This window comes from Numenius arquata, chromosome 13 (genome assembly GCF_964106895.1).
Source record: "Numenius arquata chromosome 13, bNumArq3.hap1.1, whole genome shotgun sequence".
In the NCBI taxonomy this organism is placed as follows: domain Eukaryota; kingdom Metazoa; phylum Chordata; class Aves; order Charadriiformes; family Scolopacidae; genus Numenius; species Numenius arquata.
Window position 1 is genome coordinate 19166096 of NC_133588.1, and position 107307 is coordinate 19273402.

Consider the following 107307-nt stretch of genomic DNA (forward strand, 5'->3'; position numbering starts at 1 on the left):
AAGGAGTTGCTTTGAAACGGTTCAGCAAAAAAAGACCTATGTGAGATGTGTTCAATTTTAAAATTTCTTTTCTAATGCAGGATAACCTACAAATTCTAAACTTTGTAATTCATCTAATTTTTCTGTAACGTGATTAAGGGACCAGTTTCAATACAAAATGGAATAAATTGTATGAGTGTGTCTGCCTGAAAATGAAGTATGTTTTCACTGTTACAGCAGTGACATGGCTTCCGAAAAGGAACGGCCGGCTGCTGAGCAGAAACGATGAGGAACAGATTCTTATCAAGACTTCAAAAATGTCAGAAAAGGGAACGACCTTGGTTTAACCACTCTGGTAAACATTTTGCCATTTGCACAGCATCATCTCTGGTAGGAGAAGGGGGAGAAAATGTGCTTTTGTTACATTTTCAGTGATGCATTTCGGGCCTTCTCCACCCATCAGGAGACTATTTTAATCTTCCTAAATATCATCCTGACTACACAGCATTTCATACCGAAACAGTGCTTTCTTTTTTTCCTATTAAGCGAGTTTAATGTTGGTCAAAGGTGCAAATTTATCTCCCACAGTCTAAGGCTTGAACTCTGACTGAGCTTCTGAATTGTTTCAGGAATGTCAGCCCCAAGCTCTCATCACTCCCCAAAGAAAACTGCAATTGCCCAAATAGCCTGCTTTTTACGGAAAGACAGCAGCTCGAGTTCCACCATGCCCTACTCGTCCCTTAATTCATTGCAAAGGCTGCCAATCCAGGTTCAGCGGATGCTACATGGCCCACATACTTGAAACCATTTTTTCCTTGGGCACTGAACGTCGTTCCTCAGCCACAGGCTGGAAGACGCAAAAAGCTCCACGGTCCATTACAAACATCCTGAGCTGTTTGATCATTCAGATTAGAAAGCCTCTAAAGATCAGACAAGAAAACACACTGGTTTACAATTAGCTGCTTTAGGCTGTATGCTGTATAAATTTGTGCTTGGTGTGCTCTGTGAAAAGCTGAAGCCCTTGTTTCTATCTTTAGTACCAACCTCCCCCAATAATAAATTCCATGGCCACGGTGGCCTGCTCAGAAATTCAGTAGCCTCTGGCCACAGACAACCATCCACGAGGAGGATAACCTTAAATGTTACCCTCTCAAGGTTAAAAAAGTGCATTTAAGATTGCTCTGGCTTTCAGTTCTCATTCTTGCATCCTTCCTGAACTCCCAGCCTCCCAGGAGAACCTGCCCAGTGATGGATGCAATGTGTTTTTCCTCTTGTTCTTCAAAGTCGATTCATTCATCACAGTAGGTGGGGTACATTTTTCAAGCCCTGGAATGAGAGCTGGTCAGCACAAAACAGCATGCATGAAAGAGAAAACCGTGGTGTAAACGGACCCGGGCTAGTACCGGGGAAGAGCCCAGAGAAACGCACAAACACCTCTCCCACCAGACATGAGACCTTGAATCAAGCAGCGCCCTGCATCCCCCTCACGAAAACCCTGTAAGGCTCAACTCACGTTCTCATTCTTGTGATGCATTAAGGATTATTAGCATTAACCCCGAATATCACGCCAACAAAAATCAGAATTTTTCCTCACCTTCGAGGCCAATTCGGGGAAGGCCTCAAAGACAGAAAACTGCTCAAGACACAGCCTGGACTAGAACCATCTACGTAACGAGCCCAACTTCATAGACAGAAATTATTACAAGTATTTTCCACAAAACTTTCTAGTAGACAATGACTTTTCTCCATATATATTTTCTGCTTCATGGTATCTACACTCATCCTCTTAACTCTCCCATGTAACTGCCAAAGAACATCTTTCAGAAAATACAGACTGGCTTTGGCTACCACTGAAGTCGTACATGTCATTATAAGATACGTCTCACCATTTAGTTTTCACGTTACAACCAAAAGGAATTAGGATGTAATTAACACACATCAAATAACAAAACTATTCATAAGATTACTGAGAAAATTTCCTTTTAAAATCAGAGGGAATTAATAGCAGGGTTTGCCTTTGCACAGTAAAGATATTCATACTTAGTAAAAAGTCCTCAGCCATGAAAGATTTGACTATTTTAAGTAGAGCTGTGACTTCGGGACAGGTCACAAAACTCAAGGGACGTGGTTTTCATGGACAAGGGTAGTTACTGTTGCACTAGTAGTTACTATATTGTGTATACATAAGCAAACCGACTGTTTTAAAACCCAGGTTGCATATATATGCAAAACACCAGAACGCATTTTGAATTCAGAGCTAAAAGCACCACTGCACTATGGGCATAGAAAAAAAAAACCCCTAAAGATGAATTCTTTCCGCTGCTGTATCTGATTTTCACGTATCGCTAATCTACATGATCTGTTATTTAATCTATCATTGATTTTAATGGGCCAATGCTAATGATATTTTTTTTAAAAGCTGTCCTTAAATATAGAAGAGAGACAGGAGATGTCATAGCGACAGAAGAGACACCAGCAGGGCAGGAGATGCCTGTCTGCTGAAGTCTGATGGGTGTGCGAGGTGATCACCGTATCTGGGGTGACAACAGCTCCTCGGGAGGGGGTTTCGGACATCAGCAAGGTGAGCCACAGCCCTTGTCTAGTGTAGGAAGCCGATATACACAGCAAAGGGAGTACGTTCTGTTTTTAAAATGGAACTCTTCTTTTTCCCCTTCTCTAAGATCTCCTATTTCTAAAACTTATTAGCATTAAAATACTGTACCAACAGAGAAAAACAATTTTCTCCTTTTCCTTACACTTTGCTTTGTTTCCCTAATAGCCAGTTTCTAAAGTGTGAAAAAAAAAACAGTTCCAATAGAGAAAAGCCCACTTTAAAGGTACAAGTTTAACATTTCACAACAGTCTATACCTTATTTCAGCAAAAGTCCAAACACAATGTGCTTCCTGTCCCAGGCTTTGTTATGCAACGGAAATCCTTTCCATAGAAGCATAGATGGGTCAAAACAAACCAGAACTGCTCTATTCAGAAAGAAAAAACAAAAAAGTTCCCATTCCCACATATTATTCTATTCAAAGTGTATTCGATAGCATGTACAGGCATCCGGGTGGCATCTTCCCCTTGCACCACGATACCCATCTTCCATGGAATGTCTTCAAAAACTGAGAAGTTAGTTGCTTGTGTTCACTTAAAAAAAAAAAAAAAAAATCCCCTCGTGACCAAGGAGGGGGGATATCTATAAGTCATCCAAGAAGTAAGCGTGTGCAATGAACGCCATGGGAAATGCCAGCCTGGGGTAGTGGAAGTCCTGGCAATTATCAGCCCAGTTTCACTCCGTCGTGGATGGATGGATGGATGGATGGATGGATGGATGGATGGATGGAGGTACCAACAGAGGGGTCACTAGGGAGAAGAACCCTTCACACGCAACTCCATCTGCCATGTTCCACATTTAACTCCCAAGAGCTTCAGAGCCCCTTTGGTCCTACAGGTCCCTACAAGGATCGTTAAACCAGAGAAGGAAGAAGACACCCATGGCAGCAAGCAGGCCTCCCCAAAGAGACCGGAAGAGTCACAGAATCACAGAATGGCAGGGGTTGGCACGGACCCCTGGAGATCATCTAGTCTAACCCTCTGCCAAAGCAGCGTCACCCAGAGCAAGGTGAACAGGCTTGTGTCCAGGCGGGTTTGGAATATCTCCAGAGAAAGAGACTCCACTACATGCATGGTGCACATCTTTACGGCATCGTCAGTTGAGGCTGTTATTGCCAATGAAGTGCTTAGTGAGTATTTGCATCGTCTATACAACTGCAAGTAGCTAACACTAGAGTTCTATAACATATAACAAAATGCAGAGAAACGTTACCAATGCAATTAAAACCAGAAGTCGGCTTCTGCTTTCCAGAAAATGAACGCAGCGCTTGATTTTAAATGGTAATAAAAGCCTTTAAAATCACCATTGTATTTCTTAGTACTTTAGAAAGATACGCTTCCAGGTTGTACCAAACTGCAGCAGTAAATCCAAAATTCAGATTGCCTTACTCATGCTAACAGTACTATCAAGGGAAACGGGGCAATTCTTCCTAACATGGGGTACACAGTTCATTGTATTATCATAAAATCACGGGTCATAGATCAGAATGAAAAATCTAAGCCATTCTTAAGGAGATATGATCTGCAAAAACTAGGAAATCAATACAGAAATCAATGGGAAATAATATTTGAGTCATTCACAGACAAATTTCTTTCAAGGGGCTTCATCTATATTCAGTCACAGAATTTAAAGTAAACCCACTTCTAAAACTTCATTAAGCTATAGCTGGGTAAGTCGATATAAATGTGACCCTAGTACCTTCCAGCCCCTGCAGGAGTGGAGAAAAGAGCACTTTGTAGGCCACGTCTGAAGGGAAGATTTCAGACCAAGAAGTCACCTGCACAGGGACCAGCACATTCTGGACATCATCGTAACCTTCAGCAGGAAGTGGTCCCGGCAGCTCCCGTCTTTCTTTGTGGTACTGCACACATTTTTGTAGATGAGATATCAATGAAGCTGAAAAGAGGCACTTTAGCCCTGAACAGTACACCAGTAGCACCAGTACAAGCTCCCACATCACACTGTAGCAGGGTGGCTTATGGCATTTGTATTCAGTCATCCCAGAAAGAATTTCTGGCACTGGATAGGGCAGGCTCTTGGCCACACGTCACCAGTAAAGGTGCTCTGCCAAGTAGGCACAACTTCTCCTGCAGAAGCAAGAAAGGCTGTGACCCCCAGCAAAAAGCAGAAAGAAGCAAAGATTGTTCCGTCACTAAATTCCATTGGTTACGCAAACCACAGATTTATGCTGCAAAAGGTATGTGTTTATTAACAAAGGCAGGCGACACAGCAGTCTCATTTTCTCATATGCTCGTTGGTCTCTTGCCCTGTAAAGGCAACCCAAAACCTGGAATTTCTCATTTTCCTGATTTGTGATGCATTAAGCCCTTGCTGAATAGTTCAACTCCATGACTATGGTTGCTCTTCAGTTCCTCTCTACCTCCAGACTGTCAAGTCAAAATACAGCACGGCATTTTTTCAGGTGTAACCCAAGACACCTGAACTGGTCAATCACTGCTAAAGAAGTAAATCCACACTTCCAAATATTATTCAAGTTATTGTAAAAAGTTACTGGAAACTTTAAACAACTTTTGTTCACAGCTTCAGTAGAAGCTCTTTGTACTTACACTTGTCAGAGATCAAGTCTCCTCCAATAGCGTAAACTGATTTATCATAAAAAACTCTGCCTTTGTTACACTTCCTTTTCTCCCTGATCCAGATGGAAGCCACGGAAGAGCATCACCGCAGCCAACGGCACATTCCAGCTTGTTGACTCACTGCATTTCACTGCTAGTGGGTTTGGTGCCTTCTTGTTTCCAACAAGTCAGATTTTTAAAATCTGCTCATATATAACACTTACTTTTCAGAACACTTGTGTGCTCGTTTCCTACGTGCAGCCCGAGCTGTGATAACGCTCCACAGGGACAATTAGAAACGGCTCATGTTCCATCCAAGCTTCCCCTAAGTCAACTTTTCTGGAGATTTCAAGGAAACACGTAGAAGGCATTTCTCATTGTGCTGCTGTACACCTGCAGATGCGGCCAAGGTCAGGGGAGGAAACAACAAAACGCCTCAAGAAAGGCAGTTCCTTTGGCATCTGAACACGGGCAGGAAACTCTGCAAGTGTCATAAGAAAGTTTTTCTAGTGAGATCTTCACCCAGCCTTGCAGGAACCAAACGCAGAAGATCGCTGTGGTCCTGTCCAACTGAAAAGCTCTGAGCAATAACTGCAGTAACATCTGGCTGTTTCAGTCCCAGATTCAAACAGGCCAGACCCTCACATTCACGGGGGGTTCTGTGCTTCAGAGCACAGCCCAGGGGACAGCAGGAACAAGGGCAGGAACAGACCTGAGCTGCCCCAGCCACCAAAGGACCTGGATTCCGGATCTATTGCTCTGCTTCGACCCCAGGCAGCCTTCAGAGGAGACCATGAGCTATTCTGTAACAAACAATACTAATTACCAGCAATTTTATTTCATATTTACTCAAAGCACATTTAAAAATATTTCACTCAGTGTGCAAATAATACATAAAAGGTGGGTTTTTTTTGAAAATCAAGTGGTTTAAAATTGTGCTTTCTCTTCAAAACAAATTTTTAAAGTTAAACGAGCATAATTTTCTGCTGCATTAAACTGGTGACAAGTCAAAATAGCTGCAAACCTACTTGCAGTAATTCACAAACATTTATCTTTCCTGTTGTTCATTGTAAATATATCTTTACACAATAAGTTAATTTAGCGGCATATTTTTTCAGGAGCGTGCTCAGGAAGATAGATCCTAATAGAAGTGTTCACACACAACCTCTGCAAACTAGCAAGATCATTCCTTCTTCTATTTCTCTGAATTTCCAAAATTAATGTAAATCCTGAAAAGTCAAAGCAAGGATTTAACTGTCTTACATTTTCCATTGTGCTTTTAAATATACATATTCTCTCCTTTGAGATTCTGTTTGGATGTTAGTAGCCAACCCTTCTTCTTTTTGATCTCTGTTAAAGTGCACAGGGATGGGCTCGGCACAACCATTTGCACATTCAAGATGAAATATCAGCAAAAGAAAATTGTCCAGGGCAGATATATTTCAGCATGAATCATTAATTCCTAAAGCTTGAGCCTTTTCATTATTCATTACACATTTTTCATCCCGCATGATTCCCTCCGTTAGCAGAGCTGCAGTGAGATACTCACAGCTCACAAGTGTTAGCGTGTAGCTGGGGGACCGGTCCCGTGCCCCAGCGCTATCCAACTGAGCAATTCACAGGTAACCAGATTAAAGAATTACTTTTCCACTGCATTGCAAAGATCACAGTCACTGAAATCTGGCATTTTACAGACCAGGCCCTTAACCTCTGCGACTAGTTTCCATGGCTATTTGCAAGGTATTTCTTTATGCCAAAATTACAAAGAAGAAAATCCAAACCCAGTTCTTTGGATTTCCAACAGATTTGTGCTCTCCCTATGCTGTTGGAAGGTAGGAACTTATATATCCAATTGTAAATATATTTCTTCCATTAAGAATTAAACGCTATTTTGTCAGTTCTAGGGAAAGACTGAAGCTTTATATCCCACATTCCACCGCAACAGTGGAATTCAAACTAGTGCAAATGAGAGCAGCTTCACTGCAGAGGAGACACCACCACAGCAGAGAATGGCCTCCAGTGTTTAAATAAAGGAAAATACTGGCTGCTGTTGCCTCCACACATGGCTCGGTTTCAACGGGTTGGGGGAAAAAAATCTATACTGACTGATTTCCAAGCCATTAGGAGTTCTTACACACAGGCTCGCTGGCGAGCAGAGGCACAATGCAGCCTGCAGAACAGGAACAATACATGGGGGACTGTCACTGATACACTTAAACCATCTGCACTCGCACGGCGCTTGGCAGCAAAACCAGAAAAAAGGCAGCCTAGGTCTGGGGGTGTAATAAAGGGAGTGCATATAAATGAGTAAAAGTCACTGAACCAATTTACAAGGCATTAGTGCGTTGGCTCCCAGGCTCCAGCCCCTCAGCAAGGATTCTTTCAGAGCAGCTCTCTCCACCCTCCTTTTGGCAAAGGCTCAGACAGGCTCAGCCCAGCAGACACAGATCCACCAACAGCTTTTATGGAAAGCACATGGACCTCCTTCCCGTTTCTCAGGCATGATTTTAACACAACAAACCCCCAGCCTGAACCCCTGTACCCCCGGGGAGAGGGTGGCAGCAATCCGAGACTCGGATCCATCTGATCTCTGTCACAGATGCCTGGGGAGGCTCAGACACAGCCTGAGGCGTGCAGGGGAGCCTGGACCCCGCGCCTCCTGCTTCTCCATCCCTTCCCTGGCACATCCCACGAGGAGAGCAGGGTGTTGCCACCTCCCTCCCGCTGCTCCATGAAACCATATGAGATCTGGCCGGCACCAGCTGAGATCTGCTCATATGAGCAGATGAGATCATATGAGACCATATGAGATCTGCCGACCAGCTGGGGCTGGCACAGTGTGTGTGCCCGACCAGTGCTGCTGGAGATGCTCTGGGCAGAGCAGAGCATCCTGCCCACCCCAGCCAGAGGGATGCAGAAGGAAACGAGGGATGGTCCATGACCCGGTGTGGGACATGCTGACGTCAATGGTGTGATGTCCTGCATGGAGATTAAATCACTGGAGCGCCGGCAGTTCCGTGTAACAAGATAAAAGGCAAATCTAGAGACTTCAAGGGGCATCAAGGAATGCATTTAAGATATGGCTCATGTCATGTCCTGTAAACACACAGCGCAGCTTCCCTTCAGGAACTGGTTTATTCGCAGGCTCGTCTGGCACAGAACACAGCACTAGTGAGACATGTCCCTTCCCTGGCACGTTCACAAGTGTACACAGTGCATCAGCATCAGGAAAGACAGGGACGTGAATGGTACCCCAGCATCACAACCCCCCCAGTCTGTGACCTCCTCTTTGTTGCACCCTGCTCTTTTCACCCCAATACTGTAAAATCTTACTCTCAAGGTAAAACTCCTTCTGCACTTGATTAGCCTCGCGAATCCCGGCATCACAGAGCTATTCATGTGCTGCAGCTTTTGGGATGACATCTCTCCAACGTCTGGAATGGTTATTTGGTATATAGCTTGCAGTTCAAGCAATAAACTGACTTTTTATCTCCCCTGAGGCTCTCACAGTACAGTAAGAGGCAGAAAAATTAGGTTTCATTCTTTTTTGAGAGACGAATCAACATTATTTCAACCTTTTTTTAAAGCTTATCTAAAATCTCCTTGTGTTTTAGAGCTTCCCAGCAGACATTCAACTCCACAACAGGTTGAACAGCCAGTATGGCCGAGCGCAGGGACCGAGACCGTACTCCTGATATGCTGCACTCCTCGCAGGGCAAAGAATCGCAGCAAACGCTTTCAGGACACGAGTGTGATGTCCAGAGAAACACCAGACAGGGCTCAAACAGAGGGAAACCTCCCCAGCCCCTCCTGCCCCAGCACTACATCTCCATCACCCACCGCATGCTCTGGTTCTGTTTATTTTTTAAATTAATGCCACAGACATAAAGAGTGTTTGCACTACAAACTTTACCAGAAATTAATAGGGATGTCACCCCTCTCGTTTCAGACTCAGCATAACAGAGAGAGACTCCTCTGTTCCTCTTCTACACCCAAACAGGAGGTTCCTGTTTACATCACCAGTCAGAGGTGCAAGCTGGGCTTCTACAAGCACTCAGCAGTGGTAATGAATGAAAGGTAACCATGTTCATCTTTTTTTGTTTAAGTAGGAGAAGAGATTGTGCTGTTTTGTGTTTCTATTTTAAGGGACATCTCAATTAAAGCAGATACGTTCTTTGGGTGAAAAAGTTTCACTGAAATCAAAATTGTTTATCCAAAACATTTCTGGACAATTTTTGATCAGCTTCACCTCTGCATTCGATTGCTCTTTAAACTCAAACCACATATCAAGGTTGGTGTGCCTGAGTTAGCCAGCAGGTTTGCTCGTTAAAATCCCTCTGGATTGTGTTTTCCATAAACAAATCAAAGGGATTCATGATTCCTTCCTTCAGTTCAATGGTGGGGCAGTTTCATTTTACAGCTCCTGCTCAGAGTGCCGCTCAGAGGTTTAGTACAGTATGGGTGCATTTCCTACCATCTATTTTTGCCTGTTGTTTCCAAACAAGGAAACAAGATCATTTGGGATCACCCCCTGCTGAACATTTTAGGTGCAAATCCTGCAATCATCGGTCTTTATGCAGCCAGAGGTCTCATATATGATGGGAGATTTGCCTGATTAAGGAGCACAGGATTTACCTGTCCATGAGAAATCCAGTTTAACGAAATGCGTATGGTACAGCCACAACGGTACTTGGGAAAACATCTCAGAAAAATGCTATGGCATGTCCCCAGCAAACATCCAATTCCATCAGCTTTCACTAAAATTCCTCAACTGTTTTTTAAATACACCTTGTATTAAAAAAAAAAATAAATAAACAAGTCAGAGTTACATTCCTTTGTTTAACAAACCTGACAAAAGGAAGCTGAGTCAGACTCACTCCAGGATACACACCTCATTCTGTGACAAAAAGGAAAACAGTTACCAAGTGGAAATGACTAAGAGCTGCTCTGCCCTGATTAAAAGGCCCAGAAATAACAACACAACATTCTGCAGAGATTATGCTTTTCACATGGAGCAGTAATTGTTATTTTTTAAACTTTAAGTAATGTTTCTTCTAGAGAGGCCTCAGACAACAGTCAGATACAATTGCGCTTTGACAATGGGAGGGGTTTTACAATGATTATCTGAGTTCTTCAAAATTAGCATTTCAGGTTTGTTTTTATAACCGAAGGAAAGCCTATGTTCTCCTCAACCATAATTCTTAGCTGATCATAAAAACACTGACACAAATATTATGGCTGTGACTGAATTTCCAATCCTGGCAGAGCTTCACTTGCACAGGGCCTGTAACGGGGGTGGTTCGGGCAAGACAGACCATGAGCTCCAACCTTTATAAGCTGTTAGAAAAGCATTCTCCAGCTGTACTGCCAAGGGCCAAAGCCCTTCTCCAGCCAGAGCCAAACATCAGGACGATTGCTTTTGAGAAATTAAAACATCGTTAGTTGCAGCTGTGTCAATAGTGGTCCTTGGTTTTGATGACTTCTTAAGAAGGGCTTATTTATCATGTGGAATTTCACTGTAACTAGAATCACTCGCAAAAAAAAAGAAAAATCCATGTTCACTCAGTGAAAGGCATGGGCTGTTTTATCAGCTTTGCTGGAATTTGTCCTGGTGAGGAAAGCAATGAACCTGTTCATACAGCCATGGTTTCCATGAATTCTTTGAGGAGAACTTCACAGACCACGGATCAGACGGGAGAGTGAAAAAGCGCCGCAGTGAAAAACTGAAACAAGATGGAACCAAAAGCCATACTCATCAGAGCCAGCTTGCTCTGCCGGCTACGCAGAGAGTAATGAAATCGCAGTTCCAGATCACCTGATCCATCCCCTCAGCAACACATAAAACATAACTCAGAGGAAAGATGCAAGCTTTAATCTCGCATTTACTCCGTGCAGTTTTCAATTCCATTAACTGACACTAACCCACTCACAGGTACCTGTGTGTAGTGAGAGCAGTCAAATCTAATAGATTTAGCATAGGAAATGAGGGCCGTGTTTCTGCCCATTATAACACATTATTCCTTTCAGCCACAGCAAGATGACGGTTATTACTTTAGATTCCCAGAAATATCAAATTCAAACTATGCAAAAGCACTTTCAAAGCAAAGTTGAGTTTTACTCCCTTTATCCAAGAAAAGAAAGACTATTTTAAACTTTACTACCATAGTAGTCTAGAGGATTGCTCAGGCACCAGCATTTAAGTAACACGGGCTAACATTACAAAGTTTCATAGAAAGAGAAGCTGATCGGAACCAGACACATCTAACCCAGGTGCCACCAACCCAAAACATCACAGGTAATGAACATCTGTGGGAAAACCTCAGGGAAAAAGGCAAAGGATCCAGTAGGGGCAGCAGGATACAACATGGAAGAAACTTGCACAGCAGTGCTGAACAGACCGATGGAAAAGGCCTGGGGTCATCTGGAAAAAGGAACAGCAGAGAAACACTGTGAAATGCCGAGTAAATAATTACCACTGCTTTTACCTGTGCCACCAGCTCCATGAGTCACGCAGAGCAGTGGGAAGTTGTTAGATGCTACAGATTCTACTCACTTTTTTACCTATTCCTTTCAGTCCCAGAAGTTTGACTATTAAATAAGATTCGATACATAAAATGAGGGACCTAAAAGGCAAGTATGCCTGCCAATGTTGTCTGATCACGGACAGGATGTCTCTTATTAGCAAAACTTGATGTGAATACTAATATTTAGTTTAAAGCATTACCCTCTTGCTTGCAAAAGACACCAGTCACCAAGGAAGTTTTCCAAAGTGTTATGATTTGGCTCTTCTCTCGCTAAAACCTCAACAGACATTTCCTCTTGGCCAGAAAGGAGACTGAAAGAATCCGTTCAGCAGAGATGAAACCCATAAAGCATAATGTGGAAGGTTTTGAGATATTAAATAAGGTTTCTAAAATTTAAATGAAAGTATCTTCCTCTAAGCTTATAAATGGCTTTCAGTTTTTCTACTGAGCTCTGAAGCAGGGCGTGCTGAAAATGCCTTTAGAAACTTTCTCGCTTCTTTCCTTGCACTTTTCAGTAGAGATAAAACAAGCCAACTAATACAAATCTTATTTAGCAGGCTTCAAAACAGACCTTGATAATCTAGGCCTGTTGTCTCAAGGAATACATAGAGAACATAGGGGTTTTCTCTTTTCTGAGCAGTGGACGTGAAGGGCTCCCTTATCCTCACCCTTTGTTTAGATCAGCTGAAGAGCGTGCTTACTCCCCAGCCCACAGATAGCAACATCAAAGGCTACGCGACGGTTGTAAAAAGACAGTTGAAGTCATTTGCAAAAAGCAAATCATATCTGGGAGTGTGGTCTGCTGTGGGTACCCAATTATCTTTGAGCTGCATCCTGGCCAGATAACTGCAGTTCCCTGGAAAACTCCGATCCACATCCTCACTGCTCTTCTCTCAGCAACAGCACCAGAACGGCTTCTTTCCTTGGGAGGAAACTTAGCTCGAGTTGGTCTCCCTATGTAAGACTTTGAAAAATGTCTCCTCATTAGTCGCTTAACTTTTCTGAATAATTAATGTATCAATTTTTTTTTAAAAAAAGCAATTCATCTTTGCTGCTGTACATCATAAAAATGTGGAACAATCTCACCAACCCCAGCCTTCTAGCAAGCCAGGAAATCAATGCCACCACCTGTGCTGGACTGCGATGACAAATAGGGACAAGAGAGTACTTAACTGCAGAACATTATAATTTAAAGCCCTACTTAAGATATATTGAACATTTGCCTACATTTATTAGAAGTGGTTCAAAAAAAGTGAGTTTTGAGCTACGTCCCACACTTCTCAGATTTTCTTCTGCGTTAAGTAAAAAAATTCCTCCTCCATTTGTAGTGTACAATGACAGACACCCCTTTGCCTTCAGTTGTAATGAAAGGCTCCCCCAGGCTGCCCCTGCCCAGCCTCGGGGATGTAACACAAACACTTCCCTTCCTGTCTGCCCCAAGTGGTCTCCAGACTTAAAACTCACCATAACCAAGATGTTACAAACATTTTCTCACCCTGGAAGGCCCACTTACACTGTCTTGCTCATGGGGTCATGATTTTACCTGTGAAAAATACTGTTAAAATTAATTTTTACATCCAGCGCTGACAGAGCTTTACAGAACCTTGTCTCATTCAATTCTCATGGCTCTGGCTTTTTTTTGCTCGCGGGTATAAAAATCCTTACAGATAGGACATCTCCAAACTGCTTTGAAAATCCTGTTTGTGCAAAAAGGGCATAGTCTGTGCTGGTCAAATATCAGACACTATTTAAAGTACCATTCAGATGTTTGCTAACTCCTAAAACTCTTTATAAAGCGATACTAAATAACATACCAACTTTTGTGCTTCTCTCAGAGCCAATTTCCTTTTATTCAGCTCCCTCATTAGAGTCAGCAACAAATAAGTAGGCATAGCAATAATAAGGCTACGTTTATCTGCTTCCTCCACTCCCTTTGCTCACTGTATTCCTAAAGACTTGGAACAATAACAGGATGCCGGGATGCAGGATGGGAAAAGGCTGACTCCCAGCTGGAAAACCTTGAGGACTGGAGAACACTCCCAGTTATTGCTTAACGAAAAGAGGAGTGGATTTTTTTCTATTTGATCTTCATTTTCTGTACACTGCCTCACGTTTTGGGATACTGTTGATTTTAGTTTCTCTTTGATTTGGGAACAAACCGAAGCTCCACCGACTCTGACTCAGGTAAGGGATAAACGCTATTTGCTACCCTTCAGCTGTGAAGTTCATTTCAAAGGCTTTTTACCTCCACTAAAAATCTCTTCTAATATCTTAAATAATTTAAGAAACAGCAGCAGGCAGACTGTGAGTTTTAGGCATATCCACAGAATCCTTTGGGCCTAACGCTGATGGCACTTCAACCAAATTAAGTGCAGGCAATAGCAGAGCTGTTTCCAATTGACACTGGACGAGGAGAATCTCTGGCTTCTTGGGCTGTGCCACAATATTCCCAGATTGTTTAAAAGAAGAGACGTTTTCTGCTTTCTTGTAGTTCTGCTTTGTAATACTTAGATCATGTTGCTGGTGCTTATTCATAATGGAAGAGGGACAGAAACGATACTGCAAATTGCACCTGTAAAGCCTTTTGGGAAGGATTTCCCTGGTGGTGTGGGCTCTGTTCGGAGCGAGCAGGTGCACGCTGGGCTATGACTGATGGAATATGATCAAAGTGGGGGTGACTCGGTATCTGCCTTTATAAGGTGCTCTGGCTTTATTGTGACCAAGGCCAAGAAGAGGTGAAAGCCACCCCGCGTATCAGGCAGCTCTGGAGTGTGTCTCCTGCCCAGGGATTTGTTTCAGGCTTGGAGGGGAGTTTACATGAACACATCGGTGACTTGGTCTCCTAAATCTCAAGTTTAAAGTGGCCGGGGTACTTTAGCACCCTAACCCTGGACTACCAGGTTTTACAGGTTCTACCCCTGTTCTAAAAGACCAGCTATTCTTATTTTGGAAGTTTCTTGATCTCAGTGGTCCAAAAAGAACCACTTTTTCTGACGAGGTATTTTATGAGCAGTGGCTTGATATAAAAAGTTGGTTGAAAAGGCTTTTATCTTATCCTGAAGACGGTATAGCAAATGCCTGAGCTAACAAGTTCTCTGTACAGCTTGCAGAGACAAAGCATTTATGCATAAGAGATGAACTGATACCGCTTTTTCTGTAAGAACTCTATTCTGCAACAGTGGGACTGTCAGTGTGCACAGCACCTCACCGTGCTGGGTGTCACACTGTAATAAAGATAAAGGAAGGAAAGAAATGCAGGGAAAAAAAGATATGGAAGAAGATGAATTTCTGTGAGAAAAATCTGTTCCATTCTTAGCTACCAAAACCATTGAAAGTTGGTTGCTACTGCAGTTAACAAAGGTATAGTTAATCAATGTGTCCCTGCCTCCACTGATTATAAATCATTATATCAGCAATTGTAAAAGCACACAGTATTATAGATGTTTATGTAGGGAAAAAATATTAGACAAAAGCAAGGATACTCCAGTGATTTACAAAAGCTTCTCATCTTAGGTTAATTTGTGCCTTGTAACAACATCCAATATACCAGAAACAAATCACAGAAATGCTGACTTGCAATTCATCTCAGTATCTCCAGGAGTTACTTTTTATCCTTAAATACAGTGTGACCAACAGGAAGAAAGGACACCGGATTAATTTAGCATATGAAAGCCCTAGAATAGTCAGGTATACTAGAGAGAAGAACATGAAGTTACAAACAAAAAACAAATGAATTTGATAGCAAAAGATAAACTCAATTAACAAATCATTCCTGCTTCATCCACAAACCTTGCCTTTATTTTTCGGAGAGCTGCAGCTGCACTGCGTTGCGACAAGTATTTGCCAAGGCTTTGCTCTTTAACATGAGGTCATAAAACTGTTTTTTAAACATCTCAGAACAAAAGCTAGCACTGAAATTATGCCATGAAATAGCTCCACGTCCCTCTGCAGTTAGCAGAGGTAGAGGCAGGGCAGAGAAAGTTCCCCCCAAAGAGTTAAGAGGTTTGCTGCCAGGTTTGCTCCACATCCTGCCCCTGGGGAGCGAAACAGAGCTGAAAACAGGATACAGGTAAAAATCACCAGAGGTGGTTTAGAACCTCCTCTGATTTATAGCACTTGGGAACAAAGGACTTCACTGTGCATCCATAAATCAATTACTTCAATTAATATTTCAAATGAAAAATAGAAAACCTTTTTTAAAAATCTTTTTTCTTGTCAGGGTACATGTCCACAGAACTACAGGCTTAAATCAGGCCAGCTAATACTTGATATTTTCTGAAAAAGCAGATGTTGACAGAACAGAGGTAACTGATTATTTCTAGCAACTGATCCTTCTGTAAGGAATCTTCATGGTTATTTCTGTCACGCGTTCGTAATCTGGGTTTTGCTCAGGTTCTAGAAGTTTAATTCAGAGGTCCAAATGTTAGTGCCAAGAAGAAAATAAGAAGTTCTCTGCGCGAAATTTGTTGGCCGTGAAAATATTTCAGTGTATTTATTTAAAAACAAGTGTCTTTCCCTTTGTTATCCTTGGGGGTTTACAAATCAAAAAACGACAGAGCCACGGCAAACCCACCAAGAGGACTAAAGCAAAAGGAATGCACATCGCTCACCAATGTTTGTACCACCTGCCTCCTAAATTCCGCAATGAGTCTCACCTTGAAATATAAAAAAATTAATAAAACATTGTGAAGAACCTGTTTACGGTTCTTCAGTGCAGGAATACAAATTAGCCCTTTCACGCAATGAGAACCTGAGCTTCACTCATCTTGATCTGAATTTCAAATTTGTCAATAAGCACAGAATATTTTAAGTAAGTTCCCTCTGTAACATACTTCTGAGATGGCTGGCATTTGTGGCCCAGGTCTATTTGGTACATCTGCTGCTACACACATCTGTTGGGCAGGCAGTGAGAAGATCTGGGACCCAGCCCTTCCAGGTGCTAATTAAAGCCCATGGACGGTCACAGGATCTGGAAGAGTTCAGAAGCTCCGTGTTTTCCAGGGCTGGGCAAAGGGAGGGGAAGGGCAGAGGGGAAACTTTTCCATCCACTGCAGGTGCTCCCACTACCCACACTTCAGTTTAGGTACTCTGAGAATATCCAAGTAAAGATTTACCATCACTAACCCAGAAAGAGCCAAGCAGGGGATAGGCACTCTGCAGACTTTTCTCCAGAGAAGTATTTTTGTGTAAGACAGGCAAAAAAACTTACCAAAGATTAGGAGCTGCATGTGGCACTGTTAACAAGTATCATCCATGAAAGGGTCCAAAATGTAAAGTGAAAAATGACTGATATTTTAGAGAAAGGACAAGCATGGTTACCTGGGACACACTGCAGAAATTGTAGGGGCACCTTTCCAAAAGGCCAGTGGAGAGGAGAGAGTGTTCTCCTGCCCTGTCATTGCTATCTGAAATGCAAGGAATTACAGAGCACCACCACAGTTAGGGGCAGACCAAAAGCAGAAATGCTTTAAATTCTTCATTTTTCAAAATCCAAAGAGGTCAGTTTTATTGTCTCAGTCTAGTTGTTGTCAAAAACCTCATGTTCCTGTGGGATTTCACCACCACCCTTTGCCAAAACTTTAGGAGAAAGACCCCCTGTTTCTATTACATATTCTTTCAACATGCCTACTATCTGTCTCTACAAATTAGCAGCAGTCCATCTGGCTCTGCCCCCCCAAAGTCATCCATTTCTCCGCATCCCCCCTCTCCCCAAGCCCATCAGCAACATCCGGAAAGGTCCTCCTAACACCTGGCAAAGATCACAGGGCACAAGGTGGGTCATCTGCAGCGCACACAGGCCCTTGTCCTTATCGGGTACGAGTGTGAAGGGAAATTCCACTTCCACAGCACGTCTGGAGGATACAGTTGAATTCCTTCTCCTGCCTTTGTCCACATTTCTAAGCAATGCTTTGGTAGGATCAGTCTTCCTCTTCCCCTTCCTTTTATGACGCTATCTGCTATGAATTTGTCTTCTGGAAATCCTCTAAGAGTGCAAAGTCTACCTTACAACAAGGAGACCTGAGGAGACTAATGGCCGAACGTTGCTCTCATGAAATGATAGGAAATCCTGCCATTGATGGGAACTGTTCCTGCCATAGGTTCAGCTTCAGCAGCAGAACCTCCCCTGGCACAGAGTTTCAGCTTAGCTTCTCCCTTCTTTTTGTGGGGTACTCCCTCCCCCTACCTCCAGCCCTACACCTGAATTCAGAGGAGACTTGTGTTATTTTACTGGCTTTTATTGTCATTATATATATCTGTCTGCAAGAGAACCAGTTTACCCATCCTAGGGTCAGGCCAACCAATCAATACTACTACTAAGGCATCAGACATTTCACCACCTAATCTTTGAATTCAAACCTACAATGAAATAGTATATTGTCTATTTGCTCAGTCCTGTTAATGTCAGGGGGTTTTAGGCTGTCATTAAATCATAAACAAATATTGCTACACTATGGGCATTTTAGTATCATCCAGATTACCAATGCGTTCCACCTAAACCACGCATCCAGCACAGAAATTAAGAAGCGAGGGCAGAAAGCAGAGCCTGAAAAGCAGGAGTGCTTTTTGTAATGGGTTCATTTTACAAAGACAATAATGTGAACTTGACAGTGACAAAGCTATTGCAGAGCTCCATCATCTGTAACATTTCCTTTGTACACTAGATTTGCCAGCAGCAGCCTTGGTAAAAGTTTAGGATTAGAACAGATACTGAATCCTCCAGTAATTGCACTTGGAGATGGCTTAAGTTTCAAACAGGAAGAAAAGGGCACATTTCTCTTTGGAATATACTGCGTCATTTTCCTGCTGTGAAATGGGGAGCTCTATTACCTGCCTTATAAGGATTGATCTTCGGCTTTTTTAGATGAAGAGAAAGGCTTCAATAGCACAAGAAAGGGGGTCTCAGTGGCCATGATTAAAATATGAGCCATAGGAGAAATAACTGTTCCACTGACACAGCCACTAACTAAGGGGAAAAAAGAACTCCCATCTCAGCTTAAGAACTGTCTCCAGCTGTGTGGGATGCGGGCAGCAAACCCAGGAGTGCAGCACTGCTGGGAATAGGAACTTCCCAACAGACAGGTTACTTTAAAGCCGGCAGCCCCTGGGGGGACACAGGCAGGTCCCCGCACCAAGCCCCAGCAGGGCATCAGCAGCCACCAGCCCAGACCCCGGGACCAGCTTGAGAAGACTCATGAGCAGAAATGTCAGCCAAAAGCCCCCAGCTCTCACTTTTCTCACTTTCATGATGACTTCTTACTACACGTAAGAAACAGGGTCACTCCTGCAGTCACGTCTGGCACGGTGACCTGGCCCTTACGATGGTTGCCACCAGTTTGCTGAAGCAAGTTCTCCTCAGGCGCCCATTCCTTCACGGCCTCCAGACTGGGGTTGTAAAATTCACCAGATTAACAGCCTGCATAAGCCAGCGCATAGATAACAGCGCAAAACACAACACAAGGCTCTGCTAAATGACAATCACTCCCACATGGAAACAAGGAAACACAGGAAAAAAGTTTAGCTCTAAAAAAAGTCACCGAACTTCCAACAGCTTTCCCCATTTTTTAAGCTTCCCTGTGTCTGAGGGAATTTCCAGGCCCTCCAGCTTCCCTTTATCAGCACTGTAAGCTGGAAATTTGCTTCCTTAGTTTTATTTTGATTTGAAGATGAGATTTCCCTGACAAGAGCTGAGCTGTAAGTAAAATATTGAAAGGCTCATTGTAAATTCCTAAGAGCAGTGATAATATCGTTTGTATCATCTCACAACACATGGCCATTGTAACAATGGAAATGTTCCAGGAAAAGCCTGTAACTATAGGGGTGGGCAGAAAAGGTCCTAAAGTTAATTAAGCCTGGTCTGGAAGTCTAGTTGAATAAGGGCAGGAAATAGAGAAGAATGAACTGACATTTGAATTAGACATTTTTAAAAAGGGAGAAAAATAATGAATACTAATTACCAAACAAAACATATCCAGACACACCCTGTTTTTTTAGCCTCTTGCCCAGCCAGAAAACAAGAGATTTATGTACATGCTTTATCTGCCACAGAATTAATTTTCAGAGGAAATACTACTGCACTCAGTTACCCAGAAGAATAACCTGGACAAAGGAATCAGAACACACAGCCAGCTAAACATGGTCTCTCTGCCTCAGAATACTGTTAGCGCAATAAATATCAATTACTGTGACCTGTGCCTGATGCTTGAGTTCAAGACAGATAATTTTGCTCTTGAGCTTTTGTTGAAGGAAAATGTCAAAAAAAAAATCTTATCTGCTGTAAACACAGTTACATTGTGCTTTAAAAAAAAAAAAATCATATTTATTGCATGCAGTTCCTCAAAGGATGGGGGCTTTTCCTTAATCAAAGCTGCTCAGTCAGAGATCTGTGCTAGGAAGCCTCTCTGATATTAAGGCTTTATCTGGAAACAAAGGGGAAGTGGAAAAAGCTCTATAATACATTATTCTCATAGTGTACCTTAGTTTGTTTCAGCTTGGCTGAACCCTTAAACATTCAGTGACAGCTTGGGCTAATCGCTGTGTACGGCAGAGCTAACCAGGGGGCAGCGGCAAAACAGATCAATTTGGAAATGTGCACACAATTTATTGTAGGAAACAAAGCTGCTGCTTAGAGACGTGTGAGAAATCTTCCTAGTGATCGCAAACACTTCCAATACACCTGAACCATTCCGCTGCTGCATTGGGATCAGCCAAATAATTTTTGGAGGAGTCCCTTGTCCCTTCCTCACCCAAACCCCAGCTCCCCAGAAATCAAACACCACCTGACGGTGGGAGGTGCTGGGGTGAGGGAGACGCCTGAGCCTCTGTCTCTCCTCCCAGAGCCACCACAGTTTGAGCCAAACAAAAGGAAATTGGCTCAGAGCAAGCGAGAAAGCTGCGTAAATACGCCTCGGAGACTGACAGAGCCTCAATCATTCTTCAGAGTCTTTGGGGAGACTCTGGCGAAGGGAGAGCCTGCACAGGAATGAGTACACCTGACTGCAAGATCATCCCTCTAACTACTTTTTGGATAGAAGGAAGAGAAGTTCTTTGCCTGTCTGTAACACTGGCACTTCATCACTATTTTCAGCATCTGTCCTCATCAATAATTAATATGGATGGGAGATATTTTCATCTTAGCTTTATATTTTGGACAAAGAATTCATAAGGGAAAATGTTTGCAGTTCCAAACTATGCACACAGGGTTTATCCCACCCGCCTTATTAGCTCATTTCAGAACAGAAGGGCTGGATTTAATGCAAAGTTAACCCCCCAAAATAGCTCAGATTTCAACAGAATTTGGCAACTGTCATCAAAAGACATGTGGCCACGAACAATTTTTCTGTCACTTAATTGTTAGTTTCACTCCTGCAACATCTGCAAAGCAAATAAATCCTATTAGTCATAGGTCCTACGAGCTTCCCTCATTTCAAAAACCGGAATGCTCTAAATCAACAGAGCACAGAATCTATATGATGAGATGATAATGTTCTGTACCAACACCCAAACTCTGCTTGTGGCTTTGAACATACTCACTAAACACCGGAATATTCCTGCTCCTCAGGAGTCATTCAGCCCTCACACACGTGCTCCCAAAGCTCAGAAGCTGCAAAGAGCTACAGGAGAGTAGCTCGTCACCTCAAACTCAATGCTGTCCGTGCTGGCAGCAACTAGGAAAAACATAAAATCTTCTGTTTACGGTAATATATTTATTTGTTATGATCCAGTGTCACAAATTGGGTTATTAATTTAATCACAAATGAGCTTCAAATTGGTTTAGTGTCTGGGTTCACGTTGGGCACTGTGCTTAAGCACATCTTATCCCTTGTTGTATTTTGTACTAACATATTTAAATGTGACATGAAAGGCTTTATGCATGGAAAGCCTGGGCAATACCACTTGCTGCTTCTTTAAAACACTCTAATCCATTTGGGGGTAAAGCACTGTATGACTATAATAGCACGGCCAGAGTAAGAACTCTCAAGCAGCACCAGAAGAGATGTATTTCAGTGCTTCATGTGCTGAATCCGTTCAGTTTCAGATTGGTTCCCATCAGCTCTCAAGTATCTCTACAGCCTCTGTGATGACAAATAACATTATGGTGAAAAATGAGTGAAGACATCGATTGGGCACCTGAGAGTGCAAAACAAGGAGGAGTCTTAAAGCTCACCTAAGGATTCTGTGTGGCCACTTTGATTCTTTAAAAAAAAAAAAAAAAAAAAAAAAAAAGTAAAAAGCCAAACCAGCGCTTGCCTCCCTGATTTTTAGCCAGTTGTGTATCTGAGATAACAGAAAGACTGAGGGACCAATTTGGGTGCCTGCTTTCCACCAGGCGACGAATCTTTAATATACACATAATAAGCATTCATTGGTCTTTTATAACCAAATTTCTTCATTTCTGCAAGATGCCTCTGTCCTGGCTGAGGACTCCATCCACCCATGAGATGAAGCTGTATTTCCTATCACCCAGGACAGAATTTTCTGGCGAGTTGAACAGACAGGGGGGAAAAAATCATCAATTTTTTTTTTCCCCCCCAAACCCACCAGAAACTTGGAGCTGAAACCACAAAGAACTTTCAGGATAGAATTCTTCTCTTTTTCCTGGGAAAAGATACGAGGAGTCAAAACCAGAAGAGCGGAATTATCTCCTCAACGATATTGATACAGAATGCTGCAGCGCCAGCACCGAGACCTGAACAGCAGGAGAGCTCTCGCAATGCTGAGGGACGCACAGGGTTTTTTTTAAAGTAGCAAGTTAAGTTAAGATCCTGCTGAAGTGGCTATTCATTCAAAGGTACTACCACAAGGATAAAATGTCATTTCATAATCAGTTTTCAGGTAGGCATTTGCACTCCAGATTGTTTAGTCATCAAAGTGGCTATTTACTCAAAGGTACTATCATGCATATAAAAAGTCATTTTATAATCAGTTTTCAGATAGGCATTTGCACTCCAGACTGTTTAGTCATCAGTGAAAACCGCTTCTCAGATTCATAAAACCGACATAAGGACAATCAAAAATATAATACCAGGTAGTCAGGCCCTAGGCCCATTTAAATCAGCTCAATAATCTGGAAAGGAAAAAGCAGCAGAGTGTTCTCAGGAAAGGCCTATTTTTAAATGAATGATTGTACACTGCCGAGGACATGTGACCAGACAGCTTTGGTAAGAAATAAAAGAAACACTGCGTAACCACCCGAAACAAATTATATCTGAAAATGCAACAAAAAAAAAAAAAAAAAAAAAAAGGATTGCTCCAAGTCCAGTGTTGCACAATTTACTGAGGCAGTTTTTTTAAGTGAAGTTACTAAAGTTTGTGGCCCTGCCCCAGTTCCCGTTCCCGCTGCGTTCACTCGGTGCCCTCAGCCCTTCCTGCGCTGGAGCTCCAGGCAGCCACGGAGCATCACGTTTCCCCAGCTCAGATGCCAAGCAGAAGGTGGAGCACAGGTAACAACCACAGCGATGTGCCTACTCGGCTGCCCTGTGTCTCGGGCTTCATTAGAAGCTGGTTGGAGCGATATTGTTTAATTATGAGAGGAAAAAACCAAGAGAACAAAATCTGAGCCTGTTGTTGCTCCTGACCCTGGTCCACATCCAGTCCTCTGGGCTTGAAATGCACCTTTGGAAAGGGATATTGCCTTTAGTCTTACACAACATCTAGATGAGAAATTAATGTTAAAAATAGATTCTGGGTTGTTGAGGGTCGGTTTGTTACTTGTCACCAGGTCAGATCCTGCTGTCATTTTATCTATCACGGCTTCATTGAGCACAGTCATTTCAGAGGTGTTTAGATCATGTATCAAAGTAAATATTTTGCATCTGAAAAAAATCTAGTTTTGAAGTGTTGTCCACTCTGTATTGTAGAGTTTAATCCACTGTGATTTCAACAGAATTTTTTTGCAGAGAGCTACTTAGGCTGCAGCAGACAGGAGCAGGAGAAAGAGTCAGAAAATACTTATTAAACTAAATTAAAGCTATCCCAAGTCAACTTTTCTGACAAAACTTTGGTCAAGAAAGCGTTCAGTTTTCTGTGGGCAGGCACCATCCCAGGGTCCGCAGCAAGGCCAGGTCCTACAGCCTCTGCATTTCTCCCCACTGACTGAATACACTATTTCAGGTATTTAGTATTCCTGGCATTTACCTGGCTGCAGGCAGGACAGCTGAGGTTTGATTAATGACTAGAAAGAGCAACATTTCCAGTCGTGGGGAATGGAATAGATTATGTCCTATAGTATTGATTTATCAGTCATTTTGTTAATATTTTGTGCTTTGATGAAATTCTAATTTTTGCATGGGATTTTTCATTTTCATTTACATTGTTCAGATTCCAACCAAGATACTGTAAGCAAAAATAATCATAAAGTTTCCAGCTCAATCATCAATAATTTCATTTCCAGCTTTTCTGACAAGCAGGTATGCAAATTATTTGAATACTGGCACAAACCTTTTAAAACTTATTTCTTTTCTGGTGTATGGTGGCCACTTTAAGCAAATTCCTCTCTTAGGATGTTCCTTGTCACTATTTCTAGCAATATTTCTGTTTTTCAGATGCCGAAAAACAAAAATTCTGTTCAGTGTAAGATTCTAGTCCAATCAACCAGAAAAACACATCATTTCGGCTACAACTCTTTGCCTGTTAACCACCGTCTCCATACAGAAACCTGCTCTAACCAATCAAAGATTTCTTTACTAACTAAACTAACCTCACATAAGCATTAATATACACTTTTAGAGTGAGGAGTAAACCAGATAGGAAGCAAATACCAGAAAGAAAAAAAAACACAAATATTCATAACAATATTTCATCAAATATGTTTTTATGACGTGGACACCTTATTTATACTAGCTGCTCATCAACCTCACAGGTGATTACTTACCAAAACAACTTGTAAAATGCAAACTTTTAATTAGTATTGTCTGTATCTCCACCTGACTTTTTTTAATAATTACTCCCAATCTGTGAGAAGAAACTCCACCGTGTGAGTCATATGTCCCATAAATCAGTTTGAATACCAGAGTTTCTCAGTTAACTGTCTATAGCACCCTGCAGACCAAGAGTTATTTGCTAAAATAATTCAATGCATAAAATGAGTAATGTCGGTGGAAAAACCCATCATTTGCTGAAAGAAAATTTAAGAGCAAAGCAAGAAACTTCGCTATTTGAATAAAGCATTCCCTTACTAACTTTAAGGGACATTTATGGTCCCTGCTTAAATTGAAAAAAGTTTGAATTATTGGTCTAATCAGCCAGAGAGAGGGATAACGGGAGACTGCACATCAAGGTGGACCAGCGATAGGACCTTGTGGCAGCGTGCCGGGGACAGCCACGCATGGGACAGGCCGGTCACAGGGCGTGCTGTGCTGTCCCCTGCTCCGGAAGCGTGTGGTGGGGGGGTCATTACTTGAAAGGGTGCGTCTTATATCCTTTTCTCGGTCCTGGCTGCCCCAGCAGAGATGAGAACAAACAAAAAGCCAATCCCTACATGTCATCCCTCAGAAATGATTCCTGACTCCATCTCTCTTCTGCTCCCACCTCTGACATTTCAAATGAGATCTGCTGGAAAGGAAAACTATCATGGCCAGAAAAAGAGAGAGCATTTAGTAGAGCTTGTCAAGAGCCAACATCCATGGAATGTGGCCTTCACACCAGGACAGTGCCCTTGTCCAGTTACTGCTCGGCAGGGTCCTGCTTCTGAAGTGTTGGTATGTGCTGCCGAAGAAGGGTATTCTGAAATATTGCGGTGAATTCTGCTACGAATTCAACAGCAACAGGATTCCAGCTGCCAAATGGAAAACCTGCTCAGTATCATAGAGGAAGTCTTCCCGGAGTCCGACTGCCCCGTGGAGCCATGGAGATCAAACACACCACCAACAGAGCGCCTGCCACGCGCTCCAGTGGCAGTGTTACTTCCACCAAAACGAGACATTTTGAAAGATGCCAAACACAAGTCATTTTTTTGCAAGAGGCTTTTCTACCTCAGCCTGTGTTTGACCTACAGGGCATCCCAGAGGGCAGACCAAACTCCACCACACTGCTCAGAAAGGAACCATTAACTTACCAAGGAGGCTGGACAATGATTAACAATGAGGAATTAAAGGAAGCGAAGCCACCTTAAGAATCTAAGAACACAAAGATGGATTTGCTGAGCGGAAGCGGTACCTTAGGTTTCAGCTGAAATGTTCATATATTTAAAAAGATTCAGTCTAGCGCTTTGGGTATAAAAGGCCAAGCTTTCAGACAAGGCCTGAACTGCAGCCACCTACTTCAAAGCAGAGTTTGCGTTTGCTGCACAGAGCCCCGGGAATAATCAGGATATTACTGCAGTCCCAGAGCTCCTGTGCAGGTAACAGTCCTCTCGTTACCAATCTCAGCCTTCCATTTCCAGCGAGCAGTGTCCCTGCATGAGGATACCAAAGGTCCCAGAGCTGTTCATCGCCCTCACAACAGCGAGAGACGTAGCCCGAGGAGTGCGAGAGGCCACGGCGCGCTCTGACCCCAGCACTAACAGACAGGAAGATACTGGGAAAACATTACTGAGCAGTATTGTCCCCAGTTTCTCCAGCTCATCTCTGCCCTACAGCCGTACAGATCTCCCCTGTACCACAGCAAGAACAGAAAATGACATTTTAAACACCGAAGTCTGGTTTTTTTCCAAAACTACAGTCTGTAGCAATTGACATGAACCAACTGGTTTCCTTTGGTTACCACATTTTGTAATTTTATGAATAAAATTGACTTGTGCGATCACAACAGAATCACATCAATGCCTTCCAGTTTCCAGTGGTAAAATGTTCACATACACATATAAAACAGAGCAAAGCAACAAAATCTCACTCATTCTTCTAAAAATATTCAGAGCCAAAGTAAGCACAGGGAATACAAAAAGCTAGTTAAGGTAAAACGTTTTATATGAATCCAGAAAACTCTATAAAACGCAGCTTAGCTGTAAAAAAGCAACTTCAAAGCCACCGTATTTGGCCATTTCCTATGGGATCACAAAGGAAGAGGAACATTCCTCAGCTTATGTACAACCCAGAAGAGAGAAAAAGCACAGGAAAGCAAAATTTCATGGTAAATAAGATCTTTTTACTGCCACCGATGCTGCACCACAGGATAACATTGATTGCCTTGTTACCAAAGAGTCATTCTGGAAACTTCTCAGCACCTTCCTGCTGAAAACATTAATTTAATCTTGCATCTAGCAACCTGTGTGATGGCAACTTCTCTATCCCAATTAAGGGATTTATTTTTGATGTGCACGCTGACAGCTCCTAAAAGCTAATGGAAAGGCATTTATGTGTAATTTAAAGTCTGATTATTTGAGCATTAAAGTTCCCTGACAGCCCTTTCTATCAGGAAGGGGGAATTTAGTAAGAGAAAGAATCAGCTTTGCTACATTAACATAACTTCTCAATCTGGTATGAAAGCCAGGCCTAAAGTTTGCTTATATTAACATATGATGCAAAATATGGTTTCACCTGAGAACAATTTCACAAATTATCATTTTTTAGATGGTAAAATCTGAGAATAAGGGATAAAGGAACTTTATATGTGTCTTCAAACATTTCAAAAGACAAGGAATTGAATCAATAAATGAGCTTTCTGAGCAAGGTAATTTGCTATATTGTACTTGGAATTGATTGAAAATTTCACATCAATCATTTTTTTCATCTAAAAAACAGATTTTATTCTAAATCAATATTTTCCATATGAAGATATTGACTCCGCATATTTTGTGTCAGGGCATGTCAAATCATTCCATTTGGGTTTGTCAAGCTGGAACGTTTCATTTCGAGTTAAGATAAACTTTGATCCGTCTCAGCCTTGGTTCCCATGGCCACTGTCCCCACCAGCTCCGCTCCAAAAGGGGCCACCTTCCCTCTGGAATCTCCTCTGCACGTTAACCCTGGTAGCCCCAGTGGATGCTGGCTTTTATGCCATCTGTCAAAAATTGCACATTTTTTTATTGCATTGAAATAGTTTTGTTGGTTTTTACAGCTGTCGAATCATCTAGTTAAAACTGCTTCATGGAAGGAAGAAGCCTGATAATTCAAATTTTGATTCTAAGGCAGATGAAAAGAAATACAGAAAGTAATCAAACTTTGCTATAGAAGGAAAATCCATTTGCACTTCTATGTATGCTCTCTCTGATTAATCTGATTCTGTTGTTATTTATAAAGTTTTTTTATTTTATATTACTTTTCAGGCTCCCGAAGAGGATGAACCACCTTATTCTACTTTTCTCGTTGTTCTTGGCTCCAGCATTTGCTGACAAAGAAAGCCAGAAAACAACCCAAAACTTTTCTTCCAACAAGGCCAGTCATAAACGACTGAAGCGAGACTGGATATGGAACCAAATGCATATCAAAGAGGAGATTGATGCCCCGTTACCGCACCACGTTGGCAAGGTAAATAGCAGTCTGTTAGCAATGAATAATTAGAAATGCAGACAGCAAATGAGTGTCTTGAAAAGTATTACTTGTTTGCAGTCTAGGCAGGAGAGCAGAGGAAAAAAAAGGAAATAGAAATGGGACTTAATACCAACAAACTAAGGTGTTACAATCTTAAGAATGTGGACACAGAGTAAATCAAGAGTAATGTCAAAGGGATTCTAATTCTTTTGAAGAACGCAAATACATTTTAAAGAATGGCAAGTATGAAGCATCCGCAGTGAGGAAACAATCGCGTTGCACACCGGTGCACAGTTAGGAAGGAAGTCTGGCAGCTGATATATGTCAATATTTTTCTGGCAGTTCAAGATTCTTTCAAAAACCTAGGAGATGAGCTAGTAAAAACATATGCATTAAAAACCATACAGTTTACACTTCCCAGCTTGGATACAAACCAGAAGTGCTATGTTTAGGAATACTGTTACACAATGGAAAAATTTGCTTCACAAAGTGAAAGCAAATACTTTTTTAAAAATAATAACGAGCATTGACCTGCCTGCAAACCCATTTTCTTCAGGGCAGCGCTCATAAAGTCCTGTGATTAACTGCATATCACCCAGACAAAGTTCTTCCCATCTCGTCTTTCAAACTGAACTGCTTTGACGCTTTTCAGATAAATGCAGTTGAACATTTTCCTCCCGTGTACAACAACCAGCATCTGTCAGGGCTGTCTGGGCACAGGCAAACGGGCCCTTCTGGCTCAGCGAGAGCTGCTGCCGGCAGAAAGCGCCAGGGCGACGGGGCCACGGGCTGCTCTGGCCTGACACAGCGCGGCATCTCGCTTTCATTTCAGACCAACTGAGTGGCGGATTGAGGAGAGGGCGTCTATTCCTGGAGCTGTCCTAAATAAGAGTAATTCACTTTGCGGTGTGCGCTGCTGCTGATTGCTTTTGCAATGGCCGTGTTTGCAGGATCGAACACCTGATAAAGCCTTTTAAAACAGCCACCACAGCGGCCTGGCAGGACTGAGTGACAGCCGCGGGAATATGCTGATAGGTTCTGATTTTATCGTTCACGACCTTGGATACTTCCTTTTGCCTGTTCACCCCCAGCTTTAGAAAAGGCAATCTCAGAACTCTATACCTTTTACACTGAGTAAGTAAATAAAAATGGAGAAAGAAGGCCCAGACTATACTATGTTGAAGAAAAGCGTGAGGTTATTTCTCACGTTACATCTCCGGAGCTGTAAACTCTTCTTCGGCAGCAGCCAGAAGCATGATTGAGTATGTGGAACGAGGGAAAAAAATTTTGAGGACACATTTCAAAAAAGAAAACAGAAATGAAAGAATGTTCAGCAGTAAATGACAACTACGGGATAAATCAAATCCCGAATACCAAACAGCTGCAATTTATGATACCATCAGTAACAAAAGGCTAGAAATCCTGGGTCCAACCCAGCAATTATCGATAAATAGCTTGCTGAAATAAGAATGCTGATATAGTGCACAGAAAATTGTGATTTAAACCTGCTATCAGTGTCCTTAGATGGGTGAAGGTATAGAAAGGGAAGAATCATCAGATTATCTCCAGATTAAATAATGTGCCAAACCATTCGGGGTTGGATTAAATTACATTTTAAAACTGATTAATGTTCATTCCTTTTACCCATCTCTATTTCATTGCATATAATCTTAAATTTTAAAATCTACGGGGTGGAAATTTACTGTCATAGCATGAGCCTAAAGACTGACTATGACAAAAATTGCATGTGACTAAACACAAGAAAACTGTCACCTATGGCAGGAATCCTGCTAAATGCTAAGTAATAGAGACTAATGCCGAATAATAGCTGTGAATACAGATTTGGCTCTGTAATTCTGTGAAATCTCAGCAAAATCAGAATGTTACCTGCAAACCAGGGTAGCTCAAACTGAACATGGTGGCACATGTTATCTCAGACATAATGAGGTTAATGATTTGTATGCCTTAACTGCATGAACAATTTATATCTTTAGGAAATATGAGATACGATCTTAAAAAAAATGCTTTTTGATATATAAGCAAGCAAGTTTCAGCCTAGAGGCAAGTTTCATCCTGTAGCTACTGTGATGTGGTTTGTTTAGTGATACTCCAACTGACGTCAAAAGTCGTGATGGCTATTCTGGTTCCAAACTTGGTCTGAAGAAGCCTCTGACTGTGCATATCTCCTGGTAGAAACTGTGCTGCCCCGTGCCAAAGCTCACTTTTTCCTCTTTGAATTACTCTTTCCTTCTAGATCACATCAAGCGTAAGGAACAACAATGCCAAGTACATCATTGAAGGGGAATACGCCAACACCATTTTTAAAGTCGAAGAAACCAGTGGTGATGTATATGCATTTGAGAGGCTCGACAGAGAAAAGAAAGCAGAGTATGAGCTGACAGCTCTCATTATTGACAGAAGAAACAACCAGTCACTGGAACCCCCATCTAAGTTCATTATCAAGGTTTATGATATTAATGACAATGCCCCTGTGTTTGTACAGAAGGTGTTCAACGGATCTGTCCCAGAAATGTCACCAGTAGGTACGTTCTTCCATCACTCATTTGCCTTCGTGTCTCTGGTTAAAAAGCAAAATTTATACTAAATATGCTCTTTGAAAATCCTTTTCTAGGAACCTCAGTCACCAAAGTGACAGCTGTAGATGCTGATGACCCAACAGTTACAGGTCACGCCACGGTTACATACCAAGTCATTAAAGGAGATGAATACTTCACAGTTGATGACTCTGGTAGGTCAGATACACAAATGTCCTTACCTTACACTCTGAAGAAAATGCAGTTTTAAGCCTTTAACATTCTGGACAAGGGGGGATAATAATTCAAAAGTATAATTTTAACCGTAATTTTAAAAGATTTTTCATTCACACACACAATGCTACTGTCTGCATCTGGAAATGAACTAATAAAGTCAGGATATCAGGTGCTGTGAACTAAATGAGAAGATAAAAGGTCATTTTTTCCCCTCTGATGAAGAGACTGACTAGGAGCTAATATCAGTTCATGTTTTCAGTTTAGCAGAGATACCATTCCTTTGACCATAGAGAAGAAGGGGAATACATAAATTCTGAAGCAGCACTCAACAATCAGTAACTCAACCCTTTGCTTTCCTAAACTTTTTTGTTTAAATTTTGCCCAGTTTTAAAAATAACGTCCGTATCTCTTGTAACCATACCAATCCTCTGGAGCAAATGACTCAAAGAGGTGCTCAGACAACCTCTCTAGATGCTGTAATGACAAGTTCATTAAATTGTTTCCAAGCAGCAAAGATCAGCTTAAAGGAAGGTATTGTATCAAATCTCCTAAATATTCTGTCACATAGAAAGATTTTTAACATTTCTAGCCTTAGAAAAATATGACTGTAGAAATGCTACTTAAAGCTGAATGTGTGGCATAAGGCAAAAATTCGCTGTCAAAATTAAGAGATATTGGACATGCTGTAAAACCTAATCTTATTCAATATTAATTTTTCTAAGGTGTGATTTCTACAAAAAAGGCTGATTTAGACCGAGAGCATCAATCAACGTATGAAATCATTGTTAAAGCAAAAGATGCTCCAGGGTCTTCTGGGGATTCAAGCACAGCCACAGTCATTATCACTTTAACCGACATCAATGACAACTTCCCGGTATTCAAGCACTGTGAGTATAATGCAAACGCTGTATCATTTGGAAACTAAGGGGTGACACGATTATAATGAATTTATGTCAGAGTTCATCACAATTCAACTTTTCTTAAAAGTGGACAAAAGAATCTTACATATTCAGAAGGTCTTCTGTATTCCAGTCCCAGCTACATTTCCTGGCTGACACACACCTACAGGAGAAAATAAAAATCACTATTAATTTCATCACTTTGTACAAGGTCTTGACAATTTTGAGAATTAATTATACTTTTATGAAAAATACAACAGAAGTGCTGTCTGTAGAGATATAGAACACTGAATTCTCAATGAAATATTTTTCTGTACATCTATAAACTAAGAGCAATTTTTAACTAAGTTCTAAGTTTCAGGTACACGATCTTTATGTCTTTTTTGTTGTTTGTTTTTTTTTAAACAGCATCATTTCACTTTAAAGTTCCTGAAAATATTTCAGTAGGAGGAGAAGTTGGCAGAGTCAAAGTAGAAGATATTGATGAACCACAACACAGAAATACGAAATACAGTTTTGTCAGAGGAGATTACAGGGACACCTTTGAAATTGTAGCAAATCCACTGACAAATGAAGGAATCATTAGGCCAAAGAAGGTATTTTTCCCGGTAGCAAAGATGATTATTGTGTTTTTCCACATGTAACAAGAGTGTTTGATTCAGTTTGGGACCAGTGGGAGGGAAAAATGGAAATGCGTGGAAGTCAGCATGAAATATGTTCATCCTGAAGCCCCTGCTCTGTGAGCTCTCAGAGAAGGAGAGCTGGGCATTTCCTAACTCAATTTAACAGCCAGGCCTGGGAAAACCTAGAATTACTGCAGAACACAATGGGGACTACGTCAGATATTCAGGTTACACACATCGGGCTCCTCTCAAACTTCAGATATTTGGATGCTTCAAAGAGTCAGTGAATTTAAGAGCTGAGCCAACCGACCAAGTCAAAGAATCTTTCCCTTCTGCAGCCCAAGTGAAACCTCAGGAGAAAACGTGAGCAAGTCCACTAAAAGTGTTCTTCACAGTCTGGCCCTCACTCCAGTCTGAACCACAGCTCCTTTACTCTCCTCAGGGTGTTTTCACAGCTTCCCCACTAATTCCCTATAACTCTTTAAGAGGGCCCAGCCTCTCCAAAGCCTTTATTATGCTTTGCTCTTTGCTTTTTAATTCTCAAACCTACTTGATTTGTACCAAGGGACATTTCTGTGTTATGTAGAGTGCTGCCAAGCCAAGAGTTCATTGATTTCATTGACTCACAGTTAAAAAAAGAGGAAGGAGGACTATAAATCACCTCCTGTAATCCTCAGATTGACAGGAAAGTGTTTTTCACTTCCACATGTCTCTCTGTAACTCTTACGACTAGAAATGTTGTTAAGAAGAGAAAACTTTAAGGAAAAAAAAGTACCAAGTATTCCAAGTCCGGCAGTAAGGTCTTCAGCTGTGGTGACAAGAGGTGTGAACCGCGTTCCTTCTCCAAGTGCAGCCCTTCCCCTGGTCCTTCCAGGCTTTTGGCCATGCACGTGGCATAATTTTAAATATACAGCCCTGTGAGATAAAATTTCACCTGCCAGAGAAGCACCACCACTTCCATTTGCAATGTCTACTCAAAGGGAACAACAGAGTCCCCCACAATTAACCCCTGTGTAACTCAGGGTGCTTTTATAATCTCAGGCACCAGAGCAAAGGGGCCGAAACTTTGAAATGAGAGATAGGGTGGGCATTCTTTACTCCTCCTGGCCTTCCCTCCATTGTGGGATTCCTTTTATAATCTCAGGCAATGGGAAAAACATGGAAGCGGATGTCATTTATCACTAAATCCCCCAGCTATCAGTCAGTGCGGCTACGAAGTCTGCCTTGACTGACTTCAGAACAGAAGGCCTAGCAAAGAGGAGGAACCTGGTCCCCAACCTTTGAGAAGAAGGAGCTAAACAAGTTTTGGTAGCTACAGAATTAAAAAATAAATAAAGAAAAATTATTTAAATCAAGAAATACTCACTGAACTTAGAATCCTGGATAAATCTGTTCAAAACCAGGAGTTGCTCAAGCCACTTGATTTATGAAACAGAAATTCGGTTTGGAAATGCTCCCCCAAGAGTCTAGCCGAGATGCAATTTGGAAATACTCCCAAACATGAATTAGAGCACAGAGCTTAACTTTGCATAGATTATGCAAAGTTTACTTAGACATCTCCAAAGGAAGAATATCGGTGTTTGTCTTTTTTTCTAGCCCCTGGACTTCGAAAAAGTAGCAGAATACAGGTTTGACATTGAAGCAACGGATCCCACCGTTGATCTTCGCTATTTTAAAGGCAGTGGCTCTCGGAGCATTTCATCAGTCACCATTGAAGTCACGGATGTTGACGAGCCTCCTGTCTTCACTAAGCTCCCATATGAATTTAAAGTGAGGGAAAATGATCCAGAAGTAAAAACACTTGGTTCAGTTTGGGCACACGACCCTGACGCAGCTAAACGGAAAATCAGGTAACACGACTCCAGCTTTAGCAATTCAATTTTAAAGTGGACAATTTGTTAATGACTCCAAGAACATCACAAAGAACTGAGACTTTGGCCCTATTTTTCAGAATGTGAATGCCAAAAGAAAAAAAAAAATCCAATTTCATTTTTCAAGCACTGCAGCCATGGATATATATGGTAACCAATAAATATGAGCATAAATTACATTTACCCACGGAATTACCACATAAACTTACTGCTAAAACACTCACACATTTACAGCAAAATGCATAATCCTGGATATCTTTACATGGTTATAATTTATTGTTACATTTTTTATTGTAATAACTCTCTCAAGCATGTGCTTTGAAAAGAGAATAGACTTCTGAAACAGTAGAAGACAGTAATCCAGAAACTTTTCCAACTGATATATTTTGCTCTCACAGCTTGCATAACTTTAGGGAAACACTCTAAGACTGCCTGGTCAAGATATTAATGTAATTTGTCACACGAGAACTCTCTGACCTTCCACAATGAAGAACCAAAGTAAAACATAGTATTATCACCCTTGCCTTGACATATCTCTTTTTAAACAAAAACCAGATTTATTCGACGAAGAGCTAGCCCAAGTGGAGACTATATTAGGGTCTCTGATACTGGAATTATTCAGCTTCCCAAGCCCCTGGACAGAGAATTCAGCTCCTCATACAACATCACTGTCGCAGCTCAGGAAATCCTTGAAGATGGTAAGCGCTTCCCACTTCCCTACTGGAAAAAAATCAGTGTACAACTTTACAGCAGGATTTAATGTATCAAAAAGGAAACACAGCCTTTCCAAAAAGGAAACACAACCTCACAGCCCATTTCCACTAAGCTACGAATGAAAGGGCTGCTTGCGGGGTTTGCAAAATGTCTTCCAAATCAAAAGAGTACCTACAGACAGGTCAAATATAGTTTTAAGATTTGGCCCGCAGCTATTATGGAAATGCATTCAGATTGTGTAACAATAAAAAGGAATAGAAAGGGCATGAGGAGAGGGAGCAGATTGGGAAACATGGATAAGCCTTCCCCATAGATCCTTCATGAATTAGCCCAACAGGAAAACATGTGAATCTGTCAAAGGAAAAGTAAAAATGAACAATGGAGCTAACCTTTCTGTATGTGTCACACACAGAGGTGGACGCAAAGAGTGGAAAGGGAGGAGTAGACAGCCCTGAGAGCATCTGAGAGACCCGTAGTGTTGTTGTCGTTTCAGGCCGTCTTTCTGACCGAGAATCGCATGCCCAAGTTCACGTAATCGTTACTGATGAAAACGATAATGCTCCAGAGCTTGTTTATCCCGAGGAACCCAGAGTGTGTGAAAACGCTGCACCAGGCAAGGTGAGACAGGAAGGAGAGCTCTTTCCTTAAACCTGAATTATCTCATTTGCAAGCTCAAGTGAAAGATGTCTTTTTATGTTAGTCTCAGCTTTCATACCCAAGCACCTGATCATCTTACCGATTTCCAAAATGTCAGTGGTCAGAAATATCTCCTCAGGACTTTACACTGTTGGAATATTGACTTTTATCTGTTTCAGCACACGGGCTGCGCAGTTCCTCTCCCTCCAGGCTGTTAAGCGCGTCCGTGCATTAGCAATCGAAGTGTGAAGCACAGCCAAGCCTTGCAGAGCAAAAATTAGCAGTTCAGTTTTATCACACAAATGTCCATACGTGATACCGAGAATGAAACCATTTCAAAATATTAAGAGAAACACTGCTGCACATAACATTCTCATAGTATTCATCAGAGTGCAAGAATCTGCACACACAAATAGTGTCAGCATTTGTGGGTTTAGATGTTTGGCCTCAGAAGTATTTAGCCCATATGAATAATGTTTGATTAATTAAGAGACTTTGTCACAGATTGGGCTGATGGAACCTTTTAGAACACACAAGGTATTATTTCACCTTTCTTCTAATGTGTAAAATACCTTCGGGACATAGTCATATATATTTTTTATATTTTATACATCTAATCTACCCCCTGTTGATATTTTCAAAACCAAGCATGTCATCTGGGGGTGAAGTCTCAATGACATTCAGTGAGAGTCATGCTTCTAAGTAAGCTCAACACTTTAAAGACAGCCATCGTAGGGATTATACAATATTATATTATATAATGGGGCAGATGTCTATGAGCGTAAGACACTTTTTATGCTTTAACTACACAAGATTTCCTCTTGTGTTTCCCACCTGCAAATGAAGGGGCAAGACTGCTCTTTTTGAAGAGCTATGAGGAAATTACTTGCTTTGAAAGAACCTGAAGAGGAGCATCATGAGATATCCTTGTCCTGCCTTTTGCTAAAGGGTTACAGAGGACACCCAGCCCAGCTCTAACTAACATACTGTGAACTGGTTTAGCACCAGAGGCAACATGTGCTGACAATTATGACCTCTTCCATCTTTGTAGGTAATCATCAGGATTTCAGCTACTGACAAGGACGAAATATCACCGAGAGGTTTCTTCAGATACTCCCTGGCCACAGAAGACAGCAACTTCTCCTTGGTTGAGAACTATGGTAGCGTATCCCTGCAATGTATTTCTTCAGCTAGCCCCAGTGAGAGACCAGGGCACAGGGGAGAAAAGCTGTACGGATGTCCTGGGGCTGCTCTAGCTCAGTCAAGTAACTATTTATTTTTAAAGGCTTAACCTACTGGAAAAAAAAAAATGTTGTTTGTTGCCACCCAAGTTTCACCGGGTCCCTAAAGGCTGTCTCTGTCTAAGGGGAAGATGTACCGACTGACTGATAATCTATAAGGAAAATCTGGTAGAGATTATCACTTAATTAGATGTCGTTACTTCTTCCAGATAACACAGCTAATATCACTGTCAAATACGGACAGTTTAATCGTGAACTTGCCAAAATCCACTACCTGCCTGTCATCATCTCAGACAACGGTGATCCTGAGCTCAGCAGCACAAATACACTTGTCATCAGTGTCTGCAAGTGTAACGAAAAAGGCAACTTCACTTTTTGTGAGGAAAGAGCTAAACAAGTCGGAGTCAGCATACAAGCACTGGTGGCAATTTTTATCTGTATCTTCGCAATCATTGGTAAGTATTTGACTTTTGTAGTGTTCTCTGACTTAAAATGCAGGGATTGTTACATTTTGTTTTTTCTTAACTGAGGGCTACAAAAGCTACAAAAGCTTTTGTGGCTATAAAATGGTCACAGAGGCAGAAATCCAGTAACCATTTGATTCATCTCACTTGGTCTTTCTATTTGGCCTGTTAGCACAGCTTCAGCTACAAAGCTGTTCGTTCTGTTGGAAAGGCAGAGTCCCTGGAAAGGTTATTGCACGTATGCATAATATACTTGATTTATTGTTACGAGGCTCACGTGCAGCTATAAACCAGGAAATTTGTGCTAAGGCAGTAACAACAGGATTCCTGTTTCCAAAGGCTGGACTAGTCTGGAAACCCTTAAACAACACAGTGAACACACAGACATAAATAAGCCTGTAACAAATCAGGGGACCAGCACCTCTTTGCTGTATTGGGAATCTATCACAGACAGGGCAACATTTTTTTCTTGCTTGAGAAGAGGCCTCCTTTGCAATTACCACACAAGTAGCATTTGATGCCTGGCATTAAGAGATTTACCAGTTCAAGGCAGTAGCTGAATCAATGAACTAGTGACATTATGCATTTGTACTTGTGATTCCAGCTCAAGAGGCAGTTGTACAATTCCTGTACAGACTGAAATGCCCTGAGAACATACAAATCCTACAGTTAAACAGAATTTTACACTTTTTTTTTTTAAATAAATGTTAAAAAAAATTGGTCCAGATAAAATCCACTTCAGACTATTACATATCTTAAAAGCAATTTGTTTTACTTCTTTACTTCTCTATTTACACGTGCTCATCTAAGTTTTCTTTGCAGTAATCACATTGCTAATTCTCCTAAGAAAAAGACACAAGAAGGACTTGAGCGGTCTGGGAAGGAATGTGGCAGAGATTCATGAGCAGCTTGTCACTTACGATGAAGAAGGTGGTGGTGAAATGGACACCACCAGCTACGATGTATCTGTCCTCAACTCCGTCCGCAAGAACGGTATAAAGCCGGAACCGGTGCCCTCTCCATATGCACAAGTCCAAAAGCCTCCTGGAAATCCAACTTCTGGTGCTGGAGAAATGGAAATGATGATCGAGGTTAAGAAGGATGAAGCCGACAACGACAGGGATTTGCTGCCATATGACACACTTCACATCTATGGCTACGAAGGTGCTGAGTCCATTGCAGAATCTCTCAGTTCCCTGGGATCGGGCTCCTCAGACTCAGATATTGATTATGACTTTCTAAATGACTGGGGACCCAGGTTTAAAATGTTGGCTGAGCTGTACGGATCAGAACCAAACGAAGATTTTGTGTATTAAGTTCAAATTAGCCATGAATTTTCTCCTTCCTACTAGAGACAGACATCAAGAGCCTGTCAATGGCCAAAGAGGGACTCATAGTTATTCACCCAAGCCGTGCTAGGATTTCAAACAGACATGAACAAAACCTGACAGCAGCAGGGTTAAAAAGAAACACACAGATCACATATATGGACTTCCCCCGGCACTGCTATCCTTTCTAACGTTCAGTCCTTCCCCCAAAACCGCTGCTCGGGGACCTGCTCGAGTCTTCTAGGACACAACTCCGCCCTATCCAGACAGACCCTTCTCCTGAAAAAGTGCTGTTGCCCCAGTTTCTCCTTCATCCCTCTCCTCCTGTGCTGTTCTCATCAACACGCACTGAGGGCCACCATCCGCTGGAGCAGAGAGGTGCGGGTGGCTCTGGGAAGGAATGTTTTGGACAACATCCTGTATCTCCAGCCGGCTTGTTCGCCTGGCCCTCTCCAAACATCTTTATTGATATTCCACACTTATGCTCACCCAGCAGAGGAGAGGAGGAACATATGGTCTATCACTTAATATTAGAAATTATTCCATCACTTTCAAAAAGAGGCATGATTTTTTTCCTTCTTTCCAATCTATTAATTATTCTTGCTTTATAGTCTTCTACTACATATACGAGTTACTGAAGATAAAATTAGACAGGATTTTTAGATGCACAATCTGGTTTCATCTGTCATTTTTAACAGCCTGCTGATGATTTCAGGCACCTTTCTGGCGTGTTAGAATTTGCTCTAGCTAGCAGCAAAATTGGTTTTTCTCTCTGTAAATAGGATCTCAGTGTTACTCAATGGAACATATCCTGCAGGGCAGGAAATGTGGAGATCAGGGGAATGTTAAGACTCCAATACTGTAAATCTCTCTAGATGGCAACATAGGTCTCTCTAGATTTCTAAAGAGGTTGAATAGGGTTTTTACTCAACACTGTTAAAGCAATTGTATTATTTCAGGGACAAACAAACGAAGGGCCTCATTACTGTGAAACTGTTTTGATTTTTTTCTAAGCAGGTACTGTAAAACGGGTATTTTCCACCTAGGAAAATATTGTAGACTTCCAAACCAGAATGCTACACACCCACACATTTGTCCGCATAAAAGAACTGCAAATGTAAGTAAGGTTTTGGAGCTGCAACTGCTATGTCCCTGGGAAGCGCATATTTAGTTTCTCGCCTGATGAAGAGCCACGGAATGAACAGAACAAAGGAGGAGGTTACCCAGCCAAATACATGGTGTAAAAAGCGGGTCTCTCAGGACAATGGCCTGTCTCTGCCTCCTGGCAATGCAGATTCCCGTTGCCTTCGACAGAACAGAGCCCTGCCACACAGACACTCAATTCTGCAGAATCTCTGCTGGAGCTGTATGTATTAGTTTAGTTGATTTAATTATTTAATTTTGGTAGCTAACCAAATAACACTAAATCTTTTCTTTTTTCCTAAACCAGTATAGTGGAACCTCACAGATTTGCTTTTCACTTATTCATGTCATCTCTAATTTACACTCCCTCCCCCCAGAATGCTTTCTTGGCAGGAAATAGCAATCACCATAATACTGTCTCGCATCAGCCCTCACTACTGTGAAGACTTGTCCGATACATTACTGACCTGGACACTGACGCCTACTAACATCAATAACACAATCACTCACATTTTCCAATATGAACTAGAGGAAAACTAAGTAGAATTGTGCCCACCAGTCAATTCAGCTTTGCATCACATCCTTTCTAAAAGCAGTACATTTTGGAATGACAGCCTTGGGTGTATTTTTAACGTGTTCATTCTCTTCTGTTTTGCTTAATCCAGCCAACTGTCTGTGCTATTGAGGTTCCACATGTTAGTTTATTATAAAGACTGCTAACTAATAATACTTACAGTTTAAGGTTTTCATCAGTAGCTAGGTATTGGCTATCAAGAGGTAAAGTTAGTTATGAAATTATTTAGTGCAGTAAGTAAAGTACTTTGGTAAGCATCATCCAGATAGTATTACCTGTAATCCTTATTTTTAAGCCTGTTTTATAAAGCTATTTTAAGGAATGCTATATCAATTTCCACTGTATAAAGATGTTTGCACTGGATAGTTTCTTTTTATATCGCTGTACTGTTTTTTATGGTTTTTTTACTACATAAAAGCCAATCTCAAGTCTGGATGTTCTGTGTATTAATGAGTTTCACACAGAAGACAATACCAGGCTTTGTACCACAGTGAATTCAACCATAAAACCACTGGTATCTGCGCTCTAAGTGAACTCAGACACAAATTCACCAAAGGACTTCTGTAAAAGACATTTTCTCCCACTCTTTGGAGAGGTGTCAGTAAAGCTCCTGGGAAAGGAAAAGCCCCCTGACTTCGGAGGACTCGCACCTGCCAGGGCTACAGGATGCGTCCCATTTCCCAGCAGATGTTTGGCATTTTAGCAGCCAGGCATCAGGGCGATTTCTACCTTTGTAGCTTTGGATAGCAGAGTTTTCTTACCATTTCTTTTCACTGCTAATAATGACTATGCCAATATAATCCCAAGATTATTCTAGCGCTTTAAGAAAGCCACATCAATTTTCCTCAGATCTGGCACTTAGAATTTACAAAGCCTGGAATAAAGCAAGAAAGTTCAATTCCTTCACTGCTAATTGCCATGAGCAAACTCCAGATCGAGCACACTTTAGCACAAGTTGTATTAAAAACACAATAGATGTGCTAATTATGTTATAATGAAATGCATTTTTCCATAGAGAGAATTTGATTAAACAGCTACTTGCAACTTGTAGCAGGGATTCTCATAAAAGTTTTCATTATTCATTTAATTAATATGCATTTTAATATCTTATCCCTAAAAATATATCATAAATTATTATTTTATTACATTGAGATGCAGAAGTTCGTGCCATTTAATAAAGGTTTTTTTACTCCCACCCCATTAGAAATTTTTATGAAATAATGACTTGTGATCAGAATCCTTGATAATGATCAAAGCAGCGCTGAAAAGCTGCTTGAGTATGAACACCCCCCCACCGCTGCGCTTCCCAGGGAGAGCAGGTGAGCTACGGTCCTCTTAAAAAACCAAATTTCCACTGTTCAGAGAAAGAACACTTGTATCAGGTATTACGCCATTACAGTCCAGTACGACTGACCAAGTACTGGTCCAGTACACTGTCAAGAAGAATGTAACAGGAAATCCAGTGAGAACAGAAGGATTAGTTACAAAAGGAAAAAAAAGATACAGTATTCTCTGAGTTCTGTTCTTCAATTACCACGTTCTTCCCTTTTCTGCTTTCAGCAACAAGGGCTGAGGGTAGCAGCAGAAGGGCCCAGGCAGGCTGGCGGTCAGAGCACGGGTACTGTCACTCGGCCAGGACTGTTCTGAGAGAGTCACCTAAAGCCACACCGGGTTTTTGGAGCTTAGAGATCAGAGTACAGATCCACCTAAATACATTTATTTTCAGTGTTTTCACTCCTATGCATATGTCCCGCGCAGGGGAAACACTCACGGGTGGTAGTAAACATGAAGATACAATATCCTATTTGGCTAGAAATAACAGTTATACTTATTTCCATTAAGGACAGAAAAGAATAATCTCCATCTTTTCTGACATACTCTCGCTTCCTACTTTTTTTTTTTTTTTTTAATAATTGTTTCAAGTTTGAAAGCATAAGAAATAAAACTCTTGTATTTTTGGAATGCTTCCTGGAATGAAAGAAATCAGAAAGGTGGTATCTTTCCCATTTAAGAAACTATCACAATTTTAATGTAGCACAAATCATCAAAGTCTTACCAGGAACTGAATAAGAGACTGATCAGATCAAAGTGGATGATTTAGCCTAAATCTAGTCCATAGAAAAAGCATGACAGAAAACAAAACCAGCAAAAACACCCTTTTAGTCTGCATCAGAAAAAGGAAAAGAAAACAAATCCAGCAAAACTCTTTTACGAGCAACAAAACCCCCCGGATCTCTGCTGACCTCTCTCAGCTTCCTGACTTTGTTTCTGCCTGACCTGAAAGAAAAGGGAAAAACGGGGTTTCCTTCCACTTATCCCCAGTGAGGGGCTGTCCCACCTGCGTTCCCACAGCATGAGTTCATTCTAGTTAATGCCTTCATCAATGTCACAATCGATCATAAATCTCTGCCATTCTCTCATTCCTCATTAAAAAGGAACCTCTGCTTGAAAGCCAGTGCTCTGAATGAAGTTACCAAAACAGGGAGAACAAAGCAAGGCAGCATTCACCAGGCAAACTGATCTAAAGAATAAGCCAAATAAGGTTTTTCAGAGAGTCAGTAACAGCTGGACTGCAAATGGTCCACAGAGCTCTTCTGGCAGCCCCACTAGAGCTCAAGGCCTGACCTGCGATGCCGTCTACAAATCAGGACATTCTCCAAAGGAAAGGTTCAAAAGGGGACGTGGGGGAGCCATCTGCTGCTCTGCGCTGCAGAGAACCTCCTCTGCTGCAGATATTTCTTGGGACAATGTCAAGCCACTACAAACTACTTTTAGGCACCTGGGGCAGTATAGAGAAAACAGTGAAATATGAGTCCAAATTCCAGCATTTTAAAATGTCTTTCTGAACAGCTGTCCATGCTTTCCTCTCCCCATTTAAAGAGCAAACCTGAAGAATCTAAAAATGCTGAAAGCTGAAAGGAACCTGAAGTGCCAGATTTTCCAAGGAAGGAAAATCTTTTTTTTTCCTTTCCCTTTTCCACAGGAAGGAAGGAAGGAGCCGAGCTCCTCTCCAGCGGTGGCTGCCGTGGCCAGAAGCGACCGCCTGGTGGCACCCCATGCCAGCTCTGCCAGAAGCCAACGCCTGGTGGCACCCCATCCCAGCTCTGCGACAAGGACCGCTCCTGCTTCCCACCCTCTGCTCTGCTCCACCACCTCACCCGACATCTCGCTCAATAAAACTAATCACTCCAGAAAGTTAATTCGATCAGTTTCAGGCTTTCACGCTGGCTTCACAAAAACACTCGGAGCTCTCCAGAAGCCAGAAAGGCTGCAACACCTGGATTCATACAGGAAAAAGCAGCGACCTTGTTCAGGCAGGAGCTGTGAAGGGCATGAAGGGCAGGGAAATAGCTCTGGGGAAAGGATGCAAGCTCCAGATGTCTACTTCATTCAGACGTCAGTCCAGATCGCCCTACTTGGGGCATGTTTGCCCATCTGCCAGAAGGAGTCAAATACTATGTCCTGCTCTTTTGTCATATGACATTGAAATCTGGTTTTGACAATAAAGATGTTGTCCAACCTTACTTTAAAATATTTTTCCCTCCAAACCAAACTGCAACTGCTAATTAGGATTTTCTCAAGCAATACCAAATAATTTTTATTTTCAGACACGCTCCCTCACTCCTCGGCAGCAGCAGAGCCACCTCAGCCTGCTCCGCTCACATGTCTGTTCCCCTGGTGCACGTGGGTCCCATCCTGCCACCATCCGCTCCTATCTGTCCCCACAGACACCGGGTACCACACAGCCACAGGCAGGGCTCGGCGAGCAAACCTCACAGGACCGCAGCTCCCACCCTGCCAGGCCCATTCTCTGTTAGGGAACCAGAGCGCGTTTCACCCATACGTGCAGCTGAGAACAGCTGAGGATTTCTTCCTAAAAGAAGAAAGTTTTGGTTGGAAAAAACCTTTAAGATCATCAAGTCCAACCTTCACCTAGCACTGCCAAGTCACCACTAACCCATGTCCCTCAGCACCACATCTACATGTCTATTAAACACCTCCAGGGATGGTAACTCCACCACTTCCCCGGGCAGCCTGTTTCAATGCTTGATAACCCTTTCAGTGAAAAAGTTTTTCCTATTATCCATCCCAAACCTCCCCAGGCACAACTTGAGGCTGTTTCCTCTTGTCCTATCACCTGTTCCTTGAGCGAAGAGACGGATGCTTGAGAACGACATGAGCTCTGCCACTGCAGCCAGGTAAGGATCCAGAGCAGCAAAACCCCCAACCTTTGTGACCAAGGCAGCCTGGACAGGGGTCAGAAACACACGGTGGCCATGCCCGGCTGTGCTGCCTTCTAGTGCTCAATAGCAACAGGCAGCAGGAGCAGAAGGCAAGGTTAGCAGGGACCCACCAAGAAAGTCACCCGTGCCAAAGAGCTGGCGTGAAGGAACACACCTAGAAAGCCAGCAGAGGGGTAGAGCAGGGGAGGCAGCAGCGCTGTGTCTCATGCTGACACAAAATCATTATCTCATTCTGTTGACTTGGCAGTGACCACTTGTCACCTGAGTGAGTAATCACATCTTGAACAGACTCAGATCTGTCTCTCGGTACCTGCAGGGATCTGGCAAAGCTGCTCATCAAGCCAGGCAGAGCAACTGCTCGGAGTAAGTGAAAAGCGTTATACCCTTACTGAAGAGCCATAAAAGAGTGTTAGAACATTGCCAGCCTCCTCTTCTTCCTTTAAAGAGCTCTGAGTTAGCTAGAAAAATTAAGTCATTCTCTTCAATCCTAGTAAAACAAGCTCCACAATTAATTCCTTCCTATAGATAGATGATTAAGCATCAACCCTGATAAGAACTGGGTTTGTTGAATTTTGTTGCAACATCTGGATTTTTTTGGATGTTAATGCAAGTACTTGGCAAGCAGACGAGGTGTTCTACGGGCACAGCTGTGTATAGTCCATCTGCTGTCACACACATCACTTCTGAGTGAATTGGAAGGCCCACGTGGCCTTCCAAGAGAAGGCTACCTGGCACAACACTACACGGGCACCAGAGACCTACGCAAAGCGACTGCCTTTGACGTAGACATATTTGAGGAGGAAATTTGTGACTAATAAACAACATGCACTAATGAAGCCCATTTGCAAGAGCAGAACTCGGGGCTCATATCCCAGCTGTGACCCAGACTTCCCCTTGCATCTCAAGTACCTCACGTAGGCCCAGATTTTTACCTTTACGCAGCAGGTGTTTAAAGTGGGACTCCCTTCTGAAAGGACATCTGGCCATTGCTTTACTCTTCATGTGCTCTTCACAGCAACCATACATATACACTCCCCCACATCATCGCAAGGGTTAGTTAATATGCATTAAAGCATTCTGAATAAGTAACGTTCTCTAACGCTTACATATTTTAAGGATGAAAGCTGCAATACTATTCATTATTTTACAGCACACTTCTAGGCACGAGAGATTTTTGCAAAAGATCTACAAAGACTTATAATTAAAACACCCTCCCCTGCACTTATTTACAGCTCTGCATGGTGCGCGTAGTACTATTCCCATTGCAATTAACAGAGAACCTGGAGCATAAGGCATGAGTAGAACCTGCATTTCACAGGTCACTGTGAGCAAGAGTGATGGGTAACACAGTTAATATCAGGGAGAGTTAGAGCAAGGTTGTCAAGTACACATCTGGAAGTTAAAATTACTGTGTTCGGCATTTAAAATCTGTGGCATAGCCACAACGAGGATTTATTGCAGGCAGAAAACACTGGTGAGAAATAAAAGCACCGGTTTTACTTTTATGAGATGCTAAACAAGTGACCAACATACCTCATGTGGCTCCATACGGGATGGAAAAAAAACATTTAGTCAAGGGATTCAAGTTTCAGTGCCATTCAATTCAGTTTCATTACTTCAGTTCTGCCTTTAAGAAACATGTTTATTTTAGCCATTCATACTACTTACACCAGGCCTTTATTGCAGCTGCCCAAATTATCCCATTTTAGACCACAACAAGTAATCAACACTCAGCTGGTTTTCTTGCATAGTTCTAAGATTAGCTTTTTTTAATTTCTACCCACCTCTGATGTTTTCAGTCACCAGGTTCAGAGGCCCTCTTGTTCGAATCCTTTAAGGCACAGGAAAGGACTCACGAAACACATTCACTGCTAGTTAATATTTCCTCTGACAACGGAACGCTCATCCCAGGGCAGTTCTGAAGACTCCACAGAACAGCTGGACAAACCTTCGTTCCCATGTCAGCACCTGGCTGGGCGAACGTCCAAGGGATCAGCCTTGGGAGCATTCGCATGTAGAAATTAAATTTAAGAGCTGACACACTTCAAACGGGGCTAAACTGGACTCGACTTAGATAGTGAACAACAAGTAACATGCACAACCAAGGTTCTATACTGTATGTGTTTATGCAGTGCATTTTATTTTGATGCTTCTCAAAGGTGCCTAGAATTGCATCGCTATAAACAGGACCTGCTTCTACTGGGCACTGACGCAACAGAAGGTGCGTAAGTCACACTGTGAAGAATCCCTATGACACGGCCCTAACGCACAGTAACACAGGATTGTTCACAGGGTACTTGTCTCTGCAGTATTAAAGAGTCAACGTCCCAAACCTTTTCTTTTTTGCTAGGAAAGGAGAGGCCTTCACACACCAGCATTCATACAAAGCCCAGTAGTGAGCAAATTTGAGTCCAGAACTGCTACAGACTTTAGTTTAAGTCTCTGGACTTAACGGCTAGCAAACCGCCTGAATGAACATTATACCCTATTTATTTATTTATTGTTGGAACTCTCAAATATCTATATTAATCCCAAAGAAATGGGAGAGACTGAACTCCAGGGTAGCTAAGCTGATAGAGCCAAGTCCCTGAAGGAAAACAGATTCTCATCCACCGATTCCCAGAAACAGCCAAAAATGCTAAGCACCGTCAATGGCCCAGGAAAGCATCCCCGCATTCACACACTGGGTCTAGTAGTATTCTTGATGTGATGCCTTTAGAAGCTAAAGTCTTCCTGAGGCTTCCTGCCTGCTGAAAAAAGACAGGGCATTCCTAAAGAGGCCGCCTGCCCGAGTTGCTGGCAAGCACCCACAGTGTGCAGAAACTGAAGTTTACTGAGTCTCTTCTCGCTGCAATGAACTGGCAATCTGCTCTAGGTCCCTTAGCAGAGGAAGTATTCTGAGTGCAGATCCAAACTTCTGCCCACCCACACATGTTAATACAAGTTCAGTGGCCGCCGGATTCTCTTAACCCTGAGAGACTTCCCAGTACTCCATACGGAGAGAAAGGGCCTGGTGCTGATTCCATCCCTCTTCAAGCAGAGGAGATGAAATAGGAACCAAACTGTGACTGTCAGTCCACTGTGATTTTCCTGCCCTCTTCCAAGGGACAAGGCTCTTACTGACCACAAACGCTGCGATTACACTGTACCCACACATTCAGCTGCCCATTGCCCCACAGGCAGGATGATTTGGGAAGAGTCAATGCTGTCCAGAGGATTCTGAAACATACAGATTGCTCTGGAACATTCACATTGCCCTGGAACACAGATACTGCTCTGCGTGCCTCTGATCTGAACAAGGCCCCACCAGAATGAGAGCACAGTTCTACGTTATAATCTTTGGACAAACGTTAAATCACAGCACAGTACACTGCAAGCACCAAATAAAGATTTGAAAGCTGGGTTATAGGACCCTGAAGATATGTTTATCATAGAAATGCTGGTGGAAGCTTAATTACAGTGATACTACTATGTGCTGCTCTGCTAGGCAAGCTATTTAAGTCCTTTCAATGATGTTTTGATGTAATGGGAACAGTTCAAGCTGCAATAGCAGGTTTGCAACACAGAAAACATTATAGCAGTTGATCTTATTCCTTCCAATGCACTCATTTTAATATGTTTTTTTCTGCTGCTTCACCTATCAGTTGACCTTATCTCCAGAGAGCACAACTGCCTTTTTTCTGCCATCGGGAGCCAGTTATGATTTCCAGATTCAGCTTAGAGGAGCTTCACTCAATCTAAAATCAGCATATCTTTTTCACATATCTCCTTTATTTGAGGAAACTGAAGGGTTCTTACTGAATGCTGAGCATGTGATTGTGCTGCACCCAAGTAACGCTTTTCTGCTAGGTTATAAAGAGCTGCAGCACTTACCCCCTCAAGAAGCCCGAGAAAATGAAATACCCACTAGATATTTCTACAGAATTAGCCAGAGGAAGGACTAAGAGAGTGGTCTTCTGCAACGGAAGACAGGGCATAGAGCCCAGAGGGAAATCAAGCCCACTTTGTCTACATAAAATTCACAAATGCCAGTGACAGCAGCACCTACTGAAAAAGAACAGAGCATCAGAGCACAAATTTGACCTGCAAAAAGACAATCTATTCAGTGTCACTCAGCTCTTAGGCTCAGATTGACTCATCTTCAATGGTAAGACATGATCTAAGCCAACTTGTATACAAATGTTATTGTCTGCCATTTATCCTCAGTCTCTAATACCATGTTTAAATATTAAGACATTTTGTTTAATCCCATCTCTAGCTACAGCTTCCCTAGGATTCTGATTTTTCTTATGAGTAATCCTGTTTTTCATGTAATAGCCTAATGATCTGTCAAATAATGGTAGACTATTTGCTCAATTAATTGCTTATTTTTTTAATAAGGCATTCTAAAACGTAGGTAATGATTGTAGGCCTATATTTCTCAAAGGAATAAATAAGGTCAGATCACTTGAATTTTCCTTAACTTAGCAAAATACAGTAAAAATACATTATTCATATGACAGCTTTATATGGTCTTGTGTCTTGTTACATCCTTTTTTTTTTTGCCCGTTCCATCCACGCCGATGACAAGACCTTCTAGGGAAGCACCATGCAGGTCCCAAATCCAAGTTCCCGTACAGCTGCCTAAGAGCCGCTTCAGGATAGATGGACTCTCTAAATAAATCTCTTCACAGCAACACTAATCCCTTCCCATCAATAAAAGGAGTGCTCTGCTTTACTCTCCCTCATCTTGGAGCCACCCCACAGGCTTACATCTGCAGGAATTTACATGCAGCTGGATATCAGTTTATAGTAAGATCTACATCAAGCCCCTCACATGGGGCAACTAAAGGGAAAAGAAAGAACGAGCATGTACAAAAAAGCCTAAGTGGGTGGGACACATTTTCATTTTGTTGTCAGTTCACATTGTCAGAAACAAAATGATTTTGAAAGTACTAGAAAATCAGTGTAATAACACTGTCCTCAGCATGGCTTTGAAATCCATTTATGGGAGCCCCACCAGTAAAGCACATATATAATTACAACTGAAGTCATATTTAGCTCCAGACTAAACACCATCATGAGGCAGTGTGTTAAATAATGCATTTCCCTAGTGCTTTTTATGGCATATGTGATCATTTCATACATTAAATTTATTTTTTTGATAATCCATTCTAGTAGCTTCACAGCCAAGGTGCACACGCTTTGTGAAGATTTCAGGGAGTGGGAAGTATCTGCACCCCGAGAAGCCATCACCGATACAGACACATTTCCCTGTGTTTGGGCTGCGCTCGCCCTGCTTCACCTGGGACTCGAACTAACCCCCAAAGGACAGCAGTATTTGGGGAAACGAGAGCCTCCGTGCTCCGCCAACACCACAGCCTCACCACTTGGCAACGTGAGCAGGTTTATCCTCTGGCCTCTGGGCAACCACCGTGTTGTAGTTCCACACGCGTACTCCTCAGGTGGCTGCAGGAGAAGAGGCAGCAACAACAGCTATGGGCACTCTGCTCTCATTGGCACTGCAAGGAACGTTACCTCAACAGATATAAAACACAAACAAGGGCTTCCTATCTTCCTATCTTTTATATCTTTTAGTCCCACTACTGAATTTTTTATCAGTATTTTCCATGCCAGATGCACATGTGTGTCAGCCAGCACTGGCTTTCGTGTTGCCAAAATAACAGTAAATCAACAAAAGACAGCAGTTAGAGCAGTGATACCAGCTATTTTCTGGACAGTTATCATGGGAATATCTTTGTCAATGTAATATGACATTTCAGAACAGAATGGAGACACATTCTTCTATTTTAAAGTGTGGTCACTGGAAACTGGCTGATAAATTGACATGGCAATCTCTGTATTTATTCTTTCTCTGTTATTAATGTTTGTTGTATTTACAAGAAAAGAGATGCATCTTCCTTGTCAGGACAGCAAAAGCATGTGCCCTTTCCTTCTTAAACCTTGGGAGTTTACAATCAATCTTTCTGGAGATACAATCTGCTACAATTGCTCCATAGCAATTATCTCAAAATCTGGTAGTACAGATCATACAGAATCACTATTATACATATATATAAAAATAAATAAATATTTTCAATGGTAAGATTTAATAGCTATTTAGTTTTGGTCTTGACTATTACTAAAGGACTAAAATAAATGTGCTATCTTCATTTTGGCCATGGATATTACTTAGAAGATTAACATGCAATGAATTTATTATGTAGAAAATACGAAAGTCTACCAGTGTATAAATAACTTCTGAACAACAGGATTTACACTTCCTTGTGCCCCAGCTAAACTTGGATCTTTGTTCTCACCACATAGTGGCAGTTACAGCTAAAATGCAGCAGATGGCACCGGAATGGATTTTGTCAATACATTCCTGTTGTGGATTTCCCCCAAATACAGCCACAAGGTGCTAGAAGCCCAACTTCAACCAGGAGTTGAACCTGGAGTTTTACATTACCCATAGCGAGCATGGACACAAAGAAATAACCAACAGATGAACACACCAGCTTAACTTTTGGAACCTAATTTGGTAAAATGCAGTACCTGTTGGTGTGTCACTGTAAAAGCCCTCACAGTTACTTGGTCGGTAGCAACAATCCGAGTGCCCCAGAATAAGCAAAACTCGACCTTCTCCATACATTCCAAAGCCTGAATAACTGTGTTGGGGCGGTTTTTTTTAAGTAACAACGGGCTCTCAGACTGATGTAGAGTGTCTCACACAGACACTGCAGCAGAAGGCAACACAGTTGAGTCCTTCCCCCCTGTAACGATGGGTTGAGCAAAGGCGACTGTCTCTCAGAAATGATAAAACGGGCTCCTGAGTGTTTTTTTGGCACAGGCAGGAAATACTGAGAGGTAGTTTTAGATCAGCTTGGAAATCAGCAGTTCATACAATTATTTTATTTAGTTTTGCTGCCTCTGCTCATATTCTCAAGCCCAGGTACCCACCAGTGGAAGAGCCAAGGCTGGTGCAGGGGATGCTGGCTGAAGGCACCCCTTGCCATGCAGCTGGGCCACCGCCAGCCACAGCCTGGGGACACGCCAGGGAGAGAGAACAGAAGGGGCAGAATTGCTGTCCACGTCCCTCACATCTTCACTGTCAGACTGTTTTTTGTTCTCCCAAGACAACCATCCTAACGCTCCCAAGACCAAAGGCCTTTTAGATATACAATAGCTAAAACGCTATTAGCGGTAGTGAGAAAGCTAAAACAAAGGAGAGGATGTAGGATTTGCCCTCATTGCTTTTCCTCACAGCCAAGCTTCATCTGTTGGGAAGGGATCCAGGTAAGGCACTGAAATTAACTTCACACTACAGAACAGGAATGCATGAATTACTGGTGCTTTATGCTCCTAGTCATGTCAACCCTGCACCGCATCCTTCGTTCTGACCTGAAAGGAAAAATACCGGCAGCTGGAACGACAGCTTTTTTTCCCCAGTGCACTCGCTTAGGCTGTTGTGTAGCACATCTGAAGAGATAACTGCTAGATGACACAGAAAAACAAAGATTTACATAGCCAAAAATACCAGAAACGAAGTAATCATTTAACAAATCATGACAACGAGGCTTAATGCTGAAGCCTATTAGGGTAAAATGAATATTTCATTTACAGGATTGAACAGATGCTCATCTTGGGACACTGTAGACCTGGGCTACCTTGGGACCTGTTTTTCTGCTAGACCTCTGAAACCAAGTAGGATTGGAGCTAATTGACACTAAGGTCAGAATCTGCACACGATGTTCATGCGTCTACTTTAATCTTTAATGGCAGCTAGTTACTGGTAAGAACTTCCAACAATCTGAATAAAGGACCCCCTAAAATACCGAGCTTCCAAATAATAAAAGTACAAAGCATATTCTGGAATTTTTTAAAAAAAAAAGTCAATTTTCAAGGTAAGAACCAAAAAAGCCAAAAGAAACCCAACCCAACAACAAAGCCCAGTTGCTCTTTGCTTGCTTTGGCCTCTGACTGTCAGCACATCTTCAGTTAAACCTGGAGAAATCTGGATTCCTAACATAGCCACGGTCATCTGCCCAGCCTGTAATGCAAAGTAAGGAAAGCAAGAGTGGCAGCGACACAGCTCGGGTGCATGTGTTCCTACCATTTCATTTCTTCTATTGGCCTTTTGATAAAAGTCAATTGTCCTTTTAAGTACTAAGGAACACAAAAGTGCCCTTTGCAACTACGAGTCACGAACTCAAGCAGCCCGTGGCTTCCTTCCCTTCAATTCCTTTCTGTTTTCTCCACTGATACTTAATCATCATTTCCCTCCTCAGACACTGGCCTTTGCTCACCCACACCCCAGAGTGGTCATTCACAGCCGCTCCTTTATAATTTTATCCACAATTTTGAGACTATCTTGTTTTGTCAAAAGGATACACAGAGGCTGACCAGCAATAGATACAGCTGATGTCTTCAATGTGGTGCAGCACCCAGCTCATCTCATTTCTTTTGGCCTTTTTACTCGTTTGTGCCACGCTATTGTTTGCTCTCTCCACTGCATTAAACGCCATGCCCGAGGTGTCAGAGACGAAGTTCTACCCTAAAGCCCAGTGCAATATTTTTGTATTGTAAAACCCTCAGGGTCCATTCCTTTTGCTTTGCCTTGCTCTGTCCCTTTTGTCCCCAAGCCCGCCTTACGCTTCTCTGCAAAGGAATTGCATAAGCCACTTACTGCCCTGCTTTCCCTCCTCTCCAAGTCACTTATCCCTGCGCTTCTCCTTCCCAGCATGTGAACTTCTCTGGCTCCTGAGGTTTTAAATTAATTGACAGCTTGCTTATCCTTCTGCATATTTATTGCCATGGGTTAGAACTATTAAACAAGACAATACGTTACATCCTGACTTTAACCATTAGTAGTTTATAAAAAAATACATCTCACTTCCTAAGTGGTGCCGGTCTGGCAGGATACAGGGAGAAACACACCCTGATAGATTATTTTTAATCTGTTTCATAGAAAATCCGGCTGCATTTTAATCACCCTCTGTGCAAGCTGGGGTTTGTCCCTGCTTTCTGTGTCTCACAGCAATTCTGCCTCACCTTTACATAAGGCAGAGCATTTTATTCTATTTGCATGCCCATCATCAGCCAAACCAGGTTTGAGTCTCACAAGGGTTTCGTGAGCCTGAGGGCAAAGCCCCAGGCACCTCCATCTCCAGTCTGCATCTCTTCCTCACTATTATGAAAAACATTCACAGTTCCAGCGAGGAACTTCGCGCCTTTGCGTATTTATAAATTTTTCACCATCTTTCAGAGATCCTACAGATTCACAAACACTTCATAAATAAAACAGTAATAAAACGGAGAGATACCGGTTTGTGTATTTATTGTTAAAACACAAAAGACAATGAATTACAGGGGCTTTACTTCGCCAAGGTGCACTAAGTGTTTCTTGCAAGTACACAACAGTTTCAGAAAGATAAAAATCAATTTTGGGTCACACATATTTTTTCTTTTGCTGCCACACTGGCTTTTTCTCCTTTGTACTCTTCTTTTAGGTTAACAAATGTATTGCTAGATTCATATGCTTGCCTGCACTAATAATTCTGTAGGGTATGCCTTTTTCCCCCAAGAGCTCTCTATCAAAAAGCCTCTTTTGAAAAGATTACTGATAGCAAATGGCAAATACTTTACTTTAGTGTCCATCTGTATAAAAGAAGAAATAAATCATAGAACTCCTGACCTCCACCAGGGTTACACTGACCAACAATCTTTTAAATAGTCAAGAAACTAGTTTGTAGTGTGAAGCTTTCTTTGCTTTCACTTGTCTTTCCTCCGCCGCCACGAGACCCCAGGCACTCCCCAGCCAGGAACCGGCTTTCCAGTACGCACACACACACCCCCCACTGAGACCACGGACACCCCCCACCTTAGGAACAGGGATCAGTGTTTTATGTGACTTTTAGCACCAAATGCGACACCTGTGTCAAAGAGTGGACCAACAATATATAAAATGTAATATCCTGAACATGCAGAATTACTACTATTACTGGTGGCACTGGTGTTACCTAATTTTAAATTCAGTCATATTCTATATTTATAGTTCTGTATCTCCATACGTTATTATTTGTTAGTACTCCATTGGCCATCTTTAATTCCAAAAAGTACCATTAGAATTTATGATAAATTCATACAAGGAGTCATGGAAATAAACACGGAGACTCTGCATTCACTGTCAGATGCCTTAAGGTCCTTGAAAGGTCAACACAAAATAAACTGCATGATTAACTATAAATTTAATTAAGGAGTCTCAGAATGAGAGGGAAAAGAACACCGAGATCAAATTTTCCATTTTACATCCTTAAACATTACCTCACTTGGCATCAGTAAGACTGAAATCACCATCAGACAGGGGAAATATTATTAGTTTTTCAATAACAATCTCAGTCCAAATTATTTCCCAGCACACACATACATATTCAAAAAAATATCTACGTCCAGAAGGCAACGAGAGCATAATCCACCACCTTCCTCAAAAATCTGCAAGCAGGTGAATAAGTAAGAAACTAAATCTGGCCCCACTCCAAAGCCTAAGAGCATCTTTCATTCCACAGAAAAAGACCGTTGGTAGCTTTAAAAATCAGAAAAATAGCCCCTGAGAATTTGGGCATGACATAAAACTCCTATAGAATACTTTCTTGACATAGCAGCTATAGAAACAGAACTAAGAGCCTCTTCATTCTAGATCTCATTTCTTTACAGGGCAGGTAAAAGAACATGACTTCTGCCTTTGGGCCTCAGTGCCGCTGTAAAATATTTTTTATTGATAAGTTTCATCGGCATTAATAATTTAAAATTATTTTTCCTCTTGGCAGATTTTATGCCTAAAGAACTAAATCACTTGATTTAAACCTCTAGAAAATATTTTTCAAAATAAATTTACCTGTCCTAAAATGCTAACTGAAAAATATTACACAGTAGGCTTTATATATTTGAAATTCCATCCTTTTCATTAAAATAGCTGTTAGCACAGAGGAATTTCCTTTTGTTAGCAATTCTACAGTATGTCCAAACTCAAAATATCTTTAGGATTTTGCTGGGAATTCATTCTACTTTGATCATATTCAAATCCATTGCTTGAAAATTGCTAGCCTAAAAACTGAAAACTATCTTCACCCTAAGATTTCTCAGAAATGTAATTTAGTAACTATTAAATAAACAAATGAATTTAAAAATCTAACCACCCATCCTAAGCCTTCTGGAATTCCATTCACAACAGATGTCATAGCCCTAACTGATTTCTTTGTTTCCCACTACCCCTGCTTGAAAGACAAATGAAAAATTTTCCTTCAAAAGGATTCTTTCTATTACATTTCAGAACCCAAGGAGCTGTGAAAGCACGAGATGCTTCCTATCAAATCCCAGTCCCTCTTTTCCCAACCTCCTTCCAGCAGCAAGCACAGATTTATACAGCCTGGCCCAGCCCACGGTGCAAACTCCCAGCCAGGAACGCCCTTAGCCCAGGGCTGGTGCTTGCCCAGCACAGCCTGGGGATGCCCAGTATTGTGGCGCTACTGGTCTGGCACCAATGATTAATCAATTCTGCTCATCCCGAGGCATTTCAGCTAAGACTAATTGTATAATCCAACTGACATTCATTTCATTACCACCTTTTCCTTAAAAAAAAAATATGATGAACACTATCCCCCCAAACGTCTCCTTACTAATACATAAAAATTCTCCATCAAAAAAAGAGGTCTCATTAGAGCAATAAAATATATTTTGCCCAATAAAAACTGGCTGTCACAAGAAGTCCGCGCGGGCAGAACCAGCACCGAGCTCCAGGAATCTCAAGTGAAACCCCAGGAGAGGGTAAGCTGACTGGAGGAGGTCTGGCACTTCAGCAGACTGCACTAATGGTATCGTTTTATAACAAAGTCCCTAGATTGAAGAAAATGTAAAATCATCCAAGAATAAAATTATCTGTCTCCAGAAAGGGTTTCTCCCTGATTTCCCCTGATCAGTAAACTGGGAAACACCCATTGAGGACGGCAACGTCCATCCGTAAGGAATGTAACTCCGAACCTCACCTGAATGCATGTGAGGTCTTGGTCAGCCACCTTCCCTCTTCCTAAAGGCTGGGAAAAAACTTCCTTGAGAACGTAACTGGACACACAGGCCATAAACCACCAGAGACAGACACTGCTCTGGTCCTCCTTGTTTTGTGGTGTTACAAGAAAGACAAGCTAACCCATGGAAATAGATATAAGCAGCACAAATTCTGAATATTTTTTAACTTTGTTCCAGCTCTTCCAAACACAGTCCATAATCTCCTATGTAATACACTATTTATTTATGGAAATTTTTCTATAATACAAATCTATTTTACCAAAACAGAAATGGAGATGTAACAAAAATAAACAGCAATGTAAACTGTCCATAATATCAGCCTGACACAACACATCCCTGCTGAGGCACTAGGGGGGCGAATGAGTCTGGCCTGAATTCCCCAACACTCCAGGTTCCATTCAGGTGCACCACTGACCGAGAAAACCAGGAAAAGCTGAAAGACACACAGAATAAAAGAGCAAAAAGCTGCCCCATCTCCACACACGTGTGATACAGATTGGGAAATTAGCAGGGTGAGTAAAACCTAAAACATTCCAGCAGATTCAAGATGCACATACTGAGCACCGGTGAGTACCCAGAAAGTTATGGGCAACCGTGAGATGCTCCTGCAGGCTGTGAATGTGTTGTACATTGTGCTAGCTGACCCAGAAACAAATGTTCTCTGGCTCAGAAGTAGCTGCAATTCCTCCTGGAGATAAGGGCAGGGCTGTCACAGACAGGGGGCTGAAGCCAGGCTGAGACAGGCAGTTTTTTCAGCATTACCAAACACTAAGCAATTTCCTGCATTCAGGCAGTTACTAAAGCCTCCGTATTTTCCACAGGTTTTCAGCTGATGTGATAGTCTAAGCGTAGATTTTTCAGTCAAACACGAGACTCCAAGTACGCCAGGATTAAAGGCAATACCGGCACTATGGCTAAATGTAAGGCACCATTTGGGAAAGATGCCATCACGAAAATTTGCAGAAGCACTAAGCATTAAAAGTTCCTGAAATTTAAAGTGGAGAAAATATTTCAATATCCTTAAGTCCAGCCTTACATGCCTACATGAATCTTCACATGCAGAACAAGGCCAAGGGGGCACACATCCAGAAAAACTCATGCGCGTATAGATTGACACCTTCGTGCCACAACTAAACAACGAAGAGCCTTAAAATAAAGCCATACAGTTTCCATTTATTGAAACAATAGAGAAGGAGTCTTTCAAGGAGTCAAATATTCTGAGGGGTGGAAGAACTTAATCACAAAATAACTTCTGCAGCAGCATTTTGGGGGTTTTTATAGTAGGGGTGTGTTAAGAACCAAGGTACTATAGTTTTGGCAAAAGCCATAGTGAAACGTACTTGTGAATTTCCAGTAAACTCTCATCTCAACTGCCTGAGACTCACTCACTGCTTACCTGGGTTTAAAAAGAAAAGGAAAAAAAAAAAGACAGGTGATCAATGACAGCAGGAAACATTTTACAGAAAGAGCAGAGAGTTCACAAGCTTTACATCCACCCCAAACTTCATTAGAACTCGGAATCCACCACTACTGAACCAAAGAGAAACTGAACAGTGTTGAGTATCTGAAGGGGGCTACAGGAAAGCTGGGGAGGGACTTTTTACAAGGGCGTGTAGTGATAGGACGAAGAGTGATGGCTTCAAACTGAAAGAGGGGAGACTGAGATGAGATCTGGGGAAGAAATTCTTTGCTGTGAGGGTGTTGAGAGCCTGGCCCAGGTTGCCCAGAGAAGCTGTGGCTGCCCCATCCCTGGAGGGGTTCAAGGCCAGGTTGGATGGGGCTTGGAGCAACCTGCTCTGGTGGGAGGTGTCCCTGCCCAGGGCAGGGTGTGGCACTGGGGGGGCTTTAAGGCCCCTTCCAACCCAAACGATTCTATGATATGCTTGAGCATCTGCTGCAGCCCCATTTTTTCCCGTCTCTAGCATTTATCGTTCACAATGAGAAACGTTTCTAAGACCCCTGGTAACAAGTAGATCTTGCTGTTGCAAAGTGATTTTAGCTCTCACTCGGACTACATTCTCCTCCTGGCCCCCATCCAGCCGCAGCGCATTATCCCCTCGGCCCCGCTCCGATAATCCCGTCCATCCCCGCGGGTTTATTCCCAGGCAGTCCCCTCCCTCCCCGCCTTTCAGCCCGAGTGCGGAGCCGGGCTCGTCTCTCTGGAGCCGTTATCCGCCTACAGCTCCTTACCCAAGCACCAAATCCCCGCAGCGTCCCTTCCCTTTCCCCGGGCACCGCAGAGGGAGGGGAGGGCGCGGGGCCGGGGTTGCTCTGGGCCCCCAGCACCCCCTCCCCGGCCGGCTCAGCCCCCCCCCCCCCCCGCCCTCCATGTGCAGTGCCGAGCACCCCGCGGCCGCCGCCCGCCCCCGCGGCGGCTGGAGGCCGGGCCGGGGAGGGGGAGCTCCGGCCGGCCCCCGCGGGGCGGAGGTCACCCGCCTCCCCCCGCCCACGGCCGCCGGCTCCCTCCAGCCGCCGCCGCCGCCGCTCCGGCCCCGCACGCAGGAGGAGGCGGCGGCTGCGCCCGCCCGGCCGCCCGCCCGCCGCCGGGGAGCCGCGGCGGGGGCGCATGGAGAGACCGGCCGCCGCCGTGTGCTGGGGTAAGGCGGGATGAGGTGGGGGAGGGGGGGGAGCCGCGCGGGGAGCTCACCTCCGACCCCGCACACCCGGGGCCCGGCGGGGCGGGTCGGCCCCCAGCCGGGCAGGGCTCGGCCCGGCCCCGGGGCGGGCGGCGGCGGCGCGACAGGGCGGAGGGGGGGCGCGGAAACTTTGTGGTACTGGGGAACCCCCTCCCAAAAGAGAGAAAGCATCGTTCGTCCCCCGGTGTCCCGTCCCCCCCCGTCCCCCCCCCGTCCTCGGGCTGTGCAGGGGCAAGCGGGGGGAAACCCGCCGGGGGCGGGCGGGGGGCAGAACCGGGACCGTCCCCGGGCACATAGTGGTCCGTCGAGGGAGAAATCCAGCCCCCACGCCCCCTGTACCGCACCCGACCCACCATCAGCAGCTCCCGGTTTATGTGCAGCTGCAGGAGCAAAGCCCCTCTCTTAAGAAATCTGAACGTTTTGTTATTTAGGACACGTTTTACTCGCGTGCATTTTGTTATCTACAAGTATAAATCTTTGAAGTGCAAGTTATAAATATTAAAGCTTCAGTGCATGGGGGGGGGGAGGGGGGGGAGTACGTGTATCAAATTTGAGAATAAATTTATTCCAGCCCAGTTTGACATACGTACGCCTAACGTATTCGAGATGCACTTAAACAAAATTAGGAAGCAGTTCTTTTGCTTTACAACGGTAGGTGCCTGTTTCAGAGCCTAGGGAATGACTTAACAACAACAATTAGCATATTTATATAACACATTGTTGTTTTTACACGGGCTTTTGAATCTAAGAGGCATTAAAACCATATATACTATCATTTCCTGAACTGGAGTGATTCCTGGAAGTAGGAAGCAATGACTTGTTTGGTTTTTTCTCTCCCGTTCACGCTACATCCACGCATATATTCCGAGCCTGAAACACGTAATCCTGCCCCAGTGAGCGCGGGTGCACGTTAACAACACGCTGTGCCTTCAGCTGACATCTGGAGGCAAAACAAAACCAAACTGCTATTAAGTACCTTTTTTTTTTTCCTCCGTTTTTCCCTCCTTAGTTCTTTTCTTCCATCTTCCTCTCATCTCTGGAAGCTCCATCCGTATTGGAATAGGCAGCAATTATTCCAATCTCTGTAAGTAGTCTTTTTTTTTAAAAAAAAACACTACATTAATGGCATGCCTTGCAGTCATGTACAGCTGTAGGAATATTATATTTAAAGGCCTCTAGGAGATAAACATCAATCCATTAAAAAACAAATAGCTTCCTGACTAAGGAAACAACGGAGTTAACAGAAATGGACAAATTTAGTTAACCTTGTGATTTTTATACAGACAAAACTCACAGAAATGAATGAGAGAATTGTCTGAAATAGAGGTCCATAAAATTTAGTGTAAAGTACAAGTACTTCAATATTTCCTTTTTAAAAAAAACCCTTCTTTTCAGCGTTTTCTCCCACAACAACAAATTAGCACATAGCTGCTAAAACTCATTTACAAATTGAGCACACTGACATCAATCAAAATTTCTATCATTTTGGCACTCACTAGTGAAACAAATGCAGCGAAAAATTACTTCCAGTCATTGAAATAAAACAATTCCTGACATTTGACTTCCTTCTACTCTCCTTTTTATGACTGACTTTTGTAGTTATTACATGAAAGTGTTTTGAAAAGGAAATACAACATTATAGGAGCCAATTCTGCCCATGTCACTGGTGCTCTTTTGGCAGAAGCCCACATGTATGCAGGGAAGCACAGAAGCGTGTCCAGTCTCATAGAGGAAAGAATGCATAATGATAAAAAATGTACGCACAACAGCTAAAACAACCGAGACCTCTCTCAGAGCAAGGGCTGCAGTTCAAGAAAAGCCATGCTGAAATTCTGTAACTAGATTATGACTTGGGTAACAACTTTCAAGCCAAGATGGCCCTCGTGGGTGAGAAATCACATCATTAAACTTGAAGTTTAAAGAAAGAACAGGCAAAAAGTTAAAAGTTACCTTATTTACTTTGGAACATACATGAGGGAACAACGAAGTCAGGCAGCCGCTATCATTCACAGACCAGAAATATCATCAAGCTTCATGTTTGCTGCCACAACCAACCAACTTGGAGAAATTATTTGTGGTGCCAAGACCAGCTCCTGACAACACTAGGGATCTGTAGGATCGAACCCTGAGATAACTTTGGTAACCAGAATAACTTCAGTTGGGAAAGCTGAATAGAGTGCAAAACCGAGGAAATGCAAGCGGTGTCTTTCAGATTGCCTGGTAATCCCTCAAACTTCCAGAAAAAACATGTTAAAGTCGGGCTCAAGAGCAAATGCTAAATTGGTATCTGCTGATTCAAATTGTTCACCCTCTGGCTGCCTCATGGAGGACCAACTGGCATCACCTAACTCACAGAAAATACATAATAACAACACAAAAATGACAGACAATTGTAAATGCTTATGTTAGCATAGCTACTTGCAGCAGCCTACTCTTTTATTAGTGAAGTCCCTGGAGACTTGGCAAAAAAATACTTGTAACGTGCTTATGTTGTTACAGGTTGATATTGCAAAAATGTCGTTTAGATTATTCTTCCTCAGAACTGTTGGTTTTACATTACGCATCACTGAATTTCACTGAATTTTTTTTTTAGAGTTGGAAGGGACCATAGAGATCATCCAGTCCAACTGCCCTGCTGAAGCAGGATTGCCCAGAGCATGTCAGAGCATGTTACTCAGGACTGCATCCAGGCGGGTCTTGAAAATCTCCAAAGAAGGGGACTCCACACCCTCCCTGGGCAGCCTGTTCCAGTGCTCTGGCACCCTCACCGTGAAGAAGTTTTTTCATCAAATGACATCTCAGAGCATTTTATTACATATATAGTCAGTATACGTTTGGTTTAGATATTCATATCAGAATAACAAATTTTTATCCATTCTTCACCTTCATGTTCCTTGACCCTTAAACTGGGATTTTTCCCTGCTATTATCCCTCCCAGAGAGACCACTTCTTTGTGGCAAGGAAACTTTGTATTGCGTTAACTTTAGATTAGTGGAGTTTTGTAACAGAACTGTTGCAGCAAACAGTTCAGAATAGTCTGAGCATTGCCCGAATTTCCAAATGGGTGCCTACATCTCTTCAAAATGAAGTCTTCTTAAGACAGTGTGTCTGTTCTACTTTGGCCTTAACTGAGTACAGTTCAGCCAGGCACAATGTTCTGACCTTCTATGCAATAGCTATCGTGATTTATTACTGTAATGCCCAGACTGTGGAATGTTCTACTGACACTAACAGATAATATTTACACAATAGCAGGTGGGTATTAGCCAAGAAAAATAAAAACCAAACCCAACTGTGGCTTGTATTACACTTTCATAATGAAGATGGGAAGAGACTGGTGTTATTGCTCTGTACCAGAGCAGGTCCTTCTCCATGAAGGACACCAGAGCGGATTCTCCAGCTGTACAGAATTCAGGTATCGCAGGCGCTAGACCCGTTCACACTCCCTACGCTCAATTTCCTAAGGAAGTGCAAATGCCCAGGAGCAGGACCACAGTGGTTTTCATACAGATTCGGCTGGGCCTCAAGAACCCTGCTCTTGTACAGGACAAAGGGGTCAAGTCCAGGCAGGCTAATACTCAGGGATGGATTTAATGGAACTTTCTGATCGGAAATAAAATTTGCTATGAGCTTTGTTGCTTTAGATGTTTCTTTCTGAGAGAAACACTGGATTTTCTTTGCTAAGTGTTTTTAGCTTTTGGTCAGGTATGTTTGTTTTTTAAAGTAAATAGTCAGTATTATCTTTAGGAAATAATGATGACAATGAGTGTAAATCATTAATAATCAGCAGTCATGAACCTCAGGCACTGTTTCTAATACTTAAATGAAGGGGGCAGGGAGGGAAACACACGCTGCAGTTGCCCTCCTCTAAGCGTACAGTAAAGTTTCATCCCTAGAATAATGTGCTGTTTATTTTCCTTCACTTATTTTTTTTTCCTTGAAGTGTGGATCTTTGCTGAAGGCACCAAAGAGGCTCCATCTCCTTTTCCATAAAGATAGACCCCATATCTCCCTACAGTTTTCCACACTGCACTTCAGGCTTTAATGACTCCAGCTGTGCAGAAGGGAAGGATGCTCAAATGCCTCCAGAACCGCACCTCAGAATTCTTTGTTCTTCTCCCTTAATAAGTCATATCCTGCTCAGTATCCCTCTGCCATCAATTAAGTTTTATGATGGCATGAAACCATCCGTTACATCAAGAATGATTTTTTTTCACCTTTTCATTTATGAGACTGGAATCTGCACTAGGAAGGTATCAATTTCTCTCCAAGCCTGACAATTTCTCACACTCCTTTACGAGGATGTAGGCTGACAACTCCTAATCGCTCATTTCCACTATAACTACTGACTTAATGCTTTCGTTTCAGCAGCTTCTCCCAACTCCTACCTCCCATTCCTGGTTATTATTTGATATCTAGTAGAGAGAATAATAGATTAGAATTCATTCCTATGCAACTGCTATGCAAAAATACAGCTTAGAGTGCAACCCTGCTCCCTAGCAAAGAAACAGAAATCTGTCTTTAGTTTTTGAAGGGGATCTCATCAAACCAGTACAAGCAGCCACACACTGAGAAGCCCCTCAGAGAAGAGCAAGGGGGAGATGTTTTAGAGATGCTGAGCACTATTAACTCTTGCAGTCTAACATTTCTTTATTCTATAGTGATTGTATTTGAGCTGTATGTTCAAGCACCTAAAAATACAGTAGATTCACAGCCACCTTTATGCAGAACATCTCTGAAGGAGAGGTGGACACCTAATTGATTATGAGCTTGTGTAAAACCTGCTTAGAGTCTCTATCTTCATACTTTGGAAATTTGGCCTCAAATTCAGAGCTGGCAGAAGCAAGCAATTCAGTTGGCTTTGATAGCATTTATGCAAACAGTGATTTTTAGCTCCAAGATTTGTTACATATCTTGCTAGAACTTCCTGAAATCCCTCAGACTGGTTTTTTAAAATAATGACATTATATGACATTGCGACACCTACAGTCTTCCAGGACCTGCATGAAGGTAGTGACATTCCAGCCAAAGCCACTTGATCACTGTCTATTCTTAATGCAAATACTGCTTCTATGACACTTAGTTTCTTTGGCCTCTTTAATTCTAAGTGTCTTATCTTTTAATTGCTGTTTTTAGTTGCAAGCATGTTAATCCACTTACTTCTATCACTAAAATGAGGATTTTCCTTTAAGCAATTGTTTTCTTTCTTCATTAGAAGCATTATAAGAAGAAACAGTGAAATACATGCAGTTTTAAATTTTTTTTTATGTTTGAATCTCTCCTGTTGGCGACTAATCTTATTTAGTTTCATGGTTTAAGAGAAGCAACTTTGTAAGCATCTGATCTTTACAGGTTTTTGGCATCCTAGCTTTATTTTGAATTCGCTGCAAAATTCTTACCGGATTACTTCTACTTAAAAAACCCAACTAAGACTGGAGCTTTATCACGCTAGGTCCTACGCAAACTAACTGCCTTGTCCTTCCTGATTGCAGGTGTCCAGATAACACTAAAGGTGGGAAGAGAAAAAAAGGTCAGCAGAAAAATTAATTGCTTTAGATTACCTAACAATTTAAAGGGAAAGGAAGGCTCTCCTGGCTCCTGGGTTGGTCTCTGTCCATGACTTGGCACTGACTCTTGCAAACCAGATCCTGCACGAGCTATTTTCTCTCGTAGCATGGGTTTTCTTCATTTTTGTCCACTCCCATATCTGTCTTTGTTCTTGGGACTGAAGGAACAGACTTGCTGCAAGATATTTTCCAGAACATTTATTCTGCTTTTACTTTTTCATGTGCGTATTTTATGTAGCTGAATTAATTGCCTGCAGACAACCAGTCGCCCATCAGGCTTACACCTGACAGAGAGAAATATTCTGAAGTTAAGTGTAACTTCAACTTTCAATTCCCACTGACTTAGGACAGAAAAGTAACTACAGCTGCCCTGTAATGTTTTTCTAGTTAGATCACAAATACAGGTGGGTCTCCCTTCCACCAGGGAACCCAAGAGATACACAGGAGTTCAATATTTTGCATCAGAAAGTTCACACCTCTGTCAGTAGAGCAGCTTTCTGAGTCACTCTAAATCATTTAATAGGTTGCTTCCGATTTATAAACATTGAAAACGGGCCACAGTTTACAGAATAGGTTAAATCAGGGACTTCTACAGCAAGGACTCAGGATCCAAAAGAAATGAGCTTCACAAAAGAGACCCCAGACCCTCCCGGGGAGAGAGCAATACAGAACATGGCAGAGCACCCCACAGACTGGCAGCTATTTGGTCCCAGATGGAAGACTAGCTCTTACTAGGACAGCCTCATGTTCAATGTTGCTTCTAATCCACACTTAACCATCTCCTCTTATTAACAGAGTTCAACATTTTGGGCTAAATGCTCCCCATTTACGATTATTTACAAGTTAGACTGAGGTACACAATGGCCATTTTCACTCTCCAAACATGCACAGTACGCAAGCCGTTAGCCCGAACAATGGGCAAGAAGTACAAGACTTATTAAAAAAGTAGGTCATCAAAAGCCCAAAGCAGAACAGAAGAGACTAAAGTTTTTAGAAATTTGTAAACCATGTTTCCTTGTTGTCATTTTAATGTATTGCCCTGAAACCTGCCTCTAAATGTGCAGTCATGAGGCAGCCAACTACAAGATCTCATTCCCTCTTCAGCAAACAAATGTAAAAACCCTGCAGACTTGGGCAGACAATAACAGCTCTGAATGACAAATTAAGACTCCTGGTTTATTGCAGGTGCCACATTGACAACTAGCCCAACAGTATCTAGTCATTTGGTTTTATAATTATAACTCTGCCTCAGAGAGACATCGGGAGAGGAGCGTGAATCCAGAGTGATTTCTTGTTTGGCTGGAATGTGATGCTCGAGAGAACGCACACACTGCAAGAGAGCAGCAACAGAGAGTGGCTACTGGGGAGGACTTCTATGCATCATTTGAAGAGTACACTAAACTACGCTAATAATCACCCTCCTCATGCTAAACACATTTGTGGAATCAGATGTTCCTTTAGAAAGAATATGAGACATTCAATAATAGATTAAAAAGGCAGTTACGAGGAGTTCATGCTATTGTGTGCTGAGGTACACGCTGTACAGGACATTGCTCAGCATCAGTCCTGAGCAGAAATTGTCCTGATGGTTAGGGAGAGCACAAAATCAGAATAGCACCAACAAAGATTTTGCATATACAGTCACTTTTAGAAAAGACTTTGCTTTTAGAACAGCACAATCCTAAATGGAAACACGAGTGGAGCCTGTACTTTTGCAACTTGATTCTATTAGCGATGTTTAAAAACCTGACAGAAGTCTAAAATAAAAAAAAAAAAAAAGATAGAGAAAAAACCCCTATGTTCAGAGCTACACTTCTGTGCTTCTGATTAACAAATAAATAAGTAAATGTTTCTACTGAATGAAACAAGCCATAAATTGGAAATTTTCCCAAAGCTGGAGACATAAGATTATGCTTCAGGAGCACTGGAGCATCTACAGAGGTAGGACTAAGAACTTTTTCACAGATTTTCAAACATATAAAACTATGATTCCCAAATACAGCCAAGGACAGCATGGTAAAATGCAGGGCTGAACATAGTGTCAAGGTATCTTAAAAGTATAGAAATGACATCTTGTGTCTGTCCTCTGATTTCAGGTTATTGTAAATTTCTTCAGTTGCCATAAGTACAAAAATACTCAGGAACTGAGGGGCACAAGAAGTCACCAGAGATAAAAATCTCTCTTCCTTATATTGTGTTTTGCGTGGGTTTGTGTCACGCTCACCTAAATCATCTAAGCACAGCAGAGCATTAAGCATCAAACCAACCTGTGCCATGCGCTGTTTATTCTCTCACCCTCTCGCCAAGCTCAAGAGTTGTTAAATGACGCCTCTGTCACTGGAGGATCCTCCTTCACCACCACTTCCTGCAGCTGGCGATGAAGGTTTCAAAGCCAGACTGCAGGCAAGAACCAGGAGGATGACTTTCACAAAGTGCAAGGGGTTATGCTGCAGAGAATCCTTCCTGATGGTGGATAATCATGGCACTGTCAGACTCAGTGGTTGATGCGATAAGCACATACCCACTTTAACAGATATATAATTCAATGGTCATTTAAATAAAAAACGTGGTATTACTAACATAGGAAAATACAAATTTGGCTAAGTACAATAGCTGTAAACTATTACGTGTATTTTAATGGTGCAGGTTACTTTTCAACTCGCAGATTAATTTTATGCATCACATTTATATAATATTGCACCTTAACCTAAATTTGATATGATCATTTTGATGTTCTTAAATTACTAATTTTCACTTCACAAATTCATTCAAATGCATGCTGATTTAGCATGCAAACCTTGAAAGCCATCAGCAGGCCATCGCGTGGCATGCTCCGGCTTAGAACTGGGAAGGGCTTCTCCGACAGAGACATTGTAAGCTCCCTGCCACCTGTAGTAAAAACAGTTTTCAAATCAATTTCACCTCAGGGTAAAACGTACTCTAAAAACAAAGTACTTTGTGCTAGCCTTTACTGAGATAGAAACATCATCTTGGAAAGTAATGCATTTTCTCACAAATGAAACTATCTGGCTCAAAAGGATTTTCATTGCATAGAACTTAACCACTGTTATTAGTTCCATCAGCACCAGCGGGAATGTGATGCCCACCTCTGGCCCTTTTGCTTGACTAGAGCCTGGGCCTCAGTTTCTTCCTCAAAAAAGCGTTTCCATATTTTCAGTCTCCATGGGGTTTTGGTTATTTTGCAGCTCCCCTTGAGAACAGATGGAAGATTTGTATCATCTGGATTCACAAAAGACGTAATTTGCTCTTGCTACATCTGGGAAATACAGCTTTATGGCATAGGTTTGCACGCCCCTTCTTTTTAACCATCATTGGCCCCCACTGCTTTTCAGTCCAAAAAATTTGATCTGCCCATATAATTTCCGATAGCTTACAATCTTAATGGTTCTCCCTGAAGATAATAAAACATCATAATGGTTTTCTAGCGTTTTCATCAAGACCATATCCCAAAATGACTTAGACAGTTCAACAACAACCAGCAGAAACAGAAAGCGTAGCATTACTTTCTGGAAGAGGCATTTATCTTTAAGTGACCTTCAAAGTAGAGCCAGGAAAGCAGTGAAAAGTAAAACAGGAATGTTATGTTGCAGGAACTGTAGAAAACTTTCTTACTTCTTAGAAGTGGTGAAATCATAGCCAGTGACAGGGGAGAATTGTGTTGAGCAAACAAAACAGTGATGTAGCAGAGTTGCCTGTCTTCTTTCGGGCACCGATTTGCGCACCAGCCCTCCGTGCCTTTTTCTTTCAAGAGCTGATGATTTTCAAGTTGGGCTTGAACTTTTATTTGCCTGTATTTGGAATGTTTTAGATTGCTTACATAAAGTAACCGGAACACAGATCTTATGCTCTAACGAAATTTAAAGCTGATTGCCAAAGAGTCTCTGAGCAAAAGTCTTCCTTGGCAAACTTGAAACCTTTTTATTCTGTCATTAATGAACTATTTTCTGTCTGTTTTGCTTCTCTTTCTCACTATTGGAAGGCCCTACAAAACAGTACAACTAAATGACGTCCATGTATCTGATTGTGCATTCAGATACACTTGTCAGAAAATAGTTTCCTTTTATCTGCCATCAAACAAGACCACTTTCAATAGCACTACTAGTGAAATGTGAAAAAAAAATTACTATCTTCTTTGAATAATGTAGGGTCTTTTTTTCCCCTTTTTTCCTGGATAATTTTCTGACTTCCTGATGTCCATGAATTTGCTTGTTCCTTAAAGTATGTTAACAGATTTTTAACCTAACAAACTGTAATACATTTACGTTAACAAGTTCTATTTTCAGTGATTAGCTTAGTGTGTTTTATATGGCATGGCTGGTCACTGGCATTCCATGGGATATTTTGTATTGTGCAATTACTGTGTCAAAAGAGAGACATACTCTTCCTTGCATAGAGACTCCCCAACTCCTTTTTAAATTTTGTATCACGTGGCTGCTGTTTGAATGTTTATGGCCATCACACCAACCATTTCTGTTCATGCACATGTGTACACATAAAAAGAAAAGGGACCATAGTACACTACCAAAGGACAAGATAAAATTACTCTTTTTTCCCCCCTCTCTAGGCAGAGATGATTCAGTTTTCTACTCAGCCCCCGAGAGTCAACAGTAGTCCTAGGAATCCGCTTCAATCTTTCAACTGCGGAGCCAAAGATTTGGCTTCATGCAGAGCTGCAGACCCTATCACAGAGGACTTAATGTCTATGCAAACCAAACTTGAGTTTATGGCTCCATAAATTCATCAAGGTTTTATTAAGATTATTCAAAAAATCCTTGCCCACTCTATCAGACTGAGTTCGTACCCTTAATTGTCAAACTGGAAAGGGACTGAGAGTTACACTGACAGCTAAGAAGCCCTTCATCCAGTCTTTCAGGTTTATGCAAGATCTCTCTTTTTGCCCTCATTTGTCCATTTTGTGTGTTAAACTGGGGCAAAGATGGGATTGTTTTATTGCTTTCTTTTGGATGTTAAAGTATGTAAGTCAGTCAGAAGGCGGGTGCCTCTGAGACATGGTACCTTGTCATTTCTTTGGTATGCTTCACCCGGACCTCATCTGTTTCAAACACTATTTAAATGATCAGCAACAACAGTATAGGAAATATTTGTTTAAACACAAGAGACCCTTTTCACATCTGACAAAGAGCAGAGAGCATTTTCATCTGCCCAGGGCTTTGAAAAGCAGGAAGATTGACTTTCAGTAGACGCATGGCTTTGTTGCTCAGGAAGGAGCTGCTTATTCCACAGTATCATCTATTGTTTCTCCTCCTTCCAGATGAACAGAGCATTCTGCCGTGTAAAAAAGAAGAACTACAGTGTGGGGACGGACTGTGCCTCTTAAACTGGCTGCGCTGTCACTACAAGAAGGACTGTGGCAGAGACTACATGTCCATCAAACTAACATGCTCAAGTGAGTTACCCTTCACTTTATTGAATCATGACACGACATCCTACGAATGCAAATCCATTTGCTCCCCGAATGGGTGCTTGTAGCAATAGACTGTCCTAAACAGGAGATTTGATCTGGTTTTGCTGTTGCGAGGATGTGGATATTTAGAGGTTATTTATTCATGTGTCTACATCATTTATACTGCATGCTGACTTCAAGTAGAGGAGTACACAAATATCAGCAGTAGTAGGAATGGAAGATTTGGTCGAGCTCAAAACGCATTAAGCTAATGTACTGTGAAGGCTGCTGCTCTGAAATGCCAGTTGCGGGGGGAGGAGGAAAAAAAAAGGCAGTGGCCATTGCCGGAAACAATTAGCCACTGGCAGCTCTGCTGGACAGGCCCTCTGGGTTTGGAAATATTAATGGAAATAAACAAACTGCTGGCTGATTAAAAGAATACTTGGGCAGGGGAGAGGTAAGAATTACTGTCAAGGCAGAGATATCCAGTGTATTTCATGGAGTCGTAGCGTAACTTTTGTTAACAGTGCAAATAGTTATAGCCATTTGTTTTAGAACCAGATTTGCTGCAAATAAGTTGAAAGATGAGCTGGAGGATTTCTGATGAACAAGAGTGTGTTGTAATCTCAGCAACTGCTGTTTACTAGCAAACAGCCATGTAACCATCTCAGCTTTTTCTGTTCCTACTTTTTGTTTGTTATGTTTAATAGTTCATTTCAAGCTACAGTTTTAACCCTGAAACCTTCCTTTCAACATACCCAGCTTGTAACTAGCACCACGTAAGAGGGCAAATTGCTTTTAGACCTCTATTCTACACAGTACAAACAGGACAGATCACATACTGCTGTCACTAATTACCTGCCAGAGATATTTGTGGAGTTTTCAGTTAACACAACACTGTACACAGAAGAACGTGACTGATTTTGCAAAAAGACCAGAAGTTACAACAGGGAGAGCAGATCAACAGCTACTGGCAATGGAGATGAAAGTAAACCAAAAAAATGAGTTTGGGGAGTGAGCCCAGCTCACTCCATCCCCTGATGGGCACTGGGGTGCAGGGAGGCAAGAGAGAGAGTGAATCCCAAGGGAAACCCTCTGAGACACACACAGCGCAGCCAGCAGGCCCTCACCACCACTGGTTGGTCTGCAGGTCCCTGCTTGTCACAACCTGCTACCTGGCTTCACAGGGAGTCCCAGCACTCCTGTGACACCAGCACTCCGCAGGATTGAGCATAGTCCATTGAGTACAGCAGGATTCAGGTCAGATCCATGGAGCACGAATGATTACGAGCGTCTAACTGAGAATTCAGAAGGGCTACAGCTAACAGGCATGGGAGGACACGCAAGACCTCAGGTTCTTATGCTCTTAATTCCTATTCCAATCAGCAGAGATTACAGCTAGACATGTGGTTTGTTTTTTTCTCTTGGGTATGGTTGTGAAAGGTTTAACGGGAACACATCAGTTTTGATACTCTTGCATCTCACCTGGGTCACATAAAGCATATCGCAGAGAAGTATGCATTATTTTCTGCCCTTGTATAAAGATGTGCACAAAGTAGTGAGTCACAACAAACTCTTTTTAGTCTATGTAAATATACATTTTTTCTAAATGCAAAGCTGTCAATTCAGTGCTAATAAGAAAAAACTACGACAGCTGACAAAATAGAGTCGAATAGTCACGGGTTTGCTCCGAACACATTACAGTAGTAAAGAGCTCCAAAACACAAAACCAACAGATCGTTTGCAATGGTTACAGAAGCGCACATGAATCAGAAATGACTTAGAGGAAAAATTCATTATTTTTCAATGGGAAGACTGATGTGCTGTTCACAGGTGAACCTGAGAACAGAGCGTCATCCGGCAAGGCACTAACATCTGTCACTTCATATATACTTCACACACACAGAAATGTCTCGGGCAGGATGAGTGCCAAAGCACCTCTAGCGTGTGGTGATTTTGCTGAATAACAGCGAGACCTGTCAGGAGATCAGCACCAAGAGAAAAATCTACACAGAACAAGTATGCAGTGAGATCTGGTGTGCCATCCCCTCAGTCTCCTACTGCCCAGAACAGCCCCGCTGCTCAGTAATAAAGGACAAGGCAGTGATGGGAAAATTTGTATCCAGGCTTCTCCTAGTCCTCGCAGACGGTTTCAGGGAAAGTGCACAGACCCTCTGAGCACAGGGGTTTGGGTCACGATCCCTGCTTCTAATGGAAAAACTGAACATACAAGCATATTGCACAGCACTCAACGAACAGCAAAGGAACCCTCAGAGTACTACTGACAAGGCTGTTTTCCATGTAATTAGCAAAGCACTTTTGTGATAGGATCAACTAATTAGATTTCCGAGCAGCTGGTGATACTGTAACACAGTGTGCAGAGGTCTGTTTCTTAGATTCGTTATATGGAATGTTCATCAAAGGTGAAGAAGACTTTCAAAGCTGATAACGTGCTTTACTGTGTTATTTAGTTTTGCTCTATTTTAATTTTGTTCTACTTCCTTTCCCCACCTCTGGCTTTTTAGAAACCCAAGATACCTTTTAGTAAAGCTGAAACAGCAGTAATAGTACTGTTCCTGTAGGACAGCTAATGGTTATGCAGCACATATGCCATAAAGAACACACCTATCTTTCTGGAGCCACGTTGAATAATCTGTACAATAATTTTACTTTCAAACATACATCAATGTGCATCAAACTGGAAAATGAGAACCTTTTCAGGTGCCTCTGAAAAGCAGTACAATTCGCTCTCCAGTAAACACCAACAGTCAGGACTTAGATACTTAGTTGTTTCTACTCACAGGCAAGTCTGTCATCAGCTTTTGAGACCGCAGAATTCTTGGTGGACTACAGCTATCCAGGGATTCCCAGGGGAGCTGATCACATGCAACTTCACTTGGCAAAGCTGGAATTAAACAGCAATAAACACTACATGTTTAAACACTCACCTAGAAGAAGTAAGATAAAATACAGTCACCAAAATAAAAGGTAGGAATTACTTTCCTATAGCCCCAAGAAAATTATCCCATCAACCTGAAAACTGGCCAATCATTCCTATCAACAATGGAGTTCTTAAAAACGCATCACAGAAGCATGGTGGTTTGTTGCTTTGGGCTGAACGAGATCCTCCCTCTTGGTACTTAGGTTTAAACTAGCAACTTGACTGCGAGTATCCAGGCCTTTAAACAAACACACAACTTCAAAGTACAGAATCCAAAAGCACAGAAGGTTGTGCTTTTTGCAGGTTTGAAAACAAAAAGCTTTCCTTAGTATACCCATTAGAAGTTTATTTGTCCAACAGTTTTCTTTTTTTGTTCTAAGAAAGCCTTTTCTCGGAGGCCACAACAAGCCTTTCAGAACGGAAAAAATGCATTCTTGTATCTTTCTTCCCCCTTCTCTTTCTTCTGCTCTCTTTTCTCAACTTGACTGAGGGTGATTTTTTGCTGTTAAATCCTCTTGAATCAGAAGTAGAACCACTAAGTCTTAACAAAAGCATTGTACTGCATGTACTCAAGGGAAGCTGCCCTGAGAAGCAATGCGTGGATTTGTTCCAGTTGAGAAAACAAGCTAATATTTCCCTTGCTGAAAGAGGAAATCAAATGTATAATCTTTGCTCAAGGGTTAACCATACAATTCTCAGAAAATACACTCAGCAAAATAACGTTGACCTGTAGCACTTAAGATGTACTTGGCTACACCTACTCTTTTGCCAGTCCTCCAGCCAGCCATTTAGCATAGAAGCTTACAAGCATACAAAGATTTTAGCTCTTACTGCCTCAAATTACATAGATTTTCAGGGCAACCCAAGAATTTGCCACACTGAAGCCAAAGACAGTCACACCCCGTGTAATCATTGCTCCCGCTTCCAAGGGTTACATGACTGGAGTCTCTTGTACCAAAGAAATTAAGTGTCTTATGTCACTTGATACTTTGCTTTCTATTATTAAAGTAATTAAACACTGCACAAAAACTTAAAGTAACTCTGTCATGAAGACTTTACTTAAGGCTCATGTTACCAGGAGCCAGGTTTGTGTTTGTTCTAAAAGCTGCATCTACACAGCTAATCCCATAGATTACCTTTCTATTCAGTACCACAGGCCATTTGGATTAATAATCTCCATCACTCTCTGTGCAGCTTTATATAAAGTCACATAGATAAATCCTGCCTGCCGAAAGTTCTCTCAAGATAATCCTGCCTACAGTCAACCAGGAGAGTTGACAAGATTATGTTATGAGACTGTTGAGGAAAGGATGTTTGATTACCATCCAGACTTTTATTTTGGACATTTATTATCAGAAAAGCAGGTTTCAAGGGAGGCATGATATTGTTATTTAAATAACTATTAAAAGAACATAACAGCACAGACAATAGCAACAGCACTCACTGAAAATATTAAATTTCAACCTAATGAATGCGTTCTTTTGTTTCCATTTATTCCAAGTTAAGTCCATTAGATGTGCTTTTGTCCTTTTATTCCAACTGAAGAAAAAGGATTTTTCATTTCACAATCTCCTTCCAAATTCGTATCCAGGCTTCTCCTAGTCCTTGCAGACAGTTTTGGGGAAGGCACACAGACTCTTGGAGTACAGGTTTACTCTCTAGATTGTCTGTGGAGACAGACAGGTACTCAGGAAGGTGATTTCACACAGGTTCAACCTGCCCTGCAGATGCAGCCAGTCTCTTCTGACTGCCCAGATGGGAGATCTAGAAATACTGATTCCTAAAATAAGCTCCAAAGTGAAGTTCCAAAAGTGGGTGAATACTTGCTCTTAATCTGTGTGAAACTGTTATTCACTGCTGAAATGGACAGGAAAACCTAATTTTAGTGATCGCTGAAGGAAACACAAATGGAAGATGTGTCGGAGGCACCATCTCAGAGCAAAGCACTCCAAACTGAGGAGACCCAGTCTGTCCTGTGCCTGCTACTTTCTTCCTGAGTCATTTCATCTTCCTTTAATTTCACTTCTTCACCTAGCAAATGTACATAACTGGACTTGTCAGCTTTGAAAATTGCTATATTTTAGGCACCCCAGCACTCTTATGAAGTAAGGGAATGATATTCCTTATATTCAGGAATATCTTTATAATACAAGATTCTCTATTAGGAAGAAGATTTCAGCATCCCAAAAAAAGATAAAGGGGGGGGAACTGTCTGCATCTAATTTGGGGGCATTTTAGTAATCCAGTTCTTATAATCTTGCTGACTAATTCAGGCTTCTTAAAGCATCAAATTGTTTGTTGTAACGATAGTTTACACAGTCTTTATCATGCAATTAAGTTCTGAATTCACTGCTACTTGTTACTCTTATTTCTTCCTTGCTTGCTTAGTCACAAGAAGATGCTTTGGCCTCCAGTTCGATTTCAGCTTTGGAGCATTCACGAAATTTATTTCTGTTTTATTAGGAGATTTTAGACTGTTGTGGACGTTACTATCTACTTTTTCCTTGTTGCATACAAGAATGCTGTTGCTGGCCTTGTTTATAAATTCCATGTACTACCTTAGTCTGGATTATCAAAACTGATTACAACAATATCCTCTTCTCTTACAACTGTTATTTATCCTTTCGAAGGATTAACTTGAAAGACTACCTCTACCAGTGCTGTTACGTTTATTCACCATATTTTCCTCTTTTATTTGCTGACATGAAGTTTTATTTAACACATATAACACTGCCTGCTGAGGGTCAGTATTTGTTAATCTTGCCTCATCACTAAAAATCCTACTCACAGGCTACCAAGTTTTGTAAGCAGAAATGAGCAATGGACATAATTGAAATAGCCCTCAAGTAACTGTTAATTAGAGCAGAACTCTTATCTGTATTGTGCATCTTTAATTTGACAACTTTTCTTTTCATAAGCACACAGCTAAAAAGAATAGAGAGTTTAGAAAACAACAGTTAAGGACAGAATTCTGGCATACAGTAGACCGAAAAGGCAAGCCTGCCTGGCTCCGGCACCCTTTGTCTCCCAGCCAGAGAAATCGGCAATGGCTAATGGGAATCGGGAGCCTGAAGAAAGGAGTATGATCAGGGACTATCAACCAAACATGCCAGTGCCAGGGCTTCCTGAAATGGGCCAGGCCTTCTGACAATCACCCCTCTTACCCCATCAACTTAGAAAATGCTCAATTCTGCTAAATAAAGCTATTTTCAGAGTAGAGATAACAATACTAAGTTAATTGACAGGATATAAAGAATGACTAGTTCAGTTTCCTAGTGAGAAATGATCCGTATTATTGTTATATTTTAAAATATATTAAAATATTTCTTTGTACTGTTGCATTTTTCCTCAGAAGAGAAGCGAAGGTTTAAAAGGGGAGTTTCTATCAAGGCAGCCAGAGGCTGGTCCATAAACCCGCCCACAAACAACAAACTAATCGAGTTAAAAAGTTATACCTTTTCCTTCATCTGTAATATGAAGTCTATGAATTTCACAAAAAGCTATTTTAAAACACTTCAGTAACTTTTTTAACAACACTTCCATAATACAAACTTTCAAAACGACAAGATAAGAAAGAGAGCCCATCAGGTAGGCAAATGCTGTTCCCACAACGTAAATAGGTAGAACACTGACAGTTTTTGAACATGCATCTCAGTGCTCCCCTGAATAGGAAAATTTTGTATCAATAAAATCAAGAATGCACTTACAGCCTGTATGCACATACACGCTTCCTGAATTGAGGCCTAACTTCTTTGTCCACAGTCTCTTTATAAATAAATAGCAGAATCCAGCTTTTTGGCACATTAGCTTTACAAAACATTAGTTGGAAACACTATATGCAGTGGAATTGAGACTAAAATGAAAAATACAGAGCAAATAGAAAACAGTTTGCAGGGCCAGGGGGCATAAAGCCTCCTTGAAATCCTAAATTTTAATGTGCCTTAAGTCACAACTGAAATAATTTGGTTGGTTTCATCTGAGTGGCTAACAGAAGAGGCTTCTTCACATCATTACATTGCAAAAGAAGTGTTTATAGCTGCCAGGCTTTGTTCCAGACAGAAAAGTGGCAAATAAATGTGTATTATATATAAAATACATAAGCAGGGTAGGAAAAAAATAAAAGCAGTGGTAGACAACAAACTATTCTGATCTCTCTTACTAAGCATCATTGAGGAGTCTCATAAACAACAGTAATTCACAGAAGTAGTAAATGATGTTTATAAATGAATGGAACCCCGATGACATCCTTCTCTGAGGAGAGAAGCAGAAGTAATCCCCTCAGTCCTCCTGCCCAGGAGGGCCAGAGAAATGCACAAACTGGTGCGATGCGAAAGAAAGACTAAAGAGTTCAGGGTCTAACACAGATGATGCTTCTGGCCTAAAGCACTAATAAATCCTTCACCATCTTTGTAACGCTGCACCGGCTGTTACGGTCACATGGAAAAAAAAGATTCTTTGCTGAGAATTAAGCATCCTTTTATAACAACCTTTACTGCAGTTACAGGGATGGCCTTTGTTTTCCATGGATTGAGTTGTCTGGTCCCAGGAGTGCTGGATTAAGTTAAATTATGAGCTTGTTTGGGAGTTCATAGGTGAGCCCCGCTACCGCAGCATTGTGTTCACGTAGTCCTTTGTGCATCTAACTCTAGAAACACAGCCTGAGGACTGATCCTGTGTCTGCTCTAGGGGCAAGGTCAAGGCTTTTATTCACACAGTGCTTCACACCACGGCCATAAAGAGTTGTGGTGGTCTAACGTGGGGACCGGTGCTCTACCAGATGAGGGACAGGAACGGTTAATGCTGGGGTGGCTCTCTGTGCCTCCACTGCCGGAGCCGCAAGGCTGCCACTAAGAACAAAACCAGGCAGTCTGGGGATTCTCCCAGGAACGAGAAATGTCACAACTGACACAATGTTTGCAGTAATAAGCTGTGTTGGCAAAATTCTTGTAGATGTCACCGAAATGTAAATGAACTCCACTGACTCAGGGAAGCACTGACTCAGGGAAGCAATCTCCAGGAGAGAGAGACACAGAACTTATTTGCATTTAGCAGGGGATTACAAATATCATTGTTCTCTCTCCTTCTCTCAGGCTGAAACCGTTGGCGCAGTGTCAGCAGTGCAGAGATGCATTTCTCTCTCTTGAAGCTAGTTTAATACCAAGAGAATAAAGCGTGTAGCCCTGTGCTTGTCAGCTGGCTCTTTTTCACACATACTTTGCTGCAGGAATCCTGATTCTCAGTACTAGCAATAAAGTATACGAGATAGTACAGCAGAAACATGTAGAATTGGTACAGAAACAAAGAGGTCAGTCAATGAAAATACAAGACAGATTCATCACTTCAGTAAGACACAGTCTACAAGCTTTTGTTGGGTTCCAAACGTTTCCTTGCCTCTAGTACTACACTCCAGATAGTAATCAGCCCAGGCTTGGCAAAGCACTGCAGAAAATACTTCATGGAACATGGCTTAACAAGAAGGACAAAGTTTACCTGACCAAAAAAATGCATGAACAAGACAGGTATAATGCAACACCTTATTTTTTCTTGTCTGGAGAGAGGAAACATCATCAGGATAAAAACAAAGTACACAAAGACAGTACAGGAATGTTACGTACATTTTCCAGGTTTGAAGGAATATAAAGCAAAATATGAAAAATCTAATAGGCATAAGTGCCATAATTCCACCATAAAGAATAAATAGCACAGTAATCCCCACTGCAAAAGATGAAAGCATCAAGAAAAAAAAACCCAACAACAAAACCCCCGTGTTTCCATAGCAAGTCTCTCTTCTCCTATTTTCTATCTTCACATAACCCATGTAATATTCATTAGAAGTAATTACTTAGTTTAAGGAACCAGTGTGCTGGAAATTCATCCTTCTTCCACAGGTCATAGAAAGTGCAGGAAAAATACACAGAATTAGAGCTTGATTTAACAGAGCATAAGACAGATCACGTGCTGCAGGAAGCGTTGGGTGGGTTTAATTTAAATCACAAGGCAGTTGAAGGAAGAGCAGAGTTACAGTATTGCCCTTTTGGCTGATGACTTACAAAACACATTGGTGTGTCAGTTCACAGCCTCAGTGCATCCATCTGTCCTCAAGCCACGTCAGGGCCATCTGAACTCTGCTGGCCCGTGCAAAAGGCACACAATAAAATGTTCTTCTAATAAAATTGGATCATACTGCATTAATAGAGGTCAGCATGAGATCTCATCACTGAACAAGCCAAAAACAGGGGTCACAAACTCAGTGTGCTAAAATTGTGCACATTTAGTTTATTGTTTGGTGCTTGAGCAATTGACTTGTCTCATGGGAGACGCTGACATCCTCACAATGTGGTGTTGGGTAAATCCTGCTCTTTAGCACTAATACCATGCCTTCCCTGTGAAAAAGGAGCAAGTGTGCAGACTTGGGATGCCAAGTTCCAGACACATCATCTTTTCTACCAGGATAGGAAAAAAAAAAAACCCATGTTGGATATATAGGTGGTAGATTCCCGGTTAGGCAGCTGTCCATTGCACTGCACAGTCCAGCAAATATCCCATCGTCCCCACTGCGTACGACATTTTTATCCTCACAGGGGGCAGACATGATACAAAGTCAGTCCACAGATTTTTCCTTCTGTAACCCACCAAAAGCCCACCCTACAGGGAACCGCAAAGCCCTGCCACACTTTGCTGCAGGATCAGTGACACGGGAACAGTTCTGCTCTTAGCCCACTCCCTTTACCCGTTGTTTCACCCAAGTCAGGAGGAAAGAGGTGGGTGAGAAACCTGCCTCCTGTGTCTCCTCCACAGTTATTAAAGACAAGCAAACTGGCATTCACCAAAAGTGAACAAAACACGCCTTAAAGTCAGCATCTCTCATGCCCCTTTATGGAAACTTGAAAACCTTGCTTCAGTCTGCTAAGTTGCAGTGAAAGAAGCCTAATTTTACCAGTAGAAATTGCCAACAAGAATGAGAAGAGCTCTTTATTCAAGGATAATAAGTGAAAGCTAATAGTAAGGCTGTCATTAGGCAAACTGATTTCATATTAATCTTCATTTTGGATCATAGCACAGCAACTATTTGTGATAATATATGTATATAGGCATTTGTAAGAGGCAGACAGGGGGTTTATGGGTTTGATGTATTCATACTAAATTATCATGAGTAAGAATCCAAAGGACAGTGTTTATAGAGTAAATAAGACTAGTGAAATATTCCATTAATTCAAAGACACCCATCACAAACATCACCACATCCCTACCATAGAAAGAGGCAAATAATGATTACAGTTATGTTCCTAACTTATAGATGATTGCACAGATGATTAATCTGATCTCATACCGCGACCATTATGCATGTACATTAAATCTGTGCATGTAAAACTGGTATGACTGCAGTTTTGAAAAAAAACAGTATTTCCCCAGCACATCTTCCTGACACCCTGCTCATTTGGATCCCTACTTCAGTGAAGTGTCTGCTTCTGTGTAATTTCATGTTTGGGAATAATTGAGAGATGAGCGGATAACTGAGCCAAAGCACAAGATAATTTGCCTGGACGCTTTATTGATTCCTCCTGTAATGATTCAGGAACTGGTGGTGATGCAGATTGTTCAGATACAGTAGTAGGAGTACAAAAGAAATTACAGGGTACCTGTGCTTCATCAGTGATATCTACCCCATAGTCAGTGAGACAGTAAAAAAAGAAATCTTGTGCTAAATTAATCAGAGGAAATAGGACCATAATTCATACAGTCAGTAATCATCTTGACAAATATTGTAAATTAATGCATTATACATTATTCTTTACTTTTTATCTCAGTGACAGTAATTTTCTAAAGTTGATATGTATATGTTTCTCTTAGCAGAGTTTTTGGGTAATCAAACATTGATAAAGGGCAACACAAGGAATAAACATACGCATTATTAGGCTACCTCTAACCTTTCTTCACAGCCAGGGTTTATCTCCCAGTAACACAGGACATGAACAGGAGCAGTGACTTTCCATCCAGAACCAAAAATCTCACTGAACAGTCTTAGCACTTTCTGAATCAACAAGGTTGCCCACACCTTCCCCAGCATTCAGTGCTTGCAAGCTCAGGTATATTGTTAGCAATGAGGCCATCTGTTTTTATCATCAACCCTGTCTTCCTTGGCCCAACCCTAAAATCTGGTATTTTAAGAAACTATGCAGCAGCTGTTAGTTAGAAAAATCTGTGATCTCATCCCCAGAAGGACTTAACAAGATAGTATTAACAAGTGACACAGTAAATACGAATACATCATTTTAATAATCCAAATAGCATGATATTTCTTGTTCTGTATGCTGTCAGCACAAGGCAGAACAGAGGATCAGATAATATGTCATACTATAGGCTCTGTATACTCTGTGACATCAACACCACAATTCATATGCAAGTGCATAACAACACTGCAAAACCATTTTAATTATTTAAAAAAAACCTCATGTCACCTCGAAAGAAACACCAAGATATATCACATAGGATATCACCTCTTAAAGAAAGATCTTTGGATTCCAGCATTTGCTAACAGGTTTCTATCTTAGCACCCAGTTCCTTACATAACTGGCTAGATCACTATTGCAGTTGTCATTATTTTCTACGCTGTAAATGTCAGTCATTCCTCTACATATTTTTTTTTTAGTAGATTACTGCTATTGAAGACTGGAGATGAAGATGGAAAAAGAAACAGGATTGTTTCAATAGGAGAAGTCCTAAATAGGAAACAACCCATAGCCACAAGCACTCTAGAAGGAGCGTTGGAGGTCTATGTAAGGTGGATATGATTCCTGAAGCTCAAATAGTAGTTCAATCTCAGAGTTTTGTTGCAGATATCATCTTTACTAGCTCTTTTAAATCATGTGAGCAGATTAATGATTACTAAAAGATGCTGGTTAAAGAGGCCATTGAATAGTTCAATGCAACAAAAGGAAAATACAAAACTTCATAATTTAAAAAGCCCCATAAATTTGAGCCAACTTAATAATAATCAGAAGTAGATAGCTGATTTACAGATTCATAAACGCACATAGCGGGCAACAGAACACAAGGCAGCCACTCACCAGTTGTTGCTGTTAGAGCAAGCAAGAATTTCATCACTGCCTTCTCCTAGACAGGAGACATCTAGATCACAGTTGAAGCAGACAGACCGCCAAGGTAAAATACAGAATTATTTGCTCATTACATTTTTTCAAACCTCTCCTTCTCAGAATAAAAAGGATAATTATTATATTGCTACTTTTTTTTTCCAAATTCTATGAGAAGCTTATGTGCCAAAATACCAGTTTCTCACACTAAAAAAAAAAAATTACTGCTTTTGCCCCCGGTCAAGTCACTACCAACCTAAGCTGGATCTGAGCTTATGAAGGTAACTTTACTTTAATGGGTAAAATAGGATTCTCATCATACTTATTTCCAAGCCCTAATACAGAGTTTCTGATAAAAGTAATAGGTTTGGGTCCTGCTTATAAAATTGTGTTAGTTCAAAGTTGTTTGTATATGAGAAAATAGGGGAAGAAATATATTGTCCATCACAAAGTGGGCTGTTACACTTCCAGAGTGATTTGTTTCACTGCAGTGGTATTTATCATGCTGATAAAAAAGACCGTGGATCTGAAAATGGGAAGATTTTTCCTGTTAATTTGAAACAGCACCTATACATGCTGCTGTGACATCAACATAATACCCTAAAGCCACAGCATCTGAAAAAGATTTATTTTCTGAGCCCTTATGCAGCCACATTCTCTTTGCCTCTGACATTCTCAATTTGCAGGCTGCTGGTGATCCAATCTTATTCATTCTGGCTCTATAATAAGGATGTCAATGCAAGAAGAGAAAAGTCATTATCTGATAGCCGGCAGACATGATAAAAAGGCAGAGTTAGAGATCTCAGAGGAAAGGCCACCCTTTCTGCCTTGGATGAGCTTCTCAAGGTCACGGGCGGCTTTTGTACCTGTAAGTACGCTCCAAATTCACTTCAAGCCCAGTGCATCAGATAAAACTGAAATGTCCCTATCACACAGTCTCATGTCTGAATAAGGGTTTGATTTTTTACTATTAAATCAGTGTAAATTTTTAATTACAATTACAACATACTATGCAGATCAAAGAGACAATGTGAGCTGCAGAGAAACTTAGTCTAAATTTATGGGTCCTGCCTGGTTAATGGCATTCATATGGGTTTGGATTATGCTGAAGTATCTCCCACAGCAGCAACAGTCAGGCAAGACTAGTTAACCATTTGTTACCTCAAATTTAAAAATAATAATGAATATCATCTGTTTTGGGAACTGTTTAAATGTCATAGTTGCAGCAACTGACAGCAAAAATTTATTCATTCAATTGACTGTCAACTCACTGCTAAGTACCATCCCAGAAGATAAGCTACCATCAAGCCCAGGTTAATGGACTCTCGTAAGCAGTAAGTGGATGAAAGTTTGAGCTGCAAAATACATGAGCTAAACTAGAACAACTGATCTTTAATCTATGAATACGTACACCATACGATGCCTTTTACTAGTCACAATGAGGTAGAAGTTTAAAGCAACCCCGATAGGGTTATTATTGAATATCAATTATAGCTTAAGAGGCATTTTAATTTTCTGTGCACAAATCAGAAAAGCGTACCCAACAGGAGGACAACACCCGAGTGGCCCCACGCTGCAGGCAGCAGAGGCAAGCAGTGAGAGAGAATTAAATATGCTCCTGGGCCTCCGGAACTGAAAATTCCTTTCCCCATACTATTTGTATGACTCCTATGAAACTGATTTACAGAGAGGACATTTCCCAGGTTATGGTTTGTGCATCCCATAAACCTCATATTTAGAGGATTAGATATCATGTATTCATATTTATGCATGTATTCTTTGCAATTTGCAGTTTCACGGAAAAAATATAACTTACCTCAAAAAAAAAAATTAGCACTCTGCTATTGCTGTGATGTTTATGGGCTTTACACAGATTTCCAGGTACTTATATTCGAATGAAAAAAGCATAGCATTTTTATATACAGAAATGTACAGTTTATCAAAAGACAACGTATTTGGATAAGAGGAGAAATACTTATAAGATGTTCCTTTGCCAAAAGTAATGTAAACATCTTTTGCCCCCAGAAATTCAAACGCAAAGAATTTCTATCAACATCGCGTCTCGTTCTGTAGTTGTTAGTCACCTGAGCAGTTCCCACAGCAGAAAGTCAGCCAACAGTGCTTCTAAAAAATTAACAAAAACCCTACTGCATGCTAATTCCCCAGCTTTTTTATATTTCTAATCAGTTCTCTCAGTGTCAAGTGTTGGCCAATGATAATATACATTGGCTTGAATCCATCACCTTCTTTTTAAGCTTATTTTAACTGCAAGAGACTGAGTGGGATATCCCAAAGGAAAAGAGTAGGGAAGAAATTGCAAAAAACTATCTGCTAACATCTATCCATGTAAAAAGCGCTTGCACTTCCAAAAGCACATATTCCCTTTACAGAACAGTCAAAAGAGCAAAATTTTTTTAGCCTTAGTTTCTGTAGGAAGCAAATTATTTATCTGTTCAACTGGCATATAACCAGATATAAAAATATATCCGTATTTGAAAGCTAGTCTTGGTATGTTTGTATCTCCAATAATTCATTGTTTCAATAAAAGTCTCATTTACTCAGTATATAGTCTGAGCAGCTAACGGGAGATTTAATTGGGAGGTGTTTTGCAGGTTTTTTTATAAGCTGTGGATTAAGGATAGGAAACAGGTGCTTATTGCAACTTGTTTTCAAGACCTAGGCCCAAATTCAGCTACCTTTGCTGCGTGCCCAAACTTTTGTCCACAAATAAACATATGGAGCCTTTTACTTCAGCAGGGATTCTATCTGCTGAAATCCTGAATCCTTTTTCCCCATCACTTCTAATGTTTGCCTCCAGTCCATCAGCAGTGCAATCCCCCATAAATACATCTGTGGGCAATTAATCCACACATATAATCGTATGTCACCGGTTGATTCTATAGAGAAAACTTACTGTGTAACTTCTGGTACTGTCTCTTTAGCTGGTCTCAAAAGGATATTTGACTTGCGAATAAATTACTGGAGTTATTCTGACTTTTCATAGTTTGGGATAATCTTGCATTTTCCATTTTTTTTCCCTTAAGCAGATTTCTTATTGAACTTAAATAATACATCTGGAGATAATTTCTTTTTCACAGAGCAAAGCAGTTATAGTTTTTGCCACATCTGAGTGCATTTTGACTGAGAAATCCAAGTGGGGTGGAAGTAAGGGTAGGAGTGTTGCTGTATAGAACTGCTTGCCTGGGGGAGCACGGGGTGTACCTGTGTACCTGCTGCACTACAACCCTTCCACGCAGATGTAAGGCAGGGTCTGCCTGCCCCACATGGCCCCACGGCCCCTTCCTTACACTGTGTCGGGCTGAAGGAGGGAGGATGAAAGGAGAGCAACTGCACCAAACCCAGCCTCTCCACAAGGCATGGAGGCAACTCCAACACTAGGAAAGCCAGGATAAAGCTCAGGTTTGGCACCATCCTTGGGGTACTGTTTAAACATAATTTATTGCCCTTTGGGCTCCCCAATAAGTTTATTTACTTTCAGGTAAAGTAAGTTTTCACATTCTTTCTTGTGCACTGAAATCCTTTCAGCATCAATCAGTTCATGATACAAAGAACCTTTCCAGGAATAAGCAATCAAAATTCCCATTATGCAACAGACATCACTGACTCCAGCAGGATATTCCCTAATTACAGGGAAACGAGTGCCCAGTGACTCCCCGAGAGTCAGTTACTAACAGCTCCAGAAATCGGTCTAATAAATACATTGTCCTTAAAAGCATGAATTCATACAGTGGATCTGTCTCAGGGCTTTGAAAGCCCTTAGTTTTGGCATTCATATAACCAGACTTTGCAAGTGTCCCTTTTCACAACTGACACATTCTCTCTCTCTCTGCTGTACAGAAGTTCACTTCAACCAGAGCAGCCCAACCAGTGAATTCCCCAGCTACGGAGAAAATGGAAGTGATACCAGTTTACTTGTGTCACCGCTTCTGGTGGCTGGAGTAGTGATCGGACTTGTGCTGTTTCTGTCCTGTGTTACAATCATCGTTGGCAGCCTGCGAAAGGACGGACGGCTGAGACACCCGCATCTGAGGAGAGATGCTGTTTATGGTAAGAGAGCTAGTTACAGCGAGATAATGGTTAACTTTATCAGGATCTGGTGCTATGGGCAACAAATAGCATCTGGAAGAAACACATTTCCTAGGATCAGTTTGTCCACCTGGAGCCGGGAATAATTTTTTTTTTTTGCTTTTCCAGAAACATTTATCCAGATAAGTGAATAACATCTGTGTTTTGGGAATACACTTTAGACTCCAAGTGAAATGGAAACTCCAATGGTAATGTTTAGAGGGGAAAAGGGAAAAAAAAAAATCCAAAATACCTAATGTCTACTATTATTGTAACATCTCTTTCTCCTACTTTTCAGCAGCTAAATTTGGGATTAAATAGTTAAACCCAAATTGCAGTTACTGTTCTACCCATGAACAGCAATATTTTTGCATGATAAAATACCGACCATTACGATTCAATCACTACACTTAAATCTACTGCTATGTTCATTTCAGCTCCTTAAAAAACCCTGAAGCCAGGCGAAAACATTCAGGACAATTTTCAAACTGCTTGTTAGAAATAACAATGCTAGAGAAATGGAAAAAGAAAAGCATGGTGATATTTTCAGAGAAATGCAAAAGAATAATCTTAAACAAAGTTGTGCTAGTCTACCCAAGTGAGAATTTTACATTAGCACTCATTAGCCAGCCCAGTATCGCAGCACGCTTCCAGGGGCCAGCAGGGGAGCAGCGGGAGTCACTGTGAAGTTGGCTTCCTTCACTTCTCCAGCCGAAGCAAAGCACAGTGCGTGATAGACAGGATTAGTCCTGGTAAATTCCTCGAGAATAAATTGGCAGAGGTGAAAGCTGCCAGAAGGAGGAACAGGCAGTTCAAGCGAGTCTTGCCCTTTACCCTCTGTTGAGAGAGACACTACTTTAATGTCATTTTAGAAGCTGGCCTTCTCGCCAGGTGCTATTTTAATGCATCTAGTGAAAAGGAGAGACAACACTTTTTTTTTTATTTTAAAAAAAGACCATTGCTGGGGAGCAGGGGAGTGGAGATTGCTGCATTTCCACAATTTCCATTCCTATGGAAATTTAACCCAGAATACTGAGCATTAACCAACTATCCTCAAAGACAGAGAACAGCTTCTTGGTACTTCTGGAGCTATGAGGCTCTTGCATGAAAGCATTAAGAAAGCCCTGAAGCAGGATGATTTTCTCTACTATTTTCCAGTTTTTCCCCTTTTGGTGAATGTTTTTATTGAGAACAGCATTTTCTCCAGACACATACCTACAATCAAACACCAAGCCTCCTTTTAAAAAAACCTTCACAGAATTGGCAAGGTTTCAATCTACACAACTCCTGGGAACTTCAGCAATCCTGCTAACCTTTGAAGCTGCGTGCAGCAGAACTGACACTCCTTTTCAGCTTTTGAGGCACAAAAAAAGCTTTAGACACCTGCATCTTGCAGGGCAGCACTAAACATACAGTCCCTGTGCCACAGTTCATCTACAAATGATGCTAACTTGCTCTTAAAAGTCTTGTGAAACCTGATGGTTCCAGAATACCAGTAATTCCTCTGCTTCAGATAGGTTTTATTTTCTGATTTATGGCAGCGTTATAAACAGTGACACTGCCTCAGAGAATCCACCATGGAGGAAGAGAGCAGCAACTATTAATTGCTTGTTTTCCAGCTCCAGATGGCTTCTCTTACAGTGGCTCTTTTGGAGAGCTGAGATCCACCTGCATGGAGGAGTTTCCCCCAGCTTTTGATTTTGGTTCCTATCTGGATACACTTTCTCAGGTCAACGTCATGTATCCCGATTCACCTCCACGGTAAGCACTTCTCTAAGATTCTGAGTGTTATACTCCATTATATATAGCCCATTATAGCCTGTACTATATACAGTATATTGTATATATACTGTATTATCCTGCACTTGCAATGAAGACAATAAAACTGCTAGACCTATACCTGCTACAAAAACACAGCTCACACACTCTAAATACAAACAGATTTTGTTTAATTTAAGCTCAATCCTTCTTTTGCAGAATATATCTTTACTAAATAAAGACACAATTACTAATACTTACATTAAATTTTATCATATTGATTGCATACTAATGAAACACACAAGTAAAATTACTTATAAACATCTGTCTTTGAAAGATATCATTATACAAGTCGAGGTTTCACTTCCAGGAGAAAAACATATTTTTTTTCCCCAAGAACTTTCAGGTTACATTTATTACTGACCTTGAGACTGTTCAGATCAGAGTAAACAACAAAAACAAAAGGGAGGCGGGGGAAAGGGGAGGGAAGGAGAAGCGCAACAAACCTTTAAACCTTACTGTACTTTTCAGCAAGTCTCACTTCTGAACCCTCTTAACCCCAGTATTCTATCAGAAAGCAGACCTGAAGAAACCGTATCATTCTGCCATACTTAGTAATTGTACTTAACCTCCTAATTTAGGATAGGGAGAAAACTGTTTGGGATTGTTCATCTTTTATCAGCAATCTGCAAAGGAGGACAAGTACCATTTTAGCTGTTTAACCCAAACCTGCTCTGGAGAGCCACAGTTGCCTGGATTGTAGTAGCACCTTTGGAGAAGGGCATCCCTCAGGTATTAGGCAGTTCTAATTGCCTGGGGAGGTAACATCACCAGAAGAGGCTCTTTCCAAAGACGCTCATTCCAGAAATTATATAGCAGCTCCTTCCACACTTGTGTGCCTGCACTCACAATAATACAAGAGCCATCACGAGTGACTAAAGTCACGCTTTAGGCTGTCTGTACCTCCTCTGTGTGCCTTATGCATCTTGAGGTTAATAAATGAAGGAATCCAGTTACTCCCTCCAATGACCCAACAGAAATTGTTTTAAACAGAACATCGCTTCAGGCTTTCTGTAGTGGTCTATCTTACAAACAGCAAATAACGGCTGAACAGCCATGCCCCTCTCCACCTCTTTTTTTTTTTTCTTCTTTCTTTTAAGCAGACTCTGTTCTGAGTTAAACTGGTATATTTGTAAGGCCAGCCCTTTTCTGACTGCTTGTATACATACACAATCTAGAGCAAGTCAGTAGTATGAACATGCAATATATAGATCTTTGCTTTTTCTATTCTATGCACATTTTACAAGCAACCCTTTATGTATTACAAAGTCATACCCTATAATAAATGGGCTTTTAGAGGTGGTGTAAATATTTTAGCAGAAAGCTCACATGTGAAAAATTATTCTGAGCCTGGCATCTAAATTTGTAGAACTTCATATAAATCCACTTTAAAATGTAGACTGGTTTTTGGACCCACACCCACGAGTCTTTACTAATAGAAGCCAGCCAGCTGACACCCAGGCAACAACTTGAGTGGGCATTTGGCCAGATTTTGGAGAACAAGCTCAGACTCCTGTGAACAAGCTCTGAGAACATACTTCTTTAGCAGACCTAAGATTATACCAAAGGCTGCTTCCATTTCCAGTTTGAAACAGGCCCAAAGAAGGATTTTCCACCTCTGTGGAGTTCCCTGTTTGGAAGGAGATACAGGAGTGATGCAGGACAGCATCCTGCTAGATGATTTGGGCTTTCCCATAAATTCTCCAGCTACTGCTGTAATAAGCCTGGCAAAAGTTAACTATCTTGTGTCCTACCTTCTTCTAAGAAACTATTCTGGGACATCAGTACAAGGATCAGAGAGACATAAAGCTTCCCTTCTGGGTTGAGTGCACTGTGTCCCCGAGGAGCCCAAGATCTGACTCTGCAAACACAACAAAGCGCCGCTCATGCCATTAATTGCATTTCTGCATCCCAGGTCAAAAGTAAAAATTACTGTCAATGGCTTTGCTGTTTTCTCACTGCTACCATAGTTAAATATTTTAGAAAGAGTAGCTCTGGCAAATCATCAAAATTTTATTAATTTTTACATCTTAGCAACACAACTTGGAGAAGACTTCAGGAAAAGTAGAGCTTAGCAGATGGTTGAAAGCAAAGCTACATAGAGAGACATTTAAACTTACTATTACAATGAACTATGCAATATATTAACTTTCTGTTCCGAAAAAGTATTGGGTGAGAAGCATTGTATGAATACACTGCATTATGTAAGAGCCTGAAAAACATCTGTATAGCTACTTCTACACTCTCCTCCACAGCATAGCACTAAAGTGTATTTTTTCTAACTAGTAGAGTACAGAGATTATTTGGACCGATGGGCACTAACAGCAGGAAAACTGACTGTCAGACACAGCCTAGAAGCATAAACAAGACATACTTGACCTTGTACATTTCAGATATTAACCGACTGGGATCAATCTTGTTACGTATGATAATGTCTTAGGTAGTAGGTTTACTGAAATGTAGCACTGGCTAAATTAATGCAGTTCCTCCCTCTAATTCATGCAGTGCAAGATGTAATTTAAAGCTAAACTAGCATGTCCAAAAGCTAATAATGCAATTGTAGCATAAACAGAACAGAAATTAAGAGCAGCAAGCAACCCAACTGTGTTGGCAAGTAACTCTCAACAGATATTTGAATTTCAGTGAGTGGAAACTAGTGTCCTGCTGCCATGAGCAGACGCCAAGGCTTCATTGAGCCACATCGTTCTAACATAGCCTGGAAGAGGCAGCAGCATGACATTCCTGCGCACCAGGGGCTATGGGGCTGAGTGTTCCTCAATATACCATTTTTGCTAAAACCATACTTTCTGAGATTATTTCAGTAGAAAGCACGACACCTCTGTTTGGCCAAGGGGGGGATTATAATCAGTCTAGAATGTTCTCATTAGGTTTTACAGTTGGGCTTTAAACCATGAAATGAGTGGAAAAGGAGTTTTAGGGGAAGGCTGATGAAACACAGTCAGAGTTCAGAGCACCCATTGGCTTACCCTATGGCTGAGGGAGAGCTAACTGGTCAGGACTGCCCACTCTCGACTCTCCAGTTGAAAGTCCAATACAAAATACTATTTATATAATAACTTTAATGGGGAAATTAATTTATGAAAAATGCCTTGGGATGTTAATAATTTAATTGCTTTGATATCTAAATCAGAAATTTCATTTGAGGCTCAGTCCGATTATCACCATAGACACTTCCACTAACTGCTCTCATACATTAGATTTTACGTTAGATTTAGAGGAATACCATGCACTGACTTTTGTCATTAGCCTCACATAGTTGTGGGGTGGTTACAGAGAAGCCATTTGGTGAATTTGACTTGACAGCCCAAAACATACAGTGCTTCTACCCATAAACATCCCTTTAGGATAATTAATGACTTTCTAATGAATCTCAGATCTGCATTAGCATCTGTCAGATTGATTTTACACAAGGTGTAGAAGGGAAATATAAAAAAAATTAAAAATGCAGTGGGTATGAACTAAGCAGTTTCAAGATATTAAGGGTTTGTATTTTAGAGCCTATTTCTAACATCTACAGATACTTACAGTAGAGCTAGAAGTTAAGTTAATGTTTCATAGTCTGGGTTATGAGAGATGGCAAAGTATTTATTTCTAAGAAACAGCCTTCCAAGAAAGATGATCCAGGTGATCCAGCAACAATTCTAAACCACAGAATTCTTCACCCCCCAAATTAGGAAACCTGAACAATTCAACCAGGACAAATTATAAGAACAATCTCCCTGCCACAGCTTAACTATCATCATAGTAAATATGACTTAGAAAGAAATACTGGAAAGCCTGTAAATCCCATATTTGCCCATTTGTTCAACATTCACTGTGATGTTTTTAGTATCTTTAAACTTTTAAGAAGAATCAAAGAAAAAAAATAATCAAGAGTATTATTTGGCAGGCAGCAGACCTTTAATCAAAAAAGTCTTCCAGAGTTTGATCAAGACTACTATAGTTGTCATTTTACATATCCCAAACACATGCTGCTGACACTGCGTGGATAATACCTTTGCAGACAGAAATCACGAGCTCCTGCTCATGTTCACTGCACCCAGAGCTCACTGTAACACACACACTTATAGTGAGCTTTCCCAATTATTTTTTATAAGAAATAAGAAAGCAGTTTAAAAATAATTTGAGCTTACATATTTTAAATGGCTTGAAGTACAGTACCAATCAAGGATCAGATAAATAAACAGTTGCATTTTCTCTATGAGAGTCTCTAAAATCCTAATGAGGACATTTGAGGTTCCCTGTATGAAAGGAATTTTATCAACTTTTCATTTTTTGGCCAGAGGAAATGTATTTCATTCTACTCAAAGTGCTTTTTCACTCCTTAGTGATTGGATATTAATGGTATGTACAGAGCTTTAGGCAACCAAGGTTATCACCTTTTTCATCTGTGACTCACGGCTGTCTAATCCAGAACATCACTGAGGAATGACTCTGGAGCAAGAAAGGAGGGATTTAGCTTCAGGAATGTTTTTTATGGAAGCCACAAAAGTCCTCTCTGTATTTCACACTGAAATGTGTCCCGGAGGGCGCACTATGATAAAAACCTGTTAATCACCCATTATCCTCGTATTCACGTTAGAACACATTGGAGGCCTATTACTTAACCAGTGCCCATAGCTTCACTGTCACTTACCTGTAACAGTTACAGAAGTGAAGAGACTAAACACTGCTTATGATCAAGTGATTCTTGTTATATATAAAGATAATGCCAGGCTGAAACGTATCATATCAAATCTTCATCATAGAATGACTTGTTTTATTGACTTTTTTAAAGCTGCACATTTATGTTGAAACTGTATCTGGTATATGTTCTCATGAAAACACTGTTTACATTTAAATTCATTTTTCATCTGGAATATTTATTCAGAGTCACAACTTCCTTAGGATTATCTTGACACATAGTGTAGAATAAAGATCCAAACTTTTAGTGCTTATTAACACAAATAGCCCTATTGTAGTTGCAGGGAATGGGAAATTCCAGAAATAACTATGAACAGAAAAAAGACAGAAAAAAAAATTAATTCCAGGTTTCCTGTCTCTTTAAGGGTTACGTTACTTAAACCTTAGATGTCTCCTTGAACAATACCTTGGATTACATTTTTTTACTATTTCAAAACATTAAAATAGAAAATAACAGTGTTATTTGTTCATGGTTGCCTACTCCCTAGATCAGGCAGGCACCTGGGAGGAGCATGTACCACACCTCTGGGAGCTAAAAAGTCAATTAAGTTTGGAGATCAGCACCACTCTATAGCTAATACAAAGAGAGAATTTTCCTCCAGAGTCCCTTAAGAGGAGTCTCCCTCTTGTTTAAATAGCCGCATTTTGAACATATGTGACAGAACATCCCCAGAAAACACTCCAGTGATTTTTACGGAGCATTGGATGGTTGCTTCAGGGCTCTGGCTTGGCTGGTGCTGGGAGCCGTTATCTTTGGTTGTTCGACATTTGTTACTTACCCCCCCACCCTCTGTAATTTGGGATTGGTCATAGGAAAACATTCTCATGTAATATTGCCCAGGCCCAGAGACAGATGGATTTTAATTTCATGCGAACACAGTAACTAGGAGGACTGAAATGGCAAAGGAGGAGATGCCACTTAACTACATTTGCTTACTCTTGCATTATACATTTCCTCATGGTAGTTACACATCAGCAAAGAACGTATGTAATTTAAGAAAAAAAACACCTCAAAGAAAACACTGAGAGATTTCCAGCTCCTACAAGCCCAGCTGTTAGCAGATTGCGCAGAGACAGCATCATCAGTTGAACTACGTACATAGTCTATACATCTTTTTTTGCCTTTGATCCTCAGACAGTTTCAGACAGTTACGGTATATTTGTTCTAATATCAGCTTTTCTTTATTAGGTAACAACAGCCTTTGTGTTGTTTTCATCATAGCTTAAACCTGTCAGCACACATATTTTCCAGATTTAGTGATTCTGTTTACCGTTATTAAAAGAAGACAATGGGTCATCAGCAAAATGAAAACAATGCAACAGAAGCAATTTTAGTAGAGTCCTAACATTTAACAAATGAACGAAATAAATAGAGACATCTATTTCACAAAGAAGAATTCTTCATTCCCCAGATTTGCCTTTTTTTCCACTCGCTATTGTTTGCATCTTAAAAAATTCTCTAAGTAGAACCTTCTTCTTTCCCCAGAGAGTAGGTCATAATTTATGAATGACAGCTAATTAAATAAGCTCTTTTGGGTTTCCTTAGCAACAAACCTATCCTAATACTTACCGCAATGAGACCTGACAAATTCATGAAGTTATTTATCCCCCACACAACATTCTGAGTCAACAAGGTCAGCTTGAAGAGTTGCTGTAGTTTTCAAGCAACAGTTTTCTCTTTGCAGATCACATTTACATGCAGTAAGATGATGTTAACAGACATCAGCCCTCCTTGCCTTTCCTCGTATAATTATTCCTTAAAAACACAATAGCGTAGTCTACAAATGACAATGGAGTTATTTTGACAGAAACAAGGCCAAAAAAAAAAAGGCATAGATAACAGCACATTTCATGGCAAGTAACCCCTTCCTTCATACAGGACTGCCTGTATGATACACTGAACCTTAAGATAATATATATTTTTTTTAAATAATGAATTACAGTGAATTCATCACAAGTGCTATAATCAAGGATTTTTTTCAGGGCTGAATAAGAGACGCATGATATTCATGAGATACAGTATAATGAGTTCCTGTGGTCCATTATTAAGTTACGGTAACATAACACTTTTCAAAAGCATTTCCTTTCTTGTCTAGAAGGATTTTCCCATGACTGCTGTACTGAACTTCAAGCATCAGCTACTTTTTACATGTACAAAAACTTCAGAACTGAGTCTGTCAGATAAAACATAACTATCATTGTATTTTTTGTAAGAGACAAGCAAGTATTTTTGGTTTTCCACTTACATTATGCAAGCTCCATGCTCTTGTATTTTTAGTTGTAAAACATATATATACACACACATATATACGTAGGTGTCATTCCCTTAGCAGTTACTGAGGCTGCACTTTTATGATATGGCTAAGAAGTTGTCTGTGAGCTGTGGTGTAAGATCTACCCCAGTTCCCCCATCTCTTACACTTCTACTTCCCTTGTGTTGCACTGATGCCCATCTGACTACGCTATGAGCTTCCATCTCAGGTAGACAGACTGTGCTTTCCTGTCTGCAAAATAAAATTCATGCTTCATTAGTTATACTACAGGGATGCCTCTATAACAGTATAACAGCACTCCGAAAGCACAACCAAATTACTGAGGCTGTTAAACAGAGGGGGAAACAAAACAAACCAACCCAAGAAAAAACAAATACAAAACACTCAGAAGCTAGGGAAAAAAATACAAAGTTAAAGTTGCTTGTATGACCTTAATTCATCTCCTTTCTACCTTCAACTGAAAATGCTAGGAACCTTATCTGCAGCCTCCACTACCAGCATCATAGCAATAGCTGTTTGCAACATCAGTGTTACAAGTGAAGATACCACACTTAGAAGTGAATATGAGAAACTGATTATCTAGCTCATGAATTGCTAATGAAACACAAGGTTGGGTTGTTTTTTTTTAAAAAAAACCCACTATTTGAATGATTTGTAGTTGTCTCCTTGGCTACAACAATCTGTAGGTTCAGCTGTGAGAAGATGCCAAAAAGTTACTTAATTGAAAATCTGGCATGTGTTCCTTACTGCCGTGTTCAATTTTTAAACTGTGAACTTAATTGCCAAAAGTGAGGGGGGGAACATTACTTGCATTGGAGTTTGGAGGAAAAGAGGGAATTCATTTTTATCCATCATATGTAGGAAGAAAAAGTGCCTTAATATTAATATATCGATATTTGAAACTAAACACTAAAATGCCAGATCTTGAATATCATAATTTACTACCCATTTGTCTTGATGTTTAAAAGTCTCCTTCACAAGCAATCATTTTGTTGTTTATCCCACCGAGCACTAGTTCTACAGAGCTGAGCTACAGCCCATGAAAGATATTAATTAAATCCAAGGGAAAGAAATGCAGCTGATCAGGTAACAACAGTAAGCAGAAGGTTCATACTGTGCCCGTTTCTCCTTTAGGTCCGTGGCAGATTTCCCTAGTGCTGGGCTCGGTTCTGAGAAGCTTCTTCCCTTTTGTGCCTCAGCAAAAGGATTAAAAATTTTCCACCTTGAAACTCACATTACTGTGGGCTTTTCAAAACTGGAATTCTTTTACTATGGTAACAGGACCCAGTAGGTGCTCTTCATTAGCCTGATTAAGTCAGTCAAAATCTGTGGAAGGATTTTAATAAATTCACTGGGCTTTGGGTCAACAAAATGTAAATTAAATAAAGATGCAGCTCCTAATAAGTAATCCAAAGAGCGGCTCTTCCTTTACTCTCACCAAGTTCATAAGGAGTTGAGGACATCAGGCCCTCGATCTCTGACTTAGGTCTAAGATCTTGTCAAAGAATATCAGGTGTGCTTGAAAGCTTCAGTGGGCTTAGAGGCTGGGCTGAAATCCTTTCCACATGCTATACAAAACCAACTCAACCTCCTACGTGCTGGGACTTGTTTCTGAAGTATCTAGCAGCCCTATCAAGGATCTTTAGAACGGGTTGTGGTTTTACAAACCATTCTTTTTGATGGAGAAACGGAAATTTTCTAGTCTGAATTTCAAACCATCACCCTCATGAATATAAAAATAAGATGAGAGGGAGGTAAAAATAAAAATGCCTGTAGATATTTAAGTTATTTAATAACCTAGTGCTAAGATTTCACTTTCTTACCTTTCCCTTCCCCAAAAACCACTTCCATCACCCGGATTAGGAACAGTACCATCAAAATCAACAGGAGCACTTTGAGGGAACGGTATGAACAGAGCAGCAGGACCGAGTATTTTTCTAAGGCAGGGCTCCATGGTCTATTGCAGTAGATTTAAGCTCACTCTAACCAAAGCAAGCTGCCCGGCTGCAAGCCACTTATAATCTACAAGTAGGGTTTATTAGCTTGGGTTTAGCCTGGCAGTAATGCAATTACAGGGGACAGAATGACTGCCTGCAGCCTACTGGGAAGACATATGCTAAATATCCTGAGTTTCAGGAAATATCCCAGATCTTAATAGCTCTGCAGTTAGTGTGGTTGAGGAAATGGGTTCTTAATTTGTCTGGCTCCAGCAGAATTGCTTTTCAGGTTAACTGAGTAGGCAAAGGTTTTTACAGGAAACTTTCCCTCCTTCAGAACTGGATTTAAAATGATCCCAAAACAGTTAAACAGGCAGCCACAAACAAAGCAGGTTCGACATTTAAGACCATGATGTTATGACTCTTCCTCACTTTCGCCTGTAGCCAGTGAGCCAGGAAAACAGGACCTTCCTTCAGACCACTAGACCTGGGCTGGTTTGACAGCCATAGCGGAGTCAGCTTTAGTTTACAGAAAAACAAGTGATGACAGAGGACCACCCAGGTAACAGACCAGATTCCCCGGCTGTGGATCAGTGCCCAGGCTGCCAGAACACTGCCGGGCTCCTTGGGCCACAGCACAATCTCTGCAGAGCCCTTCGGCCCAGAGGGCTGGGCAGTGCCAAACACATGGAGCCTGCTCATATCCATCTCTTCCTGCAACTCACAACATGGGAAGACACAGCACAAAGACACACTGGTCTATCCAAGCTCATTATTTACCCCTCATGAGCCTCCCCAGGGTGTGCAGTCTGCCCATCTGCAGTCACACCGGGACAGCAGGCACTGAGCCAGCAGTGGAGCGAGGAGGTACCAGTTGCCCCTGGCTCTAGCTTGGTGGCACAGACAGAACCACAAAGCCTGGATAGGCCCGAGCTGGTTCCTCATGGAAGTCCCACAAACTGGTCTGTCTTGCATTCTTTCTTTTTGAGAGGAATGTGATGGGGAGTCTGCCCAGTCTCAGAATGACCAGCGTGAGTCTGTCAACATCATTCATCACAGCTCTGCACCTCAGCAAGAAATCCTGTGGCCTCTGCCAGCACAGATCTGCAACCCAGACAACTGCTGGCTGAGCACCAGAGACCCGTGAGTCAGGATGAAAGCACTGGATGTGATACTGTGGACTCCATCTAAAGCTCTCTAGACCTTATTTCATAGCTGTAAGATGGCAACACCACTTCCTTTTTCACTACTTACTAGCAGCTGAGAGCAGGAACAAAGCCCCGCTGTGTGACACTTATGGCAATGAGTGCAGCACACACAGCTCTGTGTGACCAGCAGCGTTGGTCCTCCTACACCTGCCTACCAGGAGCTGGGCTTATCCCCGGGCACCTCAGCTGAATGGAGCTGCCACAGGTCTTACTTTCTTACATCATGAGGATGGGGTCTGAACTGTCACCGACACCGCTGGCATTATCTTTAGGTATTTGGAGATGTGCTTTTAAGTATTAGCTCTTGAGCATCTCACACGGCAGGGTAAGCAAGGATGTGGGCTGAGGAACAAAATACCAGAGGATCCTTTTCTTCTCACTTTACCTGCCCCTGTTATGCTGAAAATAATGTACTGTGGCATTTTTCACAGGAATCTAATGAAAAACTCTCTTTCTTTCAGCTACGATGAATGCGTGGGGCCAGGAGCAACACAAATATACATTCCCACAGATGATCCCCCCCCATATTCTCTTATGGACCCTTGTCAAAGAAATGAAATATCTATAAACATTAGCCTGGAAGAGGAAGCAGCATCTGGGACTACAGGACAGGCTGCAAATTATGCAGTCAGGCTGCAGGACTTGCAGCAGCCCATTTCATCCATCTCTTTGTCATCTCTCGCTCTGGAGGCTGCTCCCCTGTATGAGACAGTGGTGTGTGAACAGAATATCCCCATCCCAGTTGTGCCAATGGAAGTACTGAAAAATTCTTCCACTGACTATCAGACCCTTCTGAACCAAATCATGTGAATAAAAGTGGTTCTTTCCTTCAATTCTTCTGAAGAACTCAGACTGACAAAGATATTTAAATGGAAGAATAAAACCTCTAAAAGTTTTACCTATTTTATATCTTTAAACAGGGATGCAATGGGATTTTATTTTTTACAGTGAATTTTGAAAGTTTACCAAAACTTCCCTCTTTGTGCTTCAAAGTGTTCCATGACATCACACAGCATAAAAGAGCAGCGACAAGCAGTGCATCTGACCTTTTTGAAGCATTTCAAAACACATCGCAGTCAGCCACTTTTAACATAGATACATGTTACCCAGTCAAGCCTACTTGCTGATTTTATGATACTTTGCATGTTTTAGAGCAGAAGGAAAAAGAAGAGCATTTTGTTGTCTTTGTAGGCGTTACTAGTCACTTTCATTCAGTGTCTTGGCAACAACGCATTTTTAAATAATTCTTTGTCTAAATATGTATTCCAGAAGACAGAGACAGAATGCTGCCTGCAAAACATGACTATCAGTACCATATACAAAGGAAAAAAAAAAAAGATAGTATTTTGATAGTCACCTTGTTCCTTTGGAAAGCCTAGCCAGTACCAGGCTTTCCAGAGCACTGCAAAGCCTGCTGTAAGTCTTCCTTAAAAGAAAGCAGTGGCAAGGGATAGAGAGGTGGCAGTGGATCCCCAAATACCAATTGGCTTTACTGATGGAAGCTGTACCACAGCTGTGTGCAGGCTGGGAGCAACATGCCCTTCACAGGCAGTGTCTGGGATCCCAGAAGTTGCTCCATGCCACTTCCCATGCATGACCACATTCTCAGGCGCTAACCAGTCTCTTTCTTCAGTACGGAGCCAGTAGTGTTACAAAGGACCCTGACCTCTAGTAATTGCATTAGTGTGATGTAAATAATATATGCTGGACTTGGCATGCGCAGTAACGGAGAACCTCACTCTGTGCAGAAAGAAACCTCTTTTATTAGGCATGATCCTTTTAACTGAAATTTTGGTACCCACAAATCTAGCCTTTGTTCATAGACCTGGACTTCTCACACATTCCTATAATAAATACATACAAAGTTAGAGATGCACAGCAGCAGAACAGCAGGGGTAAATGGCAGATGTGAGAGTTTAACCTGGCATGGTACACAAGCAGCCTACCTCCACATAAGGACTAAACTACATCTTCAACCAGTACTAGTTAGCAGAGTTATCAGAGGCTCATCGCCACTATCTCTCTTAGAGGTATTTTCACTGAAAAAAAAAAAAAAATTACACTGATAAAATGGACTTCAGTTTACTACCCCCACGGAAGGATATGTAAAAAATGAGTATAGTAAATATATAGTTGTGTTTAAAAGGAAGCATCATACAAATTATTAAAATTGCACTTAGATATTCTGTAAATACTAAATAATTTTCAACTGTAATCATCATTCAACACTCCAAAGATTGACACAATTATAATTAATACTTAGATGGGAAGTAATTATATGGTTCTTAGTGCTGTATAAATTATACCATTACTGAGTCATATGCACATGATGAGATAAGGTAAGTATGCATTTTTTGCTAAGTAAATGAGAGTAAACATGTATTTTGCTAAAATAAGAGAATTCTTTTGCAATTCAGCAAGATTTTCAATATTCTCAGTACATTACACCCAAAACAACAAAAATTCATTGCAAAACTGCTGGCAGGCATCACCAGTACAAAGGCTATATTTTCCATTTGTATTTTTAACAGACAGAACTATTCCTCTTTAAAGTACTAGTTTAAACAGTTTTGTGGGATGCAAAGTATCCTGCAATAAGAGAAGCAAAACTCTACACCATCTATAAGGTGTCAGGAATTAAAACCAATATAGGAGTGTACCACTCAGTTTTACTGGCAGGAAAATAAGAAGTGAGGGAGAGCACAGAGGTTTATTCATGCAGAACAGGACATAGGACAGCTTTCATAACTGTGTCTTCCTGCGGCTCTTGGAGACCTGCCTAGAACAGGGTAAGGCACTGGGACCAGACCCTGCTTACTTCAGGCTGCTGTTGGGGAGACGGAGGGGGAAATCTAATAAATAGTAGAATTTAATTTTGGGGTTTTTTCCTGAAAGTGAGTCACTCTTTTACCTGTAACATGGCAAACCTGGCAGTTCTTCTGGAGACAAGCACAGAAGGTTTTCACACCTGGCAGGTGAGCCTCTACTCTGTTACAGATGCTTACAGTTTATGTGCATTTTGGGAAATCCTTTCCACCTGCTCAGCTTTTAACCTGACAGGGATTTCACAACCTTCCACTAACTTTCTGTCTGTGGTTTACAAAACAAGCTAATTTTAAGTAGGATTCTGATGAAAATGGGAGATTTGTATTTTACCTTATAATAGAAATGCATTGCTAAGATTATAGAAAACTAAGCAAAGTCTTTCTTCATTTGATAAGTTACCCATCTGGATTGTATGTAGCAGCATTACTTACAAATAGCTGTCTACTCCCTCTTGTGGTATACCGCTTTGTAATGTTAAGTCATCTAGTTATCACACTACACAGAGTTCACAAGGGACTCGTCCATCAAAATAATTCCAGCTTCTCTCTCTCTCATGGATATGGAAGCCAACCAAAACACACACTTCCATACTGTAGCATTTTTCTAAGTTACCACTAAGTGCATAGGTTATGCCATTCATTATAACCAAGTATCTGTAAAAAACAAACTGTGAATTAAAAGTAGAGTATGCTGCCTTCAGTGATACCTTACCACAATCACTTGCAAGACTGGCTTAGAATTTTCTACTCTTGTTAATCTTTTTAACTAGCTAATATCCAACAATATTGTGGGGAAAAAAGCTTATAATCCAACCCATATACCTCTGCAAACAGACAATACTAGAAAAAGAAGTTTATAGCTCTAAAGCTGCTCTAACAGCTTCTGCTGCTACTACTGGAACAGCGTTGAAATTTCTTGCAATGATGCAATAAGAACATATTTTCATTTACTGGAGAATATTTAAGGTCCTGAATAAATCTCAAAGTTGACAGCATCTCCTGATGCTCCTCTTAAGAAATTCATACCCTCCTATCAGATTTTATCCTGAACTCTCACATAATTTAATGCCAGTCCTAAAACAGGCTTAACACTGGCCTTTCATTTATTACATGATTAATATCAAAGAAAATTGTTTGGACATGCTGTTTCTTGCTATGTGATAACAATACTGTATTTCTGTAGTCATCTCTTTTGCTTTGATTTTTAGTACACTGATCTTTAAACAAAACTTTTAGTAAAGAACATAAATGTATTTGAAATAGCTTCTGTGCTTTTTATTGCATTGGTATCACTTTGGGACTACCCACAGCTTTTCTGACTAAGCAATTTTTGACTAAGCAACATCATGCTTCAGCCACTTATATTTGGATTTTACATTTGTCAGAGATCACAGGAATAAGCAGCCATCGGAGCAGTCAGGTCTCTCCTGCTCAGGAGGACGAGTCAGTGTGTGCCTGGGCAGGATGAGCCCAGCTTCGCAAGAGAAGGAAGGGAAGAGACTGCAATACTGCTGCAGTGAAAATTGTTACCCTCAAAATACTCTCAGATGTTTCAAAAAGCATCAGAAATCCTCACAAACACATTCATAGGTACCTCTGAAAATTACTAAGGTCAGGAAACCAAGAAAGTGGCAACACGCTGCCAAGGAAAAAAGAGGAAAAACCAGGAAATAACAGGCCAATGTTCCCAGAAATACTCAAACAGATAATTTTTCAGCACAGAAAGGTGAGTAACAATGTATTTCCTGAATGGAAACCATATCAAACTGATTAACTGGTCATGGTACAGTCTGACAAATCATTCCCCTCCTTAAACTACAGAAATACTCCCTATGTAAAACTATAACCACAAACTTTTGTAAATTAAAATCATCGTCATCATCCAAAAGAGTATTTATCAATTGCTCTGTGTTAGTTTGAAAGGATTCATCAGGTGGCATCACCTCTGTCCTAATGAAAATGCTGAGTGTTGCTGGATTTGAGAGCGTTGAGAGACAACAGACCTATTAAATCAGCAAACTGCATTAAACTAGGAGAGGCAGGAGTTGTGGGAGAGCAGAACTGGAATTTGAAGAGACAGAGAAACAGCCTGGAAAGAACAAGATGCAATTCAGTGAACACAAATACAGCTCCAGCACTTAAGGCCCAAATTCACAAATGCACAACACACAGTGACCTGTTAGATTGCAGGAGAATGTCTGAGAATTAGACTGAGACAAATATGGGCTAACTATGAACCAGTAATATTATACTACTGGGAAAAAAAAGAACAAAAATTAACAATAGGCTGGGAATATACATAGTGCTATTATTCTTAAAATATTCAAAATACCTTTCCACTCACTACTGCTCTGTCAGGAAACCGAGTCCAGGCTGGGGCTCTACAAGTCAAGGAAGCTGACAAACCTGACTGCCTAGAGAAAAAGAACAAGAAAGTTTAAAATCCTGGTTATTCTTTTTCTTGGTTTTGCATGACAGAATAGAAAACTGTTTTCCTTTGCCACATAGAAATAAGCTATCAGAATTGAGGGGAAATAGAGAATTAGTATTTTACACACTGTAGAGAAAGAAAGATTCCATGTTACCAGGAATGGAAAGGCCAAGTTTCAGTCCTCTCCTTCTACTGGAGCTTTCCATGTCCTCTCTTTATCAGTGTCTGACAGTCTGATGCTGCTTCACAGCCTGGGAATTGGCAGTTGTACTTTTGTGACTTCATATTAGCAGCTTTCCAGACCCTAGATATTCTGCCAATACCCTCTGGGAAAAGAGGATTCTCTTAGCCCAGACCACATTAGTGACCCACTGAGAACTACAAGATCTTTAACACCATACTGGTGTCACAGCAAAAAGCTTTCAGTGAAAATACTCATCACCACAATTACATCGAAGCACCTACAACCGTTAACTCCACTGATGTGCTACACGTGAAGTGGGAATTGTAGATACACCAGAAACTAAATCCATTTTTTCTGAATGCCCAAAGCGTCTCATGCATTAAATCTTCTTCTCAACTAGCAAAGTTCAGATTTGTTTCCCTTCTCCTTTTCTGTTAACTCAGTATCAACTACATTATGCAAATACGCTTTATGAAAAGTGAAACACTCAACAAGCAACAAAGCAAGATTCCCCATATTGTTCTACTAAAATGCACCAGGCTTTAACAAAATGCAGCCATTCTATATGTTAACGAGAACAGCAAAGGTTAAATAATCCAATCACTTTCCCCTTGGAAAAATTAAATCCAACCCTCTCGTGTGGGTCAATGAAGTTTTGCATATGGCGAGCAGAGAACAGAGCCGCCCGCAGGCACCCTGCTAAGGGCGCAGCCAGGCTTGTCTGTATATGCCTGCACATACGGTCCAGGAGGAAATTCAGACCTTGCAGCAGATGGCCAGATGGCCTCCCTTTAACATGTGGCAGTAGGATGGGGATTTGTCCCCCCACTTCCCTCTTGGCTAGATCAGCAGTTTTTATATAGCAATTAACCATACACAAATTCTACAAAAGTATTTCCTAATGACATTTCACTCAGAATGACGATCAAAAGCATATGTTTTTGGAAAGCCCTCTTGCCTGGAAAGTCAGGGAGAGAACTGGTTTGTTTGCAACACCAGCCAGCCATTTTCAGCAAGAAACAAATAGGACTGCGGTCAAGCAAGCCTGAGATATCCCTTACTCAGGAGAAGCCATACATTCCCAGCAGTTAGCAGTGAGGCAGATATTAATTTTAAAGGCTATCATGTACTGAAGATAATCCGTAACAAGATGAGCCATTAAAAAAACATCAAATCAAATTCGCACTTGCAGCAAGTGAAATCAGTGGAGACACCGCTGAAGATACCAGCCCAGCTGGTCTACAACAGAAATTAAGGTCACAGGAAGCCAATGCCGGCAGATTTCTGAAATCACACAGGTGACAGCATTGTGCTGACATAGGAAGTGACTCAAAAATTCAGATTCCAGAAATCAAGATTAGCAAAGTCACCAGGATGAAAGTCAGGCTCGTTTTCCAGCCGCTGGACCCAACCTCCATTTCAAACCACCCCAGGGAGCCTTTCAGCCACCACAGCAGAAGACACAAATCTCTTTCTGCTGATTGTTACCCAAACCCAGTCCAGGAATTCCGAGGCAAAGTATAATTAAAAAAAATAGCAAAGTAATCACAAAGAACGCGCTGTGTTACAGAGGGGCTCGTTTTACCCCACAGCACAAATACCTCACGCCAGCCCTTCAGGGCAAGGCCTCACCAGCCCAGGCCCATGCCCACCCCACACGCCTCCATACCTTCCCCCGGAGCGCACCCGGGGGCCGGGGCGGAGAAGGACCCGGGGAGGCCGGTAAAACAGCGCTGCGGGAGCCGCGGGGCGGGAAGCGGGAGATTTACCTCAGCGCGACGACGATAGCGGCGAGGAGAGATGGCCGCCGCCCTCACGCGACGCCGCCACGCGCCCGTGCTGAGGCGACGCGCGCACACAACGCCCAGCGCCACCCCCTCCGCCCTCCCGCCTTTCGCTTTCAGTTCTCCGGGGCGCCCCGCCCTCCCGCCCTGACTGACACGGCGGGGAACCACTCACCGCCCGGCGCGCCGGCGGAGCGGCCAATGGCGAGCCGAGCCGTGCCGCGGGCGGGCCGGCCGGCCGGCCGGTCTGGCGGCGCCATGAAGGAGCCGGCGGGCGAGGAGGAGGTCCTGCGGGACTACCTGGCCTACTACGCGGCGCGGGGGGCGGAGGGCGAGCTGGCGGCGTGCGACGAGGCCTCCCTGAAGGCCAGGGCGCGACGGCTGCTGGGCCCGCGGCGGCGCGGCGGGCTGGACGTGCGCGACGTGGCGGAGCGGTGCCGGCGGGCCCGGGGCCAGCGGGGCGGCAGCGTCCTGCGGGACCTGCTGAAGGCGCTGGAGGTGCTGGAGCTGCTCTGTGTCAACCTGCTGCTCTCCCCGTGGCGGAAGGAGATCAGGTCGCTGAAGGTAGGGGAGCGCCCCGGGGCGGGGGGTGCAGTCAGCCCGGGGGGCCTGGTCCGGCCTGGGGCCTGGCGACCGCGGGGCTTCAGGGCCTCTTCCCCCGGCCCGTGGGGCGCAGGAGGCACGGCAGCGGTGCCTGTTTCCTCCCGGGAGGTAGGAGCAGCGTTTATGAGCCCGTTTGGAGTGGGTTAGGGGTGCCCCGGGCAGCGCGAGGTGTTCGTTGGCCCTTGCAGGCCTTGGCCGGGCCTTCAGGGCAGTCCCAGGAGCGCTAAGCAGCGCGGGGATTTGGAAACAGAGGCCTTCGGTTGTCATGAGGTGGTAGAGAAGTAAAAAGGTACCATGAAAGGCTTAGACTGTCATTACTGTGAGTTTTAACCTTAATTTGCCTATAAGGAGGGGACACTTTTTAGCCTTAGTTCTCACTTTTGCCAACAGTTGGATGCCAGAGTCCCGTTGGGGCAGCGTCTCTCTGGTCCAGTGATCCCACCACCTCTCCCAGCTCTGGTGACTGCAGCTGGTGCGGTGGGAAGGAAAACCCCTCAGAAGAGGAAATGCTGTCACTTTTTGCAGCAAGGTGGTCAAGGTTACCCCTCTTCCCTAGCACGCTGAACACATCTCATTGCCCAGAAGAGACAGCAGTCTTCAACACATGCAAAGTCACCTTGTATTTAAACAAAACCCCTGAAGATCCAAAATGCAAACCTATTTCCTTTCCTACAGCAAGAGGTGCTGGTGAGGAAAGGCCATTTCTTTCCTTCTTGCTGCCCTTAGGTCTCATCTGTGGATTCTCAGACAGCTGTAGGTTCCTATTCTCCTCATTCGTCTCCCTAAAACAGGCAAAGCAGTCTACAGTTAGTGGGCTCAGCTTTTCATAACACAGGAATTCCAGGCTTCATTAAAATCAAATTTTGAAGACCACTGTGGGTAATCCAAAGTGCAAGAGAGCCAGCTGAAGGCCTGAAATAACTCTGCTGCAAGACTCAAGTTAGAGAACAACCAGTATCTTGTGCACATACAGGTCTGGTAAAAAGTTACTGGTCATCTGTGGAATACTGCTTGACATATTTCCTGCTTCTCACTCGCTCTGATGTTGTGTCCCCCACCCAGTGCCTGACTTCGCCTTTGGGAGGAACAGAAGCTGGGGGGCGAAAGGCACTGTTGTGCCTGAGTTTT

At 41.7% G+C, this 107307-nt stretch overlaps 2 protein-coding genes across 2 annotated transcripts; both read left to right on the forward strand.

Moving 5' to 3' along the window:
• The first annotated feature begins 13726 nt into the window (after positions 1-13726).
• Positions 13727-40793, forward strand: CDH5 (cadherin 5). The gene is made up of 12 exons (XM_074157888.1): positions 13727-13875; positions 27893-28094; positions 30352-30640; positions 30730-30846; positions 31591-31755; positions 32176-32363; positions 33987-34240; positions 34817-34959; positions 35469-35593; positions 36663-36771; positions 37062-37307; positions 38139-40793. The coding sequence occupies exons 2-12, from the start codon at positions 27906-27908 to the stop codon at positions 38630-38632; spliced, it is 2319 nt and encodes a 772-aa protein (XP_074013989.1). The 5' UTR covers positions 13727-13875; positions 27893-27905; the 3' UTR covers positions 38633-40793.
• Positions 40794-59169: 18376 nt separating this feature from the next.
• Positions 59170-102434, forward strand: BEAN1 (brain expressed associated with NEDD4 1). Its single transcript, XM_074158130.1, has 6 exons — positions 59170-59262; positions 60311-60385; positions 70162-70296; positions 86185-86394; positions 88032-88173; positions 98814-102434. The coding sequence occupies exons 1-6, from the start codon at positions 59232-59234 to the stop codon at positions 99160-99162; spliced, it is 942 nt and encodes a 313-aa protein (XP_074014231.1). The 5' UTR covers positions 59170-59231; the 3' UTR covers positions 99163-102434.
• Positions 102435-107307: the final 4873 nt, after the last annotated feature.

What these genes read in the sequence shown, in the direction of transcription:
- CDH5 (XM_074157888.1), top strand. Translation starts at nt 27,906, where the DNA reads ATGAACCACCTTATTCTACTTTTCTCGTTGTTCTTGGCTCCAGCATTT. An exon ending in AAAACGCTGCACCAGGCAAG is followed by an intron (nt 35,594 to 36,662) that starts GTGAGACAGGAA and finishes CCATCTTTGTAG; the next exon opens with GTAATCATCAGGATTTCAGC. An exon ending in CTGTATCTTCGCAATCATTG is followed by an intron (nt 37,308 to 38,138) that starts GTAAGTATTTGA and finishes TTTTCTTTGCAG; the next exon opens with TAATCACATTGCTAATTCTC.
- BEAN1 (XM_074158130.1), top strand. Translation starts at nt 59,232, where the DNA reads ATGGAGAGACCGGCCGCCGCCGTGTGCTGGG. An exon ending in GAGGAGAGATGCTGTTTATG is followed by an intron (nt 86,395 to 88,031) that starts GTAAGAGAGCTA and finishes CTTGTTTTCCAG; the next exon opens with CTCCAGATGGCTTCTCTTAC. An exon ending in TATCCCGATTCACCTCCACG is followed by an intron (nt 88,174 to 98,813) that starts GTAAGCACTTCT and finishes TCTTTCTTTCAG; the next exon opens with CTACGATGAATGCGTGGGGC.